Below are 144,179 nucleotides of genomic sequence, written 5' to 3' on the forward strand. Positions count from 1 at the left end.
AGCAACATTATGTAGAAAATGGCATTTTGTGCAGTTTGAGTGAGAACAGCACTGTCGTGAATACAATCCCAGCTCTGTAACAATGTCAGATGTAATGTAGGTGCTGACTACAAACAAAACTCATAACCTTACAACAATGTTATGTGTTGAAAACTTGTATGTTGAAGTAAACATGTATGTAACGCTGTGGTCCTACCCTCTCACTGAAGTTACACAGTGCAGAAACAAGTGATAGAGACACCATACACCCTGTTACAAGACACAGTGCCATCAAAATGATGTTGAAGCTGTTATTTTAAGGTAAAAAAGTGACATGATGTTGCTTTAAATAAACAGTTGCCTATTTACACAGTGTAAAATTAGCATTCATTTGTAGTTGTGTTTGTGCCACCTGACAGATGTAAATGAAGTCAGTTTTATTTATATGGCTCAACGTCAGAAATTCAAAGGGCTTTACAGTCAGCACAGCGCATGACACCCTCTATCCTCAGACCCTAAAAAACCTTTTAACAAGAAAAGAACGAAGAAACCTCAAGAAGAGCAACAGAGAAGCTATACCTCCTCCGGAACATTCAATACATGATGTATAACAATGGTCCGATATCCACACTTCTTTTCGCTCTGTTTTAGTTTCCATTCCACATGTTCACCAGCTTGTCGCTAAATGTGTCTGTCAACCGCTTAGTGCTTGTCAAGGCGTATAGAGTGGATTTATCTGAGTTTTGTTTTCTTTTTTTTCCCAAAAAACAGCAGCCTGCTGCATCTTGAGAAGAGAGCTGTCAGAGTGAATCAAAGCAGTAAAGTTGTGTACTATAAAACCACAGCAATGAGCAAAAAGAGGCTAAAACGCTCTGTACTCTTGAGGCATACAGTGGTTATTACGTGTGGGTTTGTCACTGTGAGCAACCCCTCAATGTATTGATTAGTGCTGCTTTAATGAAGTACTGTGTTTTGAGCCTGAGTTAGACATGAATTCATAACAAGGAGGAGAAAAATCATAGGGATGTAAAATCTGAACAGAAGCACATATTCTATTCGAGGTAATTGGTTTAGTTTATTAACCTTCCAAAATTCCCCGAACAAATTGTACAGCCTGTACTAAATATTGGGAGAGGTCCTCTCTCAGTGATTGTTATAGTGCTATTTAGAGGTGCTTTTCGGGCCCAGATAAGACAATGAATTTGGCCCTGATTACTGATGTGCCTATTAGTTTTCTCAGTAATGGCCGCCCTGAGGATTAGCCGGCAGAGTGTCAGCCTGTGTTTAACTGTAATAACCCTTCATTTTGGCTCTGTCGCTGAGACTCCTGCTCCTCGCCGTCCACATACACTCTTTATCTATTCCATTATGATGAGAAAGAAAGAGCTAGAGGGCACGGCTCTGTTCAAAGCAGATAAGGACGATGTGTCAGCATCAAACAAGGTACAATGTCAAGGATTTGATTAGGAGCTGGTCTATCTATCTATCTATCTATCTATCTATCTATGAAGTCTGAAAAGTTGAAGAGCTGAAGATTAAGAGACAGTTACAGCAGACTCTTCTTGAAAACCACAACTTCATTGTTTTGTTACATCTGTGCACAGTTTAGGGAGAACAATCGAGCTACTTACTTTGTGTCAATTTGTGAGATTTAGAGGTGTTGGTAGGTGTATATTTTTTATTTTGGGTGGTGCCAGGAAGCTGTTCTCCCTCTGCTTGTATGGTGTGTTTACTTCTGTTTATTATTTTTTGGCCGGGATACATTGCCGTACGTTAGCTGTAAGCTAGTGAGCAATTAATCCAGTTGAGTTTCTCAATGTACTCGGCACTCATCAGAGACTCCAGTTCAAAGTGGAATCCGATCTGAGTCTGGGTTTTAATTCCTCCAGAAGTCCTCTGCACATGACTCTCTCCTCCAGAGCTCTGAGTGAAGTCTACGCTGAAAGCTGAATATTTTCGACCAGTACATGAATGAGTGCAGATTTTGCACATTCACGTCACGTCGGTTGTGCCATTTGTGCCTCGTGCCACAGTGCGACGTCTTTGCTCTGACTTTTTTAAGTAATCTCAATCTTGAGTTTACACCTTTTGAATCTTCATACACCTTCATTTCAATCACAGACAAAAGCAAGCTTCTCATTTTTACCTAGCAACCACCGATTTTGCTATCTGAAATGACAACTGTTGCCAACAAATTTTACTAATATAAGCCCCTTGCTAATTACAGTAACCTTAGCTTCAGTAGTTTATTGAAAACAATGACTTTTGCTGACTTTTAATGTTTCAAACAGACTTGCTTTTAAATGCTAATCTTGTGAAAAGGCTCTCATAAATGCACTTAATGGCTGTGATATTGTGCTAAAAGACTGAAGCAGAAGGCAAAAAGTCTGTGTCCTCACCACAGGATCATCTATGTAGCCTGGGGGACATTGAAATAAATTATGTGAATTGAGTGTTGAGCTACTAAGTCCTATGAGGCCTACTATAAGATAAATGAAAATGTAAGAATAGCCTGTCATTCTTTATAACATACTGTATGTTGGCTGCTTAGCTTGTAAACTTGTTTGTATTTTTCAAGTTAATGTTAATGTTTCATGCCACACTAACCTATGAACACATATTATGAGGCTCTGTTACATCATGGAGGGTTTTTGCATCAAGGTTGACCTAAATAATCCACATGATTAATAGGTAGACTCTCAGGCTCAGTATAATCACACCACACACCTGACTTCTCTGGGCGCTTGGGTTCAAAGCTCTCCACCTGCGTGTTAATGTGTGTGTGCGTACACAGCCGGTGACCCAAACACCTCCACCCACGACCCCTCACCTCTGCCTCCGCTATTTTCACACACACGTAGACACCCCGCCTATCCCTTCTCATCCCTCCTGCATGCGTTCCCTGGCGCTTCCTCCGAAAAGTAAAGTGCTATTCTCAGAGCAAGGTAACAATCAACATGGCCAAGATCGTTAGCCTCAGTTTTCCCCGTGGGCCAGACACAGAAAATAACTTTCCCCTTTCCCTGGCATCTGCAGATACTGGGGTAAATGAAGACATACAGCCCCCAGGTCCAGCGGCCTGCTCAAGGTAACCTCTGCTGTCAGCACACATTTACTAATGCTGCCTGTCGAGGGGAGGGGGGCACTGGGAGAAGAGAAAATAATATGCCACTGAGGTAATGCCCCCCGCTTGATATATTAATAAATAAATACCTCTGCCTGATCCCATTTCATTTCCATGAGTAAATTCACAAAGGAGAAATCCACCTTGGGTTCTTCCATACAATAACTGAGTGTTCCCGCAGCAGGAAGCCCCACTATCTGCTAGTCAACGCTAATGCAAATCCAGATCCAAGGCTGTGTGTTTGGTTTGGTGCTGCAGCTTTCCTGATTTCAGTGAGGATGTCATTCTGAAATTACTGCATTTACAAATTTTACAGTGCGTTTCGTCTCAAGAAGGATGAAAAACACATTTAGGTTCAAGACAGTGATCAAAATTGAACAAATACGTTTTAATCCAAGTATACTATGTACAAACACATGTGCATTTCTTTAAGTCACCTGCATGCTCTTTACCCCGCTCATACCAGGTAAGAATGCTAAATGTAAGCCAGGATAAATGGATCAATGGCTGGTAACATTGATCTTTTCTCACTGCCTCTTAAACAGTATTTATTATCTACACTGATCACAGGAACCCATCTGTGGATTCAGCCGCTCAATTAGTCAGTCTATAGACAACTGTAAGGAGCCTTAATTTATTAATGAAGAGGTGGTCAAATAAACTGTCAACAGTGCTGACACCTATATAATATTAACTATTAGGTCAGACAGTGATGGAGTGTAACTGAAGCACAGATGTGTTCACCTTATGAGGTCCAAATCAATTGCATTCAATGTACACTGCTGTTATAAGCCCCCAGCTGGCCACCAGTTCCATCTCCAAGCTAGCAAACTGCATGCTGAAAATGGCAAGTTACTCCAAAAATAACCTGGTTGCTAAGCTAGCATCTCTTACCTTTTCTTTACCAAGGATTTAGTTAGTTAATGCCAATGCTCTCAAAAAGACAGCTATCTAATGTCAGGGCAGTACAGTTGCTGGGCGCTTGTACTGTAGAAATCAGCCATTTTTACCTTGTGTTACCATGTGATAGCAACGGCTGAAAAACCTTGTTCGAAGCTGAACCAACCGTCAGAATTCTTACACAGAGACAAACATTTTAGAATTATTGATTCAGAATCATAATCATGTTTTTAAGGGATATAGATACTTTTATTCAGCATCTGTAGATGTATTTTTTTTTTAAATGTTTTGTCTTCATATAAATGTTATCAATATGACCTTCAAGCCATGTGAATGGTTCGCTTTAAGTTGAAAGCAAAGCACAGAAACAGCTTCTTCAAAGTCACCTCCGACCTCCTGCTCCCTTCAGACTGTGGTCACCTCATCATCCTCAACTTCAATGCAGCTGTCATCATAATCACACCATTCTTCTCTTCCTCCTGGAATCCTCCCTAAACATCACCGGCATTGTCCTCTACTGGCTGAGGTCGTGTCTCACAATCAGACAACAGTTCATCAGCATCAACAACTGCACATCCCCCACCACTCCTCTGTCCTAAGGCTTCCCTCAGGGTTCAGTGCTCGGTCCTCCTGTTGATCACCTCACATGTTGATTGTCTACATGCGCCCCCAAACATGGTCGCCACTTCCACTGCTATGATGATGACGTCCAGCTCTACATTTCCACCAAGTTGCTCCACTTTGACCAACCACCCCACCAAAGCTAAATCATGATTAGAATTATATTATAGTCACCTATAATAACTTTATTTGCCATTACACATAAAACCAACAGATTTAAATGTTGCAAACACCTACATTTTGGATTTGACCACTTTCACACTCACACACAACTTAACTTTTAGAAAGATGCTTACCATTATCATAATATCTACTTTGCAGCAGAGAGGGCCATTAAAATAGCAACATCACACACTCCTCTCTGACTAATCTGCCTCCTTGCTAAAAGTCAAGTGTAGAAACTTTATAAATTACCTTCAAGTCCTACTCTCATGCTGGAGTGTTTTTAGTCCAAGGTTCACTTTGATCGCAATGCCAGAAAAGGGATTGCTAGATAAATACAGACCGATGTGGTCCAAACTTCAGTAACTGCCAATCAAACCAGCTCCTCTCTTCTACTTTCACAGCCGTTAACAGCATCTAAATATTAATGTACAACACCTGGATACACAGCGCCCCAAATTAATCAATTGATATGCAGTGTTTTTCAGCAGACGCTAAAACTTTGTCTGTTTCTGTGTATTAATGTGAAGATATTTTAGAAGGTGAGGATTTCTGTGCAGTAAAGCTCAAATGACACTCAATACTACTTCAGTTGATTTCTATAAGGGTGCAAGTAGAGGTCTGCCTGACATTAATGAGTGTGCAGTGTGTACCAGGGCGTCAAGGTAACAACATTTAGTGCAGCATGTGTCCCATTATTTCTCTTTGCCTCCGTGTTTAAGACAGCCAAACATCACAGCTTTGTAATCATTTACAGGTTCACACCTGGATCCGGTAAGCATTTTTTCCACAGACGACATTTCGACATGTCACAGTAGGAAATAAAACAATTATTAATGGCTGGCGTCCGTTCAGCAGCTTCAGTTTCAGGGGCCTGGTCTTGTGTATGTCATCTCGCTGTCACACTGTCATGACTTAGAAGAATGAAACAATCATTATTAGTAACACCTGCTGTGAACAGGCCTGTTGAGGATAGTACAGTTTGCTTACGGCCTAGAAAGGAAAACACAGGCAGGGTAGAGATTTTATTTATTTATATGATAAAAAAAAACAGTCATCAAATAAGGAAAATTCAATTTGAGATTCTTTCCTTACCCTTTCCTTCTTTGTTCTGCTGTGCATATGCACATGGTTTCCTCCTGGCTCCCAACAGCAGCTGCATATGGGAATGTTAATTTGATGACAAAGTGACAACACCTGCATTCACTGACAGTACGTCTCCTTGGGGAAGCTTACGACAACCGTGACTGCTAGATTGAATAACATGGCGAATTATACACAAGCGATCACGCTGGAGGCTCTGACTGTAGGCTATGTTGTCAGCATGTGCTCAGTGTGATAATTAACCAGACACAACGCTCCTGTTGTGGTGTTGTATGTATACATTTATGTAAGCTGTCAGACACATGAATTATCGTACTGTAGCTTTTCAGCACCGTGGACAGCTATATTAGGACGGCTCATGAGCACATGGGGTAAGTTTGCCTTCCGGGCTTTCTAACAGAAAGCCTTTCTAAGATGTGGTTTAATGTTATATTTTAACCTAAACCGTGATCTTTTCCTAAACCTAACCAAATTGTTTTGTTGTCTAATCCTGACCAAGACATGACTGTAAACTTGAAATAATGAAAAAAAAATGTAAAAAAGTAAAACGTCAACATTTACTCGTTTTTTTGGCCTTTCGTGGCTTTATTTCACAGGACATCTTGAGATAAGCAGGAAACTGAATGAGAGACGGGGGATTACATGCAGTAAACGGCCACAGGTTTGAACCTATGAACACGGTGGCGAGGACACAGCCTGTGTAAACGGGTCATACGCTCTACCAACTGAGCTACCGGGGCGCGCCTACACATTTTCTTTTGATTCCACATGTAACACGGACCCGAGTCTCCTGAGTAACAGCACTGTGATTTTACAGTGACACGTTTATCCACCATGACCTCCTCCCAATGCCAACTTTGTTGCTTTATATACTACGTCACCTGACTTCCTCAAGGCTCTCTGCCAGAAAAGCCTGAATGCAAGCTTCTCCCCTCCGCGGCTCATCACAGCAGTACATTTGGGGAAATGATGTAACTTTAAAGAGATTAATTTTACATTTCCAAAGTATTGTCAATATATGACTTTATAATATGTAAGAGAGATTACCCATAACTGATGGTTTTGTTCCTGGTCAGCAAAATTATGTCTGACCTCTGAGCAAAGAAATCCCCCCTCCAACATAATTCACACATTATTCCCTTTAGTAGTGGCACTTCACTTTTACATTAGCTGTGTTAAGTCCATCACAGTGGGAATGTGTTTTAATATAGCCCTCTGAGGCCCTATATACACAGGACTGATGTAACCTGGGATAGCCCTTAATTTCTGACAGAAACTTATTTTTAAACCTGTGTGAGTTTGCAGTGTGTACCAAAATCAAGGACCATATCCTGTTATCAAGAATTATATATATATATTTTAGCTTGTTTTTCTTTAGCTTTCATCATGAAAACAGTAAGTTAATAATGAAGTCTAAAACCTGGAGCTGCTCCAATGCGAAGTAATTAAATTGGAATGTAAAATGTATCTGCATTACCATAAAATAACCCAAAGACAGCTCTTTGTCTGCAGTGTGGAGTCTCTTCTTAAGTGGCCTCAATTCCATTCACAGAAAACTAGATTCTTGGCCTGGTTACTCCAGTAACCTGGTTTTTGGGCGAACGCATGAAAGAATAAGTGGGTTAGAATAACCTGTGTCAACTCATCTCTCCTGACGATGAGAAACAAGGTTAGTCCCATATTAAATTTTCAACTGTGGCAAAGAGACAGCGTCTGTGTTTGTATTATGTTGTCAAACACTCAGAATATTATGAGTGCCAAGTCAAAATGAAACAATCCGCTGGACATTAGATCATCTTCCTTTATAAGAAGAGCTGTGCTACTAGAAAAAATATTGTAATATACAGTATAAGGAAAATGAGACTCAAATATCAACTTTTCTTACAATAGCACCTTTAAGAATGTGTCTTTTATTTTGTAATAGCTACTAAACAGTCTCTGTAATTCCCCTTTTATGTACTTTGGTGACACACACTCACAGGCTCAAGCTATATGTTAGCATGCATTACACAGTATATACACTACACGTATGTTAGAAGCCTTTTAGATGGAGTATTTTGGGGACATTGGCTCCATGCATTTTTAAAAATCCTGTACTGGAGACGGAGGCACTCTACCTGTTTTCCAGAGCTGAAGTGACAGTCAACATGGCAGACCGAGGCTAAATGGAAGATTCCATGCAAGCTTCCCCGTTTTGCCTCTACTTAATTTCCCTCAATCGCTCTGTTTTCGCTGTGTAACGCTGTCTTCCTGTTCCCGTCGACGTTCTCTCTTTCTTCCCATCCTTTCCCCTACATCGCCTCCCCTCTTGCATCTCGCTCCGTCTCACCCTCCTCTCTTTCTGTCTGACAGCAGCAGGGCTCCTTTGGGAGGTAATTAGGAAAAACTCAACAGAGACACACACAGCAGCTGCTGAAAACAAGGCTTTCAATACTTTCTACTCTCCCTGCCTGCATTACAATAGCAAAAGGCTGGGAGTCAGGGGAAGAGGATGAGGGAGGGTATGCAGGAACTACTCAGGCATCTTAAGGGAAAGATGTTGGTGCTTTGGTGAGCCCAACTTTTATCGGCCAGGGTACCTCGTGCAAGTTTCAAATTACTTGTACCTGCTCGTTTCACTCAGGGGCAAAAGGTCTTGTCTGGTCGTGTCTGGCAAATTGGCAGCCTGTCCAGCAAATTGACTGCAAAAGTAACACTCAAAGTGAAGATGACACAAAAAACGGAGAATGAGGGTATTCAGAGGAGACATATTTCAGTAATCTAGGACAAAGACAAAGTTGCTTGTCTTCCTTCCAGCAATTTGTTCACTTGGTTGATGCACAAAACTGCATGTTATTGGCTTCTTGCCTATTGCTCTGCAGGCTAGTAAACAAAACCGTGGGATAAATCCTCAGTAAATGTACCTGATGGTTCTTTTTCTTTTCAATGAGCCGATCTCATTCCCTCAGGGGTGATTGCGAGTGTTCTTCATCAAGCTGCATGGTCATTTCGTGCCTGCACTGCACACTATGAGTGACCCAGTTCAAATATTTCACTTTGGAGAAAAAGCGGAGGCTTTTCATTCAACACTGTTGTGTACCAAGAACCAAACTTTATAGAAAGTGCTGACTAGTGACTTTCACTAAGAAATCAAGTATGTAGCATCTTATGTATGGAAATGTTGTGGCGGTGCCCGAAACTCTTCTAAAATCTGGTGAAAGTTGCTGATTTCTTCAAAGGTATCAACAAGAATAACTTTCCATCATTTCTAAGCCTATTTTGATCAGTACCACACAAGAAAGTACAATATAATACAGTGACAAATTGAGGACAGGAAATAGAGTTATGATATGACATTTAGAAGTAATCTGGAATTCTCTTTAACACCCAAAGAAACTTAAACTAAACAATTGGAAGAAATGCTCCACAATCTCAACTGTAACGAAAAACATGTCAGTATACGGCTATCGCAGGTGCTAAAACATCTTTAAGATGGGACAATCTGGGAAACATATCAGCCAATCGTAAAGTTACGAGGACACCCCGCTAATACAGAGGATTACAAAGAAAGGTGAACTTATTTCAACATTAGACATTAAACCTGCACTTGTCCAAGTGCTCTGTTGGGATGAGCTGATGGTGCCCAGTAGAACTGTAACCTGTGAGATAAAAACAGTTTTTAAACCTTATGTGGGGCAAAGTTACCTGACTTTTTAGGCTGGTTTTATCAGATTTGACGGGTAATTCTATACATTATACATCATATACGATTTTATGTCCCATTGACCATTGAAGTTATGGCTCTCCCCCCATTCATTTTGAAAGGGGCCTGGTCTTGTTAGCCCAAATAACTGCCCAGTGGCAAAACCTGCCTAAAAGGAGTATGTCCACACAGAGGTTTACAAAATTTGTCATGTGAAGAATGTGTAAATATGAATCCGACACATTGCTGTCAAAAGACCAAAGCAGTGCTTTGAGCTAAATGCTAGCACTAGCATGCTAACATACTGACGAATGCTGGCACGCAGATGAACTACATGGCAGCTATAATGTTGACCATGTTCACCATGCTAACATTTGGTAAAATTGGCATTAAACACAAATTACAAGTTACACTGCTTCGAGTGTTTTGGAGAAAATGAAATGCTGAAGATGGCGCTGGATGAAAAGTCAAGGGATTACAAAAGACATTACATCCTAACACAGGGCTACAATGAGGGTTCACCCTGGGGGACCATGAATGTCTGTTCAAAGTTTCATGGCAGTCTATCCAGTTGTTGTTGAGATATTTCAGTGTGGACCAACGAACAGACCACCCTTTTATAGGGCCACTGCAACTCCAGGCTTGTAATCTACCAAGGAGCCTGATTTACTCTGACCAAGAATGGTCTATTTGAACTCCATACAAACCACGTATAACCAAAAAATGCCACAGGAGTGCTTCCTTTCTCATTGACTAAAGAGCTGCTCAGCTGCAGCGCGCTCGGTGCCGTCACTGGTAGCTTGACGATATACAGTACTGCGAGGCAGCAGTACTCATGATTAAACCAGTAGTCTCATTTATGCATCTTTCATTTATCTTATCACCTAGTGAGTTATTTTCAACATCCTCCTGTAATAAATTTCATGAGCCCCTGAGTGATGGCCGTGTTTTCACGTTCCTGGATCAGGGCTTTTTTCCTCACACTGTGTTAATGTCAGACGAGATTAAACAGCCAAAAGACCCAACATCCATCCCCTAATTTTTATATACATTAGTCCTCATCGTCTCAAATTGAGGAGGTATTTATTTAAATGGCTTAACTGGGGACTTTGTGATTTCTAACGTCTACATTGTAACAGAAAGCTGGGAATAAGAGGATGCAACTCTTGGTAATATCGGAGGAAATAGTGGACTCAGATACTCGTGCATATCTGACATCACAGTCATCAACTTAGCTTAAATCAAAAGTGACGTTGCATCAGAGCATTCATCACACACTAAATTAGACACTATATTTGCACCATTAGGCCACCAATCATTTCGTAATACTGGAGGTGACAATTCAAACCTTAGATTCTGACGTCTGAAATCTCCAACGGCAGTGCGGGGGCGGAATGCCAGGAAACACTGCCTGGGGCACGAGTTGCTTCAGACTTACCAAACTTCAGACAGCCATCTATCTCTGCCACTAAAGACTGAAACTACAAGTTGTTGGACAGTTGGGAGAGCTACTTCTCCAAGTTTCCAGGATTTCAGAGAACAACTTTATTATTTATCTTGACCGTGGAATACGTGAGATGAATAGGTTGAGATATTACTCTCATGAACAAACTCAGAAACTATACATGCTGCTTTCTATTCCACATCAATGATGTATGGTGCATTGATAATAATGTTTTGTTGCAACCTGCTGAAGATGGATGGACGGTCATGCCGAAGCATAGTGAGGATGAATGGATAGATTTTCTGCGGTGCGGAGAGAAGGGATGGATGGTTAGACTGTGCCACAGCATCAAGGAAAGGGCCGGGGATGGATGACTCACCTTCTCTGCCTTTGTGGACTTTGAGGACAAACAGGACAAACATATTTGGGCAGCTTCCAAAAGACTGACATCTATTGCCTTTGGACAAGCAGGCAGGCGACAACCACTATTTTAAACCAAAATCTGTAACCTGTACCCACATGCAGTTTTTACGCTCTGATGCCGGTAAGCTGCTCCAAAATGGTGTTCTGTCCTTTGTTCAGTTTCTCATTACTGGGTCTTACAAAAGAGCTGAAGCAAGCAAAACCAGTGCGATACTCTTACTGTAAAGAAAGGACGATGTGGGATGATGCTTTAGAGAGATCAATAAAGCCACACATGGCAATACAGAAAGAAATAACTCTATTCATGTTTAACTCTGTTAAGTCCATAAGCAGAGTTGCCAGTAGTCTGTGTGTTAGCTTGATTTTACACTAGCCAGAAAAGCTGGCTTGGAAAGGGTCTGAAGCTGTTGTCACAGCAACAAGTTTTTAAAGGAGCAATATGTAAGAATTAGCCCCCTGTCAAATTAATTCTTACAACAAACAGGAGGGAGTATATCACCAGAGTAACTGCTAACCGCTGCTAACTGCAGCTGCTGTTAGCGAGTTAGCTCAGTTAGCCGTGCAGTAAGCGGTCTGGACTGGTTAGCATGCCAACTTCAGTAGACATCTCTGAAACACAATACATAAACATCATTATTTCTAAACCTCTGTTTCGTCACATTTTTGCATATTGCCCCTTTAACGACAAATGTGCTAAAGTACAGTGTATTAATAACAAGATGAGTCATGACCAAGACTTTCCAATTGCACTATACAAACTAATGTCAGTTATGTAAACAATAAATAATAAATATTGATATAATCATAATTATAGATGACTGTGTTTTTTATGTAGAAATCATCAAGATATGTCATCATAATTATCTGATTTTCCAAAATGTATTCAATTGGGATTTACATTGCAGTAAGTAAGTGGATGGACACAATTCTCACGTCTTTATGTTAAATATGCATCTACTGCCGGCAGCCCGAAAACTTAGCTTAGCATAAAGACAGTGCAAACAAGGGGGAGACAGCAAGCGGGACTCTGTTCAAAGGAAACAAAATCCACCTACCAGCACTTCTAAAGCTCACTACAGTAATTAACACTTTGTATCTTGTTTGTTTAATCCAGGGTTTTTCAAAGTCTGAGACTGTGGGGCCTCCCCTCAGACAAAGCTTTGGAAAAGGCGCCCCTCCACCCACCCCATCCGTCTTTCTTTCTTTCTTTCTTTACTTTCTTAGTCTCACTTTAATTCCTGGAAGTCTATGAGATCATGATTCTGTTATTTGAGCCCAGAGACACGCAACAATTGAGTCAAGTAAGACCAATAATGCTGTTTGAAATAACTTCAGACTCCACCAAAAAAAAAAGTCTAGTCAACAAGAGTCTGTCTTAAGGTATTTATTAGTTTTTGAGTTGTCAAAGTGAGAAAAACAGTAGCATCCCCCCAAACCACTGTATCTCTGGACTGTCTCTTTAACCAAACTCACACACATTTAGGCTATTCTATGTGATCTCCTCTTGATAACTAACATATTTTTTCACTTCCATTCAGTGAGCCTCCCCCGATGCAGTTTGAAGCCCCCCTATGTCAGGCAATCAATAGCGCTCCAGGAGGTTTCTGTTCAGAGGTAGTACGTGAGTAATGGTGACCTTTAGAGGTGCTTGTAGGCAGATGATTACCATTTGACAGAGCCAGGCCACCTGTTTGTCCATGTTCACAGTGGTTACACCCCGCCTTTCCGAAACCCAGCTGTTCCAAAAATAGACTTCCATTCTTCGTAATGGCGTGGTTTCCCATTTTTTCTAAAGACCCCGCTATTCCGAAAAAGCTATTGGGGAACCCCTGACCCTAACCCCTAACCCTAACCCTATCGGGAAGTAATTGGAACTTGAAAGTCAGATTCGGAACAGCAGTGTTTCAGAATGGAAGGCCGTCCCTGTTCACAGTCTAAATGCCAAGCTAAGCTAGCTGGCTGTGACTTTACGATCATCTTACGTAACTTCCTGTGTCAAAATTGACATTTTGAGTCAGTATCATCAATTATGGATAATGTATGAGATTAACAGCCATCTCCCTGTTAACAGACAAAGTGCTTTTGGAACCATTTAGAAAGCAACTGTCAAGGTATATGAACATTAGTTGCAACTTTATAATGGCCATCAATACAAATTATTGTAAGCATCAGTTTGAACTTCACAATAAACAATTGCCTAACAAATGGTTTATAAGACATTTCTTTGTTTGTTCACAGTGAAATAACTATTAACTAAAGTTTAATTAACATGTAGCCTTTATTTATCATTAAGTGTTACCTGATGACTTTTACTAAAAATCAACATATAAAACATGATACAAGCTTCATGTGTCTGTAAAGTGACAGACCGGTCTGCTCATGAAAGTGGTCAGCAGAAACGTTAGTATGCACCATTTGTTTTAAATGGGCCGAAGTATGGAAAACTACCAGTATGGACCTTCAGTAAGTGTGTACATTATGCATTCCCTTTCAGTCCAGGCCAAGATCAGAGAGATGTTTAAATGTTTAATGGTAAGATGTTCATGCATTTGCAAAGAGTGACAGTTCGAGGTGATGCAGGCAGGCAGGAGAGCTGGTGTACCGTATACAGTGTGAGCTCTCCAGGTTCCAGGCTGATAAGCACTAAAAAGAATCCTTAGTAAGATGAAAGCTGCCTCCGGCCACCATGTGGATCGGGTTGACATCTCTCCAGTGGCACCAATTTACTACGGCTGCCTTTTAGCCGCCTTTAATAATCCACAACTTTCAGTTTTCCACTTAAGCTGTTAGAAAAAAGCAGGTAGCGGCGGCGTGAAACAGTAGCTGCGAGTCCCGCTGCAAGTGTTGACACAGCGGGTCACAGCAGGCTCGACGGCAGTCATCTCACCAATCCATAAATCCTGCAACGTTCCTGTTCAATTTGGTGATACAGCACCTCTGGGGGGTTGGGGTAGGGGGGTGCGTGACGGCGGTGCGATGCAGGTGAATTTAAAAGGCTCAGAGTATTACAAGCTCAGGGGACGGAGCCGAGGCTGAAGAAATAACTGTCTTATATGTGTTTTTAAAGAGCAAATCTAGGATAACAATTTTCTCCGTAGTGTTTATGATCACTGAGGTGCTTACATGGCCTCTGTGGTTCGCAGCAACTAAATCACAGTGTGTTTGGTGTTTGTACAGGAGCGCGAGGCTGATACACCTCCGCCGGTAGTCATTTGTTTAATACGTGCAGGGAGCCGCTTCACTGGATCCGAGCTATTGGGGGGAAAGTGCCAAATCATTAAGTTATTTAATAGTTCATTGAGTCTCTACAGTTGGCTGGTAATTAAACAACATTCGATCAATGTGAAGAGGGAGAGACAGTGGATGACATTAAGTAGATGAGATGGTCTTAACCCCCGCAAACTGCTAGGATCAACTGATTGGCAATTAATGTTCTCACCAGCTGCCACTGATGAAACCTGCTGAAATGACTTTGAAAGCTCAAACTTTCCAACAATACTGACACTGAAGCTTTTACAACTTGCAGTACATGCATGGTGCTGCTCTGTGCGTGTTAATGACGCTCATCATTAACATTGTCAGCATAAGAATCAGCTGTGAGTCAAACAAAGATCACTGATTGGTCCCTTATTTGTCATTATTTTTCAGACAAAGATCCTCGGTAAGAGATCGTGCAAAGTGAGCGTGTGTCATGTCCAAGTATTAGCTCATGTTCTCTTCTAAGTTGGACTCACTGCACCAATTAAAAGTATTTATTCTCATTTACAACTCATTCAAAAAGAATAGGCCTTTTTTTCTCGAGAACTGTGAGTCATTGCAGCTTTTTCTATTTTATCGCAGCCTGAAAAGAAATCTACAAATCAAGTCCTTGTACCTACATATTTAAAACTCCCTCGCTTGTTGCTTCCTATCCATAAAATTTGATGAATTAATGATACGTTGTACTAGTCGCTCTGAAAAAGAGGATTAGATTCCTGTTACATGGAAAACACTGCTTCGGGTTAAGTTTCAGGACGCGCCAGAAGTGGCAGCCATAATTTGTGATGGCTTGGAATAAGTTGGATATCCCAGTGGGTTCTGTTGTGACAAAACTATATGATATATGGTATTCGGTAAGACTGGGCAGCTCCAAATCTGATTTCAAGATTTTCATTGGTTTACACTCACTGTGTTTATACTGTCACATTAGACCAGGTTGTTTGGATAAATCACACCCAACAAACTTCAGGAATCAGTTCAAGTCTGTAAATCTTATTATGCGATATATTTTATATTTCACTTTTAGACAAGTGTTTCTTCAGACAAGTGCTGACCCATGGGAGCACCACCTGGGGGAGGATGTGAAAGTCACATATCCATTTGTCATTTCCCCCTCGACTCAGACGCTGTTGGAGCGATTGCCAAGAGCAGTTAACATATGTCATGAGACTTTAAGGGTTTAAGAGTCGCTATATCTGTGATTCACCTGTACAGCCGCACCAATCTCATCTGTACTTGCTGCCATTTTGATGGAAGCAAGCGTCTATGTACTAAGACGACACATCCATTTTCCAACCTTCAAAGTTCTGATCGGTCAACACAATCATGGGCACACAACACCCGACATAAATGAACTCTAAACAACTTCAGATTTTGGCTGCCATTATAGTGCTGCAATACCAACTACAATATGACAACAGAATGATCGGCGTGTGTCATAAAATGTTAGATTATGTACTGTATGAAGGCAAATGTGACTGAGCTGTGACATTGTATACGATGCCTGGTGGTGTGTGTGTAGAAAGGTGTAGGCAACACTTTATTTTAAGTCCTGCTATGAAGCCTTTTTTTACAGTAAAAGCACGTTTAATACTGTACATCAAGAAACACAGACAACCATATTTTGTCATAAACTATTCATTAAATGGTTGTCTGCTGCTTATACATGCATTATAATTTCTGCCACTAGGGGTCTCTGTTTCAAATCAATCAAAACAAAAGTCATAGTTTGATGACATTGTGAAGTAGCATGGGATCATGGGAGTTGTTGTTTTGACTGTTAAACAACCAGCATTACCAATGAAAAATCTACGTGACTCAAGCAGAAATGTTCATGGACGAGGTAACGTTCATGTTTCGCCCGTGTTCTGTTTAGTCACATTCGCCGACTTCCTTCCTCATGCTCTGATTCTCTCAGAAGTTACAGCGACAGGCGGCCAATGTAACGCACCGTTACCTCGAATGTTATGTTTTTAATGACGTGTTTGTCTTGGTTGGAACATTGTTGGAATCATTTGGGATTATGTAAGTACACAACTAAACAAAAGAAAACAAAACATACATGAAAATGTTAATGCGTGGGTTAAATCACAAATCAAATATGTATTTGATAGCTTTGACAAAATCCAACAGAAATTTATGCAACAGGGTGAATGTCATTGAAGTTCACTGTGGCTCCTCTGGCCACGATAATGGTATTGTGGAATTTTCATGCAGCTACATCATGCGGTGGAACGGGACAAGAACAGGAACAGCCTCAGACCAGGCACAGGTCTCATATAACAATAAAGAGGAAATGGAAATTCATTAGAAATGATGTTCTGACAAATTAATTCCAAAAACCCAGCTGACGCACACCAAACCTGACTGTGAGGCTCAGTCTCACAATGATGCTGCGAACGAGGCGGCTGTGAAGGGAAAGAAGCATTCTGAGCACATGGCCCAATCCTCAGCAGGGCAGCTGCTGTATTGATCATAAACAGGGCAGTCCCATGAAAACGGCTGAAAGGTCAAGACGGCGAGACGCTGTCTGCAAAATATGAAAATCTCCAACTTATCTGTGATTATAATCACAGTGTGCCACCTCATCTGTTGCCTGCAGGCAATTAGCATCTGGATGGGAATATGTCAGACGGAGCAAATTAATTTCATAATGGAACATGATACAGAGACACGCCGTACTGACAGAGAAAACTGTGTACGTTAACTCTAAACTGAGCTGCAATGCTTACAAGTAGCGTTTGCATCTTTACACAACTTCCTCTTCACTCCCATCATCCACTTAATTCCTTCCATAGTGTTATGCTTACACACATGCAATGTTGAGGGTTGGTTGCATCAAACTGCTTAAATTGGGTTTTTGCTTAATTTTATCATCCCCCAGTGGCAGTGTTTCTCATCAGGAGCAAACGTTACAATGAACAAAACCGACAGGAAAGCTTTCGGCTCATAGCGAAGTGCAATTTCTTTTCCTCGCTCTCGCTAAAATATTAACATCAGAACCGGCTTTGATCTCATTTAACCCCCTCGAGTTGAAACTGGGGTCAACTGTGTACATTTAAAAAATGTATTTAATGCAAATTTGTTAGTTGGGGATTAGGTTTGTTGATTTTAAAGGAGACCTATTATGTTTTTTTCATTTTGTTTCCTTTCCTTCAGTGTTTTATATGCTCCTGTGCATGTAGACGATCACGGAAGTTAAAAAGGTCAACAGAAGCTCCTCTCTCCCACAGAAAACACTGCTCCTGAAACGCCTCGTCGGTAGACCCGCTGTCAATTCTGTGACTTTGTGACATCACACTATGTCACATTTGTGCTAAGAATGAATTTAGCACAGTTGCTGTGTTGTTGTTGTTAGCAGTGCTGGCACAGGCATGTGTGAGCTGACCAATCGGGGCAGACTGGGTTTTCAGGAGGGGGGGCCTAAAGAGACAGGAGCTAAAACAGAGCAGTGGGAATACAGAGCTGCAGGACTGGACAGTATGAGAAAACTGATGCATTTTTTGAGCATTAAAGCCTCTAAACCTATTCTAGCAGTAACCCAAAATAACATTATGAACCTGAAAATGAGCATATGTCTCCTTTAAGAGTCGATTCCCTTGAGAGCGCATGTTCAGTTCTGTAAGGAAAACAGGTAACACAGTTAGAAAGATGTTGCCCTGACCTGTCTGCTTAGTAATGCCAAAGAGAATGAAAAAAAAAACATGTATAAAGGAGGTATAAACTGTAGAAAATCTTCTAAGTCCAATCCAAAAACTGAGTCTCACTCTCTCTGTCACTTCTGCCTCTTTGATCTTCTCCCGCCTGGTTGAAAACGAACTCAGCCAAAGAGAAAAAAGTCATCTTCCATCAGCTGGACAAAAACAAGTCGCAGATGGTGGGCATTGAATCTAGCAGGAGCTCTCTCATTCGGCACTATTCTTCCCCGCTCCCTTTATTGTTTAGTTGGACTCCTGACCTGACCGTCCGGCCATTCAGAGCCACTGGGCTGAGAGAAGGTAATCAAAGCTCTGTTCGGACGAGAGGAGAGGGACAGCGATGCGATGAGGAAAGCGGGCCGTGCCCCGGAGATAGATGGGAAAAGGCGGACCTGGGCTGTCCTGAAGTCAATCTGTGTTCGCTCAAAGGGAGAGAATGGTGTGGTGTGGGTGTGCAGTTGGGGAGCGTAGTCAGCGAGAGGATATCGCCTCGGGCCACCCCGCCTCTCCTGCCGCTGCTCCACTCTTTTAATAAACATTTAACATTCGCAGGGAGGAAAATCAATACCCAGGAGGTGACTTCACTGTGTTCCCATGAGTTGCTGCTTGCTGCTAAGAGCATGTCACGTAATCACAGTGAGCAGTACGGGAATGTTGGACTGACACAGGAATTGTCTCAGTTCAGATTTACTACAGCATATATTCACACTCATCTGCCTTCTGTGTGCTAAAGAAAGACAAACTTTATCTTGACTGTATTATTATTATTATGTGTGAGTATAAAGAGAGCAGACTGACAAATGACATAACACATGCTCTGACAGCCATATTGAATGTTGCCTTGAGCAACAGCAGCTGAAAACAGCTGATTGCATTGTTCAAGTGGCATTTATAAACCTCTGTGTGTACACCACCATAATGAAGTAGACAGGGTTCATTTCTGCACTCTTTGTGCCGTTCCACTAATGACGGAGCTCGAGGATAATGATGTCAAATCACATGATATCTATTAAGAGCTGTGGAGTGGGAGGCGCTGCTGGTTCGGGGAGTGTTTTCCCCTAATCCTGTGAATTTAAACTGTTGTTTTTATTGGCATCCTCAGTGTTACTTAAAGGGTAACTGGTCTTGTGGAGTCCTACTGTATATGTGAAAAAAGTAGTGTAAAGCCTTTTGTGCCTCCAGAGGAAGCTGTAATCTGATAAGTTGCCTCCAGTGATGACACTCCGTGGCGAAGTTGCACTGTGGGTAATGTAGGCACCAGTTTTTGAAAAGGAAGAAAAACAGGCAACATTTCCGGTTCTGCTGTATCGATTTTGATCGTTTGTTTGTGCTTTTCAAAACCTGGTGCCTACATTACCCATAATGCAATTTACCCACTTAGTCACATCACTGGGGCAGTTTATCAGATTACATGTAGCTTCCTCTGGAGCCACGAAAGGCTTCATACTTTTTACTACCAAGACCTGGACAATTAGTGGAGTCACCCTTTTACGTAGCCACACAGTAGTGTCCTCAATAATGTATTTCCCAACAGGACTCAGGACACCCTACCCCTAGATGTGAGACCGCAAAACAGAGGGGTAGGGCTAAGTAATCAGGGCTTAAATCTGACTGGATTGCGTTGTTGGTTGACTACATTGGATTTAGCTACTGTACCTGGGATGAGAGCTAAATATCCCGAAAACAATCTGATGCACTGCGGTAGAGTTGAGTCCAGATATTTAAGGTCTCCGGTGGACACGTATCTGTTGCAGTGAACCTTGCAGTTTACGATATGATTATTGATATAAATGAGTCAGAAGCTGGGGTTCAAACTTTCACTCTCGATGACTAAAGGCTGGTTATTTCACCATTATCACATCTGACTGATTTTGTGTATTAACAGTATGCTCCCTGTACGCACTGGAACATAAATGGCTCTATTTCTGTAATATGGATGATGCATACTGGAGCTTTGCGGCACTGAGGTGGGAAAAAAAATGTGTCAGTCTTATCAAGTGCACCCTGACAAACTCTCACTTTCATCCCTGCCTGTACTCTTTTGGTATTTCGGTGACTCACCATGAACGTGACTAAACCTGACTGTGGTGGGACAACAGGCACAGTGGGGGGGAGGTGTCAGGGACGATCAGGTAGTCAGTGCAATTTGGAGTCAAGCTGCGTTTCTACCTCAGTATAGATACAAATAACAATAAAGGTATGGCTTTTTTTATGATATGATGTGGAAACAGCAGGTATTGTGAAAAAACTATCTATCTATCTGTGTCTATCTATCTATCTATCTATCCATCTATCTATCCGTCTATCTGTCTATCTGTCTATCTAAAACATGAAGTCATCCATAGTTACAGGGTCAACCCCCATCACTTCTCGTAAATCATGAGGTCTCTCAGTTCTTTACTAAAAGCTGCTCTCGGCAGTTAACTGAAAAGCTCTTAAGACGAAACCCTTCGTTAAGAGCTTTTAGCTTCATTTAGGAGGACTGCTGATGGTTAGATAAGACACTTATGACTGGAAGTGACTCTTCACAACATTAAATGGCTTCACTTAATGCTCATATGTACATCAGTGTGAATTCTCTCACAGAGGGCGGACAAAATAACAGCGCCATCCTGCAACGTAACGCAATCCGATACCAAACCAAGGCCTCAATGTCAGTTTAACAAGCATCTTTTTACTCCTCAGCAGAAGAGTGTCTGTATAACTCAAAAATGAGCTATTCATTTGTTATCATGAGTTGAGGATGAAGTCTGGTTTCTGTCAGCACAGTTGCTGCCAGGCCAGTGACTGTGTTTCAGCATTTGTAAGCATACCACAGTATCATATCAGCCAAAACATGATGTTTTCCTCAACCTAACTGAGTGTTTTTTGTGCCTCGACCAGCATAATCACAACATGTTCTGTCCGTCTAAACTCATTACTCGTTGCATTCAGCTTCTCTGTATGATTTCTAGCAATGGAAGGCAGCTTTGAAATAATTTACTTATTCATCATTATATCATTCACCATCTTTTTTTGTTGTTGTAGTTGTTTTGTGTAACTGACCAACTAATATGTAATGTGATTCAAGGGTGCACCTGCACCTGCACCTGAGGACCGAGATCAAAAATCTGGATGAGGTGTTTCTCATTTTACGTCCGAGCAGAGACTCAAAAACCCTGGTTGTGACCTGGATACTGTTTCACATGTAAACACACTCAACAGTTTATCCGAGTCCCTTTGATTGGTTTTAGTCCACGCTGTCTGGCTTTAATTCCTTTCCTGGCATGAGCAGGAAAACAAACGATGGATCCCAGGCTTTACCTGACCTCTTTTCAGCCAATCATGCTTTCTGTATGCCATGGTTCGAGTTATAATCTGAGCTTTGTGGGAGTCTCTAAAATAACTAACCCTGACCCTCACTAACGGGCGGTTAGGGGATAAAGCTAATAGCCAAACAGGTGCGATCTGATCTCACCTCCCTGCTCTATGTGCAAATATACAGCTACATCACTGTTGATGTTTCTCCTCATGATGCAACAACTCGGGGCGGGAATAGCTCAGTCCTACTCGGACCAAAAAAAGTATGATGTGGACTAGTAGTGGAGAATGCTAGTTCACATCCTGGGCATTGTCGAGGTGCCCTTGAGCAAGGCACCGACCCCTAACACTAACCGTTGGGCGCCGTGCATGTGGCAGCCCCTTCACTCATCTCCTCTATACATTGTGTGTGTGTGCCTGTGTGTAATGTGAGTGAAAAAAAGAATTTCCCTTGCGGGATTACAATAGCACAATTAAACTCTTAAAATCACATGGTTTGTAAGGGAGTCTGGGCTTTTGCCAGACCATGACCATGACTTTTACACACACACAGCAGCCCACTTCTTGTAACAATTGTGTCAACTAGATCACAACAACAGTTATTTAATTTAAATATGAAAAGGTATGATGGCGCACACCCCAGAGAGAGAGACTCACGTGGTCATTGTTATTCAGAGAGAATATGGTGCGTATTTCCTCTGGAAAACATGTTTCTTTTAACCTGTTTATATCACTAATGTGAAAAATACTCATAACATTGAGAAATTAATTATTTGTTGGTAAAATAATGATTGTTGGTAATTAGTATTAGAGAGCCCCGCCGATGTGTGATTTTACTACTTTCATGGGAGCTCAGACGCTCCATCTCAACACTCATTCGAAGCGACTTAGAGGTGGAGCGTGAACTCTCTCACTAAGGTTTACTCTGTTCAAGTCGACTTATTTTGAATGCACCGCATTTATTTCAAATACATGTTCTGTGAAACAGCATATTTACGTGCACTTGTTCTCATGGTTATGACTCATCGCGTGTGATAGTTTCCACCAGAATACGATCATTTTTAAGCCTCTCGACGATTTTAACATTTCCCATCTGGCAACGCTGTTCTGATAAGAAGCTCTGCCAAACAGGAGGACGGGGCAGCTGCTGAGATGTGTTCAGTGTCAGCTACTATTACCAGCATCACACACACACACACTGCTTTATTCCTTTTTAATTAAATGGAAATCAATATATTGTGACTGTATGTACGATGTTTACTACAAAACTAACAGCATTTTCATTGCCGCGTGTATCACCGTCTTTTATTTAGCACTTATGTGTGTGTTTGTGCGCTCCTGTGTGTGTAAAAACACCAGCAAGATAGAATACCGCAGCTCAACAGTGCAAGTAGTGTGTGATAAAGCTATTCTATCAGCCAGCGAGTCGGCGGTTATTGCATCCGTTCCGCATCTGTGAGCTCTCTCCTTAAACTCAGCAAAGAAGCTCTTGGAGAAGCCCATTTGCAAGGAATTGAATCACTCTTTGGAACACAGAGTGGCTTGGCCCCAACGAGGATATAAAATAAAAATAAAAAAATACTGAAGTTGTTTCAATTCAGTTGGGAACTTGTGCATATAGTATCGGGCTGTATCATATACAGGTAGTGTTTAAGAGGCAGTGACAGAGAAGGAGCGAGCTCATGCATGTTTAATCAACATTTTGGTAGCGCAGTCAAAACAAGCATTTATATTCCTCGAGTCGATATCCAGTGTGGATGTGTGGAGGCTGATCTATGTTTAGCCATGCAAATGTGGGGATTAAAACTTCAGGCTAGGCTGGAGAGGGGAGAAGCGCTTGCTGCTAAATTAGTCATTCCCAGAGAAATGCATTAGCAAGCACACGTGTGCGCACACACTCAAAGACGCACTCCGACTAAGACCCAATTTTTTGTTGCCGTCCTCAGACAGAATGTGATGCGAAATCACTCCAACAAAGTGGTTGATGTCAGGAATAAACTGCGAATCTACTGACTTGCCATGTTTGGATGACAGGCCACACAGCCTGGTGAGTGATGCCCTGTGGATCTGACAAACAGCCCCCGAGACGTCGCCCATCCACTTCAGCATCCATCAGCCCGAGGCACAAAAAGTGCCCGAAAAAACGTCCATTTGGGTCTTTTCATTGATGTGTTTCCCTCAAAGGTGAGTCATTTGTTCCACACCCAGACACCCTCTAATTGGATTGTAAATCTTTGGTGACGATTAATCATACGACCTGCTTCAGAGGTGCTAATGAGGAGCTATTTTAGCTGGATGACATCACCACAAATCACCTCTGGCGACTCCGGGCTCCGGGTTTCAACCTGTTTTTTGAGTGTCTTCTTCATGCAGGAGGAATTAAATTGTCAGCTTTATGCTTTCCCGGGGCCGCCTCTGGTTTCAAGTTCGTTAGAGGAACAGTAAAAGTCCCAACTCACAAATCTCTCCCTCTATCTGTTCTCTCTCACCCTTTGGCACCTCACAGTTCATCTAAGTGACAGACATTAACTCAGTCTGTCACCCAAAAATGTTTTGCCATTTGCAGACTTAACAATGCATTATTGGAGGTGCTAGGGATGAGTGTGTTTTTACAGCATGGCATTTGACCATAAGCACTGTGTAATATTGTGCCGCTCCCCGTCCTTGGTAAGCTCATTATCGGGGCTATGAAATATCTCTTTGGTCTCAGTTGGAGGATTAAGTTCTAATCACAGATTTTAGAAAAAGATGGAAGTAGCGACTGGGATGTCACCTCGAGGTTTTTTGAGAAGCTCTTTGAAGCTTGGATTCAAAGTTTACCGTTCTGCCACCATCTTGGCATTTCTGGGAATCACAAAATCACAATCTGGAGGAACAGACGAGCCTGGATGAAGTAGAGAAGTGACGGGCCACTGACAGCCACCCAGCTGACTCTAACATGGAGATTTCCATCAATCTAAGTAATGACTTACTTTACTTTGCAGCCTTTGAATGCTATATAATATAAACTAGATGATCAGCTGTACAAGGGTTTATGGTCTTAATAGCTGTCAAGCTTATTTTGACAAAGCTAACTTTAATACTCACTTTTACCACAGCAGTTAAAATATGAAAAACACTGACATGAAACAGGAGATGGAACACATTGACTCATATTGTATAACTTGTATTACATGACTAATCCCACAAACCAAGAGTCCTTTTTCTAATTTTAAAGGATAAGTTCACCAAAAAAATTTAAATTCTTAATTATCTACTCGCCCTCACACCAATGGAAATTCAGGTGAAGTTCAGTATTCCACAAAACATTCTTTCACATTAAAACAGCGTTGCAGCAATCTCCTAAACTCAACTGTAGATTGAGACAAAAAAAATGTCATGGCTCCATACAGCTCATCTAGCGTAATCCAAGTCTCCAGAAGCCCCGAGGTCAGAAACTGATTTGAAAAGACACTATTTACACATTCAGACGGGGTGTGCGCTAACGCTTTTAGCTTAGCTTAGCAAGCTTAAAACACAACAGAAAAAAATGGCTCCATACAGCTCGTCTGGTGTATTTCAAGTCTCCAGAAGCCCTGAGATCCCAAAAATGACTTGAAAAGACACTATTTACACCCTTTTAAAGTGCATCAAGGCTGTATTTACTGTCTTTTCAAAATAATTTAGTATATCAGGGCTTCCAGAGAATTTGATTACGCTGTTTAAGCAATATGGAGCCATTTTTTTATAGTTGTTTTTTACATTTTCAAACAAGTCCCCATCTACTTCAGTTGTTTAGGAGACTGCTGCAACACTGTTTTTCTCCCGAAATGTTTTGCGGACTCCAAAACTTCACCCAACTTTCCATCTGCATGGATGTGAGTAGATAATGACTGAATTTTCATTTTGGCTAAACTTATCCTTTAAGTGTTTCGTAGATTAAATCTAACAACACATAGAACACAGGATGTGATCCAAGATCTCTGTTGTACGCCATCTACCCTGACCCCGACCCTGTGACTTCTTTGCAAATGCAAAGATTGTCATGTCTCCTGCAATGGAAATTATACAGTCCAAGTCTTTATGTGTGGCCAAAAAGCTCATGTTATAAGGAAATACATACATTTGTGGTCTGCTCTCCAGAATGACACGTACATTGTCTTCTGGCTTTGTAATGTGCATATTATGTATGATTCATTTTCTTGCTGTGTGTTTTATTACCTTCTTTACTATGTATTGAATTGTACATAACTGAGTTGTGAATAGTCCTTGACTGACTTGAAAGGCACATAAATATAATGTATTATTATTATTATATTTCTGGTCCGACACCACTATAGTAAGGATGACACTGATGTTTCAAAAATAAAATCTTTTACAAATTCAGACTTCTTCTGTTAAGGTTTGGTTGGGTTTTGGCACAATAACAGTGAGGTTTGGGTAATTTGGGTTAATATAATGCCATGGATGAGCTTATGGGACCTTTGTTGTCATGGTTACAATAATAACCACCGTGTTTGGGTTACTCTAGGTCTCCTTGTCCTTTCACACTGCATGGGAGAACTTTTGTACCATATTTATTTTTAATTAGAGCATATGAATTTCCCTCAAGCAGATACAGTCGTATTTTGCCAGTCAAGGTTTTAACCCGATGAACTTCAGCTGCACTTCTGCATCTTTTTCATGTGAACTCTGTTAGCAGGAGGAAGGGGCAGATTTGCAGCTACACAGTAGCAGCTCATCTCAGCAGAGTAGCTGGTTAGTGATACCCTGCTAGGTCTTTTATTAGCTCTATCAAAAGTAAGAAGATCAAAACGATCGGGGGATTGGCTGATGTCTAACGCCGATCTCACTAAGCAAGAGTCAGGGATCGCTGCACTGTGATGGGCTGACATGAAACCGCTGTAACTGTTATGAGTACAGAGGGCATGGAGAAGGACCTGACCAACTGTACCATCTCTGTTAACAGTGCACAGCTACAGTTAGTGCTGTCTGGTAGGCTATTGATAACATAACACTTGCCTCCTCGAGTGCCCACTATGAAGACGATGTTTCAAAAACAAGGAGCTATCCAAAAGATGACGGTCCTGTGGATTTACCTACTGAGGCAGATTGAACAGACCCTTATTTGTTCCGTGCAGGGATGCGGTCAAGCGTCTAAAGATGCTGTGGCCCACAAGATGTCTACAACTGCAAACAAGTCTGGAAAAGAATTATTTCCTGCTGCAACAACACAAAGTATTTGACTTTATACTGGAGACCACACGCTATCCACATTCCCTGCTGCCAGGAATTAAGAACCAGTTCCAGTTGAGTTCCAAATTTAAAAATCCATTAAAAATAGCATGCCTCAGAGCTTATCAATTCCCTTTATTGATGCAGGCAGTTTTTCAGACATGCATTGCATATTGCAAATAATGACGTCAAACTGCATTGCTGAAAGCTTGCAACAAGAAAGAGTCATGTTGGAGAAGAAGAAATGGTTCGACTATGGCTTCATTTCACGAGGAGAGCTGGTGAAAGAACCCATGTCCAGATCTCAGCCGTTATGTCAGCATGGTGCTCGCGTAGCAACACCGTTCATGGGACACTTCCTGAGAATTTCAAAGTGTCACCGAGCAGCAAACCTTTTTGTGCAGTGTGTAGTTTTCCTTTAACATGTGTGACTATTGCTCATATATTTTTACATACTGACACATCAAGACATTTGAGTAGCGTGGCTTGTTGGTTGAGAGAGAGGGACAGACGGTGGCTGCCCAGGACAAACTGTGTTAGCGATCCGAGCAGAGAGAAAGGTTAGCAGTGAAGTTGTCTAGTGGCAGTAAATGTACAGGGTTTACTGTTTGCCACTGAAAAAACTAGCTTCGTCTAGGTTGTAAATGTAGATCAATATATATGTTTATTCACTGCCTTTTTATTGGGCATCAACCTCAGATTTACATGCATATTTAAAAAAAATAGACTTGAAGCCTTTACAAATGCTTCAGGTCGCGCTTGCGCTTTGAGGCGCAGCTGAGACCCGATCCTGTATGGAGCTGGTGCAGACAGCATGTCTGATATGCTAACCTAAATGAAAATGATTGCTGTACAAACATCCTTACATTCATCCCCTATAGATGACGACAGACAGTGGAGCGTCTGCACACCTGAGTGAGTCATATGCTTGCCTTTTTCTACTCTGTCTGAACACTGTGTTCAGACTCAAAGATTATAGAAAAGTTGCATTCACACTGAAAACCTCTGTCGACCTACTGTAAATTTTCCACACATATAAAAGATCTGGAAGCTACTGTAAAAGGGAATCGATAAAACATCAGATCAATAAGCAGAACTGATGGTGACATTATTGTCGATAAAATCTTACATACTGCATACAGCGTCATGGTTTGGGTTTTTGTTTTTTGTCATTTCCTGTTTCATTTTACTTTGATGGTTATACCCTCATGTGTGATGCTTTACTTTCCACTACCTGTCTTTGTCTTTTTTTTTCCAGCTCACCTGTGTTTCATCAGTTGATCAGTTCTTGTGTATTTCAGTCTGTTTTTCCTTCACTCTTCGTTGGTTCGTCTGCATTCCTGTGTCTGTTCCCTGGTCCTGTGTTGCTGCTTGTTTGTCTTCTGTGTTCCTTCTTCCCTGGGGATTTCTTGTTTGCCCGAAGGTTTTGTATTTTTCCAGTTTTTCTTGGATTCTCCTTTGCCTACCTTTTTATGACCTGCAATTTGGATTTGGGGGGATTTCAGCTTGACTTAACAAGCTTGCCCTTTCTTTTTACCTGCCTGCCTCTGTGTCTTGTATTTGGGTCATTGTTTGCCTAACATTAAGGGGGAAATATGTAAGAATTTTACTTTACCAGTTTTGGTATTATGATGTCTATATATTATGTTGCAGAAATATCTACTGAAGTTAGCATGCTAACCAGTTAGCCCCATCCCAACCTGGTCCAAAGCTGATGTGCTAGCAGTGTCAACACCAACACGCCCCTGGTCCTCGAGCCCCCAGTCCGAACCGCTAACTGCCCGGCAAGCTAATTAGCTATGGGCAGCTACAGTGAGCAGCAGTTACTCTGGTGATATATTTGACAAGGTGGCAAATTTCTTACACCAACCTAGTTCTTGGACCTGGATTGTATCGGCAGAGTTTACCAGGCAGAGACACTTTGGGACCTGGATGATGTTCTGTGATAGAACCACAGTCACAACAGGATATGGATGAGGCTTGCAGGATAGCCGATTCCATCCTCTGGCTTACTAGCAATGCAGCTGTTATTTTGGGTAAAGCCATGACCAAGACATTGGCAGTCTAATGCATCCCGTGGCTGCGTCTTACTAAACTGGCTGAGGCACAACATTTTGAATTTCTTCATTAAGTTGTTGAACTGTTGAACTGCACTGAGCGTGCTCAGGAGGGAATCCTGATCAGCATTATAAGAAAACTCTGTGTTTTAGTCTGTCAAGACATTTTCATGTACAGCAAAAAAAAATGCTAGGAAGCCGGAGGTACAAAGAGACTACTCTAAGGCACAAAGCAGGAGGCATACTTTTTGTTTCCCAGCCCAAATGGAACACGGAGGAACATCCTCTTTTATTCATGACACATCAGAAATTTGTGATCTTAATTTGGAGAATCAGTAACAATTCCTCAAGCCTGATGGAGACTTTAATTGCCTCCACCGTGGCTGTACAATCTCACGAAAGAGTGAGAAATTTGGGTAAGATAGTTTGGTAGTCCTCTCAGCCCTGCCCTCACCTGTCTCATCTGCCAGTCAGAGGTGGTTCGGTCCCTCCACTCCACAGACAACGAGGGAGCTAATCAACTTTGACTGCGCTGTCTTGGCCTGGTGGCGGCAGAGTCATTGACGGGTGCAGGTTTGCAGCAGGGATTAATCTCACCCTACTAAAGTATCTCCCTGGCAGCTGTTGGCATGTGCCGTCCACCCCATTGATCGGGCCCGTCTGTGCAGGCAGAGCTGTATAATTCTATTTAATGTATGAGGAGCAAGGGGGGCTCAGGGCCTGTCACACTGAGTACTGACCGATCCAACTGGGCTCACGCTAATGCGGCCTGCCAGGCCTCCCCGAGGACACATCCTGGCTTTAGGGAGTTTGGAGGAGGACTCATTCTGCCCATGCCGATCCGTCAAAGAGGAAAGGGGAACTGTATCTCCAGGTGATCCCAAAAACAGCCAGACAGCGAGAGAGAGAAAGCGAGGGCAAGACAGAAAGAATACGAAAACCCAGACGCACAGAAAGAGAGACGCCTCTGATCTGTAGATAGGTGGTTAAATGGAAAAACACTAACGGGCTGCTTGGGGAAATTAACATTTATTGTCTCATCGATGGAATCAGCTGAGTGTGTGTATGCGTGTGTGTAAGGAGTTAGGAACTGTCTCAGCCCATCTGTCAGGCACCACTGACGGCACTATGCTGAAACCTGGGGAAACTCACGTCTGTGTTGAAGCATTTCAGCAATACAGGAATACAGTCAGATGACAGTAAAGACAAAGCAGCACTGCATCGTTCATACGGAGCAGGAATTATTGAAAGGTTTAAGGCAGCCACATCTCTTACATTATATTCTCACATGAAACCCTGGCTGTTCCTGTTTGTTTTTTCATGACTGGTATTTGCTTGAACCTCTATTTGAGCTGTTTGCGCTGGTATGCCACATTAAAGTGAGTTATACCAAAGGATAATACTTGTTCTATCCCACTTGTAACTTAATGGATGTTCTTTTCATAGATAGGTATGACTCACTGAGTTTCCAACTTCTTTCTAGCAATGTTGCCCTCTTACCAGATCTCAGCATTTATTTTGGTGAATACAGTGTAATAATTGAATGATGCCCGAGTCTATGAAAATAAGATTTAAGGTATTTTTTAAACCAGTGTACTATATAAATAAGTTTTTGTGTGTAAATGATTCATACATACCTGCAGTTTTTAAATGGGTCCAGTAGATTGCCTCTGCTGGCAGCTCCGACACGGCTGCAATGTAATCCTCTGGGGCAACTCTGACCGTCAAAGTTACATCCACTGACAGGCTGACAATTGTTATTCTAAGTGTCTGACAACATTATAGACCTTTATTTTTTAATAATTATGAGATCTTTTTTGTAGCCAGACACACAAGTGTTTCAAAGAGAAGCCTCAGTCTGATATCTCATGAGGTGAGTGATCATCTGGATTGTCAATATCAGTTAAATTGTCAGACATGATTTTACAAATAAGTTTTTGTTGGCGGTTCCTCTATAGGTGAACTCCATGGTATACTCCAAACTCCTCTCTAACTCTGACTTCCGTTTCCACCGTCGCCTTCCTGCAACAATTTGCTACTTGAGCGGTAGTTTTGTTTCTGGATACAAAAAGGATCGTATTATTTAACAATAAGGTCTATCTCCAAAGGAATCGTTTCCATCATGTTCTTAGACGCTTAGAATAACATCCTCGGTCTGTCAGTGGCAAAAATTAGCACTTTTAGTGGGAGTCAGAGTTGCCCCAAAGGATAACATTGCCGCTATTGTAGCCCTGTGACTTTTGCGTAAAGCTGTGTCAGGACAAAGTATAAAACAAGAGACAGCAATAACATGTTTTAGGATGTGAGAACACAAATTGTTAATGTTATTTTTAGGGTAGACAATGCTCTGAGCTAATTGAGCTAAACATGCTAACAATCAGTACAGCTGAGGTTGATGAGAAATTCAAAAGATTCTAAGTATTGGACACATTTGAACTTTGACCTGGTGATGACACAGCATGAGAAGTGAGGTCTAAGTGAGGAAGTTATGTTTTGTCCTCTAGGGTTCTTCAGCATCTACAACACATTTCACATGAATCCATTGGACACTTAGCAAGATATTCCACTCTGAATTACAAATGTTGAGCTCATAGTGGTGCTGGAGGAAACGCAAAGGACTCACAAAAGTCAGTATGAATTATCCTCTGCAAACATTGAATGTCTGTATGAAAGTAAATGACTATCCAGTAGTTCACAGACCAGACAGACCAACAGTGCTGGAGCCATGGCACTAAAGTGGCTAAAAAATGTATCACATTTAAGAGAGAAAACAGAGTAATGAAACTCAACATGAAAGAAATATAGAAGGTGGTGCGAGTGATGTCGGTAGCTTACTGGTGGGATCTTTGGGGCAAATGTTAAACAGCATTCTCCACCCAGCCTTCAAAACCACTTTGAAGCAAATACTAAACAGGGTCTGGCCTCACAAAGCTTTAATCAATGCTATTATTAATGGTTGACTGCTCGCGATAGGAAGAAAAGCCAGCTGAGAAGACATTTCACACCTTAATCAGGTAGAAAAATAGCTATTGCAGCACTTATGGCCCTCCCTACAAATATGCCACTGCTCATTTCGGAGCTTTTTATCAAGACGGACCAGGATGCCAGACTTATTCTCTTCACTTAATAAAGAAATGGTGCACTGAAGCCAATAATTACATCATCGTGATGATAATAATATTGACAGTAAACACAGCGTGATATGATATTATCTGATGTTATGTGCTAATTTCGTCAACACATGCTCCAGTGTCACTGACCCTCAGTTGATCACATTGAGACCCATGAAGAGATAATCCCACAGTAAAAACACTGTCAGAATGGGAGGATTTCAACTGAAGTGATAACACTCTTATAAAATGTGACCAAAGCAGACCTTAGGCAGATAAGCACTTATTCCCTCAATGATATTTATCGAGTAATGTGATAATTAATATCCTGTGGCAGTCATATACTTTATGAGACACACGTACTGTATACACGTCTGCAGACATACACATACATGAATAAATATGCAGATGATTGTGTTCATTTCTTTTAGCTGCTGTATCAGTTGAAACATTAAAAACACAGCTACTACCCTGCTATGTTTAAACCAGAATCTATTAAAGGATTAGCTCACCCAAAAATGAAATTCAGTCATTATTTAGTCGCCTGCATGCTGATGTCAGGTGACATGCTGATGTCAGGTGAAGTTTCACAGTCCACAAAACATTTCTGGAGCTTCACAGCAGAACACCGCTGCAGCATTCTCCTAAACAGCTGAAGAAGATGGGGACTTGTTTTAAAATGTAAAAAAAACAGCTGGAAAGAAAAAATAAAATGGCTCTGTACAGCTGGTCCGCCGTAACCAAAGCCTCCAGAACGCACCCTATCTGAAGTGGGTGCTGGAGCTCGACCACATGTCAAGGGTGTAAGTAACGGCTGTTCGAATCAGTATGGAATCTCTGGGCTTCTGGATACTTGGACTACGCCCAACGAGCTGTATGATGTTGGTTGTTATTGATTAAATGACCCTGTACCTTGTTTTCCCCATCTACTTCAGCTGTGCAGGAGAACGCTGCAAACACTGTTTTACTGTGAAGCTCCAGAAATGGTTTGTTGACTATGAAACATCACCTGTGTTTTTCATCTACATGGGGGTGAGAAGATACTGACTGAGTTTTCACTTTTGGGCCGACTTCTCCTACAAATGCTAGCCGTGACAATCAGGTGAATAAGGGTAAGCTTTACAACTTTGGTCATATTGTTGTAGTTTTGGCCGTCATTCCTGCTGGTTACGAGAGACACTGTACTCAACAAACTTTTTATCTTACTTTGGGGCCAGACTGTGTTGACAGCTGTAGTGAAGTCAATGGGACATGCATGGAGAAACACACTAAAATCCAACATATCGACGTCGTATGACTTTGGATGAAGAAATGCCTCCTAAAAATATGAAAGAACACACTTCATAGAGTAGCTTAATCACTGATTTTCTTCCCAAATGATTGACGGGGCTGACAATATTGTGATCAAGCTGGGCAGGTCCGACTGATTTCCGCTAATGAGCCTACAGCTGAACAGGAGCCCCTCCTACACAAATTGGAGGAACAAACAAAGAGTCGATAAAAAACATAAAGCCGTTAACTTACTCTCTTACTCTCTCTCTCTTCAGCTCATCTGGATAAACTGTGGGTAGTTTACAACGTTTCTGACTGTATTTTTTCATATGTTTCTTATGTTCTTGTTCTAAGATCCAAGCAGTTCACTATTAGCTTTGAGGAATGATGGCCAAAAGTAACAACATAAGAGCATTATTGTGACAAACTGTCTTTTAAGCTACTGTGCATGTGTATAATGTCACCATGACTGAGGTGTATAATAGAATAATGTCTGTTTTTGTCATTTATCTGAACATTGCACCTTTAAGACAGTGTTTTCTCATTACTGTAATAAGCATGGTTTTATTTAGATGATACGATTTGTAGTGGCCCATTTACATTTAGACCGTTTTATCTGGACAGTTACATTTTCTTGCGATGCCAATTGTATTATCTGATAACTCCACAACAAAACTGATTGTCTATAATATTACATCTGTACATGTTGTGCTCTTTCCTCCATGCTGAGAAACATGAAAGTTTGACTATTTTTTATATTGTTAACAACATTGGATGGAGCTTAATTTATTTGGCCCATGGTGTCTTGCTTGATTTATAAAACAATTAACTCTCCACTCTCTTGGTGTTAGAAGAACAGGTCCCTGATCCAGTGTCACGCGGTGTAAATGCCAGCGCGTGATGACACTCCTCTCGGCGCTGGTCTCATTTGTTGGCAGTAATAATACTAATGTATTAAATTTAGCAAGATAATTATTTATTGATTAAAGGGCTAACTAAGCATAGCAACTTTCAAATGAGCATGTCATTTGATTTGACAAACGCAGAACAGAACCCAGCTTGAATTCATATTCAAATCTTTTATTTTTTGTGCTGTTTACCCTGATCGCTGCCCTCCCCCGGACTCGCTCCGGTCCAAGAAACTCCCTATAGCAAGAGCCCATGTGTTGTTTTACATTTTATTAATAGCAACATCAGAGTACTAAATGTACAGAGGACGAATCCAATGAGAATCGCATTTACAGTGCTTGCAAATACAGAGCTTAGTAGTACAAGAGTAACCAAATCAAAGTCACCTGGAAATCGAAACGTTTACCAATAACTACAAAAGGAAGAGATGTGGTTCATAAGACACAAAATAAAAGTTATACAACATTTAGCCGTCACAGAGACAGACTGGAGTCCCTTTTGTGGAGGTGTGTTGTGTGTGTATGTGTGTTCGTATATACTATAGTCTTATACAAAAGTTAACAGAGGTACTCATTGATATATTAAACACAAATATAAAAATTTTTAAGAGTCACAAAGTACAAACTCTTCATTTTTATGGCGACAACACAACTCGAGTCAGGTTCCTTCATGGTAGGTATGGATCGTGATTGTAAGTCAGCTTCTATGAACAAACCACTGTGTGCCCACATGTGAAAAGGCCCTTCCCTCCCCCTGAAAAAGGAAAAAAAAAACAACATACACAAGTTCCTCATCCCTCGAATTCCAGAATGTACGTATGATTTTTAATGTTTGTTTTTTTGTTTTTTTTGACACTTCAATCCACAACTCCCAGGGAACACGCAACAATTGATCTTTATTTCCCCATTATCCCTAATTGCCGTGCCAGTCATTCCAGACCTCAGTTCATTCTGAAGGAAACTGTGAGGTGTCTGATGCTCTCTATGCAAATCAAATGCCGCGGCGGCAGATTTGGGTCACGCAGATAGTCTCTATCTAGCAGAGGGATTATGAGAGAATTGAGATGTTGCAAACCAAGAGTTGCTTTTTCTTTTTTCAAGTCTTTGACTGTATTGATAAGCACCGACAGTGACAGTGCGTTAGCTCTTTTTACATAGAAAAGTAAAAACATGACCCGAGAGGAGGGTCGGAGCCCTCCTCTTAAGAAGTAAGCGCACAGTACGTGATTTGTGTGGAACGATGGGGAGAAGCGGAGTGAGGAGCTACAGTTTTCTGAGCTAAACAATGGATTCAGTAAGATACATTATCAGTCTATAAACCTTTACTCTGAGTTGAACCTTTCATTGTCCGATAAATATTCTCTTCTTTTGACTCTCTAAAAAAATTAAAATCACCACCATCGACGCCAGCTGAGAGAAAAGTTTCTATGTTAAACAGACATGATTAAACAGACTGGATACACTGATTCCTCTCCTCTGAAAAAACCTTGGCTTTGGGGATGTTCAGCCAACATCTAATTCAAACAACAGATATGTCAATAAGGTCCACTCTGTATGTCTCGCATGCAAACACGAATCACTGTCCCTGCAAATGAGTGTGCGGGACATCCTTCATCCTGACAGGAGCAGCCTTGCTGATTGATAGCTTGTTTGTGCTGAAGGGGAGCGCGGGGCTTTCGTGAGTTGCCGAGGAGACGCTGGAGCCGGAAAATATTCATCCGTCGTGAAAAAGGCATGTCAAGTCTTTGGTGTCTGTTCAAGACTTTTCTACAAGACTCCCCGTTTCCCCCCTGCGTTTGCCTCGGCTGCTCTCAGATAATGTTTCATGAATCAAATCTGACCGGCGGAGTGGAATCATTTTCCTCCCTCTTAGCCATAATACAGCACACTCATCAGCTGTCTTGAAATATAAACTGAAAAGGCAAGAAAGCAGTAAGGCATTTCCTTACATATCAGTTTGATTTCAGACAGAGCTAAGGGGAAGAAGGCTGATGTATGCCCATGTCTCCAGACATCTGTGCATGTTTAAAGAATATATGCCGCAGAGTTACATATCTCTTTGTCTAGATGTCCTTCAGGAATGCAAAGCAATTTGCTTTTAGCTTGCAGCGTGGTTTTAATGAGGGTTGCTAACAATGCAAACAAGCTTTTCAATGCTAAAACTCTTTTAACCCTTTTCCCTGCATAATGACACACAAAGAAATGATAAAAGCCCAAAGTTTGGCTTAGTTCAATAATCTGATTTTGTAGGTTTCAAAGAATGAGGGATTACTCCCACACAATCATTATCAGCTTGATATTACATTTTCAGCAGGGTTAGGGTCACATTTTATAATTGTCAGGGACAGTGTTAGTAGGACAGAAACTTGGCAACCACCATTACCTTCTTTTGATGCAACAATTCAAACAACTAACATGGTCACAAATGGTCAACAGCCCAGATTTTGAAATGTTACGGGTGTCATTGGGAAATACTTCATTATCATTCAGCAAAAATCTCAGCCTCCAAAAAAAAACAGCCTCCAATATGTGCATTTTTAAAGGATAATTTGGGTTTAGTAGAACTTGGGCCTTATTTCCATACTTTTGGCCATCATTGCAGCAAGTAATAATAACATTGCACTCAACCAAGTTCAATGTTAAGATCTGGAAACTCAACAACATTGCTAGGAAACAAAAGTCAGACAGGTTGTATAAACAAACCCCCTCAATTAGCCAAAGTTATTCGAGAAGGAAAATCGAGGCCATCTTTAAAATGATCACCAGTTTAAAGACTTCAAGGATCATCATTGGCCTACCATACATAGCTTACCATCGCACACAATTTACATTTGTGAGTACAATGTCACCATAACGTATAAGAATGTTGACCAAAGGAACAAGACAATAGCTATGCCAGCAGCAGTTTGGCTGTAGTCGAACTTTGAGCTAATTGCTAACATTGATAATACAAAGATGGTGATGTTTAGCACTAATGTTTATCATGTCCACCATCTTAATTTAGTGTGTTAGCATACCAGTCAAGGGATCACAAGATTGATTGGGATTCACCCTGTGCGCAAAATGGATATGTCTAAATGTCCAATCATCAAACAAAATATAGTTGATTCCAGTCAAGCGGTGGATTGACTGATCAACTGCTAGCATGGCTAAAAATACACCACAAGCTGAAATAAGCCAGAATTATCCTTTAAAAAACAGAAATATATGAAAAAATTAGATTCGCTTAACACGTCATTGTGCGTCACTGGGTCAGTTTAGCAGTTGCATCAAAAGAGCAGCTAACACACCACCTTCTTTTCAAAAATCTTCATTCCCTGATTATATTATAGCTCATAAATGCAAAAAATAAAATAAATATTAGATCATTTTGGCAGTCGTTGCAATAAATTAGCAACCCAATCTCCAGAAAGAATGTTTGCAATGTACATTTCTGCATTCACCATTTTTTAGGTTTGATCTTTAATTTAATGTTATAATAACACTGTGTTTATGATCTGGTCAGGTTTATGCACAAAAACACTTGGTTAGACTAGGGAAAAGATCATGTTTTGGCTTAAAAACCTGCCTTGGCCACCACAAACACAGCAGAATTGTCCTCAAAAATGTCCAGTGGTGTCACACTTACAAATGTTGAAACACAGTCTGGGACTGCGGTCATTGGCTTGTTGCCTAGCTCCACCTCCTGATATGAAAGTCATGTCATACACATGTTGACATGGTATGACACATATTGTATTAATGTCAATATGGTACGTATCAAATGCACAGATGTATTAGTGGTTTTCAGAAACATTAACATTTTATTCTGGCGACTGGGCTGAAGTTTGTGGCGAACATCTTCTGGGGCGGTTTTAGCGAAACGTTTATACAAATACAAATGATAAATTATGAAAAATGAACGCAAACCAATCTTGATTAAGTTTAGTTGGTTTCTTGGCATCTACTGTTGGACTTACACTGTTAATTCTTCATTCATGTGATGAAACACTATCTTAGAATTCATGTATAAATGATGTTGAAGAACAGAGAGTTATTGGTTTCCCAGCCAACCATGAATACAGCAGAACCAAAGACAAGATCACAACACTTCTTCCAACCACTCAGTTACTTTCAGACATTCCCCCTGGAAATAACTCTCCAGTCTCTGAACTATTGCAGCGTCTACTGAAGTATTATACTGGTTAGCTAAAGATATAATACAAGTACTGCTTGAAAGTGCAGGTAGGAAGCTTGGCACAAGGTTAGTTTTGTGTTTTAAAAGAAATACCGTAGTTACACATGTAAACAAAGACACTATCCCCGACCTAGCTGAAACCTTCCCAAAAACTGGAGAGGCCTTGAAAAATAGAACACACCTGTACACAAATAGAAGCAAATATATAGAAAATACATTTACACGTGTATAATATACAGTAAGTTTCGTAACCCTCTGACTATTAAGATAACACTCTTCATTCAAAAAAATATATGTTATGTCAAAGAAGCAACTCCGCAGCCTGACACACACGTGAGGCTGAATTGGTATGGGTCATTCATGAGAGTGGTTTTCATGTTGTGAATGCAGGAGTTTTGCACCACAGTGTTTTATCCCAGGCCGTCCTGAATGGCTCACATTTACAGATTCTGATCTCACTGGGACAACCTGTTTCCTCGAATCCTTTAAGGAAGTGAGTACGAGCCTAAAAACCCACCTACTGTAAGCCAATTACTGGAGATCACACGCTTAAACCCACCTTTTAAATCTGTACATATTGCTGTCTGCAGCCAAAAAACGTTTACAATTACAGAATTGTATTTGTGCTTTGTACAAACCCACAGCACAATGAAAAGGTAGATTCACAGGCGGCTTCCTCAAAAGCTTCGTAGCACAAAGGTAACCTGTCCGTCTGTCTGTCAGAGCTTAAGGTTGATAATAATATTATTGGTGCTAGAAAGCCCTCAGGAGAGCTTTACCGTCCTTCCTGACCATGGAGTTCCCTCACCTTGACTTAACAGATAGTTTAAACCAATTTGGCAGCGGCTGATTGGCTCGTCGTAATCCCCTCACTTCAACAATACACTGACAGAGTGATTTAGGTTTTTGAAAGAACAATATTCAACTCTTGTTTCTCCGTCTGTTTTGTATTTTCGCTCTGCTTCCTTGGGCACAAATTAAAACAATCTATTTGTGCACAACATCCTGGCTGTGATAGCTGAAATTGTGATATGCTCGAAATAGTGTCCTCAAGTATTCAGTGGGTCCGGCTCTGGAGAGAGCTCATTAACCCTTAGCACACATCCAGTGAGGGAATTCCATTTAAAACACATGATGCAGATCTGTTTGATCCTGAGGGACACCAATTTGCAGCTACTCCTTCACAGCTCCCTCTTCGTTCTCCGTTGAAAAACTGATGATCATTTTTTAAAAATCTTCAATAAATTAGTTCATGTTCTTCTTCATTTACAGAGTATAATTCAGAGTTTTTGGGTTTCAAAAATTATTTATCCACACGGACCTATCTGGGAGTTGGACGGATATATTCATTGACTTCCCGCGTGGGGGATTGATTTTTCAATCTATTTCCCATTTATGCAAATTATCACATGAATTATTTGAATTCAAAGCTCAAATTTAATCTATTCCACCCTTTAAGTGCTGCAGCTCCGATCCAAATCGTAACCAATCGTTAGAATTTATCCGCAAACAGCTGCTGAAGCTGAGACCAACATAATGTGTGCAAGGGAGCTCGACAGACCTGAGGCAGTATGGATGTCCTGTCCAGCTCCATGCAGTCTGTTGTGGCTGTCATTACTTATACTCAAAATCTATACATGGGATTCCTTGCAGCAGTGATCCTGCACCTCAGAGACCTTTAGTTTGTTTTTCCTTCGGGTTATATCAGGTAAAAATCTTGCATGAGATTGGAGCGAGCGATGGATTGGCATGCACCGGGTGTATTCAGATTAGTTGTCGTTGTTGTAATCTCAGCTCGGGTGGGAGTATTTAATTAACAGCGCTGAACCCCAATGGCTTCGGACCTCCACTGTCAGGGCTGTGGCGACTCTTCAGTGTAAAAAAATAGACACAACTATTCTGTTTTTAAAAGGGGACCTATAGAAACAATGTTTTAAAATCAACTCTTCACTAAAGCATATACCGTTTCTGTTTCTCTCCATCCTCTCTCTTCCCCGACTAATAGAATAGTGCTTCATATAAATATCTTTTAGACTCTTTTGCAACACATTTCTTAAAACTATTTCAAAACATATTCAAATACATTTGTAGCATTTTTTATCTTTCACGTTTCTTTAGAAAAAAAAAGAAAAGAAAAAACAATGTAGTTGGAGTCGATACAGGGTTAATATAGCGCTCTTTGTGTAGTCCATCAGTTGTTGTTGAAACTTCCTTCTATCCAGGTTGTGGCACATAGTGGCATTATTGGCACATTGTTCAGAAATACAGTTCATCTTCCACCCACAGCAGCTCCGTGGGTTTCCTTTTTTGTCAAATGTCAAGTGTTTTTTTATCTTGAGATATCCTTGACGTCCACAGTCTCGTCCCACACATCCTGTAAATATACCTATATATTAATCTATATCTAAATGACTGGACGTTCCTGGAAATATGGAGTGGCAGCGTCGAGGCTGCTCTGCTTGTCATCTCTAGAAAAATAAATATCTTCACCAGTGTCCAAAGAGTGATCACACTATTTTACAAAAGAAGCTGTTTTTTTGTGTTTCTTGTTTCCAACTGGATCCTGTGGAGATGCGGAGAACAAAAATCACAATTACCCCCTCATTATGAGCCGAGTGCAGAATAAAACATTCTTGTGACACAGATATGAGTCTCAAAACTAGCTTTTGTTCTCATTCAGCCCTGACCTGGTGAAACAAGATGAAAGGGCAACGCTGAATAAAAAATCTGTACTGTTAAGGCCTGATGTAACATACACTTAAGCCCAGGAAAAACATTAAATTTGCAGTACCATAATAAGGGATCTTATGTCTTTTAAGACAGCAGCGATGGGAGCAGGCTGCGTAGAGCCGAGCTGACTGAGACTAATGTGTGTCCAGACGACGGCGAGGCGCTGTCCTCTCACTACGCTACCTGCAGGCGATCTATTCCTTTTAAAATCTGGGTCAATAGCAGACGTTACACCTCCCCCCGGGCTTCCAGCAACACTGTGGGGCCGGAGCATGTGTTTAACTTTCACGCTTTGAATTTCAAATGCGGCCCATTCTGGCATATATTAGCCATGCATAAAAATATGTCACAAGTCAAGTGAAAGTGCCTCTTTACTCCTGGAGATGTTCAAAACAATATGCTATGGGTGTAAGAATGAGAGTGTCGACATAAATATTAATGAAAATGTTTCAGATATGGAGAGTGAATTCATTAACTGCGAGCATATAGCTTATTCATACTAATATATACATAATTAGTCTCTCATCTCAACTACTAAGATCTATGATGCTGCAGTGAACTGGATTTTACACCCTTTTTTCATCACTGTGCACAAAACTGAAAGCAGCAGAATCATGTCACAAATAACAAACATATGCCAAGTTCCCCTCTATTCCCAAATTGGGGCAGCATCACCACGGGGATCGAGGTGGCTAAGGCTCAGACGATGATTTGTAAAGGGACAAAGTGGCACAGTACCCACCAGAGCGTGAATTCAGGAAGTCTCTTCCACCCACAGAAGGTGAACAAGGCCTTCAGCTCGTCAACACGAGATCTCGAACCATTTCTCTGACACGAAGGCCACAGGAATCAGTTGTCTCTCGGTGGGGGAGGGCCTGCCAGAGAAAGAGGTAAGCACATTAATCGGACTCATATTGGAGACGACAGGTTTATAGGTATCACACACTTAAAGGGGCTCTGTGGAACTTAAGTGTTGTGTTGGAAGCTGGTCGTAGCGGACTCCATTTCTAAACTAACGTTAGCTAATGTTGCTACCTGTTAGCAGAGGACAGGGAGGCTCTGAGACAAGGCACTGGAGAACGTGCATAAAGTCACATCAAAATAAAACACTTGAATTTAAAGGTGCAATATGTATACTGGCCATACTGTCAAAATCATCCTGAAAACAAATAGGGGGCAGCATATCCAAGAGGAGCCACTAACTGTAGCTGCCCTTTGCTAGTTAGCTCAGTTAGCCGTGCAGCTAGTGGCTCTGACTGGGACCTTAGGGACGGGAGTTTTAGTGTTTACGGCACTAGCAAGGGACCTTTGGACCAGGACTGGCCAGAGCTAGCTGGTTAGCATGCTAACTTCAGTAGATATCTCTACCACACAATACATAGACATTATAAAGAATAAACTGCCATTTATTCACATTCTCTTGATAATTTTTGTTAATTTTTGAATGTTTTCAACTGAAACTCACATATTGCCCCTTTAAACGACTTAAACAAATTGGCCACAGGCTTGTAGAGGCGAGCGAGAGAGACGGGGAAGGTCTCATTTTTCACACCATGTGACAATCTGCTCATATACGGCCAATTATGAAGTGATTAATACATAACAACTTTAAATTTAATGCTTATGAAGACCTTTCCAAGATAATTTTTAAGAGTGATTTTTTTCTTATTCAAGTACTGCAGTTAAATACAATGTTAAGTACGTAGTATATTTATGTTCTCGGACAGATGAGGGTTTTATGTAGGAATATGGTTATTAGAGTGAGTTAGGTTTAACAAGTGCGTGTGTTAAGTAAAAAGAAAGAATTAGGTTCAGTGGTAGGTTTAAAGATGTTCACACACCAACTTGACCCATTTTGACAAAAAGAAACTAATTGAAATTTGACTAATTAATAAGTCCTAATATTCATCGAATTTAATTTAACATATTAAGGACACGCAGGCACCCTGGATGGATGTGATGCAGTTTGATTGGTTACATATTTATATTCTATCCAATCAGTATTATTTTGGCTGTCAACAGTGAGCCTTTAACCAGAATTGATTCTGGAGTGATATTGCTGAGCAGGTGCTTTGATAGGTTTCTTACTTCATACATTTTCCAAGGCTTACTGTAATAATCTCTCTAGTTGGCCTTTAGTGCCACTGTCAACATTGTGCCATTGATCAGAGACAAACATAAACAGAGATAATCACATACCGATCAAAGATTAATCATCAATGTTCCTGTTAAACATGAGATATTGTTTCAATCTTTCCACGACTTCACATAAATAAATCTTCGGACTATTTACACCAGATGAACGATCCTCCCCTCGGTGCCAGAATAATGAATCTGTTACAGGGTTTGGACACACAGAGTAAGTGTGACCATCTTTGCTGGCCCTGCAGCCTCAATGACTGTTACTGTTATCCACTCAGACAGTAAACACTGTCGAAGCTCCACCAAGCTCATTCTCTCACTACATATGAATGATAGTTTAAAGTATAATACCACAGTAGGTCAGATTTCTGTGTCAAACACACCTGCCTTGTCAGATTACATCACAAAGAGAGAAACATCTTCACCCGCCGAGAGGAATGAGTTCAAACTCGGAGTGAGATGCGAACACACCAGTGACTCATCAATGTTACGTCTCTTGCTTTTTTTTTTTTTTTCTTTTGGTGTAATGCAACACAGATTAGCTGGGTTGGTAAACATGACTGTGTTATGTAAAGTGTAATGACATCACATTACATGATTTCTGGGTGTTCTTCTGGGTTCAGATTTCAAAGTATATAGACATAACTGTTGACAGACAGATCAGACAGAAAATGTCACCGCAAAGACTTCACATCCCGTTTCCTTGCATCTAGAAATCGACTCGTTACACAACAGAGAAAATCAGTGGTAGATTTAGAGTTTCGTGCGCAGCTTGAGCGAGCTGAGGCTCAGCCAGGTGTCCGCCAGATGGATGAAGAATGAGGCAACGGACAACAGCATTAAAGGCAAACAATGTATGTGTTGATTTGCTCCGATGGGAGCTGATTGTTGTTCGGAGTAACAGCAGAGCAGAGTGGGAGGAATCCAAGCATTTCATGAAGAAACAGTGCTCGACATGATTGTTATTCCAAAGTGCTGCTGCTCATCTGTTTGTCACTGTCGTCTTTTTTAATGCTCGGGAGTTATTTGAACATTTATCCCCTCATAAGACCGTGATTATAAGGAAATAGACATTGATTTCTTAACCCAATTTAAAACGATCCAGCTCTGCCATTCAGCATGGGGTTTCATAATACTCAGGCCATTAGAGCATTAGTGATAATAACTGCAGTGGACAGAGACAAGACTTCAGAAAAAGCATGAAGACTCTGAAGAAATCCACTTGTGCTGTAAACCGTCCTGGGCCGGCTTACCTGTTTCCGTTGTAAGCAGTCTTGTAGACAGGCGTCTGCTGGATCATCTCATCAGTGTAGATGGGCACGGCAGTCCGAACGCACTCATGTGAGCACTGCAGGCTGTCATTGTAGGCAGTGAATATGTCCACCTTGCTGGGCACCCGGGCCGGGGTGAAGTCTGTCAGATTCTGGCAGCTCTCTTCCTGCTGGTGGATCTTGCGCTGATGGCTATTGTGGCGGCCATTTCCCGACTGCGCACAGCTACAAAAACACGCACCAAAGACAAGAAACAAACATAAAATCATACCTTGTACCTTTGGTAGTCCACCAAAGTGAGTGTGTGCTTCCAATGCATTTGTAGAAAGAAAGTAAAGGAATCTTTCCTACCAGTTTTTAAGGACGAGTGTTGTGATCAAGGCTGCGATAACCATAATGAGAGACACAGTGATTGTGATTATCTGGTGAACTGCCAAACCTGCGAAAAAGACAGGAATAAACAAAAGAGCAGAGATTACAATCATTTGCGGAGGAAATGGTTTTTGCCCCTGTTGTTCACAGCGGAGAGCTTCACTTCTCCTCTGTTTTCTGTGCTGTACAGACCCGCTGCACTCTACAGAGTATTGAGGACAGCTCACTTCAAAGGCAGAGGATGACGACCCAGAACAATTTTGCTCTCCAGTAACTACTGATGACACTGTCATCCGCTGCCATTCATAATTTAAGAGTAACATGAATTATTCCATTATGGTGCAGTCGACTGTAATGGATAACCATGTCCAAGTTGTCTCTCAGTACTTGCACAACTTATTATTCTTGTGTCATTAAAGTACAAAAATAAATCCCAAATCATATATGTTGAGTTATTGTTTGACTGTATTTTATCCCTGTCTGTATTAAATCCTACCTCCTGGAGTAAGACCGTCCCTGTGGGCTCCACGGTTTTAAAAGTATCTCTGTAGATTTTGCCCTGAGGCTTTTTATTTAAACATAAAGGGAGAGCAAATTACTTGATATGATACATCAAATAAAATACGTGATCAAACGGTGATCCCGATGCATAGTCTGAACGCTTTGAAAAAGGGAGGCATGTTAATGCAAAGTTAGAGGAATGGAGATGCACGCATACACAAGCTCTGAAGCTGGTCTGGTAGAGCATTAAATGAGGTGTTGCTATTCTGAGCTTTGAAGAGACACATGTAAAGGACTGTTAGTGGTTATCTTATTAAAAACAGATTAAATACCAAAACATAGAGCTTTTTTTTGGGGGGGGGGGGGGGGGTGAACAGCTAATGAAAGTGCCAAAACTAGACATGCTTGATGAGACAATAAAAACGATGTCACATAGGATATTTTCATGGAGATCAAACTCAATACGACCAAATCCAAGTGCAAAACTGATGCAACAGCACCGCTCACATCCGACCAAACCAAACCTCTCAAAATATTTGCCTTTGGGTTGATATGCTCAATTTTACGACGTGTCAACTTGATCAACTTACATTAAATCAAACTAATATTTTAAAGGCACACAATTCAGTGTTTTGACAGTTCTGTAGACGTCGCAAGAAAGATAGTGGGCAGCGGAACAGGCTGAAAACACAACGTCTGACAAGTCTCATCAACTTAAAAATGGTGAGATGTCTTCGTGAACACATTGGAAGTCCAGTATTGGCCTCCTTTTTCTCCTTTTGGCCTTGATTAGGTCACTGTACTTTTTTGTTCTGATTGGCAGATGTAACAGCACCAAAATCACACTAAAACAATAGTAAATACAAAATCCAACAGATACACCCTAATACGAAAAACACATATTTTAGTAAAACCTTTATCAACAGGCCCAACAACCTAAACACATAACAAAACATTAAAGACATTTTTTTTTAAATAATACATAAATAAATGAAACGCTTGATCCTACTTCTTCTTTATACACTGATTTCATTATTATACGGAAAACGTTAAGTACCTCTCAGGATGAAAAAGAACTTTCTTTGGCAACAACAAAAGGAATACATTAGTCTGGTTCAGTTCAATAGTCTTTCCAGCCTTCAACTTCAATAAACTTTACCGATCTATCACACTTTCTTCCCCCGTTTTTTCATTTATTTCATTTCTTTTTGCAACATCTTCCAAAATAAGGTGACGTAAGTTTGTGGACCAGAAAAAAAAGAGTTAAGAGGATAGATAGATAGATAGATAGATAGATAGATAGATAGATACAGCTAACCTTTTCACGTGATAGTCATGTTATCCATTGTAAATATTAAATTATTGCTGCTTTTAAGTGGAACTATCGACGCCCTGCTTCACTGTAGAACGGCTAATAGACTTCAGTATTTCTGTGGGACTGCGATGCTCTGTACCAAGTATCCGAACCACAGATGGAAACAGTAACTCCAGCCAGGACTTCTCTGCGGGTCACCAGCTTTTCTTCTGTTCCAGCACATTCAAACCAACTGTTACTGTGCATGATGAACTGGGCTGTTTAAGATCTACTTGTACGCGTCTGACCCCATTATAGAAAATCTTTATTGGACACAATTAAAACCCAATTACAGAGCTATCAAACGGACAGCAGGGACACTGGTTGAGATAATCATAACGTGTGCAGATGGGATTTTTCTCTGTTTCATAAACAATGAACGGTCAACAGAGAATAAATCTTTTTTTTTTTGTTGTTGTTTTGACTCAAGAAGGATTATAAATACAATAACCTCAGTATAATCACAAATCAGAGCGATGAAAACCAGCCATCATGATTCTACTCTCCTTTGTGACATCTTCCAGGTATCTGGTTTGGTCTGCTAAGCTGTCTGGACAGTGCAAAGCCATCAAATTACTCTTTAAGTGAATGCCTTTTGCTTCTTAACCAGCTTGCAGATGTGAATGTGTACCGAAGGTTCTCTGTTCGCTCCCTTTGTTCTGTATGACTAAAGTACAAAAGCATTGTTCTTCTTTAAACTCTTAAGACTCCTGTGTGTGCTGATCTCTCACTTTAGCCAGAGGACAGTAATCCACAAACAAAATACATGTCTAAAGTGAGGATTAGTGTGAGCCTATTCAACCGCACTGTATGGTTGGTGTTGTGTATGTGTGTGGGTGAGTGATAGAGCATGAGACCGACGAGGACACAATGACACACTGCAGCAGGTGACATGCTGCAGGAGGGGAGGGGGGGGGAAACTAAAAAGAAAAGCCGTCATGATGAAAATGCCCACGTGAGCCTTACACATCTCACCTCTCCATCAGCCAGCTGCCTGGCTGCTGATCCAAGCCAATTTGTCTTCGGAAAGGCTCGAAAGGAAGTGCTGCTCGGTCATTTTGGAAAAGCACACGGCCTCTCCTCTGACTGCCAGGACAGCCTCCTCTTGGATAATAAACTTCTGTGGGCAGGGCCGTGCAAAGAGGCAGGCCAGGTCAACCTTGGATTAATGATATCTCAGGCTGGCTCAGAGAGGAGCCTTACCTTCCCCGTGCAATCAGAGTCCCTTGCCCCAGCAAAGGCACATTAACTTATCTGGCAAGTCATTTGCATTTCCCTCATATCCCGTCTCTATCCTCCCTCCTCTGCCTCCTCGCTCTGCCCGTCTCCGGCTGACGTCAAGGCCGTTAAGTTGAAAGCGTTCAGTTATAAATTAACATCTGTCCGAGTTCAGGGATAATGGAGCTTGCCCCTGACCTTGATCAATAACTAAGATCTCTGCTGAGAATTGTTTCATTCTATATTCATGTAAGAGTGAAAGGGGACACTTTCAACTCAGGGGATTTCAAATTGAAAGCTGCACTTTGCAAACTTGTCCTATAAAATCGCAGCTGATTAAATCACATTATTGCGCTCAAAATCACATGTAAAACAGAGCTCTCATAAAGGGCACGCAGGCATCGATTGGAGAACGTCTAGCGGCCCCGCCAGCCTGTCATTTTATGCCGGAGGAATCCAATTGGCTCAGTCAGTAAACATGAGCACGCTGTGTGTAGTTTACTGGTGCTATGCTACATGTTTCAGGGTATTTAAGTCCAAACAGCTCATTAAGAGTTACTTCAGGCTGCTTCGTGGAGCCAAAAATATGCATACTGCCACAGTACAGCTCTCTAGTGAAACAAATGAACCCAAGAACCAGAGGTTCAGCAACACAAACACCAACATTTAAGTCCATTATAACCTCATTTTCAGGGTAGTACGTTCAAGAGGGCGCACGGATAATAGAGCAGATAATGACATGGGTGACAAATATGGGTGCAGAGGCTAGTTCTATTTTGGTCCACAACCGCCAGTTAGAGGGAGGGGGAAAATTTGGCCCGGCGATCTAAAACTCATTGTGTCCTGGCAGTCAGGCTGAAAAATCACCTTTGGCAGTCACCTTGCTTTGGAGATACCTAGTTAGGTTTTGTTTGGTCAAATCACGGCCAAACAAAGCAAGGCAGAGCGGGAGATTGATAGAAAGAGAAGGGGACAGAAAAAAGGAAGGGACAGACAGCGATACAGGGATGAGGGGGACGGCTAGCTCGTGACCTCTGCAGCAGCAGGAGTTGAGCCCCCATCAGTGCTCCCAGGAGAAAATAAATGAGATTTTGGGCCTTGTTGCTCATGACAGCTTGATGAAGACGTCAAAGAAAATCTTGGTGGTTAAACGAAATCTCTCCTCGCTACCTGTTTTTAATAAAAGATGCCCAGCTTAAGAGCAAAAACACAGCGTGCAGACAATAAATGTGCTGTTTGTAGCACCTCTAAAAAAACTCCTCAGCATGGTTTCTACCACTGTCACGTCACATTTTCTTGGAATACTAAACGTATTAGAGATATGTGATAATAACCTAGCTATGTGTTTCAGCAGCTCTGCTAGCTCCTCTCAGATAAATGTGGATTATATTTACGCCTCGACATTTCTTGTTGGATGAGTAATTAGTGTATCTCTAAACCTGGTTCTTTCAATGTGCTCTTTAGTGGCTGTAACACAGTAATCAGCCATGCGCTGGTACGTGGTTATTTGTTAATGCTGCTCATATGGAAGCATCAAACCTGAGCTCTTGCTAGTCGTGGTTATTAACCTTAAAGGTCAGCAGTAACTTGTGCTTGTCTTTTCACACACAATACCTGCTAAAAGGCCAAACTGTGAGATTTTAAAAACTAATAACACACATTTATCACTTTGAGTTAGGGAAAATAAACCTGTTTTAACAGCAGACATTTTGACTTGTGATATAAGATGAAGGATGGTTCTGGTCTATTCGAGCGTCCAAGTAAACCATGTCAGTGTGGAAGTGAGCCAGTGTGCACAGAGCCAGGACCCTGGGACAGAGTTTTATCAGTAACACTCGGTATGCATGATATGGATATTTTCTTTTTCTTTCTCTCTGTGTTTATCGGTGGATCACAAACCAACTTCCAAGGTGCAAACACCCACCTTCTCTATTGGAGTGTGAAAATGCTGCACTTGTTACCTCATTGAAAGCAATTTGGCTTCATATTATCAGCTCTACTTATCAGCTCGAACTTCACTGATACCAATAAATAGCCTAAAATATACATTTCCCAATATCGAGGCCAATATATATTGTAATTAGCTCCTATGCTTCTCCTACTGCGACGTGTCGAAATGTCTTCTGTGGAAAAATCCCATTGCTCAAATATACTTTTGTAGGAGAAAGTTTTAAGAGTATTTCCTCACACTGTCTGAACACAAACAGCCTCCACGAATAAACATGGCTCAAATATCGGACAATTATTCAAGCTGTCATGACAGGCAGCCCCCTGCAATACTATAAACATATTGATAATCAAAACATCGTACTTGTGGAAGTATGGATGACAAACGAGTGCGAACATACTGTTATAGTGCTCAAAGACAATTCAGCCTTGGCATGCAACCATTTATACGGCAGTTCTTCACCTTAATGAATTCATTATTGTCAATCTGCAATTTACATGGTGAGCTGTGTGAGGATGGCTGGAACAGCGGGCAGTTTGTCCTCTGGATAACAATGCTATAACGAGGCAATGCTGGACAAATGATGAGGAAAATGACTATTTAATTACTATGCATGTATGTATGAGTTATCGCCGGCTTTAATTGTGTGTGTGTGTGTGTGTGTGTGTGTGTAATGGACTGCCTGTATGTAGTTGTAAGCCCTATCAGGAATCCATAGCAAAGAGCCATTTAAAGCTAATGGTGCCTACACCCACGCAGTATTGGCTTAAAAGCGCCTGAAAAATGTGGGAAAGGCCCCTCATTTGTAAAATGGAGTTGCGGCTTGCAGAGGCTGAGCCACCTCACACCCACACAGCACAAAGCACATTTGTTCCGGCATATTCAATACGCGCTAATACGCCGCGTGACCCCTCCAAGATCGCCTCTCCTCCAACCACCGTGCACCTGAGCAGGACCGGCCGGGAGGACGACTTCCGTCAGACGCGGCCTGCCGATGGTAAGGAATTGCCAATTAACGTTGGTGTCAAAGTGTCAATCTAGGTTGATTTCCACCGAGTCACCAAGCAATCTAAAACACTTACTGAAGAAGAGGGTGCTGAGAGAGAGAGAGAGAGAGAAAGAGAGAGAGAGAGAGAGAAAGAGAGAGAGAGAGGGAGAGTGTGGAGTGGGACAGGGAGGGAAAAGTTGAAGAGGGAAGGATCAGAGACAATTACTCTACATGCCTTTCTCTCAATGTCAAAGGCATCGCTGCATAATTCAGTCAGGCTGGGTGGCAAACGCTCGAATGCCCCCCCCCCCAAAAAAGGGGGTCATCAAAGTATATTGCTCCGATGATGACACCCCTTACTCGTCTTGCGTGCCAGCCTGTAATAGGAGCAGTGAGCAACACACAGCTCATCCTGTTAACAACAGACAAATGGAGATGACTCCAATTTTCAGGTGGGTGTAAAATGGCATCGCTGCTAAGCTCGCTTCAATCAACCATCCTGAAATCCGGGGACTGTCATGTTGGTGACAGGATGTATTTTTTCCCAAACAAAGCTTGGCTGAATCGTTTAGTGGGCCGATGGGCTGTAGGAACGTATCACGCACCTGCAATGTTGTTATGATTTGAGCCCCGATTCTTCTGCCTCCTCTGTCGTCCTCTCTGTCTTTGCTGTCATCTCTCCACAAAACTGAAAATCTCTCAAAAGCCCAAATGAATAATCTCAAATGAGTTTGAAGACAGGGGGGGTCATAATGAAAATCCTGCCCTAATCCTTCTGATTGACAGAACAATCTCCTCTATCCAAAATAGTGTCTCAGTCAACATCTGCACTCCTCTTCCTTCAGGCTGATGTGTCAAGCCATGAAGAAAGAGCTGAGCAGCGGAGAAACAGAAAGTGAAGCAGCATCTGCTCGGTCTGGCCCCTTCATCTCCTCTTGGCTGAGTTTTCTGTAAATCAGGGAAAGGGGGTTTGACTCTGCACGCCTGTCACCAGGCATCAGCGTTTAAGTCCAGATTTAACGCTCGAGAAAAGGAGATTCATTTTTACCCACTTTATTGAGAGTCAATACGGAGAGTAATGGCAAATTTATTGGATTGCCATGGTAACCGTTGGGAAAAGTGGTTTCTCTCTGTCTCTCCGTGCGTCTCTCTCTGTTGAAGAGGCTGTATTGTACGCCTCTACAGGTCTACTGCAGGTCACAATGCTGCATTACAATGTGCACTGAGCGCGCTCCTTTAAAAATAGATTCCTGAGACACTTAACATACATTTTACATGGGCTCACTTTGCTCTACAGACTTACTTATTTACACCATTCATTTAACCCTCCTCTCCCTTCGCCGACTTGACGAAGTGATTTGAATTGTTGCCAGATGGATGTATTTGTTTTAAATAGCTTCTGGCTCCTGCACTGGATGTCGTCTTTCGCTTCGAAACAGCCAGTAAATGTGTCGGTTCGAGGGAAGCCACGACACGGCTCCGCGAGGCTTTACCGCATCTATCAGGAACACATGGTACCTTTCGCTCGGTCCACGCAAACCTGAAACATTTAACCCCACGACTCTGACCGTCTAACAAGACCCAAGTTATCAGGAGTGGCTTTACCGACTGCGCTTTTAATCATCTCATACCCATAAAGGAGCTGACAGCTCCATCTGCGTGGAGTAGAGGGGGGTCGCCGGTACTAGCAGCACAATCACTGGGAACAATCAGTGAGCATCTGGAGGCACCACAGCTATAACCCCCCCACCATCGCTCCTCACCTCCTGCCTCTCCTCCCACCTCCTGTATAATGACCAGAGGACTGTGAGAGCAGGATCAACAAGAGGCAACCAGTGAGAGCTGCAGCATACTGACAAACTCCCAACTAAACCCACTGAGATAAAAGGACCAATTCATATTCTCATGTTCACATATTTTCACTAGCAAGCTGTTGAACATTCCACTAATATTCCAGTTTGCATGCATACTCTGATTAACAACCACAGCCTCCCTCTTTCACTCCTTCAACCACCTTCTTAAAAAGGTCAGTGTTATGATGCTTCTGCATATCCAAAAGTTTCATAATATTTTAAAGTATGTGCGACCTAAAATGTTGATTTTTTCCTCTGTGCATGCATGTGTACCGTGTACTGCAGCCAAGAGGCTGTGTGATGCAAATCAGAGGGCAATACCTTATATTATGCTTCATTAATAAATGGTACATTTATAGTTCATTAAATTTCATTTAATTGTGATTTCACTGTGAACAAACAATGAAATATTTTACAAACACTTGTATATAAAGCAATTGTTTATTGTAACCCACTGATGTTTGTAATACTTTGTAAATGGTTAATAATTACTATGTACTTCATCTATAAACATTATTTGGATGGCCATTATAAAGCTGAAACTGATGTTTATAAACCTTTATGATTAACAAAATGTTTAAAAATATTTTTTTCACTAACACTAACTGGGTATGTAGACAGTTGCCTTTGAACAACTACTAGCCTTTGAACATATTTTCCATAGATTAATACATTTGTTATTTATTTTGCCGGGTCTATAGTCTCTGGTTCAATCTTTTATATCATCTGGCTTTAATAATATCCAATAATATTTGAGATTGATTTATCTATTTTTCTCAGGCAACATCAGCACTGCAACTTTATTTTTTAAACAATTGAGTTAACTGCAATTTCTCGTCACGTGAGCTGTGATTTAAATGAAGAAACACATTTATTCATCTGCAGCTTTATTCCCGTTAACAGTCATTTACGCAGTTTGTTAAAAAATTAAATGAAATTGTATGATTGGGTGCAGCTAAATTAAAACGTTAGGCACACCAGCGCCATCAGTGTAAAAAGTTTGTCTGAAGCCCTGATTAACTGTGTAAGTGTAATTAACCAAAAAATTACCATTTATTAATGATGGTTATTATAAAGTGTTACCACGGGGATAACTATTGGGACACGTATTCCAAATGGTAAATGCAAAGAATAGAACCAGATGTATATAACGCCATAACCTTACATGTCTTATTTTGGAGTAAAGCCTTATTTTGAAAAGCCAAACTAACCAGCTGTTTACATGACCCGTATCAAATGGAATATTGTCATATTCTGAATAATAGCCGGAAACTATTAGCGTGCACGTAACACAGCCATTGTCTCAACGCAGAAAATCATTTTACATTTTAGTTATTAACCAGCACGGATGGATTGTCGGTGCTACTTAATTCTAAGGCTGCAATTCATTAAACCACAACTGAGACCCGTGTGCTGACAGCTGACACCAGTAATTGGAAAACTGCATGAAAATAGTCCGAAAGAAGAAATTCTAACCTGTTAAATGAGACGGAAAGCAGGCAGAGTGTTTTTGCTAAACGCCCTTTAAGCTGACTGTGGGCAACAATAACTTCTGTATCCAGGGAAAGGCTGTGAACTTGTTGGATTTTCCGCGACGACACACAGACTTGTCTCCTTTGTTGTCCTGCGCCGTCGATGCCAACAGCGCGTGGGAGTAAAGACACATACCCTGCAGTCAAAAAGTGCAACACAGACAAGCTGTGGCGAGCTGTCGTGTACTTTCTCTGTGTCATTAAGCTTTCCGACCAAAGCAAGCTGGCTGGCGAAATGTCACACAAGAAGAAACTAATGAAACAAGCACAGGAGTCGTCCAGGAGTCCATGGCTCATTTCTTCACACTGACCGACCGCTTCACACATTTTTCATGCAGTGTTTTGATCCTTGCTGGATCTCCATCAGGTTATTTTGAGTTTTCCTGCGTGCAGCCACAGATCTCCATCATATGTGTACACAATCTTCTATAACACATTATTGCCGCAATTTTGCTGTTCTAATATTCCCAAAGCACACTGACTGACCTTATTCACACTCAAGTCACATCACAGTTTCCTTTTAAATTGAAGGTGCAATATGTAAGAGCCCCCGTCGAATTCATACTCAAAACAAATAGGGTGCAGCGTATCACCTTTGGTGCTGACTGTAGCTCCTGTTAGCCAGTTAGCTCAGTTAGCCGTGCAGCTAGCGGTTCAGACTGGCAGCTCAGGCGGCCCCTTTAAGTTCAAGACTCATCTGCCATCATCTTACTAGAGGGAATTTATATTTTTTGTGAACTCATAACTCAAATAAATGACCTAAGGGCATGAAATACAGTCATTTTAATAAAATGCCTGACCACAGCTACCAACAACACTGCAATGCTCATACTTTATATACCATTCTGGCCCCAGGTTTCCCATATATGGTGATATAATGAACTAAATGAGTGAATGGTACATTGAGAGTGATCAGATCATGCTTGTTGTTGTGTTTACTGTGCAGCGACAACATCCGCCTTAATATGAGGAGACGTTTCATTTAAGCAGGCAGAAAACTTTGACAACTTTTCCAGTGTGCTCTGAAGCTTGCCGCTCCGACTCTCTTTTCAATCTTGCCGGTGAAACAGACTGTCAAAGATGCTCCATCACTTGATGTATTAATGATTACATTGGGCCGGAGTGGAGCTAGAAGCTGAAAGGATTCAGACTGCTGCTCACTGTGCACAGTACTTCTATGTTTGTGAGGGACAGAGGCATCTCAGAATCGTACCCTCCCCCTCCTCTCTTCCTCCTTCCACAAACAAGCACTTGCATCCATGTTTGACAGTGATGTGCGCACACCCCCATACACACAGCGAGAGATGATTACGGTCATGATACACGCATGCCTTACGTGGTTCAGACAAAGTACACTGATGGCTTGCATTTGTGCCAGTTGCCTACAGTATTCATGAGTCACAGTGACTTAGTCCACGGAGCCCGTTTATTGCAGGGGTGAATGCATGTACTGTAATCTCACAGTTACTGAGAGTATGACTAGCAATGAGTTACTGTAGCATTTTTGAGCTGCAGGGTCTAAAGCATACGAGTGAAATAGTAGTATTGTGTAGTTTTTTTCTTTAAAAACAGACACAGGTCGTTATTGTTCTGAGCAGGGTTAATAGATGCAGTTGCAGTTTAGTTGATAATTAGATTAGTTATCTAGTCAATATATGGTATTAGTGTCAAACAATTTGCAGTTTGTTTCAGATTTCTCAGATCTATCTGGAAATATCTTTTGCAACTGCTTGTGCATTTCCATTATTCCCGACATCCAATTTAAAGGGGCGTCACGTAACAATTTGTAGGAATTTACATGCATTAATTTCTTTTGTATTGGACATATGTGAGCGGATTATAACATGGAAAAATGAGAGCTTCCCCTCTGCTAACAGAGAGCAACAGTAGCTAGCGTTTTAAAGTTCAGAAATGGTGTCAGCTGACGTGAACAAACAACAACAAAAAAACATTTTCTCAATCGAATGGGAAAAAAATCCACGGGGTCTTAAAATAGTAATTGTCGGTCACAGTTCTCCACATAATACAGACATGTAATGAGCCACCTGTCATTTCTACATGAGCGCTTTCAGATTACAATTAGCCGCCATGCCGGGGCTATGGGTTTGTTTCTCCCAGAGGTTTACTGTGAGCTGAGGTGCTCCTGTTTGAGACGCTGGATGAGAAAAACACAGCATTTTACATGCACACTGATACTCTGATTACTTAGAGTAATCAAATACTAAGAAAAAAACAACTGTGGGCATAGATCACCTGGGGCTCTCGGAGTTGCATGTCTCGCACGCTGCCCTGCGTGTATCTGAACGCACAAATACGAATGCCGTGGAAAGGAGCAGATCTTACAGCGTTCACCTGAGATAGTTGTCACGGTTATGAAAACGTGTGCGCCCGGAGGATGAACACGCAAAAAATGGAGGGAAAAGCTGCTTCCAACAGCTGGGTGCCATCTCAACATGCTGCAGATTCAGGGCTAAAAGTCTGTGCACGCATCAAAGCAAACATACATAATGCATTCTACAGCATTTGAACTGGCGATGCATTTTTCAGTGTAATACATCTCAATTATCATGACATAGTGAGCATGTGCACCAGCCAAACTCCTACTCTCAGAATTAGCCTTAAATGGAAGTTGACACCCCTCTGTGTAAATCTGTTTGAGCATGAACCAGAAAACTTCTTTCAGCAGTGCCAAAGCAGCATTATGTTTAAACCACTGACAGGTCATGCTGTAATGCAGCAGCCTTACTGACTTATGACAAATGCAGCTATTTTATGTTATGAATTCACTGTATCATTTAGGTGACGACAGTGTTTGATTGCTGAGGACAACTAAGCATTTTCATCGGGTGCACCTGAAATTTAGGTAGGCCTCTACCTGTCTGAGAATCTGAGTCTGTTATTGGTGGACCTTGAATAAGTAGTCACACAAAGGACATGTTACACACTTTCTTAACTTCTCCCACTGAATGCAATAAATAAAAAAAACAGTTATAACTCCAATGTCACCAATCTTCGCTTTATCTGCACTGAATTACAGGTCACTCTTTATGATAGCTAGCCAGCTACAATAAGATTAACCAGTGTGATCTAGTTTTCTTTGGAGCTAAATCACAACTTCTGCTGCCCCCTGCAGATTGTGAGTGTCTCCTCAGGCCTCGCACAGGAACAAGAGAAATCACGAGGCTTCACAATTTTAAAACATTGGCTAATTCAAAATGTAGCGAATGATGTTATCTTTTGGTCAAGAAAAATGCTTTATTCATATTTTAGTTATTTGCACCAGTTACTGTTTTTAAGCATTTACATAATGTGTTATGAACACATGTGTGGGAACTGACAAAAAAGGTATTGCTCAAAATGTATTAATGAGTGAACCTAAATTAAAAAGTTAGGCGCACCAGTGGCAGCAGTGCAGAAAGTTAGTCTGGAGCTCTAGATTGTGTCAACTCAGTCATCCAATCAAATCCAAATTATGTTTGTTAAAGGATGTGCACATCTATATTAAAATATGCAACTAACATACCACAATATCCTCAGGATACTGAGGTTTAAAATAACGTTTCGCTTTAAACTTGGATGCATGTGACAGCTATTTGATATCAAAAAGCTACGGTATGTTTAAATGCAACCAAGAAGCATTCGAGACAGATTAAAATCCCCATTTCTCAAAGCAAAATGCAGTCAAGTTGCCAGAAATTACTTTTGTGAGTAAAATGTTTTATCTACAAATAGAAGTGATGGAAAACCGTAAAAAAAAGGGCCCTAGTGCAATAAACCAGAATAATTTTTCAACCAATGTGAGACAGAATAATGTAAGACTCTCCGTAAAACAGTCTCATCTGTATGTAACCTAATATATATGACTTATGTGGCATGTGTATGTGTCCGCTTTCCTCCGTTACCTTAAATTCCCCCTCGAGGCACAAAGTAAATTAAAATTGAACTGGATAAATGCCATCATAAATCATAAGACATTAGCAGAAATCTAGATGAGTTAAATTGTTATGTGAGCTCTGATTATCACCTCACTTTCATTAAGTTAATCACTTCAGAGTTTTTCCTATCCGAGTTTGCATTAATCAGACTGAGATTGAATGGAACGTATCCATAAACTTCCTCAAACACAAAGCAGGAGAGATAAGAGTAAGTGACAGAGACAAAGCGAAGCACTTCTCCCCCGTTAATAGTTTTAATTTCATCAGCAATCCAATGCTGTGCTGTCGGTGTGGTAATTATATCTTGCCTTTGGGCCAATATGAGGCAGACACGGGTTAATGTGTTGTGAAGGCGAAAAGGAAAGTTTTCTACAGCTGTAAAGCACCTGGGCTTTGCTTTGAAATGCAATTCTATTCATCCGCTCTGATGAGACGCAGCCGTCTTATTGATACAATAAAGTGCACCCAGTAGTAAAAATCAAACCTTTCTTCTTCTCATCAGCTCTCAGTTAAGAGTGGAGACTGATTTCCTCCAGGATACGATATCAAGCCATCATTTTCCAATCACAGGTGGTCTCACACTAACCCCCCAATCAGGAGAAAATGAAGAGATCACAACAGCGCTGACAAGACGATTACATACTGCCATTTAATTTCACGACTCACTTCACTCACCATGTATGTATATTTACACCACAGACATTGAAACCTACATTTACGGAGGAGGCGGCTACAGTAATATAAGCCAAGGGGTCAGTGTTTGCTGGTGGTCCCAGTCCAAGTTAAAATGCTGGCATACAGGTAGAGATGCACCGATTTTCTTTGCCAATCTCAGCAAGTCTTACCTGCCGATTCCGATTTTGGCTGATTCCGATTTTCTTTCTAATGGCTTGATTTTTTTTGATTTTTTTAAATTGACTATTAAATAGGCCTAACTCTTACATTTTCTCCCAAACGGCAGCAGGTTACAGGACCTTATCTCAATCTCACTTAAACAAATCTTAAAATAAAGTGCTCGAACTGGACAGGTTAACATCCAACTGAAAATAAATGTCAGTATATTCCACTTCATATAACATGTTATGAGCTATTTTTGTTTCGTGGCCCGCTGAAACGGTCTACATGAATTACCCTGATGAGCATTTATGCAGTGTATTCTGGTGTCCGGGACTCTTATTGTGAAAGGTAAAAACAGTAGGAGTCCTTCTCTAATGCACTGCTATTAAAGTTGTCCTCCCTGGCTCAGACAAAGGAGCCACTGTGTGGTTATTATGCATTACAATTTGTCCTGCGGATGCAACTTTGCAGTTCATAAGGTCATCTTAGCACAGCTCCACACAAGCCACAAACTGTTCGCTGTGTTTCTCCGCACAGCACTCCAGTCTTTGGAGTGACTGATTAAAAACACTTGAGTCTTAAAACAGCATGAATATATTTTCTTGTGAGCTGACCTTTTAATTGAGCTAAAACAGTGCAGCACTTCTCCTGTACATACATTTCCACATGGCTCTGCGTTTTAAGACATTTTCATTGTAATTGAGTAGGAGGTGGCCAGGGACTATTGATCACCCTTACTGCCTAATTTTATGACATTTATATTAATGCACCAAATGGGAAAGCTTCAATTAGCATAGTGCTTGTTCATAAGTTGTTAAACATGACTTATGTTTTATGACTACCTGTATGGTCCATTTAAAACGCCGTGTTCTCATGGACTTAATGAAATGGTAAATCTAATATGGCTGGCTGAGAGGTTTGTGTGTCTCCAGCACAGAGGGACCGTCCATAAAAACCACATATGCCCATGTACAGTGCTTCAGGCACGAGAGCCACAGTGTGGTCAAGGTCATTCACTGTGAGCCGGGCTATTTCCCCCAGCTGTAATATCATATTAATGAAAGGTAGATCATTTCTCTGGATCATTAGTCATACATTACTGAGCAAAGGTGGAAAGAGTTTATCTTGAACAAAAGTTCAAGTTATTGTTTGTTTTTTATTTTATTTATTCATAGCAATTTACTCCACCAATTTCACGCATCATGTATAATGTTTGCCAAATTAATAAGAATTAATAAGTAGGTCCAAATAGTTAAGAATTTGTTGAAGACAGCATTTCACAGTTTATTTTTCTCATACAAACAAATTGAGCGATTTTTTTTAAGGAGTCTGGGGACTTTCTCCAAGGGCATCAGAACACTTACCTATTGGTTACAGTTCACCATATTTGTAAAATGTGATATGTTTACAGTCAATAAAATGTTGTCTTCTCTCATAACTTTAGTGTAAATGCTAACTGCTATATGTTCAGAGGGAAGACGCACTTCAGATACAGAAGCAGACGGTGAACACAGACAGGCTGGTGAAGCAGTACTGGGACAACTGACACTTTTTATAAGGAAAGAAACAACTTCATGTGTTGCATTTAACGTTGACTTTACAAGAAGGCATGAATGGTTTAGAATCTGCTGTAGCCATTTTGCGAAGTTTGTTAAGTTTCTTCTCACTAAATAACTCTTATTTAAAACCAGGCGATTTAGAGTGTGTAGACAGTTTAAGAGACCCCCACACATGTAATTTACGTTGGAAATCAGCGGGCATTCTGCCTGCTGTGGTGGCTTCTTCTTCTTGATTTGAGGAGGATGTCAGTTGAGGAGGTGGTCCTTCAGTGTGGTCCAGGACATGTGTGTACACTGTTACAAGAACATGGTGTGGCCAGGAGCACCTCCGAATGTGGACTGAGTGGTCGGATCTCAAATGTGTCCTGAAGCTGTCCACTGTGATCAGATCACTCAGGATGCATGGTCTGAACTGTCTCTAGTCTATACTGTAACTGTGAGAATGTGATCCCACACTGGCTTCCCACCTGTGAACCCATCGGGAGGTACCACTACTGGTGATCAAATCATGGGGCCGGTGGTGGGTGAGAAATCTGCCACTGTGCGTGTGCCCCTTTATACTGTTTTTATTAAGTTCAGCATTCAAGGTTCATCTTACATCTAGATTACATCCTGAATTGTAGGACTACATCCACAATGGCACCCAGTCACATGATGCTTCTTTGGGTATAAATGGCAAAACTGAACATTTCAGTCGTTTGTTTTGCTTGTTGTCATTGTGTGTTGTGTGTACATTGCTCTATGGATCTATAAGGGTCGTGGGTATACATATATTGAAAGCTCATTTCTGAATTTATTACACATTTGAGCTAAATTCATGTAATTATAATTAATATTAACACTACCTTGCATACTTCACCACATTACAAACAGAATTCATGAACTTTGCAAAACATAAAACGATCCTGATTCTCTTTAAATCCACTCTAAATCCAAGCTGTTCATTTCTGTGCAATGCAGGTTTGCCGTTTGTTAGCAGTGATATCATATATTGTTAATCATCTCTGGCTAAAGGTGAACTGAGCTATTGTTTTGTTAAAATGACCACGTGCAGAATAAAAGTAAGGCACAGGGTTGGACACTGCAGGCTTTCAAGGAACATATTCACAGCACCGTATCTGTTTTGTGCTGAAGACGTACAGTCACTACAAAATGTGACTTTCTTTCAGCTTACCCACGGCTCACACTTAGCGGATAAACATTCAATGTCTCACCTGGTGTCTCCCCATATGGCTTTGGTGGTTTGACAGTCTCCACGAAGCTGACAGTGCCCTTGGTGGTGCTTAGCCTCTTGGGCTCTGGTGTGGTCACCACAGTGAACGTCCTTTGGGAGAGCCTGGTTGTAGTGCTAGTGGTTGCGGCCACTGTGGTAGTTGAGACCCGGGTCGACAGCGTTAAGTTGGTCTCCGGTTTGCCGTCGTCGTCTATGCTATCTGTCCCTGTGGGTCCCCAGTCGATAAATCCGGCCACTGTGGTAGTCCGGCCCTCCTGAGACTTGTCATAGCTGTCCCATTTGAGCTGCCTCCTGGCTCGAAGTAACAGCCTCACTGTGTCTCCTCTGCTCCCGCTGGATAAAGCTGCAGGAGCTTCGGCTATTACAGCCAAAGGATCGCCTGTCTCCTTTTGAGAGTATCTCAACCGGCACTCCTTACACACCGCTTGTCCTTTATGCACTGGCTTCCGATGCTTTTGACCCTTGACTTTAAGCCCTGCCCTGCTGTCTTGGAGTGGAGGGATAGGGTTTACGAGCCGGCGGGCCAACGGGCTAACTGTTCTCCACGGAAGCTTGTTGGGTGTGTCCCAGAGCGGCTGCCAGCGAGGTCGTGAACGAGGCACCGGTTTGGGCGTGAGTTTGATCCCCAGGCCCTGACTGAGGGGACTGCACACGGAGAAGTCCAGGGTGAGGTGGGTCATGGCCAGCAGGATCCACACCCGGTGTCCCACACAGCTGCCTGGCCTCAACGCAGACGGACTGCAGAGAAGGGAGATAGAGAAAACGTTTGAGATTCAGACACAGTTCATTTTATGTTCAAACCATACAAATCAGGTAAACTCCGTCTCCCGCCTCCGGGCGAGTGGCCTAGTGTTAAGATTCACATCTGTATTCACCCTCCATTTGCACTCTCGACAAACTCCTACTCCACAACTTCTTACACTCCTACTCAATTAAGCTTCGATAATAATTAGCTTCGCAGAGCGCCTCTTGAATTACAGTATAAAGGTCAGACACAAAGTAAATGTTGTTAAACATGTGAAAGATTATGGATTTGCATTCCTTGCTCTCAGCTGTCAGAAGCAGTAAGAACTTATCCTCCTTGATGTTACAGATTCATATCAATCCAGGGATGATTGCAACGACACACAAGGTCAGGCGTGGTTTAGCTGATCATCATATTCTGCATTATCTCCCCCAGACACAAAGTCATCTGATTCCCAAAGGGCAATTTGATTATGCAGTGCAATGATCAGGGAGGTAACACGCGATGCCAGCGGAAGACACAGCATGACAGGAATACTGCGAAAATCCTCACCCATACGGTTATTGCGTTAATATATTCAACACCAAAGTGTGTCCCGAAGTGTCCTTTGTTACTGTACAGAACTCACTTCTGCTCGTCAACACGATGGCAAGGTGATAGATAGGCTGGGCGTTCAGGCCGGGACCCCGCAGTAGAGTGATTTTACAGACAACCTTCAGTGGCCCCTGGGACAAAGCTTCACATTGATTCCTAAGGGAGAAACCTCATTATGGGGCTATCTTTCATCTCTTCTGTCCTTGGCCAATTTAGGCCCACATGGCGGACTCGTTTTGGAGGCATCACAGAGGTGATGATGGATGGAAAAGTGTGAATGGGTTCATCAGCTGTCAGAGGCAACAAAAACACGGCCGTCGATCCCGTTATCACCGATTTATGTTTTAACAAGTTTCCAGCTACAGTCTAACTCCGCCGCGGTGACATCTGACAGGACGGACTGGACCTCCGTTGGGGATGTGGGTATGTGAGAATTGCTCGAGCCTGTGATGGATGGGAAGTGATTCTTCCCAGATGCAGATCTACATTATTGTGTGTGTCAAACTTTAATGTTCACAACACAAGATTTGATGGATTGTAACTGCCTTGCAATAGATTGAACAGATTTTTTGTCGACTCTGCTTAATAGAGATGTCAATTTTAATCGGAGTTTCAGTCTGTCTGACCCTTTGCACGGCCTGTTTTCCTGTCAGTAAACCAAGCTATTCTTGTTCTCTTTGCTGATATAAAATGGAACCAATCGGTGATTCTGGAGTTTGTACAAAGCAGCCGCCCGACAGTAACGTTAGCTTGTACCATCAGGAGGGTGGCTCATCTCAGTAAAAGGTAGATTAGGATCATTCGACATATTGGACAAGTTAAAACATGTTGAATTATGTCTTAACGCATCACTCACATGTGGTTAAATCCAGCATTCTAGTGTGAAAACAACAGCACTTTTCAAGACAATTCAAGCGATGCTCAGTGAGCTTAGTGACTCTGAGCGATGTTTTTCTCATTCACCACACCTTTTATTTGAGTTGTGAGGGACCAGCAAACCACTAATCGAGAATGGCATTTTAATTGAGCCATAAATGGTGACTGATGTGGTCGTGAACGAGCGGAGACAAGGTCAGTGTATTTCTGACAGTTAAAAATATGGATAATAATTTGTACTGTGAGTGTTTTGGCCCTGACCTCAGCGTGAGATCCTGGCACGTCCCCAATCAACACAACAGAGGCGGCAAGTTTGACTCTGCGGGCCAAAATTATAGCAGAACCTGATCAATATGGGTTACTCATCACGACTAATATGATCTGGAGCAGGGAGAGAAAAAAAAGGGCTGTAAAGTGTTTAATGACCATGTTTGTCGAGCACCTTGCTTTTAACCCTGCTGGGCTTGAACATGGTCGCAGCAATGATGAAGAGTTCAAAGCAGCCTGAAAGAGCAGCCTGAGGGCAGCCGGTAATAAACGATAGAATGGTTATCTAACCAGAGGGAAAACCCATAATAACACTGATTTGCCAAAGGTGACTACTGTGATGTCAGGTAGTTGAGTCAGTTGTATCAACAGACATGGAGCTGGGGCTGGGTACTGATTTCCTCGACAAATCTGTGCATTTTCTCGTAAGAAATAGTTCACATTACCACTGAACACATGCTATACAATGACCTCATGAACACATCAGAGAGAGAAGCCTTGATAAAGGTAAATCTTCATGTTTTCCCCCCCACAGTTAGCAGTAAGATAGTTAATCATAAAAGTTTTAAAAGCTGCAACAACATTGTCTTTAGTAGCACAATCAGGACAAACTCGCCTTCCATTTTCACACAACAAATGTGTCAAATCTGCCGGCTAGCACGGAGCGTGCTCAGTAGAGCCCGACTTCTGATGAAGTCACCTAATCTGCTAGTTTGTCAATGAAGTAACAGCCGGTTCGGTCCATAAAACCTCATCAATCAAACTGTTCTTTTCCATTTACTATATGGTGAATACACCCTCCAATTCATCTCCTACCATATTCTAATATAAAATATTTTAGTTTTATGGTTACTGTATTGTGCGCTCTAATTGTTAAAGGCTTGATTTGTGTTTAGCTTTTTGTTATTTAAGTGGCATAACATAGTTTGAGGTGATCAATTATTAAGACATCTTAATTACACAATTATTATAACTGTGCAATTAAAATGTACGGGTATACACCATCTGGTTATATATAACCAGATGGTGTATTCAATGAAATGTCAATCATTTAGTGGCATTGTGTATTCAAATGACATAAAGACACACAGATTTGTAAAACTATCTTTTAAAATCTAGCACATTTACTTAACATTTCATTTATGAATGTATTTCTTCTTATTCATAATCCATCTCCCACTACAAGCCCACTGTTGATGTGTTTAAATGTTGATTGGCTGACACCCAACCAACGATAAAACAAAGTTTAGCCCAGAGGGAGGTAAAGGAACCTTCACTGTCCACCTGTTAAGTGTAATGGTAAGCTTAACACTGGGTGTCAAACGTTTGCCCCCTAATGTCCATTAAGTATCTCCATCACACCTAATTGCTTAATAATAAAATATCTATTATGTTATGACTTATTTCAAATAGTACAATTTGAGTATAAAGTTAAGATTTACAGTTAAGTTACAGTGTCAGACAAATACTAAGAACAAGTTAAATCCTAACTGTTTTCTTTTTCATCATTATTGTCAATCATCCTTTTCCTTTTGTCTAAAATTGTTATATGTAGCTGTAAATCATTGATTTTAGATTATTAAATCTTTGTTAATATTTCTAAAATAAATGAAGGGTATATCTACAGTAACATACACATACAGTATTTTTACTTGTATCAGCCACTCTACATTGTAAAGTACAATCTAGGCCTTTGCACTTATACATGGAGTGAAATAAGGTGTGTCATGAGTCTCCAAATCCACGTTTCCATTTGACTTTCAATTGTAAGGTCCAAATTGAAATACACTTTTGATTAAAAACACTGATGGCAATGCTAGTTTTTGACTCGCATCTGGAAAGATCAATAGGTCGTTGGTTTTATGCCCTGACAACTCTCATTTACATTCTCAAATTCCTCTTTTCGAAGCTAGGGCTGTTTTACAACAACAGTTTGACCTTCTCCTGGTGGCATTTTGCAGGTTACGTTAAGAAAAATTAAAAAAATATTCTCCAAAAATAGAAATTCCCGAGTTCAACAAAAAATAGGCAACAAAAAAAAAATCCTTCACCTTCAGTGATTCAACAATAAACAACAAAAATAGAAATTCAGTTCGCTACAAAGTTGAGTTTGTCAAAGCTGTCCTGAGTAAACCCTCCCCCCAGGCAAATCAATAAAGGATCTCTGGCAGTGTTATCAGTTCAGTTCAGTTCTTCCCCCACAAGTAACCCTTTCCAGCTATCTTACCGGCCACCCTGCACAGCACACCTATTGCAAATACTGCCTTTGAATACAATGATCAAATTATTTTCATTATTTGCGATTCAGAATTAAAATCCTGACGCCCCGAAGTGTAATTATAAACACCACTACACTACAATGGATATCATTTCAGCATGAACAGCACACGCTACAGATTAAATGGATTGCAAATAATATTTTCTCAGACTTGTAGTTTCATTATTCAAGAACAACTCTCTAATATTCTTTGACATCTCGCATTGTGAAATATCATTTGGAAGTGTGCTGCACAGATGGCAGATAAAGTGCCGTATTCACAGCGTCAACATACCAGATTGCTTTCTGGTGGGAATGTGTGTCTGGTGTCCTATTTTATGAGCACATGCTTATCGTGCCGTCATTATGAACTTCACTATATAGTTAAGCCTCAACAATATGGCAGGAAATCCCTTTAGTGGAGATTGTGACGTCTCCTCATTCTGTACTGCCACTGCCTCGCATCATCACAAAGCATTGTGGTTGTACATGCGGTTGCTGTGGGGCACACAGCTGATTGATGTCCATTGAAAAACACATTAAGCAGAAAAACTGATGAAATGCTACACTGGAGGAGGCGGGCACATTCCCGTGAACGTGCCTACTGGAGGACTGGGGGAGGTTAAAGTTGACTGGAAGCTACTTTATATGCATTATCCGGCCAGTTTCAAGTCCTGGATCTCAGTATGCCAGGTCCATTCTAGAGCCAGACATACGGGGAATGAAATTACTTTGTGGAGTTGTGGAGTGGTCCGTTAATTAGCGTGTCTGTTGGCCTGGAGGACTCGGGTATGAAGGTCAGCTTAAGACTTGCTGGAATGATGATTTCAACCAGGACTTGACAGACAGCAGATGAAAGCGGGCCGGCCTGGGCTTCTGCTCACACACACACACACACACACACCGGGAGAAACACAATCTCTGTGCATCGCACGTACACACACTCCTCGAGCCTTTTCCCTCAAAATACACACAGACAGACACAAACACAGTGTTTTCTGTGTACGCCATGTCTGCTGTTGTGCTCCATTGTTGCTCGTACCTATTGATCCAGCAACCATGATGCCTGCCACATGTCCAATTATAACAGATATCCAGAGCTGGGAGGAACTCTTGGGTGTGCGTGATCCCAACCTCTGCTGTACTTCATCAAGCTGTCGCAGTGTATAATTTCAACAGAAAGTCAGTGATGTAACAGTACATGTAAGATGTGATATTTCAGAGCAATATATTTGGATTATGCTTCTCAGCCTAAAAAATGAAAAAGCGCTGGAGGAGGGTTCACTGAGCTTGACTTCTCTCTCTCTCTCTCCTCGGTGCCAGTTTTAAGCTGTACTATATTCAGTAAATCTACTTCCAACTTATTCTGCAGCTTCCCACAAATGCCACTGTCATGGGGAGGAGGAGGAGGAGGAGGAGGAGGAGGAGGAGGAGGAGTGGGAGTTAGGATTAGGCCCTGACAGCCACTCCAAATTAAACACGTGATCTTCATGCTTGACAACCACAGTCAGCAGCAGCACTTAATTAGGGTCTCCCGTTTGATTAAAAACATCATTGACATATGACTCAAGCTCTGATTTACAGAGCTAGATTGTGTTTTAGCGTTAGTCATAAATAAATAACATTCCGCGTCTATGTCCACAACATGCCGATAGCTGAAAAGGCTTGCACATGACGAAACTTTAAGAATTAGCTTTACAAAGTAGAAGTGGACTCTGCCAGCAGGGACTTACAGCACATACCATCTGTCTGGCTAATGCTGGAACCAAAGTGGACATTTTTATGAGCTCCTGTCACTTTCCTTTTCAAACCCACGCTGCACTGCTGCACAAACAGGGAAAAACATTAGGCTGAGTAATCAATTGCATACAGTACTTAATACCATTTACCTGCCCTTGAAACTGGAAACCTCACAGAACCAACATAATGCCATCAAAAGCCCTGAATGAATGGAGAGTAGCCTTTGAAGTCTGCGCAAAAGATTCACGGCATAATCCTGAATCAAATGCTTGAGCAAAGGGGGTGAGAGCGGTTAATAAAAAAGGCCGTTCATACAGACTGCTATGCCTTGAAGATACAGGTTGCTTTGCATAAGAGGATGTTGTCTACATCCCTCATGTCGGATTGTTGACATGTGAAGTGCACTGCTGCGGTTCGCACTGTTTAATGATCGCTGGGGTTTCCAGCCTATTGTGTTTTTTTTCACTCTTTCATGATCCGTGAATTGAGCCATAGCAGCCTTTGAGGGTTCTCGCTCTCTGCAGCACAATGACTACAGCACTCTAGATTGAGTAATTACATTTCACCTCCCTCTGCTTCATATGTAGCATCAGCTCAAGGGCTTCGTATGGAGATGGCGAAACTGATTTGAATGTACCTCTGAGTGGCAGCAACAGGCTCGTCCGCAGAGCGCAGTCAGAGGAGAGCTGGCCTCGTGTAAATGTTAGATTTGTCAGCATGAATTGGGGCATGGTGTAAAATCAGGCCGGGTCAAAGAGTTACGACTTAGCTTGGCTTACCCATGATGACCCGGGTCTTATTCATCATCTTACTCATCATGCACAGTCAACACTGTTTTCTCTGATTTCATTTGGTACTAATACCGCTGTATCCTTTGTGTACTAACTCTGCTGTATGACTCACACCATGTTTATGCATGAAGTCAGCAGTGATATGATGCAAAGCTGGCTAACCTTTATATGTGCTAAATGCTAATTTAAGCAAAGTCACGCATGTAGAGGCACCACTGTTTTGTTCTCTTTATAGACCTACATCCAGGACGGCTGACCATGCATGCAGACGAACACACAAACTCAGTTTGTGTGTTCGTTTGTTTACCAACGCCCTGCTGGTAATAATGAATGCTTTGTGCTAATGCTGAATATAATTCAGTGCCACAACAAGCAATTACTTTTATTAAAGGTTACTCTGCTGACTATTTTCCTCGATTAATCCTCTGGTCTGTAAAATGTCACGCAGCCCGCATCTTTTTTTTGTCAATTTGGAAATGCCCTGCTGTAGACTATAGTCATACCCGTAATTGCCCTTTAATTTCTCCATTTGCACCATTAAAACACAATATTGCTTTGGCGCAATATTTGCCACAAGCTCCTCATCCGCCATGTTGGTGGCCACACCTCACATTGCATTTTTGAAGGAGGAAGTGCCATCTTCTAATTTCTTGATTAATCCCACTAACTAGAGGTATTCTTCTTCTTTTAAAAGATAGAGGTATTTAACAACAACAGCTTGACTTTATCCTGGTGGCTTTGTGATAGTTATGGTTAGACGACTTTAAATAATGTCACCCAAAGTAAAGATTCCAGTTCAACACAAAATACTACACTTTGGGGATTCATCAATAAAATAAATAAAAAAAAAAAGGTTGAAATTCAGTTTGTTCCAGAGTTCAGTTTCTCAAATCTGTCCTGAGTAAACGCTCTTCCAAAACAAATCAATAAAGGATCTCTGAAAAAGAATATAAACCCAACATCCCAGCCACTGTTGGAGTTATCTCCTGTGGCAGCCAACTGATCAGCTTCATGTGTAGCTGCAGGCTACAAGTGTTTTTTTTTGTTTTGTTTTGTTTTTTTCTCAGGATGTAGAAATAAAATACCTGGAGAATTCCCTATCCTGCTTTTGATTTTGATGATCGAGATTGATATTTCATTTCAACCGATTTTCCATTTAAAATTGAAATTGTGACACCCCTACAACCAACCCAAAGATAGAAAAGCAGTACACAATACTGATTTGCAGCAGTAACGACAGATCAAATCAGCATTATCTAAATGTAACGTATGATCTAATCAGACAGTATGTAACCGACTCCTGGCCAGTTGCAGTCACCATTTTATCTCCAAAAGAGGAAACTCATCACGTACTCGAGGCTTGCAACATGTCAAGCATCTTGAAAAAAGAGGCGAGCAGTGCCCGGTGCTTGATGAATCTGCTCTTCCCCCAGAAAAGATCAAAGTAGTTGAGTGCTGTGTGGGCTATTATGCACAGCAATTCTGCAAACCATGTGCCAGTGGGGCACGGATAAGCAAAGAAACAAAGGGCAGGATATAGTCTCTGTGAATGAGGCCAACTTTAAAGGCTCTTCTGAAGCCTTTTTAGAATGCTTCACAGAGCCTCGATGTTTTAGTAATCATAGGAAGTCAAGCTTAACAAAGGGTGGCAAAACAGTTAAGAATACATTAAAGTAGCACTACACAAAGGGACTATTAGAAAGTCCAAATTTAGAGCCAAATTCCTTCCTTATAGTGTATATAAATGATTGTCATGAGAGTACAAGGGGCTAATGAAGGATTATCTGACTCTTTGAACTCATCCTTTGCGTCATGTCAGACCCAGTAAAACAAAACTATTATCTCTGCGGCTAATCAGATATTGCACCTAATTATTGTCTCCTGCACTGTATCCCTGGCCCACTTCTCGTGCCGTCCTCGCACTGTGATCACTTGTGCGAAGTAGGTCTTAATTAGAACTTCTTGGGAGTTTGCAGAAGTGAGACCTCGGCAGATGGGCTTCCCACCTGAGGGAGGTGAAAAAGGCATGCCTTCTTCATTCCCCTCGCCCCGCGTCCCCCGGCTGCCATCAGTAGACTTTTTATCAGCATGGTCTCGACAGCTCGCCACTGAGTACACATCATTTTCTGGCCAGCGCAGCCATTGAAAGGCGCCTTGTTGAAGGTGACTCCACCTCTGTTGAAAACCTGGGTGTGATGGCGGACTCTTTCTTCCAGGTAGATTTTTTAGGGCCTTTTTTTAAAACTCTCAGTGTTTTGTCTTTTTTCCTGTGTTAACAATTTCAGAGCACAGAAAATAGCCAGTGTTTTTATTCAGGGTAACACTAGCAATTGATAGAGCATTTACACGCTGAACTATGGTGTCCATGTCTCTCCCACACACTTCTAAAAATGGCACTTTGAGAAAAAAACAAGATCCACAGGGGAGAGGGTTCACCAGCTGCAGTTCACGAAGTTTCGAGCTGCAGTGGGTGGTTTTCTCTGGTGGGTCCAAACAGACACAGCAAGAGGTTAAAATGAGACCTTGTGAGCACGTACAGCACGACTGCATCTCGGCAGCGCACTTGACTTTTTCTTTATGACATTTCATTTGGTTGGTGGTGTGTGAATTCTTGCAATAAAGGATTTACAATAAATGTGAAATAAATAGGTTACAAAATGTTACTGCCTAATCTCTCAGAATAGTAACTGAGGATTTGCCTCGGTGCAGCCGATTTGTTTTCATCGTCACAGCCAATTTTATGCTTCTGCAGGCACTGATTATGGCAGACACAGACTGACCACAGTCATAGATGAGGTACTCTTTAGCTGTAAATACAATATTATTCATTTTCTACTGACACAAGGATGTAAACGGACATTAAACATTAATCACGGACTTAATTTGATCCTAACAGGGTGTTTGTAAGTGGAGTAATATATTTGAGGACTGAAACCAAATGTCTGTATGTTTAGAAAAATGCTTTACCTCATTCAGGGAATAAATTATGCAAAAGAGGAAATGCTTATACGCCTATTTAGTTACACTTGATGAGAGAACTGATGTGTTTTTGTCAAGGGATCAATTCACAACAGAGGGCTTGTGTAAACTTTATCTGGTTTTGACCTGCTTGTGTATATGTCCTGCCATTGAAAAAATGCCCACTCTATCCCACTTGTTAGCAAAATGACCAAAATGCTCCCCCCTTGTTGACCTGCCAACCCCTTCTACATCTAACATTGATAGAGTGCGGGGACAGAGGCAGAGGGGTTGTTGAGTTAAATGTGTTAGTCTGCCTGACTCATTGATCATTTATCTGACTGAGGTTTGAGCGAGTTAGAATCTATGGTCCGAACCATGGCTGTAAAATACCACAAACCTGACTGTGCTGTGTATTGGTAAATCTGTGGCGCTGTCTGTGGTGCTGAAGTAGCAGACACATTTGTAATTGTGCCTTTTTCTCTCAGACCCACGTTTCTATAAGTTAAGTCTTGGATCTACAATATTCTCTGAACCATGTACTATAAATGCTCATGCTCCCAACAACTTATTTCCCGGACATTTGACCTAAAGTTTCAACTTTGACTAGTTGACTAATCTAAAAAGATTTTCTCCAGCACTGACACAGAGAAAAAAATGTTGCGGCTTGTTTGCATTTCTTTAAACCCATTACAATCGTCGTGGGCAGTGCTAAACCCTGAATGCATTGACGGTGCCCCCGTCTGCAAAATAGTCCTGGGGGAACTTGTTTTACACGATCCCAGGCAATTTAAATGGCTATAACCCCACAAAGAACAAAGAAAACAGCTGCTTGTTAAGGTTTGTAACTGGAGAAACCAAATTAGGGTTAGCCATGTCAGTGTGTAGATTGCTAGCTCGGAGGTTGTTGTTGTTTCACATGGAAACAGGGAATTTGAAAACAGTGACCTGCAGATAGCGGAAGGAAGAGGGGAATACCGCCTGTTATAGGTGCCCAGTGAAATATATACGAAAAGTATTGAGTTGGGTGAGAGATCGTCCCCCTGTTAAAAATCAAATCACCAACTGGGAAAGAACAAATACCGCAATGAAATGACAGGTTTTCCACACAATTAAATGTGTATGATACTGCAATTGAACTGTAGTATTTAGATCCGGCTGTCAGTCAGGATATACTTAATCAAATACACGTCAGTAAGTTGCCGACAGTCATGTCAATATTGTTCTTTGAGGGAAGGGGAGGTTTCTCCTGTCTGCAACGTTTCAAGACAAATCCTTTCAAGAACAATCTATAAAGGAACTTCTCTACCTGTGATTCATGCTTTTGTAGTGATCTCTTGTATCATAACCACTTTCAAATACTGACGCCTCTAGGCTTAACCAAACACTTGAACTGAGCGAAACAGATTGTGCTGTTGGTTTCAGCACAATATGGATTATCTAGTCAGCACATCCAGCGTACAGACACTGGCTATGTTTATACTGGTGGTATTGTCTTCTTTAAGGTCATGTTCAGGTTTCAATGTAGGTTTACGTCTTATATTTAATATACCCAATACAGGATGATTCCTGCTCTCTCGCTGAACAAACCTAGTTTAATTTAACATTGCAAAACATGTTTCTAGGCCATGTTTCATAGGAGACAAAGCAGACTTCTCATTCACGATCCTACACAAATTACCCTAACCCTGTTATGATTATTATCACAGTGTTGAGACTTCATATCTGGTAAGTATCAGTCAGTGAATTAATATTTCATATCTATCAAGCAGCTTTTCAGAGGAACACCATATGCCATACATACACTATGGGGGGAGATCTGTAGGAATACTGTATGATGTTCATCTTGTCTTTGAAAGCGTCCGCACAATCAGATATGTTTCAAGTTGGAAAAAATCATCCTGGCATTCGGTGCCCATGTGGATCACTGCATTAGATGTTATTTATAGCCCAAAACATGACATTGTCATAGCTTTCCTCTAAAGCCTCCAGGCGTGTGGGTTGGTTATGTCTTCTTTTAAAAATCATGAGGCCTACTATTAAGCAGCTGCAGCAGCGATGCTGCTAGATTGAACAACTTTAAAGGATTATGGATTAATAGTACACTAAAGACAGAGGGAAACTGGTGAGAGCTCATACAATGTTTCCATTCATCCCACCTTCCCTGATTCTGCCAGCCCCGAGCACAGCCCGTTCACACTGGGGAGAAGACTCTTAAAATAGAGATGGGGGGGGGGATTGGACTATGCATTTGCATTACCCTAAGAGAGCGACAGAGATGGAGGAAGAAAAGAGAGAACAGGGAAGGAGCTGTGTGGCAGTCTTGCCCCTCTGGGGGGTAAAAAAAAATTCTCTGATAACATCCAGGCCATGGAACAAGGACACTTCTCCTTTCAGATGGCTCACTGTGAGGGCAGCACACACAGGAGTGCAGATTGGACCCCACTGGCAAAGCAAGCTGCAGTTGACTGCTTCATCAAATTACAACAATGGTCCCTCGAGTGAGAGAGAAAGAGAGAGTACTGTACTGTATACACTGTATACAGCAGCCTGGTCAGTTGCCCCCTGGTCAGTTGCCCTACACTCCTGCAGTTACCAGTCTTGCATCATTTCTGGAAGCTTTCCCTAGCATAGTAGTATAAACAGAGAGAAAAGTTGAAGTCAGGGGTTTTTGGGGTGGTCATACACAGGACGTTCCCCCAGGAGACCGGGTGTCAGTGCTGATTTGATATTTAGTTATGTTGTGTAAGTAAGATAACTGACACGACAGAACATTATTTTAACACAAAGTAGGACGTTTTCCTCAACCTAACCAAGTCGTTTCTGAGCTTAAACCTTACAAAGCTTAGAGCATCACAGTTTGAAGCTTAGGGCCACCAACCAAGCTGCCATATTTGACGAGCTGAAAGTGAGAACATGTTGGCAAAGTCAAATATGATAGTGAGCTGGGTTCCTGACATCAGTTTCAGTAGCTTCACTAACTCAACGGCATCTCATTTTGAGTCTTTCTGTGTTTAAAAGACTTTATCAAGTGTCTGAATAATGCTTAAAGGTGCGAGGTAGTTGGTCCGAGCAAAGTGTTATAAGTATCTTTTATCAACCTATCTGAAGCAGTTAAACATATTCCTGGGGTTTACTTGATAGATTCTAACAGATCATTATCTATCTAAGTTGAAACCTTTCTGAGCACAAAGTCCCAGCACAACGTGTGTCCTTATATCATTGCAACTTGGCTTCCAAGGATACTCAAGATGAAATTCCCACTATGACATTGTATTTTAGCACTGTTCAATCAAACACTCTACCTGTACATTAGCTATGGCGATGGAGTGATGTTGTTGATTTGCTGCATCAGGAAGGTTTGCTGACATGATATTAAGGCTGAGCCCAGAAAATATAGTCCACGTCTAAGTGAACTCTCCCCGTCTACAGTAAGTGCTCCTCTCCACTGTCCAGGAAACACATCCATCTTCTGCTTCACAGGCCACTGCTTGGTCAGCTGACACTGATGAATGTACAGTACATAAATGACATCACGCGCTGTCACCCTGTGATAACAGACCTAAGCTTTCAATAATGGACGAGGGTTCGACTTGTGTTAGCATCACAGTGAAATCAAAAGTGCATGAAGCCTTAGGGAGCAGAAAACGTTGCTTAATCTCCCCAAAGACTAACCTGACCTGTGAAAAAGAAACATGAACCGCAACGCAGAGGCACAGTAAATATTATCATCACTCTCAGTTATTGGAAATGCTCGTTAATATACTGGTAATGGCCTTGCTTTCTTATAGAAAACATAAATTCAAATCATATGGAAATGACTCCGACCCCTCTGGGATTAGTGAGGGAAAACAGTTTGCTTTTGCCTCAACCGCAGCGCATTGAGAAAATGAGGGCACGATAACAGTCCTTCTCTGCCCTTCCCAGTTCCATTAATTCCAGCGTGTAGCTTTAAGAGCGTCTGACCCAGAATAATCACTGTTTTCAAGAGGAGGTCAGCAGAGATGTAGTGTAAAGCTGAGACAGCCTCAAGTAGGGAAGCTCGAAAACAATTGAACTTAACTACTGCTCTCTTTGTAAAAGACAAACAGTGAGAGAAAAGTCATTACACATCAAAATTCCCACAACGGCCAGCGTTTTTGGTGATTTATTACAGGGTCAGCGTGACGCACTGCTTTACACACAAACAAAAGTAAAGCATTTATGATGAACTGTACTGTAACACAAGTATAAGTCATTGTGCTTTATCTTATTTCACTTGGCAGGTTTTCTTACTTCATCTTACTTCCAAGTCCTCTTTCTGTAGATCTAGATTCCCCTACAGAATGAGTGGGGTTGTAATCCCCCGCTGAAGAGTGAAAAAGAGTACAAGTTGTATGCGTGTTCGTTCCAAGAGAGGCTTCGCTTCAAAACCTTTTGCTTCTTTTAAGCTTTCAGAGTGACTGACAGATTCACTCAGCGGGAATCACAGGGACTGTGTTGGACTGAGGGTTGTCACAATGGTGCCATTTTACACGTTTGGTGTGTCCACTTCAACGGAGGAAGGTATGGAGCTGCAACCTGAGGTTTAAGAGAGCAGAAGGGTGCTCAGATGTCTACCCCAGTCCTTAGCCGTGACCCAAATGTTACCCACACCATTAAAATGAGTCGGGTGCAGTGTGATATTATTCAGTTTTCAGCCACTAGCATATCAAACAGCAAAGTCAGCGTCAGATGAGCATTCAAACAGGTGTTTGCACCCACATCTACTGTGTGTTTTGAGGATCAAATTATTGCATTGAAATTGCACTGTCAGCAGAGGCGGCTGGTGTAATGGTTGACCTGTGTGCAAAGTGGAACGACATTGTTGCCATGTGCAGAATGCTATGAAATGTTAAAGTTTTCAAGGTTCATTTAATTGTCATTCTACAACACAGGGCTGTGCAACCAAATCCAAGTTGTAGTCCCTTCAGTCTGGCATGGCAGCGGATACTGCTGTATCTTTTGCCGGATGGCAGCAGGGAGAACAGACTGTGGCTCAATATTTGAAAATGTCATGTTGTTGGTAATCTCTATAAACAGATTCTGCATATGAATGCAGGCTACGCTGGAAGAGAACATTGGCCACTGCCCCCAGACACCATGATCATCGTCAGATAATAGCCAATATGTTCTGAGATGGTGTTGTTAGTAAGTGTTTAGTTATTGCTTACGAGACAACCACAAAGCTCGTGGACCATGTGTTGTCTTGAGCTTTTAATGAACACTGTTCGACACTGTTGGGACATGGTGAGTGACTTGTGTAATAAGTCCATTGACTGAGTTTGGTGAAGAGTTTTAACCTTTAAATAGCTGCAATTTGAGAATGACAACAATCTCACACTTTTTTCACGCACCAGGGAGGTGTTGGTGTTTACGCCGCTAGCACAGGAGCTTTGGACTGGGACTGACCGGGGCTAACTGGTTAGCATGCTAACTTCAGTAGACATCTCTGCAACACAAATCATAGACGTCATGACGTCCAAACTGTTTATTCTTCAAATTCTGTTGTTTATTTTATTTTTTTTTGTTTTTTTATTAATTCCAGCGAAAATCCATACATTATTCACCTTTGAACAGATTTCACATGGATCATCATGTCCTTTTTCTTTTTTGTAAATCAGAATGTCATGGGCTACAGCAAACTTTAGCACAACATATTGACCACAAGTAAGATCACTGGAATAAAAACACAGTAACACAACTTAAACAATAATGTAATCATAAACATGATGTAAACTAGAGTGCTTTTACGACATATAACATACATTTTAGCCGCATCAGAGAGGAAAATCCTTCAAAATAATGTTACTGTCTTTATGTGGACTGAACAGTAGCTGTGTGAATATCATAGTGTGTCAAGTTAATCCTTTGTTTGGAAATACACGTGAGGCTTTAATTGCGTGACAATAAATTCCTTCGTTTTTGTCACACACTGGATTTATTTATATATTAGGGCTTATTTCCGTGCATGTGTGGGGTAAAGCAGACAATCGGGCTGGGGACTTGTGGGACATTTAGATTACAGACCAAAAGCGAGGCACTTACGTTGCACGGTGCTTGCACAGTGCAAAAAACTCTCAAGGGGAGAGACGGTGTATGTGGGAGCTTCGACTCACAAGCTCCAGAAACCCACTTACACACACGCTCCCTGACCATTCTGCTGCCTTTAATACACCTGTCTCTAGGTGTTCCTGCTCTTTTTACATTGTTTTCTACACCCACGGGGGACAACAAACTAATGAAACCATGGCTGGGGACAAGAAATCTCTGCATTATTCAAAGAAGGAAACTCTGAGACCTTGACGGATTATTTATAGCATAAAAACATTACGGATATGACTTTTTTATCAGCTATTTTCAAGTTTTATAACCTGTCATCCTCCTGTCTGTTTATCGAGTGAACTGACATCTGCCAAAACCTTCACTGTAATCTACAAAGATAATGTTGCTCTGCTAATGTTCTCAGATAACTCAAAGCCTTTCTGTAACACACCTGCCTGCTGCATCTATCTCCTACTGTTGTTTGGGTTGTCATGAAATTTGGTGCAGACATTAAAAGTTTCCACGGTAGAAATCCTGTTGACATCGCTGATCATTTGACCTTTCATCGAGCGCTGCTAGTAGGTCAAACCCACCACATACTGCATACAAAATATGGAGCAAGTGTGTGCTAAAGCTGGTCCTAAAGGCAATAAGGTGAGCTGCTGCTGTAAGATGTGTATGGAAGCCCACTTTCTCCGGTAAATTAAAAGTATGAGATTAAAAAAATAAAATTATGGGAAAGTCATAATTACAAGATTAAAAATGGCTAAATTATGAGATACAAAAGTTGTAATTATACGAGATTTATCTCATAATTTTGAAAAATGTTGTTTTACTTTATTTTTAATTGTTTTATACATATTAGCATTTACAGAAAATAAAATAAGAGAGCACAGACTTAAACTGAAAAATAAAAATAAATAAATGAATAAAACAATAAAATGAAAGGTCAGGCCAATGAGTCACTTTGTTGTCGCTCTTACAGCCAAAGGGAGGGAGTCAAACCCCGGAGCTGCCCCATATGAGTCCGCCTCTGTGTCCTTCATGCACTTTACGTCAGTTCGTGTTCCCTTACTCAATAACTAGTTCCTTTTGTGTGAACACACAGTGAGAGAGTGCCTGTCAATTAAAAGTCAAAGACAGAAGTCCAGTGTCTGATTGTTGGTACGCCTGGTGTACGCCTGAGAGGGCTGTGGGATTCGAGCAGCACACATAGGGGTCACAAACATGTTCCTATAAGCACATACTGTATGTATACAACTACACAGACACCTGCACTTCTGCATACATACACTACCTGCATCTTTACACACACATATATATAATGATTTCGACTTTTTATCTCATGACTTTTATTTTTTTTATCATAACTTCCACTGTTTATCTTATAATTATGACTTACTATGAAATATTTTATGTCGAATTTTCATATTTTTTCCTTTAACTGTCATGATTTGCATGATTTATTATGATTTGCATAATAAATGCCATGTAAATATAATGTGCTCGTATACTGCTAATGATAAAGCTGTGGGATCATGATTGTTCTGCACTACAGAAAGTGATTAGCACTTTAGTATCTGTGTTACATCAGTTACTCATGGCGGACAGCAGTGTTTACCGATGCCACAGTATCACATGAATTCATCCTGATCTCACCTCATTACCCTTCCACACTCTGATCCATCGATCACTGCAACCTGACAAGAAGATCGGAGACACAGCGCAGCGTAATCTCGAGTGTCTCTCCAGAGACAATGCTTAAATTGACTGGAATCATCACCAACTTGGAAAAGGAAATAAAATCCACACTAGGGAGTGTAATCATGCGTACAGTTTGAAAGAAACACCCAACTGTCATTTAGGAAAATGTACGACCATTACAAAGGCTGAACTTCTCAGGGAAATGTGTTATTCATATGAAAAATATGGCAGGGCTGCCTTTCCAGTCCAATAAACTCAATAAACTGTTAATGATAAAGCAAATTGAAAATGTCAGAAGGTATACAAAATGCTGAAAGGAATTCTCTGCAGCCGTGATGAATGGTGCTGCACATTAGATATTTATGAATTATGAGGCTACATGGCGTGTTCCATTATTCCATTTAAAACTCATTTTAAGTGGCACCCGGCCCACAGTCCTGGACACAATAGAATCAGTTATGACACTGAAGGCAAACTTTAGCACACTGTTGAAGTGGTGCTTCACATTCTCTCAGACTCTAAGGTAAATTCTCCACTAAAGGGAAGAAAAGCCTAATTCATCAAAATTGTCTGCAAGCTCTAATGTGTGTTAATAAGGGAACGTGTTTGAGAGAAAAGGATGACGGTCAGCATGCTTGTGCTTTCTAATAACAATCCCACACGGTACAGCTTGTACAGCGCTGGGACTTCTCTAGAAACATCAGCACCTTTCTTATCCGCCATAATTCTCACACAGACAGTATCATAATGTGGCAGCAGCTCAAAATGAACCATTAGCAAAATGCTCTATTGTTATTTTAATCCAGTTCCGCTCATTTTTTTTCCTTTGCTTGGCACTTTTTCTCACTCTCCTTTCTCCTTTTGTTCAGAGCACTTTTCAGGGATAAGGCTTTTTTTTTTCTGAGGGGAGATCAGGAGGATGGCAGATTCTGGGAGTTTAAGTCCTGATGGCTGGAAACTAGAAATGATTTTAGATCCTCGCGGCTGATAAACCTCATGTTTTGTGTGCATATCTTTCAGAACCGGATGTGACATTGGCAGCACTATACATGGGTCAAAATACATTACATGGTTATCATGATCCCATTGTTTCTTATAATGGATATTTTTACAATAACAGTGAATCAAATGACGGAGTAAGGAGCCAATTGAGAATGATCACATGCATCTGCAGCTCCCCTTGACCGACCCAGTCGTCAGAATGAGTGTTGGCTATGTATGTTTCTGGAAAATACAGATATGTTGAAACTTGTGAACAGTGTGCATATGGTCTGGTCAGGTTTAGGCACAAAAAACAACTTTGTGCCGTCTTAAAAATATCTAGTCATGTTTACAAATGTTGTAACGCCATAGTCCCTTGTCAAAAATATCCAGGGGTTTCACACCTACAAATGTTGAAACACAGTCACGAAGTCTGATCACTGGCTTGACCGCCCTCTCGCCTTTAACCCCAACCACCATCCCCTCCACCTCCCAAAATGAAATACAGGTCATAAACATGTAATGTGAACATGATATGACACATGCTGCGGAAATGTCAATACACATATATATGTGAACATATCTGTAGTTTGCAGAAACGTAAAAAGCAAACATTTTTTTCTGGTGACTGGGCTGGATCAACTCAACAGAGATTTATATATTTGAGTTTGAGCTCATTGTTTTGGTTTTCCGGTCTAAACTGTACGGTTCACTCTCACTGCTCTCATGGTGAGTAGTTTATTGTTTTAAGCAGGTTACTTTATTTCCCAAAACAGCTGTGCACTGATTATGCTGTGGGGAACTCATGCTATTTGGCTATTTACTATGAGGATATGTGTTCATTGTAGGAGAATGCAACGATACAACTGAATAGATTATATACAGTACCTGGTACAATATAGTTAAAGAGGTTATGATAGACCACTTGATTTACTTACATTTACTGAGCTCATGCATTACTATAAGGACTCAGTCTGATTTCATTCACAGTTAAAGACATTTAAATATCTTACGATCAGGGTCTGTAGAGATAAATACTTCAACAGTGTCACTCAGCTCATAACAGGTTCTGATATCAATCTGATATCAAGATCCTGTTATCATAATGAAGCTCAGCATAAATTCAATCAGGACAACTTTCTTTATGCTCATTCATTCACAACGCTCTCTCTCTCTCTCTCTCTCTCTCTCTCTCTCTCTCCCTGCTTCTTCATAATCAGCTGACGATGAGTATTTACTCTTTCTCTCCAGCCACGGTTTCAGTCAGCCAATCATGTCACTGCAGTCAAACTTTGAATCTGTCCTCCTCCCTGCTGCTGTCAGCGTCATTGGAGTGCAAAATCGTCGCAACCCTCCTCCACTACTCTACCAAATTCACTTCCAGTTCATCACATCGAGTGCCCAGTTGAGCCCATCAGAGTCCACTCATCATCACAGCCAGATCCTCAGACATTTTCTTCATCCGACCAACATCACCATCAGTTGATGAGGCCTGATCGCCAAAGACTCATTTTCTCATTTTTATCTGCACTGATTTTCCAAACCGATTTAATTCCGATTCACAAGGTCCTGATTAAATTGGATGTCCAGTTCGATTTAATTTGATTCAATATCAATTCGTTAAGAGCTATTTCAGTTGCAATACCAATTTTGCTTGGATATGAAAGAGATTCTGGGAGAGCTGATGCTGTAAATTGTGCAAGGAACTATCTGACCTGTTGCATTATCAAACATATTCATTTTTTACTTTATAATTAAATCAAATGGTTTGGAGCTTTGTGGTTAAAATCTGTGTCCAGCTATTATAAATGCTGCAGCGAAAGAGCACGAAGTCTCTGTCCCTGTGCTGCAAGAAGACAGCAGAGGACAGACGCATCAAAACATGGTCAAGCCTGTCAGCATAGTTTTAAGTTACATGACTGTTTTTGGTACAAACATTTACCCATCAATGTGTCAGCTACCATCAGAGATTTTGCCTTTTCACCAAACAGAATATCTACCGGCATTTGGCGCTCAGCCAGTGTTAAATTCGGACCCCGTGAGATGCGTCTATGAGAATATTAAAATATTAAAGCTCAATCTCTGGGTTTTGTGAATCGATATCGGATCATACGAATGAAGATTGAATCAAATTGAAATGTATAAACCCAGCCCTGCTCATCTTTATGGTGCGCATGGCAAAAACATCTTGATTTCAATGTTTTTAAGTGACTTATGGCTTCATGAACAACACTGAAGTGCTGCTTGTAGACACTCACATATACACACACCAGATACTCATGCAAACAAGATTTTTTTCCCCCTAGTTGTTGGCTGTAATTTACACTGCGGTTGTGGTAGCATGGTGTGCTTCATGCAGTACAGCAGAGGGGGTTCATCCCCCATCCACTAAAAGGAGGAGCAGTGATACCTCTGAGTCTCTATTTGCAGCCTGTTGAATATGCAATCATGCCTTTGTTGAACTGAAGAGGGCTGTGTGCTCAAGCTCTCAGACTAAGCGACAGGGCAAATATAACCCAGCATGCTCACACACACACACACACACACACACACACAAATGCACACACACATGCGAATGGCTCTGTGGTGGCAAGCTCTATTGCCAAGATACACAGGGACCAAATTGCTTATTCCCACTATGTTGTTTCTAATTTGTTGATTATGGTGGCTAAATCCTCCCAGATCCTGCTCCAACTCAGCGACATGCAACTGATATCAACTGAGTGTGATAGCCATTGAGACAGGACAGGTGGTCACAACCCCCGCTCTCATCTCCCAGTGATCTGCTACAAAGGACAAGCGACACAGACATGTCACTAAGGGTGGGAATCTCTAGGCTCATCACGATTACATTCCAGCTCACAGGGCAGTGCAATTATAAAACAATTATCCACGCATGCTGACGCATCAAAATAACACATTTTTATACATTATGTAGTTTTTATATTTGTGTGGATACTTGCTCATTTCAAAAAATAGTTGGACTTGTTATGAAACATATCTAAAACTAGAATGGCAGTCAGTAGAGCGCATACCTCCGCCAAAGCCCAACAGTCACCTTTAATTGAATCGAGCTTAATCCAATATCACACTTGATAGCCCTGTATCACTCTAAATTTCAAAACACCCATAACTTCTTATAATTAAAGCTCAGCGGATCAAGGATCCACATACCATATATTATTACAGATATCAAGATTCACGTATTATTCCCAGATGAAGTTGAACAAATGAACAAAAAACGCAATTTTGAGGAGATGTTCCTGGACCCTCCTTTTTTCTGGATCCCCACCAGATGTTAGTGGGGTCTATTCTGGGCCGAGATCCAAGTTTCGTGGAAATATGTTCAGTATTTTTTGTGTCACACAAATACAAACAACCAACAGTGACAAACAAACAAACAAACAGACAGACATGGCTGAAAACATAACCTCACTGGCGGAGGTAATAAATACATTAATTTACTTCCATCATCTTTGCTCGTGCTCAGCCATCCTTACAAAACTGGACGAGGGAGCCGGAGTGGTGCCAAGATATTCAGCTCCGAACTACGGATGATGAATTTTATACATTTCTGAATGGCAACAAACCTGTGTATATGATTACCAGACTCTGGACACAGATTGTTGACTAGACTGACTTTTTAGGGAATAAATTCACACCAAGGCTGACAAAGTAGCTTAGTTTGGAACATAAAGATTACGCAAATGTTTTATGTCCTTTATGTTTTACTAACAAATTGGTTCAGCCAAAAGGAACATACAGCCCAGTCTTACAAAACTGTTACAGGCCATCTTCATGTCGAGAAATGCGTTTGAAATTTCCGATTATTGACCTTTCTGCAGCCAGACGTGATCTTTCAAGAGAGAATTGCAATCCCCCGCACGTCTGCTTGAGGCTGGCTTATACAACCATTATCCCTTTTACAATAACCCTTTTAAAGTCTGAGAAATCAAATTTTAACATTTAGGATTTACTTCTATCCTTGTCGACGGCCTATACCCCGGGAGAGGTGTAAGGCATCAGTAAGTAAGTCTATCCACGAGCAGCGCAGCGTCTGATTTAACCTTTATTACGACATGAGCTATTATCCAGGACCCTTTGAAAATGTAAACCAACTGAGTGACTTCTCCAGGGGTCAAAACCATTGGCGGAGGAATGGTGAGAATCATCTGTAATGATAAACAATCTTCTGTTTTGACCTTTCCTTTTAGATAAGCATGCTGCTATACAGTCGCTACGTTACATTGGACTTCTATAATAAATTTCACCTCATCACATCTTTGCATCATTAATCAAAATGCACTGTTTGGAATTATCTCTGCACGTTTGTTGTGCTTTTCAGAATATCAGCGAGGATGTGGCTGTGTAGCTTTGAAAAATGCAGGCTCTGAGGTGTAGGAGTTAAGCTCTCCTCGCTAGATATCCTGTATTAGGGAGATAAATACCACAGTTGGCTCTCCAAAGAGTTCCGGAGATTTATGGATCGCTTCTGTGCAGCAGGCCTCTGGGAGGCAAATATTCTATGAAATCTTCCACATGTTTTGGTACAGACACACACACACACAAGCGGACTCCATCCCTGCCTGTGAGGCTGAGCTGCTGCAGCTGCTGCTATGGTTGTAGTTTAAGAAACATTGTTGCATTGCATGTAGGTCGGGACATAATTCATGGAGGAAAAAAGTGTCGTTGGGTTGGGTGGGTGGAGTGCGTGTGGTTTTATAGGGGTCTAAGATGCAACAGTCAAGGGTGTTGCATCACCCCATTAATTACTCCCACTGCACAGCGTACATGACCCACATGCTCAGAAAGATAAGCAGGGCTGTGGAGAGCATGGGAATAGGGTGAAAAGGGGGAAAAAAATAAGACAATGAGACAAAAAGGACAACGCTCCAATCAACTCAGCTACTCACTATCAAAGTTTTTATTTTAGCCTGAGCCTCAGTCCACATCAATTACTGCCAAGTATCTGGGAATCATATACAGGGGGTGGGGGGGCACTTTCTTTTGTTCATTTATGAAGTATTATAGTGGAAAGTGGCCCGCAGAGAGACGCCCCCCGCGCCTCGAGACAGCCAGTTAGTGGGAAGGGCCATGACGGATAAATCTGATCCTTTGTAGAGGCAGTATTGATCCAGCGAAAGCTCACTACATGAATCAAGTATGAGCTCTGTGCTGTGAGTTCCTTCACTCTGTGGGATGGATGTGCTTCATTGCAATAGAAACACACGCTTTCTCGTGTAGCCCAAACTGGACATGCTGGTCATTAAACCCACTCAGGTTAAGGGCTGCTGGCACTATGGTGGGAAGTTGAAGTGAGAAGTGTCATAGTTAGCTCCTGGAAAACAGTTCAAAGTAAACTGAGCAAATGAAAGCAAGATGCATGGCCCTAATTAAGTGTTTATTTCCAGTTCTCAAATGATCATCATTAAAGTTAAACCAACTTCTTAAGCTACCACTCACAAACTATTAATCCACATCTGACCAACAATCTGTTTTGTACAGTTAAGTGGGGAGGAGAACTGTCCTATGATGGTCTACATCAGGCCTATTCAATTACAAGCAGGTAGCTAACGAGTGAGACTCCTTGAGAGTTGCAAATGCACAGTACCAGTGTCAAGACCACCTAAACCAAGACCAAGACTTTGAGAACTTTGCACCAAACTTTACAGACTTTACCTGACAGCACTATTTTTCTTAGAATTTTCGCAAGAGTCCTCCTACTTTTAATCCTTTCTCCAGCTGTGTTTGGTCATTTCTCCTGTAGACCTCCCGATTTCATAGTGGGTGTGTTAGTGTCTGTGTGGGATGTGTCGTGGTACCTGGCAACCCAACCCAGAGGCTTTTGCAGATACCCCAGAAAATCGTCCTCTTTTTCACAGCCTAATGTTGGTAGGTATGCTTTCCTAAGGGATCACAGGAGTGTAGAGTAGAGTTTGCTTTTTACAATTTAATTTGCTTTTGTATAAAGTTTGTCATTACATAAAGCTTTAAAAGAAAAAAAAAAAGGTTTTAAATGGGCTGCTGAAAATGTCCGGACCATCTACATTTCCCTGTTTTAAAATCTGGCCGAGCTGAATTAGTATTTGAATAGTCCCAGTTTGAATCTTGTTTCACGGGGTTTTCAGGTGCAAAAACAGCTTATAAAAATAGCTTATAAATATATAGATGTATATTATCAATATAAAATACTTACAATGCCGCTTAATATTTGGCATATTTGACCCACAGAGTATTTCAGTGTAATTAGTTCCAGTCCTCGTTTCAAGCATCCACTGTGCAGCATGTGTTACTTTGGGAAAATTAACTTTACATGGGCAGTTATGGTTCAATTCTGCTTATGGCCCTTTCCCTACTAATTGCTCTACCAGTCATTAACAAGTCACATATGGCTCACTCCTGTCCTCTCTCCTTCTCTTGTCCTGCTCTCTTCGCTGTCTCGCCGTCAGATGAACCAGCATCCATGTCTGTTTTGTCCCTTACGCTATTTCTGAGGGACAACCTGTTCTGGTCCTTCTGGATTTAACAGACTGCTGAGCACAGGGTGTTTTACCACACACACACACACACACACACATAGACACACACACACACACACACACACACACACAAACACACAAATCTCCAGAGGATAGGATCTCAGAGAAGCAACACAGCCTATTTCACTGCAAATTAGGTTAATCACGCTCCAGAGAGGCCCAGTTAATAACCCTCATAGAGGATATTAAGATGGCACCTAAATCACAGGAATATCTGAATATCAGACGGCCCCCTCACACAGTAATGCCATGTTTAGCCCCGGAGTTCTTGGTAGACCCGGCTGTGAGGACACTGACTGCTCACAAACTCCCTTGGAGAAAACACCTCAGTCTAGAGTATAATATATTAGCCTGGTTCATTAAGCCAGCGATATTAATCAGAATTAGCCTGTTACTCAGAGGCACAACAGTTTTCTTGTTTAACCATGGACAGGAAACAGAATACTGCCCACATGATCACCAGGAATATCAATATGAGGACATAATCCTGAGCTCTTGCATTTCCTGAGTATGTCCTTTGGAACAAACACTCAAATCACTTGACATATCGCAGTTTATCCAGGCCAGAAACAGCCAGACACGTGTAGGGACAGTCACCTGTACTTAACAAGTGGAAACTGACAAATGAAAGCCCTCGCGAAAGGCAACCGGTGTCTGTGCCAGTAATGTTTGGCAGCTGCAGTGTGCCGGGGCCTGATAGCATCCCCAGTGCCTCAGCGGTATGAGAGCTCACCGTGGGGAACCTAAGACTGTGTGACGTCCATGAAAGATTGGGCCCGGAGATGCCGAGCCTGGGAGAGACGAATCCCCGCTGGTTAACCCTCAAGTGAGACACTCTCTGGCTCCAGCTTGTTGTAATTCTGTACCGTTACAGGCACCCGCACCCTGAATGCAAACTACATCAATCTTCTGTGAGAGATACATGTATGAAACCTGAGAAACCCATTTCGTTGACTGAAAAGTGTCACATTTAACTGGCAACCCAGCGTGTGCCTTTATGTGATGGAGTACCGTATCTTCCTGCCGGCACAATTTTGTTTTTCTTTCCATTTGCAGACTGAGTAATGGGTTTGTGCTTGGTTAGTTACTGCTATAGGGAGAATTTAATTACGCACACTATTCAAGCCAAAGAATAAAGCTCTTGCCATTGCCAAAGTTTCAGTTCTGGGGGGGTTTAATTAGGATAAAGCAGCGTTCCAATGTTACCAGTGAATCAAGAACAATATTTTTTACTTCCCCAAAATGCTTCAAAAGTACCAACTGTTTTCCACAGTTAATTAATACACTACATAAAAACAACTGGCTTATTTCAAGTACACTATAATTGGTTTAAAATTGACCTAAATTCCCCGATGGTAACCAGCTCTGACTTCATCAGGTCTTTCTTTAGATTATTCCAGGATTTTTTGCCTAATTCTGTTCTAACTCTGGGGACCAACATCTGTAGAATACTGTGAGAGCGCAGGCAATATTGATTTGGCTCCTGACACATGTACGTACACAGATAAGAAGGACCCAGCCCAAGGAGGGATTTATGTATAAAAACCAACCGATATGAAAGTCTGCAGATATACAGGGATGGCCATTTAGCAGGAGCATACAGAATACAGTGGTGTACCAGATTTCCAAAGCCAGTAATAAAACGTAACGCACAGTGGTAGACAGCGTCCAACTCCTTCAGGCACTGGTCCGGTGCATTCATAAAGAGCAGATCACCGTAATCCAGTAATGATTTAAAAAACTGTGGTCGAAATCAAGCGTTTCCTCACCTGAAGGGGGAAACAGGATTTGTTCTAAAAGAGAAACTTAGTTTAAGTTTCAATGTCAGGTCAACTTCAGGTTTTCAGTGCGTTTGGAATGACAAGTTCTGGCTCTCGAATAATGATGCCAAAATACTGAATATATGAATTTGGATTTGTCTGCCAATTTAACAAAGTTTATTATAAAACAGAATATCTTTGGAGTTTGGACTGTTGGTAGGAAAAAAGAAATAATCGGAAGATTATTTAGAATCTTGTCCATATCTTGTCCAGGTGGCTCCTGCTCTTGCTCCATAGTTGGGTTGGGTGATATAGTTAAAATAGTCGTTACACTGTGGAATAAATAATGAATTTCCCCTTTGGATAATAAAGGACATCTGATCTGACGTCATTAGTACAAATGTATAAAATACTGTTCATAAAATACAATAAATGGTCTTAAGTAAACTGTGTTCCACTACTTAGCATCGGAGGTAAACTCACATCTGAAAAAGAAAAACATAAATAACTTTTTAAAATTACAATTTGCCTGTTTAGTTTCAATGGCAAATGATCCTATTAACATCAGCACACCATAATGTCTATAGAGGATGACACCCAGCTTTAGTCTTCATTCATGAGTTTGAATAACCACAGTGGTCGACTTCCTAGTGCTCAGTTTTATCATATCTATGTATCTATCCATCCGTTCTTCTCTCCAGATTTGCTAGTCATTGCTGTTGCATTAACGCCCACGTCTGGAGCCTGTAGGTGGTCTGTTCTTCATCTGTTCCAACAGGTACAGGAGCTTTGTCTCCACATGCTCGCAGAACATTTCGTTTTATTGTTCTCGCGAAAAAACCTAATAATGTTAATGACAGTCCGTACTGGAAAGCAGGACTTTATCCCACGCAATGTTTCGGAACCCAATATTTGCAATCAGTCTGATAATAAATGACAGTAACAGTAAAAGCTTTTAGCCTGCATGTGAAGGCAAAAACAATCTAGGACACGGTGAATTACTTCAGTCCATAACAGCAGTTGCCGTTCATCCCACATCCCATTTTGACGTTCGTCATCTTGTCAGCAAGTGACAGGAAAATTCCCTAAGATAGAAATTGGTTTCTCTGTGCCCCTGACCGATCCATCCAGAGATATGAGACCTAAATGCATTTCATTTCATCGTCTTACACAACTGTGCTGTCTTACGCCGTGTAGTGCCATTACCCTGCGAGGTCAGCCCTAAGATGTGCAGTGTGTGTCATGCATAATAAATGAACGGCGGCAAAAACGGGCAGGAATTAGAGCCACCGGTGGGAATGAGATCCAGCAGGTGGCAAGAGAATCTCACCGCTGGCAGGTTCTGGTCTCATTCCACGGCGCGTGTCATTACCTCTAAACCTATTTTACGGCGAATGAATGAGCTCAGTTTTGGCTTTTGTTTTGCAGACTTCCCAACTAACTCGGTAGACCGGTGTCCATCCTGCTTCCTGAGCAGGGGCATATCTTTTTTTTTGCATGACAGCAAGGCAAGTATCCAGTGAGTGATGTGCTCTGTGACTAGGAGATGTTCCACTGTGATATAAGAACAGAGGAAGACGAGAGGAGCAAAGTGTGAGTGGGAGTCGCTGGGAAGAAAGAGGTGACGCTCACCTCTCCATCCAGGTTGTCTGCTTGCCACCCCCGCCCTTTATCTTGGATAAACACTCCTCAGCACACACACCCAGTACTCCCATGCTTACTTGGAGGGGGGGGGGGGGGTAGACTTATAGGAAAAGCCACAAACTCAAAAACTGAATTCAATCAAGATCCCACAAAGAAGTTAATTCATTTATGACTGTATTGCGCATCTGACCTACAATTCCACCCCCCTAATTACCGTATTAAGTGCTTGTTTCTGTTCCTGTGGTTTGCTCTCACAGTGCCGGAGGAGCCGTCGGACCTAACCTTGAGGCCGTGCGCGCGCGGGCGTGCGTCGGCACACGTGCGCGGGCGTGTCTGCGAGCGTGTGTGTGTGTGTGTTGCCTGCTCCGTACTGCTGGCGACCCCCAGCGTACGGGATGCGCAATTATTCGATCGCGCTCTTCCTTTTAAACATCACAAAACACATCCATGAAGAGAAAAAAAAGCCTCCCCCCACCTCCACCCCCCAATGTCAACAACCACAGCAGAGAGCAGACCGTGTATCTGAAGAAGTTTGGTGCGAGGGCGCATTCATCCTGCGTGCGTTTATAAAGGCTGAATGTGATCCAGGCGCCAGTTCCAGCAGAGTCTCACAACTTGCAGTGGCGTAGATTAGGAAAACAACAAACTGAGACAACACGTTGTCGAAAAGCGTCGTCAAACAACACGAAACAATATCTACATTCGTCGGTGATGGCACGCGTTCTCGTTACCAACAACGCAATTCCCATAAACTGAGCTGGTGTCTTACCTGCGCGCAACACTCCGTTTTATCCACATTTTCTCTCGACTCGTCTCGTCTCAGTCCTCCAGGTATCCTCCCATTTAGATGGGTTTTTCCACCAAAGTCGACAATATCTGATGCGAAAAAAATAAATAAATAAAGAGAAACACTCAAGTGACGGATCTTACTCCAGCTGTCAGCAACGCAACCATTATTTGAGCCGTATCCTTCAACGTTGCGCACATGAAATTCCTCCAACAGCGCTGCCGAATCCCACTAAAAAAAGGGGGGGGGGGAAATAAAAAGAAACACCAGAACAATAGTCAGGTCTCTGTTTCAAGTTGCTCGTCAATTGTTCTCGTGGGTGACAATGTCCGCCGCTATCAGTCTTGAAGGAGGGAAGGGGGGCAGGCGCATGCAAGGCGGACAGGTGAGCGGGAAACCAAGGAGAGGTGCCCTCAAACTTTGCCTTCACGCAGATCCTTCATCACCCCCAGTCTGGAAAAGACAAAGATGTAAGCTGCGGAGAGCGAAGGCAAGGCATGTAGTTGGCATCCTCGTCGCTGAAATGACAGCGCACCTTCTCCTACATTGTTGAAAGGCAGATGAACGTCCAAAAAAAAAAAAAGAGAGAGAAAAAAAAAAAGGAAAAAAAAATTGAGGCTGGAAGAAGAGGATGCTCGGAGGAGACAAGTCACCGCTGGCGGGGGGTCCTCATTATCTACTCACATCTCCGGAAGGTGTCGAGGGGTGCGGAGGGGTGAGGCAAAGTAACACACACACACAGAGAGGGGAAAAACGAGGTGCAACTGAAAAAAGGAAGAAGGGGAAGCGACGGAGGAGAATCCTGGAGGTTGAGAGTTGTTTCGGACGAGTTGGAGAGAGAGAGAGATGAGAGAGAGAGAGAGGCTGTCATCAGAGAGGAGAGGAGGCTGGTCCGTCTCCTGCTGCTCCTCTTCTCTCAGACTGACGAACGACCTGCCCGCTGAGCCCCACGCTGCCGTGACGTCATTTCAAAGCCAAATATGTCATGTGCTGGAGCGTGTCACGTCATGTGGCTGCGCGCTCATGAGCGTCGGACTGGGTTTGACAGGCGGGCAGCGCTGTCCAGTACAGTACGGAGCTGCGCCGTGTCGCACTGAGGCATAGGAGTGGAGAGGAAGACTGCAAAGACATGGCTGGAGATTTTGGAAGACATGATGTGACATACGTTAAGTCACATCAGCTGGCGACCAGGATTCAGGACCAGCCGATAGAGTTGGTGTAATGTATGATGTAACCTATCGCATCCGAACTACTGACAATTGAGGCAAGATCTGAACTCTCACTTATACCTAAGGTCACATTTGGATTCACTTAACTTATGACGACCTTAAATTACTAAAATATGCATCCCCCACTCCCAAAAATGTCAGTGGAATTAGCTAAATTATTATTGTAATTACAATTATAATTGATACAGGCAGATAATTGTGCTGACATTAGCAACGGGTGACAAAACAAACCAGCATAAAAGGCTTTTTAAAATTTGTTTTCACTTGAACGAATAACTGGGAATGTGCAGAGGAAGAATCAATTAATTATGCAGAGTACATTAAAGCCACAATGAGTTGATTTTTTAAAGTAATTAAATGGCGTTTCAAATTATGGCACAAGTTCTCCACATGAAAATCGCAGCGTTTATCTTAATGTTCATAGGTCGGACATGACGCGTAAGGGTATTTTTGAGCTTTGCTGTATGCTGCAGTGTCTTTTTGACAACACCACTAGGTGGCATTAATGTCAAATCATTTTAAATTCCATATATGGGGGCTGTTATCTGACAAAAGGAATTATTCGTTTGCTTGTTTGGAGAGTGGAGACAGCCAATTTGTGTAATTCAAATAACGGTACATTCAGACTAAATCTGGTAGTGCGGCAAAACGCTGCAGATTTATGCGGCAGTGTGGGAGTGTCACCCCATGGTCCGTGTGTGTGACATGTTGGGAACCCCCGCTGATCAGTTTGCCGAAAGGCGAAGCTGCTATGTTGTTACGATCATTTGTCCACATCGACAGATTATAATTAAAAATAGAAACAACGCTACACAGAGAAATGTCCATTGTGTTCCCTCTGTAGCATTTAGCCATGCTATAAATACTCAGCTACAGAAATGTTCTGCTCTGTTTATGATCGCCGGTCATGCCTCTGAGTGAATACACATGACACACTACGTTACAATCCACTGTGGTTTCAGTCATTCATGCTGCGCATCTGATCTCTAGCTTATGTGATTGGCCACCACAGCATGGCGTTGGGCTGCAACTCTCCAAAAGTTGAGTCTGTCTTAACTTTTTCACTGCAGCCATTTGTGTTTTTTTTCTTCTTCTAATTTTTATTATTTCTTATTAAAGAATACAGCTCCTACTCCTTTCCGGCTGCTCCCCCTGATCCCCAATGTGTTGCCCAAGGCTTATTTTTACCTGGCAGTAGACCAGGATGGTGATCCCGTGTGTACAGGTTCATACTATCTTTATATCCCATGTCCCCAGGCGCAGGTGCACTGTCCAACCTCTAGAAGTCGTTAGCGCTGCAACAAGGACATGATCCCTTTCTAGCTTTTCTGGCTAATTCTTTAATAGAGTGCTGTAGGAATAAGTACTACCTGGAACCTGGAACCTGGAAATGAGTTAGCATTTTAGCCCTTCCGGTTCCCTGGTCTCGAAGTCAATGTTTTTGTTTTTTTTATGGGTTTTCAGGTGGCTAAATGAGACTATAGAGGTTTTCGGGGACATTAAACATCATCATGCCGAACACAAAGAAGCATCTGCTCACTTGTATATAATTAGCTTTATTACTTCTGGCAGTTTAATTTCTGAAAATCATAAAAGCGGTATTCATCTGTGAGGATTTTCTTGCTGTATCATGCTGTAAAGTTGTGTTTGCCACAGAGCTTATTTTCTACAATAATCCCAAATATAATCAACCAGGGTGATGATGACTTCCGGGTTGGCTTACAAAAATATGTCATCCCTACAGCGCTATATTGTGATTGTTGGAATGGATGACCATAGCAGAGATGTCTCCTCTGGTTCTTTGCCTATCTGTGGTGGCGGCACACATGGAAATAAGGCTCTCCGTCTTTCTTTAGCCAAATATAGACACAAAACAAATGTGTTTGATAGTTTTTAAAGATCAGGAGCATGTTAATAACTATTATTACTATTAATATAGTTATTTTAAAGTTTTTAACATGCTGGTACAACTTCAGTTCTAACTAACTGGAGGGGAGTTGCAGGCTTTTAAACTCTGTGTGGAAGTGTCCTTACAGACTTGTTAAGGACATATGTGAGCTCTGAGTTTCAGAGTCGTTTGGCTAGGTGAGCCCAGGTGTGAATGGTTGTTAAGCTGTCTGGGGAGGGAACTCACAGTATTGTAGGTGGGTGACAGGTAATGTCTTAGGCCACCTCCTCTGTTCAATGACTGTCGTTCCAGTTTGACATAGATGGATTCTCTTACTCCTCTTTCAAACCATCTGTCTTCTCTGGCCAAGATGTTTACACTGTTGTCCTCAAAGGAATGATTTTTCTCCTTCAGATGTAAGTGGACAGCAGAGTCTTGACCTGAGGAGTTGGCTCCCCCGTGTTGTGCCAGTCGGTTATGGAGGGGTTGTTTTGTTTCCCCATTGTACACATCTGTGCAGTCCTGGCTGCATTGAGCAGCATAAACTACATTAATCTGCTTATGCCTGGGTGCTTTGTCCTTGGGGTGGACAAGTTTCTGCCTCATTGTGTTGGTAGGTTTGAAGTGAACTGGGATATGGAGCCTCAACATTGAGGTGTACAGCAAACCTACACACACAGATCAATACTTGCTGTTCGACTCTCATCACCCACCGGAGCACAAGCTGGGGGTCATCGGAGTACCAGCGGTGCTTTGAGCTAAATGCTAACAAAATGCTTTTTTGAGTGAAACGTCACAACAACTGAGACATTTGACTTGAAAACAAAAATGTCAACCTCACAGGGGCGCTAGAGGGAAAGTCTGAGGATCACCAAAGCAATAAGGATTCCTCTTCCGGGGACCATGAATTTTTCATTGCAAGCCACCAGATAGTTGTTTAGATAATGCAGTCTGGACTAAAGGGTCGGGTAGACCGACCGACCAAGTGCCATGCCGCTAGAAAGGCTGATTTTTGTTCAGTTTGAATCCTTTGGGATGCTTCAAAGGTCTTTACTTTTGCTGCTCTTTATCCAAAAAAGCATGACCTGCCAAAAGTTGTGAACATAAAATGTGCTGTGGAATTCCATAAGGGAGGGGATACAGTATACAGTACTCAGGCCGTCAGGATTCATCACATCACCCTGAGCTTCCTGAGTAGTGATAACTCCCACAGCTGAGGTTAACTCTGTTTTCTCATAAAATTGACCAGCTGAATGCTGAAGTGAAAGCCTCTTCCTAATGGAGGAGGCTTATATCTACAATCGCGTCTCTCTTGTACAACACGAATGCAGCATTAAACTGTCATCCTGGAGGCTTTTTGCACACCTGTACTACAAGATGTCAGCGGTAGGCAAAATCCCATTACATTAGAATCAATTTGCTGATGTGACCGCACGCAGGATGGGTGAAAATATTACCTATGACAAGATCAACTCTTGCGTGAGAAAAAGAGCGGATGTGGCGGCCTTTCTTGTCCACCTCGAGGTCAAAGTGTCAAACCAGTGAACACATCACACCTGTTTTAGCCTTTGCGACTGCTCTAGCCTTTCCTGGAATAAAAAGGATGGGTTTGTTTATGCTTGCTGTGTTTGGGCTGCGCTTGTTTTGTGCATAAATTCTCATTGTGTATTGTGAACCTGTGAGTTAGCTTCCCTTTGCCTCAGGTGTGGCTCTGTAGCTCTGTTGGGCTTTAGGATTGCCTCGATCAGCGTGTACTTTAATAATGAACGCAGTCGCTTTCCTCCCAGTCTGATGAATTGCAGCTGTTTATATAATTTCACTGCTCCATACATGATGAGGCAACTTTCCTCCCCGACTAATTGTTGCCATAAAGCACACTTCTGTCAAATACCCTCATTACTGCATTAGTGTGTATGTATACATACTGATCCAAGTGGATTCCTCTGTCTGAGGAGCCCATCAGCAGCTCCCCAGCAGATGGAAGCTGTCACCGTTCTCTTCCTCTCCGCCACTTTCTCCATCTTTTCCCCTTCGCATTCACACTCTCTCTCCCACACTCCCGGTTTTCGCATGTCGTCTTCCTGTGTCGCATGTTTTTGTATGTACTCGTCTTACACGCTTGTTTTTGTTGTTTCATACATGTAAGTGTGACACAGTGTGAACAGGCTTATTTCGCCTCAGAGACAAGAGTCCCAGGTTGTCATGCATCTCTAAGACTGCGGGTGGCTTCAGCTCACATGGACCTAAACGCAGCATACTAAACATCTGTTGTGTAAGCCATTAACACCCCGCCACGAGAGTGCGAATTAAAAGGAAGAGGGATTTGAGTTTTGCTGTGTATCTGCTAAGCTGGATTGAGTCATTCTGAACAGCAGTTGTGGGTACAGTTTAAGTGTGCAGGGTGAATTGGATGCTGCAGAGGGGGTGTACGGCTGTGGTCTTGCTGGGGTTACAGACGGAGAGTATAGGGACTTTACGTGGTTCTTGCTGGGCTTCTTGCTCTCCGTCTTTCGTTTAAAAGAAAGCGACACCAAAAATAATACCACTTAGAAGCAGTTTAAGTTAAAAGAAGCAGTCTTTTTCCACTTTAACATCAATTTGATGTACATGTGCCAGATTAAGCCATACTGTCAATCCATTATCAGGCTGATAATTATGTTTTTTTATCAAGTTAATTTTAAATTTGATGTCTAAATGTATTCTAGTGGGCTTATTTCAGCCTAGGGGTCAGAATGTATTGGCTAAAGCTTTACAGTCTCAAAGGCTCTCAAACAAGAAATGACAAACTGGCCGTTTTAAAGATGCTACTACAAAGAAAAATGTTGGGAACTATACTACTAAATACTCCACATGTCTGTCTGTAAAAAGTGGCTTTCAGCTCAGATTTGTGAGCATCTCATCAGGTGATTATCTCCTTGGGTTTGTCACTATGGGTGACCTCCATCACATTACTCACAGCCATTTAATCCATTGTTAATATGAAAATATTGATCAGCAGCTGTAAAGATCAGGGAGTGTTCTTCCAGTAACACTGGAAAACAACAAAACCCTCTTGCTCTGTCTAGCTCTGCTGCTTACTGCCAATATGGTCTTTTATTTATTTACTCAACAATAACTGTATTGGATGAAAATGTAATTACAATACTCGATTGTATTACTATTTTACGATAAAGTCTGATATTACCAGGTCTGTGTGAATACGAGAAGAAGGAGAAAACTTGCAGGGAACAGTGGGCTGCAGTAACGACGACCAAAACAAATAATAAATACAACACCCTAAATGGAGACAGTGTTGACCACTTTGCGTAGACATACATTAACACACACAGAGCATCTGGACAATGTTACTGGAGCTTTACCAAACAGCCTCGTAATGAACAGATACATTAGAGGATGTCTAAATGTTTAAAATGTAATTACACTCACACTGCAGAGCTCATTTTTCTAATCTGTGGTTATAGAGCTGCTGCAGCACTATTATACAGTGTAATGTCATTATAATTTAAACATGTATGGTTTTGGTCAGAATGACCATGTTGTACTGGCATGACTAAAATGTGAGTGGATGTTTTAATTTAAAGCGAAGATTGTGACTAGTATTACAGTTATTAGGTTTTTATATATTTTTGGATATTACTGTAAGATTATTTTTTACCAAGACTGAATGGGAATAAGCAGGGAGCTTTTTAAATTTCATGCTAGACTATGCAGTCCACTGTTACATCACTGGGTTAATTGAGCACACTGAGAATGTAAAATTTTATTATAATTGAGCTAATTCTTGTCAACCGATAGCACTATAACGGGTCAGACCATATGCTTCCATTATAAGAATGACTTAATCCAGTGTTTTGGCAGCTTTTCAGTTTTGCCTGTGCTTGATTACACAGGAGCTATCAACACTGTTTGTATATGCAAAGACCCATTTAACCAGCCATTAATACACGGTTCAATGCTATGCTCATGCTTTAAAGGAGAAATCCACCTCTTTTCGTGGACAGGTGAGTCTGTATTTCTGAACGTGTAGAGGAGACATATTATCCTTTTTAATTTTTTTCCTTTCCTTCTGTGTGTTATAGGTTCTTGTGCAGGTAAAATGTCTTAAAAGTTAAAAAGGCCAAAGTCAGGCGCTCCTCTCTCCCACAGAAAACACTGCTCTGAAACGCCACATCAGTAGTCCCGCCTTTAATAATGTGATTTTGTGGTATCATATTATTCAATTGTGTCACATATTTTTCATAATTTATGCCCAGAGTTTGGCACGTAAGAATTAATTAAGCACAGCTGCGCTGTTGTTGTTAGTGCTGTCGGCTCAGACATGTGTGAGCTGACCAATCAGAGCAGACTTGGTATTCAGGAGGGGGGCCTTGAAGAGACGAAAGCTAAAACACAGTGTTTCAGACACAGGGGGAGTAGAGATGCAGAAATGGTCAGCATGAGAAAACTGATGTGTTTTTTGAGCATTAAAGAATGTAAACCTATTCTAGTGGTAATCTGAAATAAAATTATGAACCTGAGAATGAGCATAATACGTCCTCCTCCTCCTCCTCCTCCTCCTCCTCCTTTAACTTTTTCTGAAAGCGAGACAGCGCATATAATTTAAACTTTACTTACTTACTTTAAACTTTTTAATCTTTTAATTATATTTTAAAATGTAGCGGTTGATAAAGGTGGAAAGAAAAGCAAGTTTAACAGCAAATAAATACAATTGGATATTATCTCTAAAGCAGATTCACTAAACATTGACTAAAGCAGCTCTGGGTTTCAGACAGATTAGAGAAGTGGGACTTAATCTTTTTGACTTCTGACACATAATGCAAAGCAATCCCTGAACTCAGATTCCTGTCACATACTGTAAGCAATGTGGTTTATCCAAAGAATGACGTTCAGGTTTTTCCATTCTTCTATTTGATTGTCAGCAGGCTGCAAACTATTGGGCAGCTGACAGGAAATAAAAGAAAAATAAGATAAATGGACATGATATAACTCGATTCAGCATACCCCACTAATCCTCTCACAAAACACCCAAATTATTCTGCCCCCCTGTGATGGATCCCTTGCCAAACGTTATGAAGCACTGACTCTGAGAAATGTATTCTTAGGTTTCAAGTCTTTACAGTCATTGCAAGTGGGAATTCCAAACTGAAATCACAGGCACAGATGAAATAAATTGCAAAGGCTGCAATATGGACATTTGTTAGTTTCCACTAAAAAGTAGTGATAAAGTAGTGCCAATCAGATTTGGCTGGCAGTCATGTCTCCCTGAAGCCCAAAAATAATGCGAGGGAAACAGATCCTATCATGGGAGTTTCTGCAAGCAACTTTGAACATCACAAAAAAAGAGAGTTGCACTGGTCTTTTGAAACAGCAAAAATGCAATGTAAGACAAAAATATCTTACTCAGGTAGATTTACTTTTACTTTCCTAAAAAGTTTCCTTAAGTCAGAGTTGCACTGTGGAGGGCAAATTCACTTCGATGAATAATAGAACGTTTAGAACACAGGTCCATTTATTTTTGTAGGCCGCTATGCTCAAAGGTACAGTATGCAATTCTGGAAACAGATAGTTGATTGTTGAGACACATTCCCAGGTCATCAAAAACCGTCACTCTGGAGCGATAACTATTCTAGACCATGCTACATTAAAGTGACTCTATGTAACAATTTGTAGCAATTTACATGTTCTGATAATTTTTTTCTTGGCCATCTGCGAGAAGATTGTAATGTGACATGAAAAATGAGACCTTGTTGTTTAATGCTGCCGGACTATGGATTTCTTTGTGAAGGACTCGGGACAGTCCAAAGAATGTGACTTTACGTACGTCCTCGAGTGACTCGTCTCAGTGCCTCTCTCCACCCCGCTAACAGTGAGCAACAGCAGCTAACATTAGTTTACAAATGGACTCCACTTACATAAAATATTGATTGGCTTCACAACACAGAAGTTCCACAGAGCCCCTTTCATGCTACAGCTATAACTGTTGCATTTGTTATCGCTGCTATATTTTTAAAAAACTCAAATATTTAACTTTTAATTGTCAATGATGGGATAAATGCTGAAAACACAGTGTAACAGTGGCACAAATAGAGAACAACGGGCAAAATGCCTCAGTAATGTTAACATGTATTTGCTCACATTAACCACCAGGACCCTTTTCTCGATGGGAGTTCAGCCATCAAGCACAATCAAACCGACATTAACACCCCGGCACAAAATGCATTGCTTTTGTTGGTAAATGTATTCTATATATGGATATCTACAGCTACCGCGGGATCAGCTGAACTTAAAAGTTGTGTGGGTCTATTGTCTGTTCTTTTGTGTTTTGTGGAGGCTGGCTGGTGTAATTCCTTAAGAATTCATGCTTACCACTCGATTTTTCCAAAGTGCTGATTAAAACAAATACATCAAGACAAAACCTTGGTGCAAGTGTAACAGATGACCTTCCATTTAATTTGATTTACTGTATTATTTTGTAGGAGGTGTCACACTGAATAATGACCACTTATTGATTCGTGTTGAGTTGCACACCTGCAGGGTTAAGGGGAAAGACAGGGCTGCAGCCATAGTTAACATGAGACATGTTCAAATAAAACAGTCCTTATACATTAATATAGTAATACAATATAATATAATATATAAGTATATATATACATACATACATACATATATGTGTGTTTGTATATATATTATGTTATATTATATTATATTATATTATACTATATTTCACTGCTATAAAGGTTCCCATTGCATAAAACTGGTCTGTCTCTGCAGTAGAAAGACATGAATATTATTTGAATTTGAGAAAAAAGAGGAAAAAAGCTGTGGTATTTCCTTTTGCTCAAAAGTCCTACAACAACCACAATGCACTGTACCGGACCAATACTCCTGCTGATGGGTGATACTACGAGTTGGACATGGACAGTGCTTGGGTTCCGCCTGTCAACTGTTTTGAAACAGGAAACAGTATGACAGCCAGCTAGTAACAAAAAATATCAGATAACATCAAAACAGATCCGATGAGAAACAAACGATGAATAGGATCGTTGGTCTTATTACAGTACCGCCTTTGACATATCTGAGTGTTTTCAGCCTCTGTTTTTTTACAGGAACAATATGTTGGCTACTGCTGGTTCACTCACTTTCACCATTGCAGCTAAAAAGTATGCTAAAATATGTTTCTGAAAACATCTTAGTGTAGTAACAGAGCGTTGGTTTATAGTTTATCAGCACTGCCTAGTTGAGACAGTTTAATCAGAGTTTGGTGAGACGCCCCTCACTCAATCAAAAGAGAGAGAAGGGGGGGCAGCTCTCTCTTGACAAAAGAGTGGTGGGCTCTTGGTGCAGATGAAATGGAGAGAAGTTTACCATTGTTCATTTGCATACATTACCAACATTGTAGTGACACAAAGCTGGTTGAAATCAGCTACATTCCTGTTTAACTTAGACTGATAGAATGGTCACATACTTGATACTCACTCATTTAGCCTGGTAACCATACAGCATCTCATGAAAATCTGATATAATCACCATATCTCGAGCGCCAAAAACTGTGGAGCATGAGACTGTGAGAAAGCTGATGTGTTACTATGGCAACATCATTTGGATGATCATTTTAGTGGCAGCTGAGATGAACAGTCTTAATTTCTTCTTTTTTTTCCTTTTCAACAAATGAAATGTGTGCATAAAACCCATTTTCCTGTAAGAAAGAACGGAATAAATTATAAAATGTTAGTTTGTTGGTATATTGATGTTGATGTTTGTATATTACATCTTTAATATTGGGCTATTACTGTGTGAATGGTCAGGTTAATGTTTGAGGTATTCATAGAGATGATTATATTGCCCTGTAGGTCTTCATCTCATGGGTATTTCGTGGGGGGTTGAGCCCTGCACAGTGGAGAGCTTCAGCTCAAGGTATGTGTCCACGCCACTGTATTTATCCAACGTGTTGTTGGCATAAAACAGCTAATTGGCATATGAGGATATTTAACATGAAAGTATCTTTCAGGCAGGACTTCTACCTTCACAGGAAATGACAGCAGGCATTACCTGCATCGTCTACTGCCCACTCAGTGCTCTGTGAGAGAGGCTAAATGGAGCTTGCTGACATTCTAGTCAGGGAGACTATTTCATGTTGAATATTTTTCTTCGAATACTCTCTCGAAGCATTGCCTATTCATTCATATATTTTCATTTACTTCTACAGTCCTGTCAGAGTACAATCCAGTGAGGCAGCTCCCTCTTGGTTAGCACCATCAAACAAATCCTCCTAACGGCTCCTGTCTTCTCAACGCAGAGGCACAGTAGTACTGATCAGTGTACAATTTGAGTATAGAAGATTTAAAATGCCTGCAGTAAAACCAATCAAACATAGAAAAATAGTGATATACAGAACATATTATTTATGTATCTGTTGATGTGTATGTATATCTAATGCCAAATCAAAGTCAAATCACAAAACTAAAAAATAAAGGGAAGGGGGGGTGTTGCAATACGTGTTGGCCAGCAGAAAGAATCATAAATCTGCCAACACTATAGACTAGAGGCGCTTTTTCTTTTTTGAAATGGAGATGCAGTATTGATGCCAAATTGAAAAACATTCAACTGTCCAATCGAGCTTGGGGCAGGACAATGGACATATTTTTATTAAAGAACTAATTTGTTTTTTACTAACTTTCAGGAGAAAACAACCTGCGCTAGCTTACATACAATTTAACTGTCTTTTTTCATGTTCTTATTTCAAAGTTGGGCCACAGACCGAAGACAGTGACAGCTTGAGTTTACGCCAGAACTTTCACTTAATCTGAGGTGTCACTGTTGGATAGATATCAAAGATGTGAGCAAACCAGGCAGAAACGTCAGATAGGTGGGATCACTATGCTTAATTATTTGTTAAAACGTGACAAAATGACAACTAAAAATGCACTTATTTTTGCTGTTTTCTTCGCACATCCAATCAACCACCAGTTAGCCACTGAGCTACTCTATCTTTCATACAGTATGTGAACCCAGCAAGCTGCACCTAACACAGCCAACATAAAACCAGGTTGCATGAGTATGATTCACCCCATAAAGACAGGATGTGATAAAGCGCATACGGAGGGGCAAAATATTACATAACTTACAATTTAGTACAGTCACTTACAAGACCTCTAAGTTATGCCCTCTTAAATTAAGGCCAATTACAACCTCTCCACCACAAAATATATGTATGGTGCTGCTGTTTACTTGATTGCACTCCAGTGGTGTGTGTTGGTTAAAATTATGTCCTCACCTGAATGTTTTATAAGTTTGTATTTTTATTTATTATTTAAATTAATGTACGTTAACCGTTATATGACGTAGCTGTAGTGGAGTAAATCGGACATAATTTCAGCAATCTTGCCCCCTATATTTCATGATTCATGTTGATTGCAATGGTTGTACAGTATGTACAGGACATATACAGAAGAGCTGATTGTTATTTAGATGCAACAGACTTATATCGTGTTGTGATACTGACAGCATGTTACCTTTTGACCATCTATTAAAATCAGGACAATAAGCTACAGCTGTGTCATTTGGGGGTTAGATAACACTGGTGGACAATGTTTGGATGAAAAGCAGACTCAACATACAGAGCAGGTCAAGTTCCATATAAGGGTCTTCACTCGCTGGTCTTACATGGGCTGTAATGGGGAGGTATGATAAACAGGAATAGCTCTACATTAGTTACCTAACATACGCAATCAGGCCAGTGCATGAGGGATACTGTCTCTGGAAGTACTGAGGAACTAACGAGCGAATGAGGAACAGCTGTGCGGGGAGTTGGCTGATGGCGAGAGCAGTCAGGTGAAGCTGTAGTGGACAGGTGTGGTACAGCAAGGTCTGGAGAACACACAGTAAAACACACTGATGAGGAAAAGAGAGATAAGGAGACCGAAGGGAGAAGAAGCAGGTTTCATCATGAAAAGTTGATGATTGGAAGTGAAAATCCATTCACGAGTCATGGGGAGGACAAGTCAGCCTTTGAAAACAGTTCAGTGTCTTCAGTAGGTCCGGTTTTCAGCTGAATGTCAGTGTTACAAATGTGGCTTTTACCAGGCACGACGGGGCTAACAAGAGCGTGAATGTACTAAAAGAAGAGGATGCTGTGCTCCAAGATGGCCCCATTAATTCCAATGGAAGATGCTCACTTGGCATGTACAGGGACTGTCCATTGTTCCGGGCTGCCAATTATTCCAATACCCCAGTAGTTTGAAAAATCTCTCAATGGACCAACACCTATATGTCCAACAGCCCGTTATCCCATAAACAGCAGCCCACTGCTTTGAGGGTGTGTTGTTGAGAAAATACAAACTTAACTTAGAGTTTTAGCCCGTAATATCTTAGTGCCAGGTCAGGGTTAGGGTATGTTGTTAGGGTTAAGGTATGTTGTTAGGGTAGGGTATGTTGTTGGGGTATGTAGTTAGGGTTAGGGTATTTTGTCAGGGTTAAAGTATGTTGTTGGGGTTAAGGTACTGTATGTAGTTAGGGTTATGGTAAGGGAATGTGGTGGGGTTGTGGTATGTAGTTAAGCCAATTCAGCAACATAGACAGGGCTGGAAGTCACTGATTGGAAAGCATATGACTCACTGTTTCTGTAGCTTAATGCACACTGAGAAATAAAAATCAGGATATCTAATATAAAAAACTAAGCTGCTCACTCACTTTACACAGTTAAAATGAAGGAAATATGCCTGAATCAAGCAGGAAATTAGCTCCACTACTTAATTCTAACTTTCATTCTGAATGCTTCTACCTCACAAAATGTTCTTAGGTGTCTTTGTTAAGGCTGATTGTGATTTACTTGGCATTATCTCCGTGACATTACTTGCTTAAAGGGTCTGTGAAGAAGAGATAAAAGTATGAACAAGTGTGAGCAGGGCGGCTGTTAAGAGTGTGTGAATGAGACACCTCCGTTGATCTCTTGCCATCCAGGGCTGTGATACTCAACACTCCCCCAGCAGGACTCTGGCGTCAAGCTGGACATGCACTTTATTCTGTCTCTTATTAAATACTGGCCCACACACACACACACACACACACACACACACACACACACAAACGGACAAAGAAACCTTGTCAGCACACTGGGCTCTTGGCCAGGGCCGCACAATTATTTTCAAGGAAATGTCATATCCTCTTAATTCAAAGACAAGCAACAGATTTTTCTCAATAAAGTTTCAACTCGCATTCACCTTCGCTTACTCTACACGTAGTATTTGGTGTGGAAAAGACAAAGAAATGTATTTTTACTGTGCTGCAGAAGAAGGCAGGTGGAGATGTCTGAAAGAGAGCTGGCAGTTTATGCCTCGACAGATAGCTCGGAGATGAATGTTGAAGGAGGAGGGGAGGAATTGCACACTTACAAAATGTACCTATTCGCCTGCTCCGTCTGTCTGTAACAACTAGTATCTTGATCCACTACTTTCGCTTGCCGCTTTCACACATCTGTTGTGAAGTCATATGTTAACCTGAGGGGTTCACACCGACACCCTCGAGTTGCAACACTGATGCTGCTGAGAGATTTTTAGCAAGGTGGCTCCTCAGATAGAAATGAGCTACTTTTAAAGGAGACCTGTGATGCTTTTTTATTTTTTTTCCTTTCTGTCAGTGTTTTAATATTCTTGTGCATGTAAAACTTCTTGAAAGTTAAAAAGGTCAAAATCTGCACCAAGCGAAGCTCCTGTCTCCCACAGAAAACACTGCTCCTAAAACGCCTCGTCAGTGGTCCCACCTTTAATTCTTTGACTTAGTGACATCACACTGCATCATAGTGTAACACATTTGCATAATTTATGCCTAGTGGCTTGTTCGGCACGTAAGAATTTATTTAGCACAGCTAACCTATCGTTGTTAGCCGGGCAGGCTCAGGCCTGTGTGAGCTGACCAATCAGAGCAGACTGGGTGTTCGGGAGGGAGGGCCTTTAAAGAGACAGGAGCTAAAACAGAGCATTTCAGGCGGAGAGGGAAAACAACACTGCAGCACTGGACAGTATGAGAAAACTTTCTGGGCTCTACAGCATGTAAAGTAGTAACCCAAGATAAAATTATGAACCTGAACATGAGCATAATATGTCTCCTTTAATAAGAAGCAAGACAAAAGACAAATGAGGAAAAAGGGGAAAGTTGAGCTTGAGGAGACTGTGAAATTGAGAATACAATGATGAACAATTATTTGTCTCTGAGCCATAGCACATGTTTCCAAAGACAACAGACTGGGCTTCCTTCATTTGGCATCTATGGATGGCCACAGACATATGCCTGGAATAAGCAAAAAAGGAAAAAAAAAAAATGAAACAACAAAGTGACTTGATCCATTTCACACACTGTGCAGTCCTTCTCCTGGAAGTGGGAAAGATTGGCACGTGATAAATCATCATAGCGCTCGAGTGTTTTGCACGATTAGATGGTGGAGGGAACATTAAATCAAGCTCGATTTGCTAATTGACTAGCTGCAAGAAGACCCTTATCCCTGTGCATTCTGGCTGCAAGCATTTTACGTGCATAAAAGAAAAAATGATTGTCCAAAAAAAATTATCTCATAAATCCTATCAGTAGCTTATTGTCGTAATGCATATGGCTTTGGAGGCTGTTAAATGTTGCTGCATGCCCGTCGCTCCTGCTCCAGCTCCGTGCTGTGCCGCCTCTATTGTTTTGTCATTTTGTTGAATCATACAAAGGAAGCCAGATAAATCAGTTAGAATTTGGGCAACGTCAGCAGAGCCGGCGGAAGGGGGTGCAGTGATGTGAAATGTGGGGAGCTGACCTTGAAGAAATGTTCAATTTGTGGTAGCGGCAGGGGCTAAATTCAGGCTAAACAGCATATTATCTGAGCCCAGAGGATGCCAACATATCCGGTGGTTGAGCGTAATGTTAAAGTTTCTACAATATTGTGAAACGAAAGCATTGCTATGTATAGAAACATGAAGCTGTGCTTGATTACTCATTCCTCTTGGATTTTTTATCACGTGTAGAACAAGAAAAGTGCCATCCTACTCTGTTTCCTTTACTTCAACCCTTTGCATTCAGCTCGACACACAGAGACATAAGTATAAAGCCTCTCTGGTATGTTGAATGTTAATGCCGGATCCTTCCGAGAGATATCAATGAAAATTTATTGGAGCACACTCAAGGACAATTGACGCACTGCTAGAATATCTCTCTTTAGTCTAGCAGAGGAGCTGTAATGATGAGAAATTCTTCATTCTCTGAAGCATTGTCACCCCGGCAGTGCCTACCTGGAAGTAGAGAGTGTGGGAGCATGGGAGTCATCGCTATGGAAACAAGCATAACGCTGACAGACAAAGAGGCAAACGTGTGGCATAACTTAAAGCAGAAAACCGTGCCGCAAAGTGAAGAGTGTTGTAATTGATTGGTCGATATACCTTGTTCCATTTTCCCAGGTCACACGTGCAGCACATTTCTCCTCATGTCTAAGCGGGTAAAGAAGTTGTTGTAACAAATGGCAACGCTGCTGTACAGAGACAACGGATAAAAGCCTGAAGGGAGGAGCAGTGTCTGCACAGGAGCTCCGAGCTGGAGTCAGCCCAGACACAAGGTTTTCTTATTTGATCCTGTCATGTTACCTGGAGGAATATGAAACACTTCTAAGCACATAATGTCAGCCTTTATTGAGAACTGTTCTCGGAAGACATATTTTTCTGCTTTAGGATCCACACATCTTGATTTTTTTCCTCAGGGTTTGGGGAGGCAGGAAGACGAGCTCCTCACCTCCATCTCGAGAAAACAGAGCGTGATGACCAGCGTGACCACGGGGGTAATTTGATTTATTTGAAGTCACTTCCGCGCACCCCTGTCACCTAGAAAAATGCTGTCCTCTTGTAAGAAAATTTGAGCCAGAATAACTACGGCTTCCTGACTATTGGTGGAGCATAAATGCTGCTGGAGTGCAGTGGGTGGAGCGTGGTCATTGGAAAGCCAGCACAGCCAATATCACACATGGTTGGCTTTGGTATTAAGTAGGATGAGATATCTATGGAGAGAGAGTGAACAAAATGGGCAGAGCACTGAGTACCAGTTGTTGACATTCTGGGAGGCAAGTCCATAAAGGGCTGGCTTTAACTTACAGAAACGGTCCAGACTATAGGGAGATATTAACTACATTTAGACAATTACATTTACAGCTGCTGAAGTTATTGAAGGAAGCAGTTGCATATCTAAAAAAAGGATCCTTTAAGCTGCACTGGAGACAGTTTAAATATAAAAAGGTACCTGGGCATCATCAAGCAGTCACATTGTAACTGCATGTTTTCTTCCTATTTCTGTGTTTCTTGTCATTCTCTACTTTAATGATGCAGTTTCATCTCTGCTCACATCTTTGTGCATGGTCCTTGGCTCACCCAACACTGACTCTGACTGGTCAAACGTGCTGAAAACTGGGTCAAGAGCAATTTCAAAATCAAATGACAGTCAAGGCCTGAACAGTCCCAACAACAAGCAGGTAAGACATTATTATCTGGTGGTGTTGCTGACATTCAAATACATTTAGTTACAAAAATCAAGTTGATGAAGGGAAAACATTAAATATATTTTACTGTTTTCAAATGAAATTGAAATTGTCAAAAAAATCAACTTTTTGGAAACCATGTTGTAAGAACTCTTGTAGTGTCATACCTACAGTAGGGCTGTAGTATTCAAGTCTCAAGAACTTCATGAAGCCTGCCTTGGTCTTGGTCTCAGCCTCTCAAAGTCTCACTCTCGATACACTCTGGTCTTGGTCATGACTCGGTCTAGTTTTACAGCACTGCTCATACCAATAAAAAAGAATGTTGTTCATGTTAACTTAAATTAAAAACTGAGGTTCAAAGTTCCTACTTCGTCTCAATTCTCGGTATAAGGTCCATTTAGTAAAGTAGCTGTTCCAGAGCTTTCTCTATGGGGTTATGCCCTGTCCACATATCCTCAGTGAATGCTGCGTATGCATGGCGGAACGTCTCGCCCTTCATTGCAATGCCCATGATTAGAGAAGCCACACAGCCTCACATGAACAGCAACGGCTCACATGCTTCTCATCTGGAGATTCGGAGACTCACCTATTTTTTCCTGCGTCATTTGAGCAGTTCTGGGACAAAATAGCCTTGAAAATGATCTCAGGGCACTCATATCAGCATCATATCAGCGTTTCCATGTGTTCTCTCCCTCTTTCCCTCTCTCTCTCAAGACGTGAAAGAAAAACACAAATGTGAGACATAATTCAACTTTCATTTAAAGTCTTGTTTATCCATTTCCCTCCCTTTTTAACTGCTGATGAGGATGAGGAATGACTCTTTATTGGTATCAAACTAAGAAGCTTTGTAGTTCTGGCTGTGTTTTGGAGCCACCATGGTACCAAATACTGTCTCTGTCAGAAGTTCCATGCCAACTTGTAATGTTTCCAGTCAGGAAGCTTTCTGCTGCTCCACCGTAAAAGTTGACAAGAATTTTGCACTGGAGATTTTGCCTCCTTAAGTTGCCTCATGAAATACAGCCATTTTACTTGCTTATTGTCGAGATTGTTCATGTTGTGACAGTAATCTGACATCTAAACTTGTTTGTCATGATGCCACTTTGGGACACTGGGCTCAGTGCTACAAACCCACACTCTTAACCGTTGGCCACTTAAACAGCGAGGTGATCAGAGGGAATGGGTTTACCCAGTGCGAGAGGCTTGTCACTGAAACTGAATTAGGGCAAATTGATGGTATTACTCCTCAGGCTGCACTACCGGGATGGTGTAAATCACTTTGCTGCTGAGCAATAAAAAAATGTCAGCCAATGGATTAAAGACACTCTGGCTATGAACTTTTCTTTTCTCTTCTCAAGCTACACAAATATGACATTTGAAAAGAACAGGACCCCTGAAGCAAAAGCAGCAATCATCCTTGTAACATATCCGGCCATACCATACCACTACTATTGTCTGCTGGGGGCTGAATAATAGTGTGTCTTGATAAGCGCTTGTGTGCCACCAGCGTATTATGAGGCAGTTAATAGGTTTTACTTGCTTTCATCTGCAATTCAAAGGATTTTGCTGTACGAACATAATAATTTGCTTTTTCTTGTCCTAATGCCCCCGTTCTGTCTCGTGGGTAAATGCAGATTTAGCGCGCATTTAGTCATTCTGGATTTGGTGAGGGGGCATTTAAGGTTATGTTATTTGTTTGATCTCATCCTGCCCCTCATCTCCACACCTATTCTCCTCTTTAGTACTCCCCTTCCTCTGTGGGTTACGCCACTGCGAGTGAAAGGAGGGTCACAAATCCAATAAGATTCATCATGGGCTCAAATCAGATTAGTTTAATCCAGTGTAAAGCGGAAGCCAAATGTACTTACTCCCAACGTGGAGCATGAGAATCCTGACAGAACAATGACAGCGCAGAAACAACTTGTTATGGTTAAGACTGTGTAATATTAAATAACCTGCAGTATGCATGGGTAGAGGCAATATATTCTCTGTTTCTAGGCACCGATTAGCATTAATATTCTTCACTCATCATGTGTACCACTTGTCAAAGAGCTGGAAAATCTTTTTAAAGTGTTGGAGCTTGGGCCATTGAAACTTTTTGAAAATATATGCTTTTGCACACACACACACACACACACACACACACACAAGCTTTACCATATTGAAAATGCATCAGTCTATTCACTAAGCACTCTTTTCAAAGCGCTTAGTCAGTGCTTATCAAATCCATTCCGCTTTCTTACTGGGAAAATTCCCAAATCGGTGATATTCCATGCTGGTTTCATTACTACACTGCATCGGGGCAGACTGACACGTAGCATGCATACAGATACACACGAGCACAGCGCTCACGTTAACTAGTCGTTGATGCCCGGATGCCAGGCAGCCGAATTAAGGTGTATCTGTCACCACGAAATCCCTTGAGCACAGTGAGTATACTAGGTAGGAAGAAGGGAAACGTGGCAGGAAAGTGGAAAGTAAAATGGCAAAAGTGACTAAAAGGGAGAGAAAGAACGGGATAAAATGAAGACAAAAAGAAGGATACCAAAGAAAGAGCTAGCTGTAAGCTTTTATTTATTATTATTATCTCTAAATTATAATAATCTCTTTATTTTTACTGCAGTGCCAGTAAAAGTCACAAGTCATAAGTAAGTCATTATTGGTGTTTACTATTGGTGATTGTGTCACATTCATTTGATATTTAATTAAAGGTTTTGGTTCTATGTTTTGGATTTGAAGTTATCAAGGCTCTGTGCCACAAAGCTATTATGAAATAGTCGTCAAATGAATTTTCTATACTTTCTAATATCTTCAAATGCGTCAGGATGAAAATAATGACATAATTTAAAGGAACCAGAATACAGGGAATGACATTCAATCTGTTAAAATGTTCTAGAGGAGAACTCCTAGACCTGCCATTAGATTGTCCCACCCACATTTTAAATGCTTCCTACGCTCATGCGTTAGAGTACAATGTTCAAAGGAACCATAGAGTCCCGATTGTGCTGACACAGGTCCACCAGCATGTCGAACACTTCTTACCAGACAATTCACAAAATGCTTAAACGTGAAAGCTGGATCCTGCACATTCTGGGTTAGGGGGAAAAAAAGGAGCTTCCTCGACAAATCAGGCCTAAAAGATAGCCTCCTGCCTTTTTCCTTTACACCCCTGTTCCTCATTGTGTGCCAGCCTCCCAGCGCAGCAATTCACTGAGACACTGTTTTAATCACCTTGTAATATCGCCTCAGCTCGCCTCCTTCTTTCTCTGCCCGCTCCTTTCCCTCTCTGTGGCATTTAATTTATCCTCAATGCATCGATTTGAGATCAAGAGCGTGGGCCGCTCCTAACGACTCTCTCAAAATTATTCATATGTTTATTGAGAGGCTTGTAAAGCTCGCTCGGACACCCCTGCAGCTGCCGCCGCCGCCGCCGCCTTCCCATTCCACACTTGCCGATAAATTCCTTCAAGGTTTCAAGACAGGTGATTTGAATGATTTATATGTCCCCTTACCTACACATTGCTTTAGTTTCCTTGTTAATGTAAAACACTGTGGTGCACCCTGGCACTTTGCTGATTGGAGATCCACTTCTGCTGAATACCTTTGCTGCGGCCGGGTGTGTGGGTTATATTTTACCATTTGCTAATTGGCATCTGAATATCTGCAAGGTTTAAGGAGGCTGCGTGACTCTGCTGCAGTCCTGTTTGCATGATAATGACATCTGATCATCTGCACAGGAAATTAAACAGACATTAAATGATGAAAAGCCTGTGGTTATGACTTAAATGTCATGCAGCATGTAAGGTACGCACTGATGATGTTATGCCGTGCTAGGACACGATCGCCACAACAGCGACACACACTAACATTAGTTTTGTGCTTTTCCTTCTCTGGCTCGTCCTCTCCTGGACGACCTCAGGGCTCTCTTTGTATTTGTCTCACATAGGGTCCACTTGTCGGAAGGACGGCGAACATACGGTAATGATGCCCAGACAGGGTTTGGTAAGTGGTCAGACAGCTGCGAACTGCAAAGCAGATGGACTGATGTACCCTTTACCGAGCTGAATGTCATTGGCTGGCATTTCCCACCATGCCTTGTGGATAAGACTGCTGAAAAAGGCCCAGAGCAAGAAGGAAAGGCCCACCTCGCCGAACAATGTACGGGGAATGAAAAGCTTAGGGCTGTGATGAGATGCATGAAAGTTACATCGATTGCTTTCAACACTGTTCGTGCTTCTCTAGTGAAAGACTCCTGCAGAATAAAGCTGTTGTAAATCTTGGAGGAGAAAAAATATATTAATGTGACTAAATTACAAAAAACTGAAGCACGGCGGTGCGGTCAAGAAGTATGTTTCTTTGTAGGTTTGTTTATTTGATCACAGTCAGCCTCGGTGGTTCACAGAGGCCTCCTCGGCTGAATCCAAATGACGGGCACTTGCAGGTTTATGGATTTGATGAGGGCATAACCATGAAGTTCAGAATGTCAATGGCTTTTCAAATCCACAATTCATGAAGTCTGTAAGTGGCTGCATTCAGACTTCATGCTAACTTTATGGAGTGTCCTTTCATAGTGAAGACATCACCACATCAGGAAGGTCACCCATACGTCACAGCTGTGTGGCTATGACTATGTAACATTGCTCTTATACACTACTGAATAGACACAATCAGTAAGTTAAGGATGACAATTAATTCACCTTGGATTAGATTATTAGAAAGACAAACAAGACTAGACTAGACCACTGATACATTCACATTTGAACGTGTTATAGGTTACCATATTGACATTTATACAAAACTTTTTTTAGCATTCAAATTACATCCTAATGACCTGACTTTCATGTTTGCAGGTGGAGGTATTACAGGCAAGAAGGCTGCCAAGCCAATGACCACCATTCGAGACTGCGTTTTGACATTTGTAATGCCCTTTCGACAATTTCCATCCATGTTTGTGGGGACAGAACCGGATATTTTAGCAGGGAAGTCGGAACATCTTCAGCCATGTTTGTGGCTAACAAAACAGGTATTTTAAGACAAAAACGTGATCTTTCCTCACCCTAACCAAGTGGTTTTTGTCCCTAAACCTAACCAGAGCATCCGCACAGCGTTATCACAACATAAAATAAAACATTTAACCTAAAGAAACATAAAGTTGCAACATAAGGAAATGTAAGTTTCAACATATACAGGGTTTGCAGAAACATACACCGCCAATATTTACACCTGCGACTGGGTCGAGGCTGTACAAGGCTGTACAGCCATACCACAAGCTTTGCAGGGTTACCGCTTTAGTTGAATGCCAAAGCTTGCATACTCATGAAGATAATGTTATGCTGAAGGTGATAATGAGATGTGGTTGAAAAGCCCCAGAAAAAGATATCAAGTGCACCTTGTGTTAAGATTTTTCTTTTGCTAAACTATAAATCAGATACTTCTAACACAATGCACCATGTACATTTTACATATAAACTGACATTCTTCATGTTCACCTCTGCTCATCATTTCCTTTCAGAACGGTTTAAAAAAAACTACTCTGAGATGGATAGCAGGGTCAAGATCTCAGTTTTATCCCAAGCAACCATTCAGGTCTGCTGTCCTTATAACACATTCAATCCCCTCAAGGCCCAGTGCTCCTTCAGACTTCTGACACATCACAGTATGTATGACTAAACTCTGCAAGGGATAAGTCTGCAGGTTCAGTGGGTGGGCATTTAAAATTCAGAACTTTTCTTTGCCATTTTAGGATTTTTATGGCCTTGGTAGCTGGCAGAGATGGAGGTTCCTTCGGCAATTTATGACCAAGAATCCAAAGAAAGTCGATAAGCTCCACCTTTACTTATTCAGAAATCTTAAGCCAATGAGGAGCCAGATAACGACACCTGTATGGCCTCTCTGAAACACAGAAAAAGAAAGGTGTTTATAACAAGGAGCACTGGAAAGACGATAAGGTCTAAGTGTTTTTTATCCCCCTCCCCTCTTTAATTTGGAGACTGCCGTCGGCAGTAGCAATAACTGTAGATTAGCAGTAGGGGGATTTCTCTGGGGAGAGAGGCTACAGAGGAAATTGTTCCAGGCCGTTCCTCTGCAAATGTTTTCTTTCCAAAGGCCAGATCTCTCTGCTTCATTGTCTTTGCAGCCCCCGTATTTCCCCCAGTTTTACGGCTCTTCTGAGGGACAATTTGTGTGTTGGGCCCTGGTTTTATTTGTTGGTGCTCGGCGAAGGGTAGGAGAGGACGTCAAATGAAACCCATTAATCACCTCACAGGCTATAAGAGATAATTGTGAAGGGAGAGCGAGGAAGACATTGAGAGAGGGGGAATGAGTGAGCGAGAACGGAGAGGTTAGCGAGGGAAAAGAGTCGAGGGAGAGCAAACAAAATAAATCAGGAAGTGCGGTATGGGGATTCTTACATATAACAGCCTTTGCCTTCAATTTCCTCACTCACTTTTTCTCCCACTGCGCTGGGAGAGGGTTGATTGAGAGCAGAGGAGGAGTGAAATATTGGAGTAAATACATGACTTTTCAAGCCCCCATGATGCTCAATTGATGGCGCCTTGTACCATTTGTTTAAATTACACGGCAGCATTGACCCTAAATTTAGAGTCGGCCGACATGGCACAGACATGTTGGCTTCTTTATGAATGAGTTGTGACTCGGCGGACCCTGAAACAAAGCAACAATAAACACGTCAACTGGCTGTTGCTCGCTACAATCAATCACAGTTATGGTCAAAGAGCTGGAACTCCCTGGATTATAACATATATGTGACACATATATATGGTTAATGTATCTTTGTCTTTATGACAGTTTAGTTTTTTCCCTTAAATGCATAGATTTATTTAGAAATGTAAAAAAAATAAAAAAGTGTATACACATTATAGACACATTTACAGAATCAAGATTAATAAATATTATCTAAATATGACATATTATTTTGCTCAGAATCTGTGTAATATAGCAAATGACGGACAAAAATCAAACACATGAGAAGATGAATGGACCAGACAGCAGGGGAATTTATCTTGGAATCATGAATGAGTCGTACTTTTTTTTTTTTTATCCCAGCGACAGGGAAGCGAGCGGGTCATGTTGGAGACCTTAAATGAAAATGCAAATGGATGATAAAATGAATGATTTCTCAAATTATCACATCCTCCCCTGCCAACTCTCCCTGAACTTCTGATGAACTAAAAATGAAATTTGCATAATTAGTCAACACGGCAGACAGGCACATCCTGTGCAGCTCACTACATCAGCTGCAAAGATATTGAAATACACACCACAAACAAATTTTTTCAGTGTTTATTTATATTTAATTATGGCACAATTACAGTGGACTGTGATTAATTGCAGGGGGCAGTAACATTTAAGTGAAGCGATGCGGACCATCAATCAGTTCAATTTAGTTGTACAAAGTTTTTCCTAACCCTGAGGGGGAATTAAATGACTGACTTAAATCACACAGTGCATTAACAATATAAGACCTCATTTGTCACCGTAGATACAAATTCCAAGTTCACACTGTTTTATGCACTGGCACGTATCTCCACTACTGTAGGTACAAAGTGACGATGTGAGGAGGCGCTGCACTCCTCAAGCTAGGAGTCAAAGCTGAGGTTAGTATTGGAGAATGGATACCCACGATAGCCCGGGCCGGGATCGGACAAAAACACTCACAGATTTATCTCTGGCTTTCGGGTTCGATTCTGTCACGTTAGTAGTAGTTACTGCCTGGGTGTAATTCCAGATCTGTAGCCTGAGTGTCGGCGTAACCATATAGATATTAAATAAATGTATTTATATATACAGTGCATCTATGGTATGTGTGTCAAATACTTCTTTTTCAGTGTCACCGACACAGTAGGCTACACACAATGACAGTAACACTGGATTTTTGGAAAAATCTTTGTAAATGTGATTCTTTGATAAATTGATGTTTGCAATGTCCACAGCAAACCAGTTGGCAGAAATGATCTGTACACTGCACAGCTAATGTAGGCTACTTTTTACGAGAATGAGTATCATCTCAAAAAATGTGTCAATACCATACCAATATGATATAGTGATCAATAACATTGATCTGAAGCTCATTTCTGAGGGTATTCTGGAAATAGTTTTCAAATTTATTATAAATATAGCAATGATCTGATCAACTCATATCAATTTTAGGTTTTAATTAGAAACCGGTTAGTTCCACCCACTTCCTGGTTAAGCACCACCCGCTCTGCATTTAAGCCCCGCCCATTCCCGGTAGATCAGTGTTGTTAAGTCGGCTAATTAAAAAGCAACTTGGGGCTTTCTTTGCTGTAAAGTAGCTCGCAAATATTGGTAGTCGCGAGATGCATATTTCTGGGCGGGGGGGCCTTGCTTCTCAAGTGTTGTTGCTTTTTTGGCCTTGCATCCATGCCTCAAATCTCTCCCATGTAATGAAATGAAAACGCCTGGTTTATTGATGGTTGGCTTGTTTCTCTCATGAGATCTGGCAACACTCATGCGAATACAAATTTCGTTGGTTGGCAGATGCAGATAATGGCGTACTTGCTCATCCCTAGCTTATGTGAATTATGTAGTGCATTGTTGTCACCTCTGCTACAGATATACTATAGTACCAACCCCACATCACAAGAATCGAAAGCTTCCTCCATATTTCAAAGGCTTAAATGATGTTGACTCAGTCATAACGAACAGGTGCACAGCACACGATGGATAGTTCAGAGAGTCTGAGGGTGTCAACTGTTTACAGAAAAAACACAGGCCAGCACTGCCTGTTTAGAAAGTTTTAAATCTTGGTAGCAATTGAGGTAATCATAAACACTTTAAGCAGCACTTGCAGCAGCAGTGGCTGATGAGTTATGAGCCAGTAAATATTACTAATTGCACCTTTAATTATACCGGTAATTGTACTGGATTTATTAGGTCGGCCTTTTTGTGTGTCAGAACTGAAAATCCAGCCTCTTCATTCTAATCTGCTGCCTTAATGGGAACAAGCTCATCTATTGACCACTCGCACACCGCTCGCTTTCCACAAGACACTGTACTCAATACATTATCATTGTGTTTTAATCTTCAGAATGCCTCGCTGGTATTGATCATTCTGCATATGAGTCAATGGCAGTGTTATTTGGTGATATAAGAGTCAGTCTCCCACTTACTGTCCGCTGTGCCAGGACTCAGCATGGAGAAAACACACAGTTGATTCAGACAGAGATGTTTCACAACAGAATTAGAAGGCTGTCAGTGGCTGCCAAACTTTTGCAATAGGATATGCAAATGTGCTGATGAGCTGAAGGGAGCGAGGTGGAAATGATCTTGAAATACAACACTCTGAAGCAAAATAAGTGTGAACTGTCACGGCTCGCTCCAAGAGTCCTCGTTCTCATGTCGCACTAATTCAAATTGGCTCGAGCCTTTGCGTCTTTCTGCCACTTTTATGGTGTCTATTTATTGTCGGCTGTTGAATCATTTTACTTATCCACCCTCTATATGTAGCCTTATTCACCGTAAGCCCTTTGATTTAAGGCCCAATTAACAAAAAGCACCACAGTTGCTTGTTTATTATGCTGTGCGTCAATGCATTGACTTCAAGCTCCATAGGATTTTTACTGTTCACATGTTGTATATAGCACAGAGGCACACATAGACTGAATTACAGACCATATCTCTTAATTATGGTTCTGTATCTTAACTCTTGACTCATCATCTCATAAATACATTTAAAAATATGAAATGACTGAGAAGAGATGTCATAATTATGACAAAAACCTCATAATTATGTGATCCAAATCTTGACATGACATTGAATAGATAGGCTACTGATTTCATAATTATGAGATCTGTATCTTCTATAAAGATCTTGTAATTATGAGATAACGTCCTCAGTTATTTTTATTCATTGAATGCAATGCAGATCTGTAGTAGCACAGTGTGAGACTGAGGCTGACAGGCTGACACTGCCTTTCTGCAGCAATTACTGAAGAAAAATGTACTTAACTTGAAGTATATGTTTCTAACCTGCTTAAACCCCATTTTACATCAGTGTAACCTCTGTCATTGTGATTACTTAATTATCCAACATCACTGAGGACAGTAAGCTTGTTTCCAGATTCCAACATTTGCAGGACAATGTTATGATAATTGATAAGAATGATGGCAGAATTATGACAGTAAGGGTAACACTTTAGACCACATTCATAAAGTATGACCTTACCTCAGGTCACTTTTAGATCCTACCTGCTGTTGGTAGTGGGGGGGACTGTTGTGAGTAGAGCACAGGCCTGCTGTGAACCCAGGGCCCAATCCCAATCTCCCCCCTAAGGCCTTTAGCCCTGAACCCTCACAGATTTAGCTGATGTCACCTGCAAGGTGCAAAAATGGTGTAAAAATGAACAAATTTTCACTTCATCATGTGGGTTTGGCACTTTTTATTTTACATTTTAGTTCACTTGTACACAATAGAAACATATTCAGTCAAAGGTTTCAAGGATTACAGTTCCATATTGTTTCAAAAGCTTACTACTTTTTTGTTGTTTCATGACTTAAATAGAGGCTATAAATGTCCAAAAATGTCTATTGACAGTGGGACTGCCCTAAACCCTCAGGGATCGGGAATGCCCCTCAAAGTCAGCGAGTCTGTGAGTGTGGACATTAGGGCTGTGTCCAACATCAGTCCCCATTTAGAGCGCGCTGCATTTACTTTTGGCAACAACAAAATCCCCTGCAGCCTGAGAGGCAATTTCCCCATTGACCAAGCTAAAAACAAGGTCAATTATAAATCTTTGTATTTTATATTTTTTAGACATGAGGGTTTTTTTATAGAACAATATTTTTTTTTTTTCTTTTTTCCTCTTTTTTTTTTTTTCATATGGCGTCACTGCTGTGTACAAGCATGTGTTCATGTTTTGTCTCGGGATTGGTTAGCAAAGTCCAGCTGGGCCAAATGCATGATGGCATTAACACCACTGTGCATATCCAGTGTGCTGCACCCAGAAGTAACCCAGAAAATATAACTTTTTTTGCATTAAATTCTTATTTGACTGAAGAGGAGTCATCTTTGGGTCTGGTATCCAGCTCTGATAATACATCCATGATTTACATACATTTCTGCCAACAATCCCACAACGCAGTGCATCAGATTTTATGAATGCAAAATTTCTAAGATTACCCAAAGAGAATCTGTAGCCCGCTTATTACTCATAGACCAAACTGACTGGAGTAATGTAACCTTCAGGAATGTGGGCTTACATTTGCAAGAACTGGCAACTAAAACCACAGAAATACCAACCTCTAGCTTTTTAATATGTAAATCTGTTTGCAGAGCAGCACCGCACTGTACATAAGCATGATGCATCTCGGCGATTTGTCTCTGTTTTCTATCTCTGGGGGTGTTGTTGGAGTCATGGTCACAAACGCTGATTGGTCATCCAGAGGCCAGAATCCAAATATGATTTCTGTTTATTTCAGTTTGGTGGTACTCCACTTTAAGTCATCATGTCTCCTCCGAGGCTATGGCAACGGCTCGTTTTAAAATTTACATCACGTGTTTGGTGAAAGGCCGAAAGCTGTGATTAAATTCGCTCATTACCATCACTCTATGACTGAGTACCACAGCGTTATTTTGCACAGGTCAGGCAGCCTGAGAGCAATATTCATAAGAGAATAATGTCTGGGTGCGCTCATTAAGGGGAGGACAGACATCACCATTTGCCCACTTTTAGAATTGTAAAGACTTTCTTGAGGGCCACAGGATCAAAAGCATATTAAAAGAACTCTCTGCCAGTGCCAACCTTTTAAGTAATGGCCGGGATTTTAAGGAAGCCAGCCACCGGGCTCAACAGGGATGATACTGGACAGTAGTTGGGCTACCAGCTGCTTTTTATGGATGTTAGTTGATTTAGTCTCACTAGGGCACACTGATGCACTCGTCATCTATGTTCGGCTTTAATTGGATATGCTATCTTCCCTTTATTATGAGATGAGCATAGAATGCAAAAGTGGGTTTTTGCTATGTCAGCTTTGGGCATGGGTAAATATCTTAATGAAAGAGGAAAGCGATTGATGGCTGTTATTTTGTGAAACTGTGATAAAACTGTCTGGAGTGTTAGTTAGCCTGACTAAAATATATTACGATATTTAACTTAGACATCATATAAACCAAAGCAGTAAGGTTTGGGTTATGCTCGAAAAAGAACTATGTTCTGAATTTGGTGAAAATCAAAAAGAGCCACCCTTGGAGTTAAAAATCAGCCATCACAGAGAGGGCAGATGCAATTTCATTTGAATATGGGCATAATAACACACTTTTTTTGCCAGTCACTCCTGGAAGGCATTGGACTTGGGTCAGCACACGATAAGTGACAGAAATAGTTGTGTAAATGATGAAAGAACTGGAGAGAGAAGTTCAAAATCTGGCCTTTTCTTGCCAATCATGGCATAACGTTGAACTCAGTGTTGGACTGTCTGGCATAAGATCACCTCTACAGTGCAGCAATGTTTGCCCTGTTGACACAGAGGCTTAAAAATGATACTGTTTTGTTGTTCTTGTTGGTCTTACTGTCGAGGTTTTGGCCATGGTTTTTTATCAGTCATGATGAGACTAAAGTAATAGCCCTACTGCTACAGCAAAGTCAGTTGGGACGAAAAAAAACAATATGGGTCAGACGACAGCAGGTGTGGCCAGCTTTTCTAACATTTTTGTAGATGAATGAGGCTAAAAATCAAAACTGTATAAGTGCAATACTCCTCTGAGTACAGTAGGTCAAAGCTGGACCAGGAAGTCAGCCCTTAAAATGTGATGGATGGTTATAATGAACAGTTTGGATAATATTCATACCATTTACCTCCATTTTCTCTCCCACATTAGTTGCCAACCTGGTGCTTATTTCCTCCTCTTGCATTTGTACTTCATAATGCTATTAGTGTTCAAAAATAAGGGCACAAAAACTACATGGTCAGGCTTTGGAGAAGATAATGGTTTCATTTAAAATACTTACTTCAGTAAAGGATCATTGTTTTGGTCACCTGTGTGAAAGTGTAAAAGCCAACCCCACCTTTCAGACTTCCTAGGTCTTTCATGTTTGTCCATTATCAACCACTACTGATACTGTACCTTCATACAAGCCAAACCATGACCCTCACACGCTGATGTCTAATGGATCACCGGGTCTATTTCATGCTTTGGCATGAGACTGGGCTCTACCACTACCAATAAAAATGGCGGCGAAGGGCACAACAAAATTAGACCCAAGTTGCCATGAAATGTATTTATTCTCTAAAGATGGCGATCTGGGCTGGTCAAGCAGGGGGCCAAATAAAACAATCTCGACAACCAGTGTCAAGTTGGACATGAAATACGGTTGTGGTCCCAAGTGGATGATTACAAATGATCTTGGTGACCTTTTATTGAGAGATCCCGTCAAATCAAAATCCTGAAACAGCAGCAGTCTAATGGGTAGATCAGACTTTGCTCTCCAGAGAGAGGGCACGGTAGTTTGTCTTTTAAGCATACATTTAAGAGCGCACCTGTCCTTCTTCCGACGTCAGCTTTATCAAAGTGGACATCGCTCTCATTTTAACGGCAAAGACGAGGAACATCAGGTTTATCACCCTATATGTCTTACAGCTGCTTTACTGTTCAAGCTCTGAATGATGTTGTGGACAAGAACCTGCTGGCAGTAAACGAGTCAAGTGGGCTGACAGATATATCACCGCCGTGACCTTGTGGTGCCGCAAATCATGGGTGTGGAGGGTGTGGAGGCGACAACAGATATTTCATCATGACAACAGGTCATAAGATATATCACGTGCCGTACGATTCAAATCTCGTCCAACGGAAAGAGGGAACCCCCACTTTCACTGTCACTGCCATGGCATGTTTAACTCAAGGCTCATCCATGGACTGTAATCACTCACCTCACCCACCCCTCAATGCATGTTGCTATTTAACTCTATCTTGTTTTCTGACCTCTCGGTTGACACTGAGGTTAAAGCCATCAGCTGGAGACGTATGATCCGCCAAAGAGCAAGGTTTGTTTCGCAAGCTTGGTTCAATAATCAATCTCCCGTGTTATCGGAGTACAGGTTGCACTGGTCTCGGGTGGAATTAGTCGGCATGCTCCCTGTATACTGGCAGTATAGAGTGTGGTATAAAGCTAAGCCACTTGGAAGAAAACAGGCACACTGGAGAGCAGCCAGATATTCCCATATATTAAGTAACCATTGATTGTTCAACCAATGCCGCTTTCTGTTTCAATCCATAGAATCATAAACCAGAATGGCCAAAATCTTCAGTTCAGTTCTACAGCTCGAGTGCTTTTGTGCCCAAGTTAAAGGCTGTCTGACTTCCAAATCATCCTATAAAGCCTCACTGAATATTGACGTTTTTGTCTCCAACCTTTGAGAAGATTGTTCTCATTAACAGACAAATAAATAAATAAATCAGGCCAACTAGTGATATTTTCTAAGTTCACCAGCATGAATTGGGCTTTTCTTGGACTCGCAGTACAGTAGCATAATAGCATGAAGTGACACTTCATTTTGCTCCTCCAACAAAAATTTAATTGAATGCCCAAATCTGCATTGGCTAAATACCAACGATGATGAGCTTTATATCATCCAGGCCTCTCAGCTTTAGGGGCGGAAGAGAGGAAAATGCACTCTTAAAGCCTCACTTGAATTACAAAATGTCTTCAGTCACTTATACAGGACTTGTTTCATGCTGGTCTGACAGGGATTGAAGAACTGATTTCTTCTTGTGGCTGCGTTAGTTAGGTCAGATAGAAACAAAGCTTTACTACTTTACTACTCCAAACATCTGGTTGCCGATCAAAGTGACTAACCACTTGTACTTGCACCACCACTGATCTTCAGGCACCATGAATGTGGAGTTTAGCCCCATACAATTTGAAGAAAATCAAAAACAAAAGGTCACAATTACCATATTTTTAAACCAACAATATTTTTATGTTAGCTTTAAATCAAGGGTATATTGCAGAGGGCTCACTCAAAGCACTGAACTAAAATAGATTGGACACCCAATTCTGTAGCAACACAAAAAAAGTCTGTTGAGTCGCACTTCTGTCACCAATCCCTCACATAACTGTGAGCAGCTGTTTTTGTCAAACGGGCTCATTGTACCTGCCCAGCACAAAAGACCAGAGAGCCAGTCAAATAGTGGCTGGTGAATGAATTTGTATTAGCGTTAGAGTGAGATATGTTTCTCATTAGTTGAAGACTGGAACAGAAAGAATATTAATGTTTTTTCATCAGAGGGAAAGTAGCATGACTCCAATTGGATGACGTTGCTCTGTGTTTGCTCACACTTTATAAGCCAACGCTCAGTGCTTTATTTTTTTGGAAGCTTTCTGTCCCCTAGTGGTGAAAAATCACTTAGTGCAGCTTCAGGGTGGGTGTAGCTTGTTACATTATAGTTAATTTTATTTTTATTATTGGATAATCAGTTTCACTATGCATAATACCAGAAACGACCAACAACAAGCTGCAAATACAACAAATCTCGGTTCTTTTCTCCACCAGCTTGGGGGAAATATCTGGCACCTCAGCTGCTAAATGCCCCACTATGCTCACCGGCTGATCGCTAATGTTCTCTGTCTGCTATCTGGTGCTGGGCAGGTTGAACAGCTGGTGAACTTTTTCCGTAAAAGCAGCTGCCCGCTGTGCCTGTGATTGACATTAAGAGCGGTCAAAGTGAACCAAATGGTAAAACTCCATGCTGGGAAACAAAAACAAACAGCTAAAAGAGGCTAAGATGCCCGATAGAGCTGAGGGGAATGGCAGACTTGCACATTCCCGACAAATTTCACATACGTGTAGTTATTTGATAATTTTTCGAACATAAAAATATGTATTGCAGCAGCTTTAAAGCTAACGTCCTCACTTTAATCACTTCACACATTAGTGTCTTCTAAAAATCTTGATTGACACTTTGATCTCTGTCATTTTCATCGTTCATTGTTTATGTTACTGCCATTTATTTGTGGTTGTTAAGCAGCACGTAGCCTGTCATTATAATATCATTTGATTGTACCTTCTGACAAGTGCCTTTATGCTATATTATGTATCCGCCAACTGCTTCCGAAAATTGTGCTGACATGTTAACGTGTGTTTGAATCAACAAAAGACAGTATTTTGTCAGATTTTCGTCAGACTGCCTCTCACCAAGTCTGTCTGAAGTGTCTGCTGCTTGTTTTATCTTGCTACAATGAAGACATCTATAGGGAAGTGATACAGAAAGCTCTCAAACATTTACCGTACATTGTTGATATCCCTTCCTGACAGAGAAATTGCAACAACTCTCACTGAAGTTATACTTCTGCCTTTATCTTCTTTGATCCAAAGCGAGTGATGTTTTGTGTATAATCTTTGCAGCAGGTTTGTCTGATGAGGATAGTCAGATCTGGGGTAAGATAGCTCAAACACCTCCACCTGACCCTGCTGGAATATTCATGAGCGTGGCGGTAATTCCTCTTGCAGTCTAGGCGTGTAGTATTAACACTCATTAAATGGGCAGAAATGGAGTGAAAGCCAAACAAAACCCCAGTGTAAAATACCTCTAAATAGCCCAATGAAAACCTACATAGACCACAGAGGATGAATTGATTATGATATCACTGTGGAGTAGCTTGTGTATTCTCTTGGTGAATGATTTGGCCTGCCAACAGCGAGAATGAAGAATTGTGATGTCTGTCTGTCCATCCATCTGTTACACACTATCATTTCTCAGATTACTACAGTGCTACTACTCTATTGGTTTTGCTTTGGATTTTCTTCCCCAGAGGAAGATTCCAAACATTTTTAGCCCCATTTTATATAATCAAATTTAAAAAACTCACCCTCCCCTATGGTGGCTTTGAAAAATGCAAAAGGCCCTCTCTGGATCCGAATGCCAGGCTTTCAAGTCAATTTTGGATAGCGGCCACACACTAGTGCCCAAAAATACTTTTCCACATAAGCTTATATTGTTAAAGAAGCAACTGTACAACAGTGGATATATGTTTTTTGAGCGTCACAACCGCTGCGAAATGACTTGTTTCCCTATCAAAATTGATTCAATCAATCTGATAAGATTTGGAAAGTCTAGAAGAGGCACACTCTCGTGCACACAGTCTATGGGCCCACCAGTGCGGAACATCCGGGTAACTTTATATCTGGGAAGGTGACATTTTTGGGTTTCATACGCCACTCAACAGCTTTTGTAGGAGTGAACGGGGCTCTGCCTCTGACGCTCTATCCAGTCTCATACATCCATGGGCAACTCCTGTAGATATAAAAGGCTCATTCTAAGGCAATCAAAACACAATGATGTTCTGGCGCCTCAGCGGTGGAACGAACTCCCGACCAATGTCAGGACAGCAGAGTCACTCGCCATCTTCCGCAAAAGACTCAAGACTCACTTGGTCAGACTTCACCTCGACCCTGCATAGCATAACTCCCCCCCTTACCCTTAGCACTTAAATCATAGCACTTAGTACTTAAGGTATCCTTGATAAATAGCAGATACTATGCTCAGATGAGGGCTTGAAAATTGTTTCTATTTTTTTATTCTTACTTTATCGACAGTGATATATTTTGGTTTCTTTCTTGTGACAAATGTACTTATTGTAAGTTGCTTTGGACAAAAGCGTCTGCTAAATGCCCTTAATGTAAATGATCTCAACTACACACCTGTAAAGTTTCATGGCTGCATCAAAATGAATGTGTCCCCCTTGCTCGGACTACGCCCCACTTTACAGTCAGCCTTCTATCTGATCTCAGCTACACACCTGTAAAGTTTTGTGACTGTATCTTGCACTGACAAAAATCTGTCCCCAAACAGACGGACATATAACAACTGGTAAAGTGCTCAAAGCCACTTCTGTGGTCGTTCCTGCTACAAAATGTGTCTCCGGGGTCACATTTTGCCATGATGACACACACACACACACACACACACACACACACACACACACACACACACACACACAGTCTGAGTGAGTGTATCTTCAAACCTGAACTCCACTTTGTTAGTATCCTATGGAAAACATACATTTATATATTATGAACAACAAAAATGTGACAGATTTTAATTCCTCTTTTTAATGTTTTTGATCAAAAAGGACAAAATTATCCTCTCACCTGGTTATATTTTAAAATATTCTTTTCAATGTTAGGGTAAGCATGTCATTTAAGGGTAAGCCAAACAATTCTAGGTAAGGTTAGAATAATGTTTGTAAAAAGTTTATGCTGTTGCTGTTTCACCAGCCAACTACTGTGGCCAAATTTGATAAGATCTGCTTGGCAATTATTTAAAGTAGCAATAAGAAGGAAATAAAGTCTCTTTTCTCCAAGATCAGGCTCGATTTTGAAACAGTTTTCAGGCTTGGTCGCAGCTATGTTGCACCATCCAATTTTCTATAACACTGGAGTATAAACTGCTCCTGAATGGAGATGTGACATGGATTTGGCTTCGCGTCAGACTTGATGTAAGGAGTTGGACTTGGCCTCTCCGGTAGAACAGATGCAAGTGTGTACTTCATGTTGCCTCAGCATCTGAATGCACTTAAGCGTATTTGCTGTGGCCCTTCTAATGCATAATGAAGAAATACAAAACAAGTTCAAGAAAGTTTCTGTGAGTGAGCTCCTTAAAAAGTGATCATACTTTTGGCTTTCCTTGGTGGTCAGAACTTTTCTTAATGCAAGACTTTCTTAACTTTCTGTTGAAAACACATTTCTATTCTGTCCATGCCACATATCATAAAGCTTGCACAACGGTAATTCCCCAGGCTTATTGGTGTTGGTTGCTCTGTCCGCATTGATTCTGTCCTCTTTTCACATCAGAGAGATAAATTATTTGACTATATCAACAATGGCACAAGCAGAGCCAGAGGTGTTTAATGGACACCTTCTTCATCCGCGGCTTTGTCAATAGTCCACGTAAACACTCAGACAACAAATCTCTGTGTATACTCTTCCTCTGCCAGCTGAGCGCTGAAATAGACCAAACAGAAGGTTGCGATAATAAACCTTTCAGTCTTATTCCTCATTTTCTGCGGACTTGATACCCAGTGTGGTTTGCAGCGACGTCTCAGGCAAGTCGGTGTGTTGACAGGCCCTGAAATTACTTTTGTCAAGTTTGTTGTTTCCTTCTGCTTGTTTAGATGATTCCTCTTTTGTCTTCACAAAAATGAAGAATCAGTCATGGAATGCCTTGGAGAAATTACACCGACGTGAGAGGATACCTTGTACATGAGCGAACAAGAGCCTGATGGGTTTTTGGTTTTTTTTTTGTTGGGGGGGGGTAAAATCTAATTAACCAACACAAATCCACAGCAAGTGTACTTGCTCTAGTAGTGCTACCTGCTTCTAAGAGAACAAGTGTGATCAAACAAAGACAGAGCGGGAGCCCACACTCCTGTCTTGTTAATTAGGGAAATGTGTTTTCTGTTCAAATAATCTCTACCACCAAGATCAGTTGACACAGTAATACAGGGAAGCAAAGACTTCAGACAGGGAGTCTGCCTCAGCAGTAATTGGTGACTGTGACTGGGTTGTATTTCATCTCATTCATCAGTATGTAAAAGTTGGAGAAAATGTTTATTTATTTTTTTTAATTTGCTAATCTCTTTGTTGGAAAAGAAAGTTCAAAATTCACCTTGGTACTTCTACTTGTTCTCTGTGTATTGTCATGGTAGAATAATGGAAACGGTCATTTTTGGTTGGTTTCTCTTAAGCTGTGTAATTTGAACATCTTCTTTTATACTAAATGTGACTCTCATTTTATACCTATTTCAAATTCTTCTTCTTTGCTTTGACTAATATTTTGTGTGGCATGAGATCATGTGAAAAGTGTTAACTGTCTGAGTCTCAAGGTGTTGTTGGCAGACCTGTTTAAAATTGTAACGCCAATCATAATCCCCTTTTTTACAAAGTGCGTCAGTAATCTCATTACATCTTGGCTTTACTTTACTTTACTTTAAAGAGGAAATATGTACAAATTTTGGCTGAAAATATTCATAAATATGTATAATTAACAGAATGTGAGTTCTGTGAGCAGTATTGACCCTTTTGATGTCTACGTAGTGTGTTGAAGTGACATCTACTGGCCGGCTAGCCCTGGCCCGTCCCGGTCCAAAGCTCTTGTGCTAGCGGTGTAAACACTAACACTCCCCTAAGCTCCCAGTCCAAACCACTAGCTGCACAGCTAACTGAGCTAACTAGCTAAGGGCAGCTACAATTAACAGCAGTTAGCAGTTACTTTGGTGATATGCTGCCCCCTATTTGTTTTGAACATTAATTTGACATATTACATATTGCACCTAATGGAATAAAGTACCTTTATTTGTATTCTAATTACATGTCACCAGATTCTGTCAAGTTGTGATGTCACAACTATACAGTCACCGCCCTCAGCCACACCCACAGGATGGCTGTGGTTGCAAAAACACCAGCAGAGCTGATGCCAAAACATGGTGGGCAGTGCCTGTTCAGGCCTGTGAGTGCTGACTAATCAGAGCAGAGCTGGCCTTTTTGGGAGGGAGGCCTTAAAGAGACAGGCAGTAAAACGGGGCATTCAGATAGAGGGTGAATAGAGGTGCTGCAGCAATGGACAGTATGAGAAAAATAATGTTTTTTAAATATTAAAGCATGTAAACATTTTCCAGTAGACACCCGCAATAAAAGCATGAACATGAAAATGAGCATAATATGGGACCTTTAACCTGTGCCACCACCAATATACTGTTTTATTGTATTTTCCAGGATTAAGGTTCAGTGCTTTATGTTGTTTCACTACATACCAACAGATACATGCTATGTGCTGGGAATATACAGCTGCTTCTGTATTTCCTGCATTAAATCCCTTCATTCAGACAGCTCACTGTTCATAATAGAGAAAAGGGCACATGTTTAAAACTATGCATTTAATAATGAGCAAATAAAACCATTGTGACAGGAGAATACAAATACCCTTATTAGCTGAAGATTATCTTCAAGCAGACAACATTCAAATAGTTTCCCAGACTGTGTTCAAAGTGATGCAACAACAACCACAGGCAAGCCATTAAAACACTGATACACTTTTTAGCTGCTCGAATGCTACCAGGCGAGGGACACAGGAAATTCATTTTCTTGTTATTGCAAAATTATTCAAATGAGAAAACCGTCAATAATAAGATTCCCACAGAGAAAATCCCCCATAACAGGTCCAATGGGATGAGAGATTTGATAAGAGGCTGCTTCCCGCCAGCACAACATAATAAAAGGATTTTTGGATCCCAATGGGTTCAGTGTCATAGATGAGGTCCATGATGGATGCGGGGGAGCTAACCCCTCTTCCTATGCACATCCGTGTGTTTTAATGACGGTTTAACGACGGCACCAATGAGGTGATTCGCTAACCCGCGCTAATTTTTTCCTCACCTCTTCAGTCCGCAGTGACAACCCAATTTCCATTAAATATAATCTGGCAGTTTAACATTTGCGATAAAACCCAATGGGGCAGAGACAGGTATTGTGCCGCTTTTAATTATCTCACGATAGCCTTCAACAGATGCTGTGTGTTTATTTCTCGTCGCACTTAAAGGAACGCTCTCCACTCTCTTGAAAAACCCCTCCTCCCCAAACCCTTTCTCCCTATAGACACCCCGCTGTCATGTAGTGTGGATTTTCTTAATACCATTGCTTCCTGTTTTGTTACTTTATCCTGTGAGAAAAAACAGACACAGCCATTATGATCATCATGCTCAGCTTGCGCCTGACCTCATTGTATCACATTGTCAGGGCTGCAGGCGGGATTGAAAGGGGTCTGCAATACCGGATTGCAGATTCTGTTGTTGCAGCTTTTAATTGGTGTGAAATTACTTTTTTGGTGGAAGCATAAGTATCTGACTTCGCTGGGAATAATTGGGTTTGATATGGTTGACAGACACCCCGATGAAAGTTGTGCACAGCTTGATAGCGCCGTCGGCCCGACATAAACAAAGAAATGTCAATGGATTCCAGCAGAGTCTCTGTGAGGAAAGAGGGGGATTGCTGCTCACCCAGATGGGCAGTGACAGCCCAGTGTGTCCCGTTACACGTGTAGGTAATAGGCCAGACTGGGCAGCATGTCGCTGCAGCCATAAATACTTTATTACATTACACCTTTTGTGTACAATAGCATGTCTTACTGCTGAAAGAGACAAGAGAGGGTGCTTTGATTCATCTGTATGTGTCACTGAGTCGAGCAGAAGCCTGGCTTTTTAGAAGTTAAATGGGGACATCGTTCAGATGTGAGGTGCATGTGTTGTTAGCAATGAATACAAGACAGGAAGGCCGTGTGCTGATCTTTGCTGCGCATACTGAGCTGTAAAAGCCCAATTTGACTTGAATTGGGCTTTAGTGCATGTCATCTTATTGACACTGGATTATTGGGGGTGCTTGACCTCCAGTATTGAATCAGTCTGAACACTTGTTTGACAGAAGACTGTCTTCTTAGAGAATTCAAAATCCCTCCTGCTCGGAGTTTGGAGGTCTAGTGGAAATTTCACTCAGTGGCAATGACAAGAGTAAAAGTGACTGCTTATGGGAAGGGGTGTAACCATCCATTGATATAGATGGAAAACATTGATCCATATCATTGTCATTGGCTGGCGCGAGGCAGATTATAGCAAGCAGCCCAGAAAAAGACAAGGATATTTCGTCTCCTGTGGAAATACTTTGGATTTTGTTAAAAAACTAACAGGGCATCTGACGCAGCAGTCCGCTAACGTTGCTGGCGCTAATGCAAAATTAGCCACATTGTTTCAACAATGTTAGGCTGAAGAAAAACAGCATGCACTTTGAAATACCTGAAATAAACAAATGGTGAGTAAAGAAATAGTGTGAATAATTCATGAAATTTGTTAAGCTACGAGTAAAGGAAAAGTCTGCTAGCTGCTAGGCTAATTTATGCAATGTAAAATTCCATAGGTACAAGATAGTAACGGCGAGCAGAAAAAGAAAAGTTGTCATTGAGCGAAATGTTATACTTTTAAATTGTTCCTCTTATTGTGTTGTGTTTTATATGTTTTGTTGCAGTTAATTTAGGGTATATTTGACTGCACTTAACCGGTTTCAATTATTTAAAAAGAAGTGGTGCCTCCTTCTGTAACTGACTGTGTTAAATGGGCATATGATATCGTCTCATATAGATATGAGGACCCTGAATGAAATCAAAATGATTACATTGTGGTAGACTTTTGATACTCTTTTATTGTCAGAAAGAATTTATATATTGTATTGTGATGAAACCTATTCCTAACTATGGGAAAGTATTGTTCAGCAGAAGTGAGATATGTACACTACAAAGGTTCAAGCATATGCTGCAAAAGCTTTATTCAGCACAGCCAGAAGGCTGAGAGGACTCTACTCTGTATTTCTGAATGGTCGTGCTTGTAGGTTGTAGAAAGTCCTTGGTGCAATGGATGTTACTTTGTATGAAGGGTTTGTAAAAGTTTGCAAAAGATTGTGTACATTGAGAACAAAACACTGTTGAATGATTCAACCAGACGATTGGAAGGCAGAAAGAGACAAAGATCAGTAGATGAAGTTGAAGGCTGACATTAAAATCTGTGCAGATTCGAATAGGAACAGGTTTCTGTTTCAGTGTCAAGTGCACAGTAATAACAGTAACAGGCGTGTTGCTTAAGCAAAGCTATTAAAACCTCAGAACAGTAAGAGGGTTAGAACTATTGGATCAGCTGAATATTAGCTGAGGGCTGAAATGAAAACAGACTTTAATAATATTTAATACCCAGTTATACTTCAGTAATGATCTCAGGTCACTTGCATTTTTCATGGACTAAAAGACAGATTCATTTCAAAGAATATTTGAAAACGGATTCTTCCCAGTTATGCACCACTTTGGGGACATCAACTAAATTAAATTTTTATTAATTGAATTACTCTTTCCTTTTCTAAATAATACATTTGTCTGAATTATATTGTTTTTTATCCACGTTAAACTAGGCATTATTGAGGGAAGAAGAAAACCATCAATATAAGAGCCCCCTAGCACACATGAAGGTCGGTCGACCCACAAGTGACCCTAACGGCTCTGAAACTCTGAGCTCACGTGTCCTTAATGACTCTGTAAGGACACTCCCACACATAGTTTAAAAGCCTGTGACTCCCCTCCAGTTAGTTAGAACTGAAGAAGAGTCTTGGATGAGAGCTGAAACGACTTCAAGGAACCGAAACAAGTCCAGTTGCCTACAATTCAGCACTAAGAATTACCCTGACCTGGATGACTGAGAACCTTCATCAACACTTTTGAATGGTAGTGTATTAAATGTTATTTTCTCACCAGGTGTCGACTTCCTGGCTTCCAAAGTTCCTTAAGACCAGATGTTTGTTGATGTTCTTGAATGTAAAGTGTGGCCTTGGAAAGCTTTCATGCACAGAAAAGAGAAGCCACAAAGACACAGTGTGTCAGGTCAGGCTCTTCACATCGCTACCAGCACATCTTTTATGTTCACAATAGATGAGCAAGTGAAGCTCATGTTGGATTTTCTTGGTTTTTGCTTTTGTTGTACTTCTTAAAACTTTTAGAGCATAAAATTGACACGGTGCTGTCATCTCAGAAACAGAACGTGAGGTGATATATTCCCCACGATGACATAGATTTTTGCTGTCAGAATAATGTAGTAGCCTGTGGAGACTGAAATAGAGCATCACCTGGAGGTTTGCTCCGCTGGTTTGAAGAGAATGCCTTGCATATCGCAACACTAACTAGAGGAGAAAACATCAAGCCGCTAATCAAACACCCATTCCAGGTGGCCAAAAGTAGGTTACATTTACAATTGTGCATATCCTTTGACACCTTGAAATAGCTCGAGGTGCAGTGAGATATAGTGTAACACCAGAGTACTCCTTCATGGGCCTTTGGCTCATTTTATATGTGATGTTTTCCCAGTGGATTTAATGTTTTTTTCTTTTCGTTTTTTTCTTTTAATATTCGTGCCTTTTAACTTTTCTACCAAGATGAACAGAACACAATAGTGCCAGCTACAGGCTTAAATATCAAAATGCTATAAGCAATTTAAAAAAATCAATGATTATTTCAATGACGGATGATTTTCAGCAGCCTTAGGGATAAAGTTTAGAAGTTTGACAAAAAGGAGTCAGAATGGTTCTTTCCAACAATGCCTTCAAACTAAACAGTACTGTGGTTTCTTTGTCACTGTTTTCCAAAATTACCCGTAATGTTATGTTTAAAATGACAAAAAGGGCAACTTGATTTTTCATGCTGATGTCTTTTTAAAGGTCTTGGGGAGCCCTGAGGGAGCTACACGAAATCTAGTAAATTGTCATAAGTGATGCCACTGGAGCACCCAGCGCTGGTTTTGGCTGAAGACCACAAGGCAGTTTACTAAACCAGCTCCAAATCTTGTTCTGTTAGAGCAGTTTTTCTCGAAGTGAGGTCTGGGCACCCCATGGGTCCTAGAGGTTCATGGTCAGCACCTTAACCCATAGGCAAGCATTAAGTTCTTCCACTTGGAAGTTCTCAGTGAATTCCACTGCAATGTTATAAGATTTTCTGTGTGTATTATTACTTGCTAGCATAAGCATGGACTGAAAAGCTTGGGAACCAACCAGATTATGCCATGATCTTCTCAAACCAATTATACTGTTGCTGCTGAACTTTAAATCAAATTGTCACAACCCTCCTCCAGCCCATTCACCTCCAGCGCCCAAGGTCTGAGCTCATCACAAGCCTACTCCTCAAATCCACCCAGATCTCAGCCATTCTCTCCATCTAATAACCTCCACCACCACCACTGTCTAAACTCCATCAGGGGGGTTTTCTACACCATGCACTGCTTTATTACCCCCTTAAATACGAGGAAGTAGAGATGGGGTCTAATTGCCAAAAGGCTGTTCACATTTTGCATCTTTATTGTGCAAATGTCAATAAATATTTGTTCAGTGGTATAAGTCCCTGATGGTTGAATTAGATGTATTGACATTTAACTGGTGGAAAGGTCTGAAGATGACTATAAATAGCAGGAATTATCCCTTAGAGAGCCTGGACAGCACGGACAGGATTAATGGATTCCCAGCCACTTCTTTTGCTTGCCACTAACCAAAGGGAATTGTGACCTGAGGGTTACGCTAGACAAAATATCAAGTCAGCTTAAGGACTCATCCTCTGCAGACCATGAATATCAGCAGGTTGGTAAATGTATATTTTTGTGAAGTTAAAATGATGAACACTTATGATATGCCTACAAAAGTTCTTGGATTACTGTAAATCTTCCCAATTCTGAAAAATGTTGTTGCTATTTTAGCCCATATTGGAGTTTAAAAACCTAAATTTGGGTCGAGAGGTGGAGCCTTTGCGCATCTAAGTCAGGACAAGCAAACAGCAACTGAACACAGAACACCTGCCATTGAGGTCCCCTGACATGCCTTGGGTTTAACTAACCCTAACCCAAAACACGTAATTTCAGCAGGAGCTTGTTTAAGCCATCATCTCGTGGTCTGATTGAAGCATGTCACATTTACGTATTCATCACCTATATAACTGGCCTGTTATCTGAAGTCCTTCTGTCTTTTTAATCCAGTGTTGATGCCAATGAACCAGCAGCTACAGTTCAGAACAGACCTGGCACATCCCCATTTAGCAAAGCCTTTTATCTGTGTCCAATCAAAAATAATTGCCTCCTCCTTCCATATCAAGCCACCTATACAGAGAGAAGAGCCTTAAAACACCCCAGTGGTTGGAAGCACATATCTGAATATGAATATATTGATGTTAAATAGCTGCCAGAGATTCAGCACACACACACACACACACAAACAAACAAAGAGGTCCACCTCCTCACACCCACTCCAGCATGAATTCCTTTATAAACAACATGAGTCAGTCAGGTTGGCTTTTTATTGCCGCTGTAGCTCTCCACATCCCCGTCCTTGGACCAGACTCAGCCAATCACGCCTGTTAGGAGGGAGGAAGATGGAAGCGAGCCGCAGTCATCGACAGCTGACCAGAAATGGGTTGAGGACAGACTGACCAGGGGCTGTGTTTCTCTCTGGTAATTGGCTCGGTTTGAGTTCTTAATACATTCAACAGATGTTTGCCTGAGCCCTGAGCCACGGAACAGCCAACTGTGGAGGAATTCACCCTCTGTGCTGTGGTGTCCTTGATTTCAGCTGCTCTGGCGCCAGCCTCTGCTCGACTCGATTGCATTGTACATAATGTACTATACATCACGGTCCAGTTCAGCTGCATGTAAGTTGGAGCAAACAAAACACTTTGGCATCATATGCGCTCAACAAAAATGGATTACTATAGCAGCGGTGCTAAAAGCGCGACTTGCCAGAGGTTCCTCCTGCGAAATATATTTTCTCTCAGGGGTTTAATTCAGTGGAATTGTTACCACTTAGAGCATGCACAAGCACTAATATCTTTTCGGTTTCAAAATTGAATAAACACTAACTAAAACCTCTCATTCACTGGAGTCTATTTGGCCAACCGTGACATTGAAATAATTTATAATATAGATTTTATGTCATAATATACTTTGTCTGACATGTATTGTTCTTTCTACAGCGCTGGAAAGACACTTTCAGAGTGCATCAAATATCCATCAGTATTAAAGTAACCTTGCACCAAATATTTATCAAATTCTTACCCGCTGTAAGCATTAAAGGTGGCTGTGGAAAGTTTGCTCCTTCTTCGGGGATGGCAGCTGCAGTCAGTTTGGATTCACATCAGTTACACTGGATTACAATAGGCCCACAGTTACCGGCAGAAGAAAAGTGTCATAATTTATCAAAATGTCCCGAGGAACTGCTCAGAAGTTAGTGCATGTACTTCTGTGCAGTTTAAATATGGAGATCTTTTTCATGATGTCCGCTCGGTCCATTCGTACAAATTGAGGGAAACCTCATAATACAGCATACCATGATATTTCAGTGTGCATCCAACTTTCTGGAAACAGTTTGGGAAAGGTCATGTCTTGTTCAATATGCCAGTGAGCCATGTGTACTGAGACAGGTGCACACAAAATGGTTCTCCAAATTTGGTGTGGAAGAACTTGACCGGCCTGCACAGAGCCCTGACCGCAACCAGCACCTCATAGGATGAAGTGCAACACTGAGAGATCACAGGGTTATAATGACTACTCCATTAAGGTTAGGAGATTTAACGTATGTCTTGAAGTAAATGTGCACGCTCAGGCATTTTTGCAATGTGGCACATACTGTAACTCAGAACAGTAATGGCAAGCTAACATATTTACATACATGATTATAACAGGCTACCAGCTAAACCTCTGTCGAAATGGGCTGACTTGCCTTATGATCAAAAGCTAGCCAGATAACAACATTGCAAACACAGCCGAACATCAAGCAAGTGCAACAACACAAGACTTAGCAAGCCAGCTAATGCAACTTACTTTTCAACGTCCATCATGCAGCCTTTAATTTAGCGAAGCTGTCGCAAACGACAAAAACATCCAGTTTGAGACTCTTGTCTCTTGCTCAGTGACCGTCTCTTTTTCTGTTTAGCTTCCACCATCAATGCCCTTTTCAGTCTCTTCACCCCTGTCATTATGTTTGAAGAGGCTGCTGAGCCTTGTTCTGTTCCCGGCTCGTCTGGCTCTGGTTCTGACGCCCATTCTAGCCCCGGACATTAAAAAAACCTCCTCTACCCGGCAGTCCAAAGCTGCTCTGACAGCAGAGTAAACACCAAAACTCCCCAGGTCAGTCAGCTGGAAAAGCAGACTTGTAGCTAAACTTCAAAACAGTAACAGGCTGTTTTCAGAAACTCCAAAAATCACAGAGAGTTGAGGCAGAGCAGCCAGAGGACATCAAAGACAAAACCAGTCATTTTCTCCCTAAAATTTGATCCAGTTTCACCAAAATCAGTGATAGTTGGTGCTGTTTGTGAAGTACTTTCATAAAGCGTCACGCACTGTGATGCTGCCCGCTCACTGAAGGTACAGTACAGGCAACTGAGAGTGGTTGCATAATGTTGCTTTCAGGTTAGGGAACAATCACGGTTGTTGAAATCCACATTGAATATCTATAGAAAATGGGAAATGAACTGTGATCTCTACCAGTGAAGTCTGGCTCTTAGTTATCCCATCTTTCTGCCCAGGCCTTGTCCCTATGTGAACTTGTGGGCTAAAATGAAACGACTAATTTTGTTATTTTTCTTGGAAGGACGGCCTCAAACATACGAATCTAGAGATGTTGCAGTTCGGGTTTGAAAGGTTGACATTTTGTGTATTTTGACACATTTTCTTCCATGACCCTGATCCAAGCTGGTGGCAGGTGCCATCCTCTGCAAAAGAGCAGGCTGCAAATTCTCAGTATTGTATAATTAGCGTGATCTTTTAAAAAGAAAACCACAAGGGTATTTCATATAAATTGCCAGGTTCTTTAAATTACTGCTGCTCAATGTAAACCAGTGCCATAACCTAAGTGCCCTTGAGGGAACCTTTCTTCTTCTCTTAGCAGGGCGGCTGGTAATGAAGTGACACACTCTGGATGAGGGCAGCCGCTGTTAAAAGTGCGACTCTTTTAAAGCCCTATAAACACTCCCACCAACAAAAGACATAGCTGTTTGGTAGCTTTTCTCCAGCATGGCCCTCTCAGCTGTGGGTGGTAATTAATTCTTCATGAACAACACACATTTTTATCAGTGCCACAAGATCCATTAAACAGGGCCACACAAATGGAGTCCAGTTATCAACAGCGCTTACTTATTTCTCGGCTGTAATGCGTATTTTAATGACAAGCAATTACATCTCGCTCCCTGCACTGGGACCCACCTCGATAATCTTTGATTCCTTTGAAGTCCATTTGGTTGATTTTTTTATTTTTTATTCTGTCCTCAGGCTTTTGCCTAATGTTCCCCGGTAACCTTGAGAAAGTATATTCCATCATATCAGCATATTCCACATCTCCTTATCGGATTAGGATCCTGAGGTATGACCGTTGCAATTGTGTTTCCTTATAATTGCTTTAAGAACGTTAACCTCCTCTATTAATGGTGACTCCAATTTCACGAGGGCCGGTCTCTGAGGGTCAATTTTATTGAATCGTCTGTTTAAATCTCGGTCTGCTCAAAATGGAAATGCATTCAGCTTATTTCATTTATCGTAAGCCTATAGTGTCCGGTAGTCTCCGCTTTCCCTCCCATCCCTCATAAAGAATTGAAGAAATCATTTTATCCAGAGCGGAGGGTTATGTTATTTGGCACAGGAGCGGGCTGCAGTTTAACTGCATTATTTAAGACACAATTAAACACTCAAATTTGATTGCACACAATATATGGGGCATCTTTAAAGCAAACAGAGCTGCTTACAGTGCTACCCCTTTATCCCCAGGAGTCAAAGGTTTTTATGACCATAATGTCTGCACAAATGTGTTCATTCTGTGCGCATTGTCTAGGTTTCAAATAATTATATTGCGGCTCAAAATGCGTTGGAGCTATTAAATATTCAAAGATATCTTTTGGGGGGGAATGTAAAACTTTATATTTTCATTGTGCATATTGAAACAAATCACTTTCACATTTTTGTGTTGGAAATTCATTTCTTCCTCCGATGCCAATTCTATCACGGAGGCCCCTAAGGCTGCAGCAAAAGTGAAATGAAACTGAGAGGATCCCATTCCACCAATTTAGATGTTGCAGACTTATTTCCTCATTATTATTATGTTGGTATCAGATGTGGTAACTGGAGAGGGCATATTGGCTCACAGGAAGTCATGAATTGGAACTTTAGTGTGAATTCTAAAAGAGACTAAAGTGTTTTTTTTAAATGCACACTTCAAACCGAGGGTTGAGAGACCGGTCTGCCGTTTAAATGTATTTTGGTCCTTTTCTTTATAACAAGCATAAAACAATCACGGCCAGTTTGCTCTAACCATTTGGCTAGCATGACGCTTGAAATTTAACTAACTTCCAGCATTGAAGTTGCTGCAGTTGGTACCACTCCAACATCAGTGCAGCCTGGCAAGTTAGGAGCATGGGTTGCTAATGTTAGCCTACAGTATAAAGCACCACTAACGTTAGTGAAGGTTGAAGGGTTCAGCAAAATCATCTAGAATCATCCTATGGTGGTTATTGATATCCTCACAGCAGATGTCAGGACATCCTGGCCTGAGTCAAAGTGTTATACAAACGGACAGAATGACATCCTCACCCGTACACCCTGCCACTTGCAGAGGAAAAAGGATAAAAGGCACCTTGTGCTCTCTTTCTGTCCTAGAGAACGAGAGCATACTGACCCCGTCAAACATCACAACATGTCTAGCTAACCCGAAAAAGTGACTTTCTTACACATGTTGCAGTCTGGTCAACAGGAAAAGAGAATCGGAGAGAGCGTGCGATCCCTTTTTATAGCAAATCAATGTTCCCCACTTAGGTGCAGGTTACATAGAGGTGAAAGTTTCCCAGCTGACTCGTGGCCGAGGATTTATTGCAGCACTTCTATAATCTCTATTTAACAATCCATTTCTCACTGTGACCATTATGGCGTCAAGATCAGGGAATGACTCTGCAGACCCCGTAGCAAGAAGGAAACTTGATGATGAAGGAGTGGAGCTAGTCAGCCGTGATTTTGCGCAACTTCTAATGGTATCAAGAGTTCTCCAGAGGCCGATCTTCATTTTACCTCTGAAGTCTTTCAAATCATTAAGTGATTCATAGTCAAGTTTTGAGTCCTTTCTTCAAATATACCGCAGGGCATGTAATCACTGTTTCTGAAAAAGGATACGTAACACACCAGGAGTTCAGCTTAAGTCTGATTGTGCCAATCAGTTTCCTTTTTGAATGGTTTTGTTAAAGTATCCACACACAAAAAACCCTAAATTATTGTTTACAGCTGACAGGGAAAACTGTGGGTGTATTAAACTTTGAAACCTCTTGGGGTTCAGTTAAGTATATAAAGCCTGTAGTAGCACAATGCAGCCTGTGAAAAGGAAGGAACCGAACATAAGGAGGAAAGAAGGGAACAACTACGACACCAGTGCTTGTTTTAATTAACGTTCACCCTCCTGGGAATAAGGCCAGTGGTCTTAGTTTAACCTTGCTGTGTTGTTTCTGTGTAGGCGTTTCATCCAACTTCACCTGCTGGGAAACATAAACAGAGGTGAATAAGGTTGTAGCTTTATCAGAATCAGGATTTAATTGTTGTCCTTGCTACAGCAAGTGTTGGTAATACATACTAATGAGTTACAGTAATTAATTAAAGACTGGTCCAGGGTGGTTTTGCTCTCTACTCGAGGTGTTGTGTTCAAATGTTGACACCGAACCTTCCGGCTGAACTGGTGAACCAGCACTGAACTAATTGGACTTATACAAATGTTGTGTTCTTAGGTGGCGAGCTAGCTAGCCAATGTACCTTGTTCACACGGCAGCCATTTTCCCCTGTCACGCTCAGGGTGGGAAACATGAATGTTGGGATAATATAATGCAGTATTTCATGCTGCATGTCATGTAAAGAAGGAAATCAAACAAAGTGTTGTCATTTTAGAGCTTCCGAATTGATCAGCAACTGAGAATATGATTGATATTGAAGATCTAGAGGCTCATTCGGCCATATTTCAAGGTAAAACAACATTTTTGATGACTCGTTAGCTGATGTTAGCATTCAAAACTGCCTAGCTAACATTACAGTTTGATCACATCCTGTTTGATTGATATGTCTGAATTAATTTACGCCATTCCTAATCGTATCGCTTCAACACAGTATTGCATCCAACAGTGACATTAGCTAGTATTTGGTTGAATGCTAACGGAAGCTAATCGGTTATCGAGCCTGCTGTTGAGTTGGATTGCCTACATATATATGAGTTTCATGTCAGAGGAAAATGGCCGCCATGTGAATGGTAGCCAACATTGAGGAATGACCTGGGCTTTCTTCAGTTTGAGGGTGTGTGAGCTCCACAGTTTCTCTGTCATCAATGCTGTAGCTGTGCAGCCACAAAAGGCTAAGATAGCTGTCGATGCTTAGGAAATACTTAGAAGTGTAAGCTTGCTGCTTAAACCACTATAGCTATATGTCTATGTATTGCAAATTTTAACCAAATTTTGACAAAATAAGCCAAAAAATGGCAAATGAATTCTATCTGTGATCATTAGAAGTTGGTTTATCCACTTTGTGGTGAGATTTCTCCAGTCGGGCAGCCATTATGCCACTGAAGAAGAGGAGGGTGCATCAAGATGATGTGATTAAAAGAGCGCCAGACGATCCGCAGAGGGTGAAAAACAATGAAGAAAACATGATAGAAATATAAGATATCTGTCATTAATATATGAATGTTTGGAAGGTTACATCAGACCTGTGTGGAGCGACTGTTATAATCTGCTGTCTCTTCAACCAAACATGCTTCTCTCGGAGCAGAAATGGTTATTCAGTAAAGGTGTTTCCATCTACTGTGAAGCGCATTAACTTGCCATTAACCATGACTGTTTGTTTCCTCTTGCTGCACATTTTGAAGGAACATTACTGCAGTTTTATTTACATAGCTCTGGCTGTTGTCACTTACCATTTTGTTTGGTCAAAGTTAGTCCATCTGTAGCTGAGAGTTTGGGAAATAATTTTAATGCATTATTTAATCTGCTCTTTAAAATAAGCTTGGCTAACCCAGGGGTTTGTTTACAACTTGTACAAATGTTTGACTTCCTTTGATTTCCTCCCCAATATTTCTTAAGATACTGCTCACACCGCTTTAGCAAAGATTGTGCCAATGTTTTCTTTTTTATTATTTGGGATTTGTTCTTAGGTGAGCCTCAGGACTCAACTAACAGTCAAGAGCACACTTACACAGTGTGAGTGCTGACATGTTTGTGCAAAACAATTGTTTTTTATGTTTTCTTCAATACAACAGTTATTTGAGGTTAGTTATTCTCATTATTTAACAAAACACGGTCTTTAAACACTTAACATCAATTATGTTTATTGGGAGCCATGCCACCCAATAATCAGTGATCGATCACAATATTTATGGACCCAAAGTAGGCCCTAGTGAGCCGTACTCACACAGTGATATATTTCCTGCTGCTGCAAGATGTTGCAGATCGCGCCCTGAGGAGGGAACGCATCTTTCAAAGCCATGTAGATCTATTTTCAGAGGACCTCTTGGCATGCTTCAGGCTTCAAGGCTGTCCTCTTGGAACTTTGCAGTAGTTTCCTGTACCAGCACACATGCAGGTGCCCTCCACCTCAGGCTTTTTGGTCTATCCAACACCATTGGCGCAGTAGACTGCAGACACATGCACATTAAGGCACTCTCTCAGATCTGTTCCCATAAATTAAACACAAGCAACAGCACTTTATTAATGTACAAGTCAGCTTCAGCCCCCAGAACTACCTTCCGCACATCTTGCAAAACAGTTCTGTAGGTATCTGCCTCGAACAAGGAGCTTCTGGAGTTGGTTGGCTCACCGGTGCACATCTGTCACTAATTATTAATTCCACCAACAGTGGGCCTCTTTTTCCGTAATCACTTGTTCAGAGATCAAGCATATGTTCTGGTCCCCTGGTTAATTACACCACTCGCCAGCTCTCGGACTCACCAGGAGGTGTCCTTCAATTAGCAGCATGCTTCAGCACTCACTGCACCAGCAAAAACACCATTGGCATCTTTAAAGAACGCTGGGTGTGTTCGGATACAGCAGGAGGCAAGCTGCGTTACAAATGAGAGAAGGTGTGTGTCGAGATAACAGCTGAGTAACTGTGTTTAATTCAAGCAAAAGCCTATACACTACACCGGCAGAATTCTGTCATTATATCATTTTAAACATTTTTTAATCTTTCGTAATCTTTTGATGGTTCAGTTTTGAAGGATAACCGTGACCTGCTGTGTCTTAAACAACATCGCCCTGAAAGGTGGCGTACCACTCCCCCCTCAGCCACCCCTGCATCCAGAGGATGGGCGTCATGACCCACTGCTGGGGCGACACAGCTGCTGTCCAAGCTCGACAGCTATTA

General features: G+C 41.4%; 1 protein-coding gene across 1 annotated transcript; it reads right to left on the reverse strand.

Annotated features, from left to right (window-relative positions):
* Positions 1 to 34,512: 34,512 nt before the first annotated feature.
* Positions 34,513 to 92,608, reverse strand: ajap1 (adherens junctions associated protein 1). The gene is made up of 6 exons (XM_084367989.1): positions 91,596 to 92,608; positions 61,888 to 62,645; positions 44,928 to 45,015; positions 44,559 to 44,801; positions 41,906 to 42,038; positions 34,513 to 40,996 (listed from the first exon to the last, which is right to left on the reverse strand). Exons 1-5 carry the CDS (start codon positions 91,622 to 91,624, stop codon positions 41,966 to 41,968), a joined length of 1,191 nt encoding a protein of 396 aa, XP_084224115.1. The 5' UTR covers positions 91,625 to 92,608; the 3' UTR covers positions 34,513 to 40,996; positions 41,906 to 41,965.
* Positions 92,609 to 144,179: the final 51,571 nt, after the last annotated feature.

The sequence above is a fragment of the Pagrus pagrus genome (assembly GCF_965226575.1).
Source record: "Pagrus pagrus genome assembly, chromosome: 11".
In the NCBI taxonomy this organism is placed as follows: Eukaryota; Metazoa; Chordata; class Actinopteri; order Spariformes; family Sparidae; genus Pagrus; species Pagrus pagrus.

Coding starts and splice junctions, on each gene's coding strand:
- ajap1 (XM_084367989.1), bottom strand. CDS start 91,624: ATGTGGATAAAACGGAGTGTTGCGCGCAG. Junction 62,646..91,595: donor AAACGGAGTGTTGCGCGCAG/GTAAGACACCAG, acceptor CCTTCTCTGCAG/TCCGTCTGCGTTGAGGCCAG. Junction 42,039..44,558: donor ACTGCTTACAACGGAAACAG/GTAAGCCGGCCC, acceptor TTTCTCTGGCAG/GCCCTCCCCCACCGAGAGAC.